This window comes from Ursus americanus, chromosome 11 (genome assembly GCF_024610735.1).
Source record: "Ursus americanus isolate L20-20 chromosome 11, mUrsAme1.1.p, whole genome shotgun sequence".
NCBI lineage: Eukaryota > Metazoa > Chordata > Mammalia > Carnivora > Ursidae > Ursus > Ursus americanus.
In genome coordinates, this window is record NC_142137.1 from 66,884,573 (window position 1) to 67,008,948 (window position 124,376).

The 124,376-nt window shown below is 49.9% G+C and overlaps 1 protein-coding gene across 2 annotated transcripts; it reads left to right on the forward strand.

Moving 5' to 3' along the window:
- The first annotated feature begins 8,138 nt into the window (after positions 1-8,138).
- On the forward strand, positions 8,139-106,269 carry SYNJ2 (synaptojanin 2). 2 transcript variants are annotated; one of them, XM_045805416.2, is made up of 27 exons: positions 8,139-8,376; positions 34,484-34,570; positions 43,871-44,141; positions 48,174-48,399; positions 55,493-55,576; positions 62,806-62,867; positions 67,125-67,221; positions 69,692-69,864; positions 71,339-71,420; positions 72,176-72,325; positions 72,401-72,566; positions 79,321-79,512; positions 81,380-81,461; positions 82,219-82,359; positions 83,952-84,144; positions 86,537-86,695; positions 88,215-88,371; positions 89,302-89,419; positions 92,849-93,067; positions 93,186-93,264; positions 93,805-93,973; positions 94,399-94,572; positions 96,280-96,414; positions 98,043-98,155; positions 99,227-99,335; positions 101,137-101,288; positions 102,729-106,269. In XM_045805416.2, the coding sequence occupies exons 1-27, from the start codon at positions 8,250-8,252 to the stop codon at positions 103,434-103,436; spliced, it is 4,425 nt and encodes a 1,474-aa protein (XP_045661372.2). In that variant the 5' UTR covers positions 8,139-8,249; the 3' UTR covers positions 103,437-106,269. The 2 variants fall into 2 exon arrangements, with proteins under 2 accessions (XP_045661372.2, XP_045661373.2); XM_045805417.2 differs by having other exon boundaries at positions 72,449-72,566.
- The last annotated feature ends 18,107 nt before the right edge of the window (positions 106,270-124,376 follow it).

Genomic DNA, 124,376 nt, shown 5'->3' on the forward strand with positions numbered 1-124,376 from the left:
TGTCTCTGTTTCAACCCATCTAAGCAGCAGGTGTTGTTGACCTTCAGCAGGAGATGGGGAGGGAAGGAAGACGCCCAGGACCTGGGGGCAGAGAGGGCCGGCGTCGCACAGACACGTGGGGGAGCGTCTGAATCACAGGGGCATCTGGGTTTGCTGAGCTCACCGCCGGCTGCCGGGCACACTCTGCTGGGGGCGGGTGAACTGTGTCCGGGCCGGCTCTGGGGCAGTCCTGTGGGAGGCCGGTCTGCTTGAGGGGCCCTGTGAGAAAAAGCAAAGCAAGCCTGTACCCAGGTCCCCTGACCTCAGGTCATAGGTGCCGCCCCGTGCGGGCAGGTGTGTGTAGATAGATAGATCCAGTGGCGTATATTCCTCTCTCTCAAAAATAATAATGAACCTCCAACCACCCTCCTGTGACGTCTGCCTGACACCCAACCCCCCCGTAAAGGCCAGCGGGGCCAGGCCAGCTCTCCCAGGGACTTGAGATCCCGGCGGGCCAGGGGTGGGGGTGGCAGCCAGAACGCACAGTGGTTTCTGCCCCGAGTGACTGCAGACAGCTAGACAGGATCCCACTTGATTCCCTCGCAGCTGGTGAACGTCAGCTCAGTCTGCTGGGCTGCCCAGGCCGTGGGCTGCCTGCGACAGTCAGTACAGAGCCCCCCTCCTGCTGCTCCGATCAGCGCGACCCCTCAGTATTTCCCACGTTATCAGGACCCTGTGCATCAGTATTTCGATTCTGGAGTCTGGGAATGAAAGACAAGGCACGTACCCTCTGAGCTGCCAGCTGCCCCGTGTCTGCTTCAGAGGCTTGATTTCCCAGCCAGCTCCAAGCAGGTGTTCCTACGTCCTTCGTTTCTTCACTCAACAAGGACTCCTTGAACTCCAGGCGCCGGGGGTCCGATACTAACCATACAGATGCAGCCCTAGCTTTGCGGACCAGCGGGATGGGGGGACACACGGAGTGATGGCTAGCACATCCCTAGTGCCCACTGCGGCCCCGCACCGTCCCATACCCCTTCCCTGCATATTCCTTCTCATGAATCCATACAAAAGATGAGGCATCTGAGGCACCAGGAAGGTAAGTAAATTGCTCAAGGTTGCCCAGTGCGGAAAGGGTAGATCTAGGCTTCAGACCCAGGCCATCGGGCTGCATCGTTCCTGCCTTGGACTCCCACGTGATTTTGTCTGTGAAGGCAAGCCAGTGAAGCCCAGTGCATGAAGCATTCAGAGAGTGAACTGCCAGCAAGGGAAAGGGCAGGGAGATGTGGCAGGGAAATCGTGGGGTCAGAGTGCTCTGAAGGGTTGCGCGCGTGTAGGCTGAAGAAAGCAAGCTGGCCAAGGAGAGAACTTTCTGAGCATCACTAAAGACAAAACCGCAGTGGGCGGGAACGATGAAAGTGGAAAGACAAACTAATTGGTCACCATTGCAGGATGTGAATGGACCAGTTCGCAGTCATTATTTGAATGCTAGTAAATAGAGGAAAAGAATCCTATTCTGCCTGTTTTGTTTGTATGCCCATTTGGGTAACTTAGAGTCGATGGGAATTTTCCGTGTCTAGAATTTCGGCTACCAGTGAAGAAGGAATGAGAGAGTAGGACATAACTGTTGGCAAGGATTACAGCGTGGAGGGTAGGGGTCGTTATGGCACATGGAGGAGCAGCGGGACGTATGCTTCCTGATGGGAAGCACACACCACACCACGGGTCACAATGTGCTCGAGCTTCTATATCGTCCACGCCCCCCTCCCGCCCCCCCCCCCCCCGCTATGGGCAAAGCAGCCAGAGGATGGCGCCACAGGGACCACGCTCAGCAGAGTCCCGTCATCCCCTTGATTACGCTCCCCGCAAGTCAGAGCGTCGCCAGAGGAGTGTGTCCGGCGTGCTCAGCAGGCTTTCGGAAGTGGAGAAACTGGAAGTCAGCCCAGGAAAGCCATGAGTGTGATGAGCGTGATGGAGACCAGGAGACACGAGGAGCGGTCCAGGAGCCTGGAGTGTTCCATCGGGGAAGCTAAGGGGGTTCAGAGTCACTGCCCCCAAGGCTCCTGTGTGCTTTTAATCCTCTAAGTCAACAACGAGATCTTCGGGCATACAGAGGGTGAAGCAAGAAGAAACGGGATGTAGAGAAGAACTGCTGTATCCCCAGCCGGCTTCTGCAGCTGTGCCGTCGGGGCTGGACCCGCGGCAGGCTTTGCCATCTGCTCCTTGAGACGCGTCCTTCCCTTGGACTCCAGGACGCTGTCACTGCCGGGTGCCCTCCCACCTCACGGGCGTCCCCCCACTCGGCGCCACAGGCCAGCCCCCAGCGCCTGGCGAACTCATCCAGGCCCCAGCCTGTAATGCCATCAGGATGTCCATGGCCTCGTGTTTACATCTCCGCGCAGCCTCGCCTGTGGACTACAGGCTTGCGTGACCAACTGCCCCCGCGCCACCTCATATATGGGATGTCACAGGCATCCCAAACTCACGTGACCAGCCATCGGCTCCTCCATCTGCTGTCTCCACCTGACGGCAGTGCCAGCCTTCCTGTTGCTCTGGCCAAAGCGTGGGGGTGTCCAAACTCCTGTCTTTTCCCCCGATTATTATCTGCTCTAACACCAAAACCAATGGCTCACCCTTCCAAGGCCTACACAGAATAGGACCATTTCTCTCCACCCCCCTCCCATTCTCTCTGTGGCACCCCCAGCAATGGCCTCCCTCTCTGCTCTCTGCTCTCCCTCCCTCTGCCCTGCACTCGGGTTTCAACTCAGCAGTTGGGATGGTCTGATGAAAACAGCGTCTGAGCATGTCACTGCTGTGCTCCCGTCTCTCAGAGCAAAAGTCCATGTCACCGTGGCCCACGTCCCCTCCACCTCCCCCTGTCCAGGCACTCCCTCCCCAGGGATTTGCACTGACTGTTCCTGGCACCAGAAATGCCCTTTCCTGAGATACCCTTGGGCTCATTCCCTCGATTACTTCAGTTCCTAACTCTGACAACACTTCTCAACAAGACCCCCCGTGACCCCCGTTTAAAATTGTCTCCCCCCCCCAGCAGTCTCCTGTCCTCCACAGCACTTTGTCACCTAGGATGTTATGCATTTTGTGTGTTTGATGTCCCCTCTGTCTGTGACAGGGACTTTTCTCTGTTTTGTGTGCTGCTATTTCTCCAGCGTCCAGAACAATCCTTGGCACACAGTAGGTGCTCAGAAAATATTTGTTCACTAAATTCATCAACCAGGGTAAGAATCACTGCAATGGACGACCGCAGAAGCTGAATTCTCCGCCCTCGCAGATCGAGGTGGTTCTAAGCAGATTCATTTATTCACTGGCCTGGCTCCTTGGCTCCCACTAGGAATCAGGTACCGTTCTTGGACCGGGGAGATGCCAGGCACACATCAGACAAAACAAAACATCGCTGCTCAGCGAGCTTGTAACGGTGGGAGGAGGGTGACAGACAGGATAAGTAAGTAAATAAGCGATTTCTTATGTTAGCGAGGGATGCGTGCTAAGGAGGAAATTTGAGCTGGGAAGGAGATATGAGATAGTGTATTCGTCTGTTTGGCCACCCGAACAAAGTTCCACAGACGGCGGGCTTAAACAACAGAAGTTTATTTCTCACAGTTCCTGAGGCTGGAGGTCAGAGGTCACAGTGTTGGCGAGCCCAGGTCCCGAAGCCCTCTTTCCCTGGGTCTGTAGACGGCCATCTTCCCCTGTGGCTTCACACGGTCTTCCCTCTGTGCAGGCCTGTGTCCTGACCCCCTCTTCTTACAGGCACACAGTCAGGTTGGATTAGGGCCCACCCACGTGGCTTCACTGTAGCTGAATCACCACGTGGTTTCATTTTAGCTGTCTCCAAACACAGTCACATGCTGACTGTGAGTTTGCAGTGATACAGCTCAGCCCATAACAGGGGGTTGGGTGGGTGGAGGAAATTTAGGTGGAGATGCTCAGAGGTAGGTTATGTGTGTTGGCTGAACAGAACAGAAGCTGATGGCCCGGGAGGGCAGGGTCCTGCATCACAGTGGACGTGGGCTTCTGGGAGTGTGGGTGTTCATGGGGAGCAGAGGGGAGGGTGACTAGTTCCAGGCTCACAGTCTTGGGCAAGGAGGGGCAGGGGTGAGGTGGTAGAAGGAGGCAGTCACTCTCTCAGCGCTAGAACGCTGTTCCTGGCCGAAGGGAGCCACCTGGCCCAAGGCTGTAGCCACCTTGGAAGCAGAGACGGGTCGATGCATTCAGGACACTCCAGGGGCCACACCACTCTCGTCAGTGAGGCCTGCACGGCAGCTCAACTTCATTCTCCCTTCCCTTGGCGTGGGGCCTGAGAACCCTCCCCAGTATGCCTCTGCTGGCGAATTCCCCAGCTCAGAGTCTGTGTCACAGAGAACCAAACCCGAGTTGACGGGGAGGCTAACAGTGGTCAGACCCTGGGTATATTTTTAAGGCATTGCTGACAGGATTGAGACATTGTCCTCCTTTGGCAAAGAACCCTTGAGAGGATCAGCTGAGGTTGTCCCTAGCTTTAGGATCCCATTATCTCCTCAAGCCCAGGGGACTTGGAGCTCGCCTTCTAGAGACAACTATGGCACAGCAAATGTTCTGGGCCTTTCCGGCTTTCCTCAGTTCCCATTCCCACCCCCTTTTTTGCTTATTGGGGGTTCAGCCGGAGCCAGGCCTTTGGAAGGATGATGCCTCTTATCCTCCTTCTCGACCCTGCCCTCCCACCGTCCTATCTCTCCGTCCGAAGAGCCCATCCTTCCACCCACGCTGGGGGCCTGGCCTTCCTCATCTCCAGAGGGGATGCACCCTTTCCACACAGGGTCTAACTCCCCCCTCCTGTCTTTGCTGCCCACCCTCCAACATGTGCAGGCCCGGCCCATCTTAGAAAGCCTCTGCGGTCCTCGCTGGCTGCATCAGATCTGTGTTTCTTGCAGACAGGCTCCTGGAGCAAGCCCACTATCCTTACTGCCTGCGTTTCCTCCTTAATTCTTTGCAAGCTGACTTTTTGCCCAACCCTCTAATAAAACTAACCACTCAAAGGTCACCAAACCAAGGTTTCTTCAGAGTCCTCATTCTTGAATTTTTTTTTAAATTTTTTAAGTAGGTTCCATACCCAGCAGGCTTGAACAAAGGACTCTGAGATCAAAAGTGGGATACTCAACCGAATAAGCCACCCAGGCACCCCTGAATTCCTATTCATACAGACCCTTCTGAGGTTTACAACCACTGGCCACTCCCTGCTTCCCTGGGCTTCTCTAATCTCTCAGGCTGCTGCTTTCGGGTCTTTTGCCCCTGCCCCTCCCAGGCTCAGATGCCTGTCTCCACGCCCCTGCGGAGACAGGCCCCTCACCACCTCCGCTGTTCCTGTCCGGTCTTTTCTACTGGGTGACCCGCTCATCTAAAGCTCAGCTCAACCCCAGCCACACCCACCAGCCCGCTCCCTAGTTCGCCTGTCTCTGTCGATGGTGCCCCTCTGCCCCATTATCTAAACACGGGGCTCCCTTCTGACTCCTCGCTGTCCTTTTTGCCTCTCATGCAATCAGGCACCAGACACAGCTGTTCATTTCTTTCAAAGTTCTCCCCTCTTTCTCACTCTGCTTTGAGGGCTTGCTGGCCTCCAGACTCCCCCAGGTCCTGCCTCCCCCAGCACAGCCAGCGTGAATTTCCGGCGAGGGAGGGGTTCTCCACTCAGCGGGATGAAGGAGGTGGCTTTTCACTCCTTCCTCACTTCCTCCCCTTCCAATCACGGGCCCTCCAGGAGGACCCCATCTCAGGAGCAGAATATGCCCAGACTCTCCCCCTCAGATGGGTCCCCTTGCCTCCCCAGGTTCCACTCGCTGGTTAGGTATCAGAGCTGAGCTTTTTCCTGAATGTCTCAAGCTCTGCTACTTTCTCCATCTGCTAACTGTGCCAGCGCCCAGGGGGACCCTTGGCCCATCAAGGCAGTGTGCACGTACAGCCGGTGCTCCGTCCGCCACCCACGTTGACGGTCCATTCCAAACCAGAGGGCAGCCCCCTGAAAACCCAGCAGGCTCCTGGCTCGTTCAGCCACTTGTCAGAGGTAAGGGGACAGCCTCTACAGTTCACCGAGTCTGAGATGCACACCATACCATTGCCGAAATCTGGGCATAGCCAACAATTTAGTTACGTAGGTGAGCAGGCACCATCGTTTCTCAGTAGTACCTAAAATCGTGGTTCGTCTTCCAGTTGATTGTCTTAGATTCTATAAACTGTAAAGCTCCAGTGCTGGTCTTCACCGTAGGAAAATTCCTACAATATGTACAGCATGTCACTGTGCATAATTTGTCCCTTCAAATTATGTGATGCTAGAGAAAGCACAAAAGAGGGGGAGAGTTAAAATTTACAAAGACTAGTGAGATCTTATCTCTAATTTGTGAAACAGAGCTAAAAGAAATATAAAAACACGTCTCAAGCCACACATGAGCAAATGAGAGCTGAAATGTACATCTGTGAATCTGAGTACGTATAAATGCTATTTCCTGGGACCTCATCATTCCAGGAGGGCTTCCTGGAAGAAGTGAGCTTCAAGTTTAAAAGGAATGGAAAAGTGGGCCAGAGGCTACTTTGTATCCTTTCATGGGTACACTGTTCTCATGAGGGTAATATCTCCATTTCACAGAGGAAGAAAGTGTGTGGACAGCTTCTGAGCATCATACCTGGGATATCCACCACTTCAAAACTGAATTTGTGAGCAACAGGACAGGCTGAGGAATGATTTGAATCTCTGCCAGTGGTTTACATTTACTTTATTCCCCAATTCATCCCCTGGGAGGTTGTCCACGACCATTGAATATGGTCATTCCCAGTCGTTCCTGAATGTCTGCAAGGGCACCAGACTGTCCTGCTTGGCCCTCGGTGCTCTGCTCCTTCTGGAACATGCTCTGGAGACAAAGAGCTTGACCCACCGTCTTCTCAAGGTGAGCAGGTTGGGGTGAGAGGAGCCCAGTTGGTCTGGGAGCCTGATGGAGGTGTCTGGGACTGTCCATACACCCCATGACAGGAGAAGGAAACGAAACCTCCAAACCCACCCACGCAAGGAGCCCTTCAGGGTAAGCCCTCCCACTTCTCCCCTCCCCTGCAGATGACCAGTGCCAAGAGGGGCCCCGCCTCCCTTGACAGCTGCGAGGGCATCCGGGTAGGGGCCGCAGACTCCGGTGGATGATGCACGGGTTTGTGCTGAGGTCCTCGGGCCACAGGTACGAACTGGCTGATTGCTGTGTCTGCCCTGAAGTCACGGATTAGACCCAGAGCGGGAGGAGGGGCTGCAAGATGGAGGGGAGAAGGCAGCTGCAGGGAGAGAGGAGACCCCTCGCTCTGCCCCCACCAGCACCTCACAGCTGCCCCGCTTGTTACTTGCCGACCTTTCAGCCCTGACCTCTGACTCGGCCCCCATCCGGTGAGCCGGTGGGACAGGTACAGCCGCCATCTGACCGGGGAGGAAAGCTGGCTCAGAGAAGTCAAGGTCACAGAAGGGGCACGCCTAGAAGTCATGGTCTCCGTTTTCTCTGAGACAACACGCCTCTGATCCGCTCAAATTCTCCCTGGTGTGGATCACAATATCCTCACGTCTGGAAAGCTAGTAAAAGGCAACATTTCTTGAACACTTCCCACTCGCCGGGCACTCACCGAGCCCCCTCTGGGAGTTAACTGGCTCCTCAGCGCCACCTTAACCCCGCCTCTCCCGCAGGGCAACTGAGGCACAGAGCATTGAAGGGCCGGGCCCAGGGTCGTCACCGCCTGGGCCGGGACTGGGGAGCGCAGGCCGCCGACTCCCGCTTGGCCGCGGGCCGGGCCCGGGCTGCCCATATAAGGCCGCGGCGCCCTGCAGCGTTTCAGGCTCAACGGGGCACCCCGCGGCCGCGTCCTCCCGCGCGTCCAGGAATGTGTGGAATCTTCCTCCTGGCTGCCGCCCGCCGCAGGGAGGACTTCCCCTCCGGCCAGGGGCCCGGGATTAGCCCCCCTCCCCCAGCAAGGCCCCGGGGGCGCGGGGCGCCGACGCCAGGCCCGCCCGGCCGCCCGCAGCTGCCTGGCCGCTGGGGGGAGCGCGGCGCCTTCGCGAGCGGGACGCGGGAGGCGGGAGGCGGCCGTGCGCCCTCACCTGCCCGGGGCGGCGCGGCTCGGCGGGGGCGGGAGGGGAGGCCGGGGAGGAGCCTGCGCGGGGCCGGCAGCCGGGCCCAAAGTGAAACTCCTGGCGCTTGCGGGAGCGCGGGGAGCGGAGCCGGGCTGCGCGCCCTCGGGCCGGACGCGCCCCGGCGCCCATGGCGCTGAGCAAGGCGCTGCGGCTGCTCGGGCGGCTGGATGCCTCGGGGGAGTGGAGCGTCCTGCTGGAGGCGCGCGGCCGCGGGGACTGCCTGCTCTTCGAGGCCGGCACAGTGGCCACGCTCGGTGAGTGCGACCGCGCCGCGGACCCGGGGTTGGGGCCGCGCGCCCTTGGTCTGCCGTCCCGGGGAGCGGGCGCCCCAGACTTCGAGAAATGGGCACCTCCCTTCCCCGAGGTGACCAGCCCCGGGCGGCGCCGAGAAAGCCGGGGCGTCGGGGTCGCGCGCGGGGTGCGGGCCGCCCGTTTGAATGATGTGACCCCGGGGACGCCGGAGTGCCCCTCAGGCTGGGCCCAGGGCGTGGCGGCCCGCAGCACCTCCTGGGGAACTGCCGTCGCCGCGCCCGCCGGGTGTTGCGTTCTTGGAGAGCCGGTGTGGCCTTTTCTGCCCCGTGCTCCGCCGGGACGCCTTACAGAGTCACCACGATCCCAGGGGATGGATTTAGGCGCCGCCCGGACCCCGTGCCCGGCGCTCGTTTTCTTTTGCACCTGTTGATGAAACCAGTGATTGCCCGTTGGTTTGTGTTGGCTAGCTTCTGTTTCGGAGGGGATGGGGGACGCAAGCACGGGCACATAGACCCCGGAGAAACCTCTGATGGCAGCTTTATTTACCTCCCATAGATAGTTGGCCCAGAAGCATCGGTTATGCAAAGTGCAGGACTTGTAAGCAAATGTACTACCTGGTGACTGTACCTTTCTGCTGGATGTATTTGAAGTTAGATGCCAAGCCAGTGTATTTCACGTCTGTGCTTCAGGAAGTGTTGAGACTGGCCTTGTGCCAAGGACTTTAGCGATGATCTCATTTAACTTTCACAATTCCGCAAAAGAGCTCCTATTATTCCCATATTATAGATGAGTAAACTGGGGCCTGAAGAGGCTATGAAACTTGCTTGCCCCAAGGTGACACACCTCTACCTGAATCCTATGCCGTTGTTTTTAAAGATTTATTTGAGAGGGGGAGAAGGGCAGAGGGAGAGAGAGGGAATCTCAAGCTGACTCCCTGCTGAGGGTGAGCCCCAGGTGGGGCTCCATCTCACACCCTGAGATCATGACCTGAGCTGAAATCAAGAGCCAGGTGCTTCACCGAATGAGTATATGGCTGTTATTATAACGTCATATGATGCATGGCTTCCTGGTATCCCCAACCAACACCCTGCCCCTTGTTTTGTGGCTAACTACATGGGGAAGGCCAAAGTGAGCAAAATCAGGTAGGACTGTTAGAACTTTAAATTTGGACACTGGAGAGTCGGCTTCCAGCTGGTGTCCTGCTATACCCTCTTACCTTGCTCGTCCTAAACAAAGCACAGAGGAAGGTCGGTGTCTAGGTTCTGAATGACCAGTGCACTCACTCCCACAACACTTTATAAATGTCTCTAGTCTCTCCCCCACAACATTTGTATGCATGGATTCTTCAGTTAGGATATACCTCTTGGAAAAACTATCTCTCCTATTTCAGCTTCCCTCATCATTTCATTAGCATATAGTTACCGGACTTGTTTTTAGTGGCTTCGTTACCGAAGCAGTGTCTCCAGTATCGTCAGTACCATAGTGTGTGTCCAGTCTTGATTACATTATTATCGGATTATTCCAGTTTGTGCTCTGTCCCGAAAAATCCAAGTTTGGTCATTTGCTAAGGTCTTGAAAGAAAACCACAGAAATTTCCATTCCATTTTAGATGTCTACTTCATACCACATTTATCAGAGCCGAGAGATTCATTTCATGGTACAAAAATACTCCTTCATCAAAGAGATTAAAACATCTGTCACTTGGATGACGGCAAGGGTAAGCAAGGGCCATGCACACTGAAGAGTTCCTTTGAAGCCACTTGGAGAAAAAGACTTTATTTTTTCAGAAGTTAAGACTTTAAAATGATTAATGAGAAGAATATAATGCATATTTTCCATTTGGAAATTAAGTTTGGGCTGTGATGCATGTATATTACTTTGGTGATTACGGTGGGCTAGATTCTAGTACAGAGGGTGTAATGGGAGGAATTGGCTTGTCTTCAACTCATGTGCAGCCCACATTTGTCATTTCACCTAGCATTCATTTTTCAGTAGAACTTAGGCTGAATACTTAATTTTTAAAGTCTCTTTTTCTTAAGTGAAACTATTTTTAAAAAGCAGCTGTAGCGCTTGGTGGTATTGCTGGTCCCGCGGAGGATTATAAAAGCCTTCTGTTACTAGAAAGTTGTTGTTTCAGGCTTTTCAAGTATCCTAAACACGCCACCATTTGATAGAATGGTTCTGAATTTGAAATTCCCATCTGTGTTTCAAAGGGCTAGCGTCTTTGCTTTCCTTTCCTTGACAGGGACAAGCGTACTTTCGTTTTTTCCCCCGAGAAGGTTCCAATGCCTGCTTTTGCGTGGGACCGTGCGTCTGTGGAAGCCCGGTGGCTGGCGTTGGAATCCTGCCCTTGCACCCTTTCCATGAGGTTCAAGCTTGAGGGCAGCTTCCTCTCGCTTGAGCTGTGGTTTCCTGGGATGGGTCTCCCCGGGGAGGAACGAGAGGCCAGGGAGACTTAAGTGGACGGTTTATTACCGTGTGGGTGGCGGCTTCTCCCCAGCCCGCGAGTGTTCCTCCCAGTGAGTGTTCCTCCGCTCCCTCCCGCTCTGAAGTAGATGCATGCTGCTGCTTTCAGGGGGAGCAGCGGGAGAGCTGGTGCGCCCCCCAGCCGGCTGCGAGCGCAGCTCTTCAAGGCACACTTACCCCGTAAGGATCCACACTTGAAAAGGCCTCTCACCACCAGTAGGGGCTCAGCAATTGCTTCGCATTTGCAGGCAGTGCTCAGAGACAGTCAGGGGCTTGAGCTGGGCTGAGAGTTTAGGAAAAGCTGACGATCCCTTGTGGGTCTGTGGCTGGGCGCAGTCCTTCTGTTCCTTCTGCGGTGACTCTGGGGCCGGTCTCCACGCCCCGGGCCATCGAGCCTGCTAGCAGGAAGGCTGCTGAGGGAATACTTCTAAATTCCAGCGTCTGAAAGAATTAGGTTGAGAGTCTCTCTTCAGAGTGGATCAGTGGGAACAGGGATTCGGAAGCAGAAAAGCCAAACACGTTGGCACCAATTACAAAAGTTTTTATTACGTTTTCTTGGTGACCTGATTCAAAAGTAGGAGGCCTCTCAAGCACAGGTGGAAAGCCATAGCATGGAACAGTTCCCTATGGTCCGCACTCCAGAGTTAGCGTGCAGGTGTTCTCTTACTTGCACGTCTGGACGAAAAGTACGTGCTGTTTCCTTTTGTGTCTTTTAGACTTAGTGAGGACCAGGTGAAGGGAACTGTGCCTATTGTTCATGGACTGCATTTTCAGAACGAGCACGGATACTCCAAAGTTCAGCCTTCTCCAAACAGCCTCCAGGAGGGGTGGCCTGCGAGCGTCCGTGTGTTTGCACGGGTGTTTGTGAGCGAGTGCAACCCTGCCTCTTTCCCCCAAGTACGCTTGCTGCTGAACAGGGAGCCGGGGCCGTGGGGGTGGGAGGGAGGCCTGGGAGACTTAATTAACTTAATTAGTGAGTGTCCCTAAATTACGCTGAGCTTCTGGGGGAAAGTTTCTGGGTAAACTCCGGGCCTGGGTTTTCCCAGCTGCTGTGTTTATGTAGCGACCACAATATCCTGCTTTGTTTGAATTGCTGGAATGGTCAGGGAGCCAGGCGAGGCTTCTGCCGAACTCTTGCCTTGCTCACTTTCCCTGGCTTTGCGGCCCGGAATCAGTTGGTCAGTGCCTTGAAGTCTGACCTGCTGAAGGGCACTGAGAGAATCCGTGAGCGGCCAGGTTATCAGCTGTCCTGGGTGAAGACTGCAGGACACGTAGGGCCAGGTGTGGGCTCCGGGCCGCTGACTTGGGACACCTGGGCAGCCCCCACATGTTGGCCTCCACGGCACGTGGCGGGGTCCTTCTTCGTGCTTGTAGGTAGGCTCAGCATGATATTCACGAACATGCAAACTGGGTTAGTGTGTACTACCCGCTGTTTGCGTACCTCACCAGTAGGAATGTCATGTTATCTTGCCAGGCTCCTTTTTGGGGCCATGTGGCTCAGAAACCTTTCCTGTAACCTTTAAGTGTGAACATTTTCAAATGTACAAAAGTAGAAGGAAAAACAAATCCCCTGTTCCTGTCACTCAGCATTGATATCTGTCAATATATCTCAATTCTGTGTCACCTGTCCCTGTATTTTTTTTTAAAGATTTTTAAAATTTTATTTGAGAGAGCAAGTGAGAGAGAACGTGAGTGGAGGGGGAGGGGCAGAGGGAGTGGGAGAAGCAGGCTCCCCACTGAGCAGGGAACCCCATCGGTGCTTGATCCCAGGACTCTGGGATCATGATCAGAGCCAAAGGCAGATGCCTAACTGACTGAGCCACCCAGGCGCCCCCGTCCCTGTATTTTTTACCAGAAGTGAATCTCCTAAAATATAGTTGGTTCAATGCCAAGCAAGATGTTAATTTACTTGGCTTGGCTTTTTTTTTTCCTGATTTGCATTTGTGTCTATGTGTGTAAGTTTAAAGATTACTTGACGGGTTGAGATGTGACCAACAACAGAGATGGTAGTGTGAATTGATTCTGAGACTCTGGCCAAGATATCTATATCTATATCTATCTATATCTATATTTAAAGATCTATTTATTTATTTTTGAGAGGTGGGAGGAGGGGCAGAGGGAAAGAGGGAAAGAAGCAGACTCCCCGCAGAGCACGGAGCCTGATCCCACAGTCCTGAGGTCCTGAGATCATGACCTGAGCCAAACCAGGAATCTGCAGCTTAACCAACTGCACACGCAGGCGCCCCCTCTGGCCAAGATACATTTTTAAAAACAAAGTGACCTCATGGGAAGAGTAAACCTCTGGCTGGAAGAGCTGGATGTCCCCGCCTTGGGATGGCAGTGACGGGCTCACAAGGAGACAGTCTGAGACCTTTGGTGGCACTGCCCTAGACCATGGCGAGAGGGGGCCTTGCCTCGTGCCTCTTATTGTGCCTCTCTGGACCTCACTCCAGGTACACAGGACCCTGGAATCTTCTACCCAGGCGGTGCCCAGACTGCTGCTCTCCTGCTCATGTCTCTTCACAGGGTCTGTGACAGATGGCAGTGCACATGTCCCCTCCAGGCCCCGGGAAGGGGGTGTGGCAGGGCTGTGCAGTATGGGACTGAATGTAGGACACACTGGCTGGGGTGTCCTCAGGTGTGTGCATGAGGCCCCTGGCAGAGAGGTGTGAAGCCCAGAGGCTGGAGTAAGGAGGGGGTGGTGTCAGTGGAAAGAGAAGGGGCCCAGGCTAAGGGCAGTCACCCCCACTGGCCACATTTTGGACCTGATCTTCCAGTTAGCAACTGGGGTGAACTTCTCAAGCAAAGAGGGTAGAGCTTATTTGGTGGAACAGAACTCTGGCAAGTGTTCCGGGCACCCGTGTAAGTATGGGTGTCACCTCTGGGGTGTTCCTCGGGTACCCAGGTCCCCCTTTGTGATTTTGGGCGGCTCAGCATGTGTTGCTAGACTGGGTCGGCCTTCCCATCTGAGATGAGGAATATTTTCTGTTGTTGTTGGTTTTTTTCCCCCTCTTGAAGTGTCCTTAAAGCCCTGGGAAACTGCCCTGGACTCAAACTTGGGAATTAGATGGGGGTCCCTAAGCATTTCCGGGCAGGGCTGGTGGTGTGGTCACCAGCCACCTCCATCTGAAAATCGGATCCATTTTGTGGGGGTGTCTGCCCCTGACCAAGCTGAAGGCTTGAAGGCAAAGCCCCCAGAGCTGCACCAGCATCTCCAGGCCGCATCCGCAACAGACGTGCTTCTGACTAAACGAGATGGGCACGTTCAGGGCGGTGTGGCCGCCAGCAGGAAGGCGCTTCTGTTTTCCACACACTGCTGGACGTGGAGCAGACACTGGTAGACTCATCTGGGTGCTGGTAGGTGAGGGGCTGTCAGTGGGCAGGCCAGGGTCCACCTGCAAGGCCAGTGCAAAACAGCCCAGTTGTGGGCACTTTCTAATTGTGTTCAAGGAGGTTCTGGGTGCTGTTACGTACATGTAAGTCATTCTTGAGGACTTAATGAAAACCTTAAGAAATACACATGTCCTTGGGGCACCTGGGTGGCTCAGTCGGTGAAGTGTCAGAATCTTGGTTTCAGCTCAGGTCATGATCTCATGGGTCCTGAGATGGAGCCGTTTGGGGCTCTGTGCTCAGCAGGGAGTCTGCTTGAGATTCTCTCCCTCTGCCCTTCCCCCCATGCTCGCTCAGGTGCGTGCGCACGCACAGACACATGGCGCGAGCTCTCTCTCCCAAATAAATCTTAAAAAAGAAGAAATATGCATGTCCTTGATCCAATATTAAATGGATAGGAATTTATTTCAGGGTATATTCGTATATCATGAGCTCATTTTGCTTTAAAGATGTTCACTGCGAGCTGCTTTGAATTTTTAGCTGACTAAATAAACCTTGGTCCAACTTGATAATAATAGCTAACATTTATGGGGAAAAAATGGCTAACATTTATGGAGCACTTACCATGTGCCAGGTGCTGTTCTAAGTGGTTTATGTGTATTGATTTATTTAATGCTCACACCAAGGCAGGTATTAATTACGATTGCATTTTGCACTTGGAGAAAGCGAGGCACAGACGCGAGACTCTACCTCTAGGTAGCGGTGGGGTCATGACTTGAACAAGGCCCAAAGGCTCTAGAGAACAGTATGTTTAGTAAAATCTCATCTCTAGAAAAAAAGAAAGTTCAGGGGCGCCTGGGTGGCTCAGTTGGTTAAGTGTTTGCCTTCAGCTCAGGTCATGATCTCGGGGGCCCTGGGATCGAATCCTGTGTCAGGCTCCCTGCTCAGTGGACAGTCTGCTTCTCCTTCTCCCTTTGCCGCTCCCCGCTGCTCATGCTTGTGCTCTCTCTCTCTCTCTCTCTCTCACTCAAATAAATAAATAAATAAATAAAATCTTAAAAAAAAAGGAAAAGAAAGAAACAAAGTTCAATGTGTGTATGAAAAAGATTAGCTGTGTTGTCTCCATGCTTATTTTGGGTTTTAAAACACAAGCGTTGTCAGTGAAGATCAGGGATGCTGGTGAGTGTAAGTGTGTCGAACATCCCCATGGGGACTGGATTTTCATCCAATGCTTGTGTCAACAGGAGCGTTCAGGCTTGGGGAAGCCATTTGTCCATTTTCTGAGCAGTGTGTGATAGCACGAAGGGGACATCTTCAAGAGAAAGGTGTGGGCTTCGGTCCTGCATTCCATCAGAGCTGAGGCTTGTGCTGGGTGGTATCCGTCCAAGTGGATGTCCCCAGCACCTAGAACAGAGCCTGATTAGGAAGGACTCAAAGCTCTGAAGAAAGTGCTAAGTTTCTTAGCATAGAGGTAGCGTCAAGCCACCAGGCTCCCCAAGGACATGCTTCTGAACGGGAGGTGTGTCGAGCAGGTAACATGTTGGACTGGTGTCTTCCCAAAGACACCCTCCCAGTCATGAGTGGGGAGAGATGCCTGAGTGAGTGAATGCATCTTCCTGTCCTAAGTCTGCTCGTTCTAGAGGATTGGGGGTGGGGGTGGGGGCTCTGCCAGCTGGGTGGACAGAACTGTGTTTTGCACCCAAGGTGGGCACTAGGCATCTCTCATGGGCCTTGGTGCTTAGCAAAGGGACTGTCCAGGAAAGCTGGATGCCTCTGGCCAGGTCCTGGGGGAGTGGCAGTCCGCACTCTTGGCATATGAAGCTGGAGGGTTGCCATTTGCTTGTAAAGCTTCCTGGTGCAGAAAGTGACTCCAGGAGGAGGATTCACTTTGAGCATATTAGCTAAGGAGGGCAGGCAGGGCAGCTCCTTCTGGTGACCCAGTTCTTGGCAGCAGTTCCAAAGTACGAATATGAAAGTCTGAACTTAATTTTGTGGCAGTTTTTTGAGGATCAGGGACTCTCCCGGAGAGCCTTCTGTACTATCACGGGAGCTAGTACTTTAATTCTGTTGCTGCTTCCTGTCCCACCTCCTCCCTTCTCTGAGACCAGGCCTGATGGAGCCCACCCTCCCTGACTTCCTGGAGCCCCTGTCCAGCCTGACCACAGGCTGCCATGCTGTATGCACCCACTACCAGAGAACAGGCCTCATCTTCTGCCACTTCTGCTCCTTGACAAGGTCTGCGGCGGTGCTCATGGCAAAGCAGGTGATAAGAAATGAAGAGGGACCTTCCTTTGTCCTTTAGAGCAGTGTGAGGTCTCACAAAGCGGAACTTGGGCCAGCAGGGCACTCCTAGTTTTGGAATTAATGTGGGATTTGGGGGGTGGGGTGGGGAGAGGGCAGGGTGGTCACGGTGATGCCCAGACCCAGCATAGAACTGGAATGGTCTGGACACCCATCAAGATCTAGGAAAATGGCCAGATGTAAGCAGGGCATGACGTTCAGGTTATCTCTGCTGGCCAGCCGCCTTTTTGTATTCAGCTTGTATTGATTCTGTTACGGATTGATGGTGGTAATCTCTACTCAGAAAAAGCAAATTACTTCCCTTTCCCTCAGGTCTCACCCTAGAATGTTCCAGTGAGTCCTCCACTAAACCCTTCACCTGTTTCCTCTGCAGCCTAGTGGTGGGAGAGAGAAGAGGTGAATTCTAGCCTTGGCTCCTTATGCTGGTCCTTCTCTGAGCGAATTAACACCTCCGGCCTCAGAGTCCGCATCTGAAAACCAACCAATGACAAGCTACATTGCCTTCCCTTCTCTGGAATTCCATGTGTCTTTAAAAAACAAAACAAAACAAAACAACTAAACACTAAGCATAAGCAAATAAGCAGCTCCCTTACTTTACACACCTAGTTAAAATAATAAACTATCCAGAAATTTGAATCTTAGGAGAAGTGATCTGGAAGGTAAAATCTAAGATGGTTCAGAGTAAGTGTGAGGTAAGAATCTCATGTTATACATTTTTTTTATTAGAGACTTATGAATTAATTAAAAAGCATGAGATTATCTCTCCTTGGTTCTGCCCCTTTCCTGTAACTGGCAGAGAAAATTTTAAAAAGGCAATAGCAATTTAGCTTTAATTAGGGACACAAATTAAGGTATTTAAATATCATAAAATGTGCTAGAGTAGTAGCTCCTTTAGTTGGTTCTTTTTAGCATCCGTTAACATTCTGAAAATCCTTCCTTTCGTCATAAACATTACTTTTTAACAGTCTGCTCTGGAGGGGGGAGTTTGTGTGTCTGGGAATGTGCGGTCTTGTTTCAGCTGCGTTAGTGGCTCTGTTGTGTGAACTTAGCTTCACCTCACACCTTATCCATGGCTGATAATCCAGTTTGTTGGAAAAAAACTCTTCAGAGGAGACAGTTTTCTGCAGCTCCCGCTTCCCGATTAAGCAAAACTGAGGTCAGGGGGAGCCACGCTGGATCCTGCGGGCAGGAGGGATAGAACGCGGTCGGATGTGGCAGTCCACGTGCTCTGGCCCCGCGGAACTGTGACACTCGGGTCTGGGCCTGCTCCAATAATGGGCGTGTTTTTATGTAAATGGTGTAGATAAAGAAAGGGATATTGGAAACCCTGGGCTAGAAATAACTTGTCACCGGCAGGCCTGAGCCAAGCCCTTGTGATACGGTCCATCATGGTAGTATCTGCTTCTCTTACGCAGACCACCAGTAGCGGTGAGGGGAGGGGCCCTGGACCACAGGGGCGGGGCCTGTGGCTCCGGAGGGGTGGGGCCTGTGGTTCAGGAGGGGAGGGGCCGCGGACCAGCGGGAAAGAGAGGGTGGTTACTGCGAGCTCCGTTTCCTCCAGGACCTCTCCTGCTTTCCAAGCGGGTCTGTCTAGAGGGGACACTTTTTTCTAATTCACAGAAAGGCACCCTGTGGGCTCTAGGCTGCCTTGGAGAAAACAGACTGGTAAAGGCCTTTTTCTAACTTGTATGGCAGTGATAAAATTTTAACACAACTCTGGCCCTGGTATTTGCAGCTTACCCTTGCAACATAGGGGCACATTACATAAGAGCACATACATGAAGGGAAGAATTGTAATGAAATGCCATTGCTTGCGGCCGAATGGCTCCAGACCTAGGGGTTTCGGGTGTGTGTCTGACTTCAGCACGCTCTGCCTTAGGTTTCTGGTTCAGTTTTGCTGTTAGGAAATCTAGGTTGCTGAGAGCTTATTAGAATCTTGTCTTAAACGAGAAAATAGACCCAGATCCTGTAAGAAAAGTTGTGAGCTTTAGAGGCCAAACTTTGTGACTTTAGTTTGCTCACCAGCTTTCTCCTGGGCCTTGTAGGAGGGGCCTCAGTTTTGTGGCTTCTGTGTGTCCCCCTCCTCCACATCTGCAAGTCTTTTGGGTGCAGAGGATAAGCTTGTGCACTTAGAAGCTTCAGGAGATAGATCCTGAAGTATCTGTCAGTGAAATGATGGCGTATCTGGGATTTGTTTGGCAATATTGCGGGAGGCAGATGGATGGGCACGTATGCGCGTGCGCGCGCCCACACACGGCACGGGAGGGAACAGGTGAAACGAGACTGGGGAAATGTTGGTAACTGTTGGAGTTGGGTGGTAGGTATATGGGGGTTCGTGAGACTTAGTGAATTAATTAGCTGGCTGCTTTTCAAGCTCAGCAGATAAAAATTGATGGCTTTCCAATACCCTATCATGAGTCAATTAGAAATTAGAGTATCACATAGGAAAACAAAGATTCCACTCCCAGTGACAACAGTTTCCGAAAATACACATAAAAAAATATGTAAGGCCTAAAAGAAGAAAGCTATAAAACTTTACTAAAGCACCAACTAATTGGAAAGGTATCCTGTATTCTTTGATAGGAACATCGACATTGTAAAGATGTTCTTCTCCAAGTAATCTATAAATCCAAGTATCTTATGAGTAAAATCCAATTAAATTCCAATAGGAGTTTGATATAAAACATAATGGGCTGATTAAAGGGTATCTGGGACTCCCCCCCCCCCCTTAAATGACAGCCCCATGTGGGTGGGGCAGAGGCTCAGGACAAAAACGCCTGAGTCATCCTGGACCCACTGTTTTCCTCCACTCCACCCAATCCCCCAGCAAGTCCAGACCTCTCTACCTCCACAAGGCTCTGGATATCTGGAGGCCACCAGCTCTGCAGCCCCCCCCCCCCCATAAGTACAGTGCTCATCCAACCATGCCCTCCTTCACTTGGACTGACAGCCACCACCAAACTGGTGTCCCACTCCAGGGCTTTCCCCGCCCCCACACGGGGACCTGCTCGAGCCTGCACGGCCTATGGCCTCTGCCCTGGCTCTGGCCTCTCACTCTCTTCTCCTGAGCTCTGTCCATTTGAGCAGCCCTGACAGCTTTTGTACTTGCTGTACCTTCTGCCTGTAGTGTTCTTCCCCCAAGACCTCTGTCTGGTTGTGTCCTCCTCATTCGGGGCTATCTCGATGATTTTGGCGAGACTTTCCTGGCCACCCTCGCTGAACTGGCCCATGGCATCCACACTCGCTGCGCCCCCATCGTCTCCATTCCATTACCTGCTTTCTCGTCTTCATAGCGCTTATTACGAGAAGCACCTTTGTTGTTTGTGTGCCCGTGTGCTATGTAACCTCGTGCACCACCAGAGTGTGGGCTCTATGGGAGCAGGCTGTTACAGGTTGCCCCGTGTTCCCCAAGAGACCTGTCCAAGTCCTAACCCACGGTAGCAAGATAACTGAATGTGACCTTATATGGAAATCAGGTCTTTGTAGCCCTAATTAAGTTGTAAACTAAGGTGAAGTCATGTGGGGGTAGGGTGGGCCCTTAATCCGGTAGGACTTCGTGTCCTTATAAAAAGAGAAGACACAGAAACAGACACACACAGAGGGAAGATGGCCATGTGAAGACAGAGGCAGAGATCAGAGCGATGGCGCTGCCAGCCAAGGATCCCTGGGGACCCCAGAAGCTGGAAGAGCCAAGGAAGTTTCCTCCTCTAGAGCCTTCAGAGGGAGCACGGCCCTGCCAACACCTGAGTGTGGACTTCGGACCTCCAGAACCCTGCGAGCATAAATTGTGGTTATTTTAAGCGCCCCAGTTTGTGGTTCTTGGTTACGACAGCCCCAGGAAACTACGACAAGGGGCATTTTCTTTCTTGCTTAGTACTGTCTTCTCAGCCCCACCTAGTCTGAGGAGTAGCTCCAGAACACTGCGGAACGATGAAGGAATGGCAAAGTAGCCAGAAGATTTTGGAAAAGATCAGTGAGGATGCACTTGATCTACCAGATCGTAAAGCATACTGTGAAGCCATAAGAATGGTACAACAGCAGGGGGCCTGTGTGGCTCAGCTGGCTAAGCTCAGGTCATGATCTCAGGTCCTGGGATTGAGCCTCACATCTGACTCCCTGCTTAGCACTCTCTCCCTCTGCCTACTGCTCCCCTTACTTGTGCACTCTCGCTCGCTCTCTGCGTCAAATAAATAAATAAAATCTTAAAAAAAAAAAAAAAGAATGGTATAATGGACACAAATCAATAGATTAGAAGAGAGGGCTCAGAACAGACTGATGTAAATGGATTAATTTCGTTTATTGTAATGGTGACGATTTAATCAGCCAGGGAAAAGATGGATATTCAACAAACGGTGTTGGTAAAATTGACAATTCTGTGCCCGGTTGGGGCTCTTCCTTTACTCAGCCAGATATTCAGACTGGGTTCCCCTTGGATTGTCTGGTCTGAAAGGGAGAGGGCAGAAACCTCAGCTTGCCCACAGGACAGTGCTGGCTGTCCCTGCCCAGGAGACAGAGTGGTCTTTGCAGGAGTTCCTGCAGGTGACTGTTTGCACAGCCATCCATCTGCTGACCAGCTTCTCCCCTAGCTTAAAGCTTTGTGCCCTGTTGGAAACAGTATCTTTCTTTAAAAAAAAAAAAAATTTATTTGAGAGGGAGGGGGAAAGAGAGAGAAAGAGCAAGAGCACAAGACCAGGGGGAAGGAAAAGCAGACTCCCCGCTGAGCAGGGAGCCTGAGATCCCAGGACCCTGGGATCATGACCTGAGCCAAAGGCAGACGCTTAACCAAGTGAGCCACCCAGGCGCCCTGGAGCCAGTATCTCTTATCAAACCCCCAGAAGTATAGATTCCAGGCTTCACCCAAGCCTGGTGTCCTCATCAGCAGGTATAAATCATTTATGGCTCTTCTCTGTCCAGGAGCAACTGGCCAATTAAGGTCATTTTTACCACAAGCAATGTTATCTAGTAACATAGTTGATGGTTTACCTTTATGGGGTTCCTAGGTTTTGTTAAGCCCATGGAGATGCTAATTAAGTTAGAGCCCTACATTATATCATATGTTAAAGCAAATTACAGAGGCCTTTAAGGTTAACTATAAAGAGCCCCAACTTTTAAAGTATTAGAAGAACATATAGGAGAAACTTTCACAGTTTTATGGTGTGGAAAGCCTTTCTAAACAAAGCATAAAACTCGGAAGTCAAAAAGATAAAGAAACCTGACAGATGTAAGAAATATTTCTTTGTTGAAGTGTAACACATAGAGAACAATGATCAAATCCTAAATGTACAGCTCTGAGAGTTTTCACAAAGCGAACACACCCACATGCCTGTGCAGGATCTGGAAACAGAGCCTGGGTGGCACCATAGGACCTCTGCTCAGCCTCCGCCCTGTGTCAGAATGATAGATTGGACTACATAAATATGTAAAACTCCAGGATATCAAAAGACACCATAAAGGTAGTTTAAAAATGAGCAGGAGCCTGGAAAGAAATTGTGTATACCCGTCTGCAACATATAAAAGGGTCAAAGACTGACAATCATTGGCTATAAACAAGCGCCTACAAATCACAAAGAAGGACAAACAGTTCACCAGGAAAGATGGCAAAGGACATCTGAGTCATTCTCAAGAGGAAAACTACAAATCGCCCGAGCCACGGAGCCAGCACTGCCCACTCTGCTTTGGGCCATAAGCCGTGCTGGTTCTGTTCTCCATTTTTCTTGCCATCTCCCTCCTGTGACTCAGGCGTGGAGGTCCCAGGACAGACACTGCATTCCACCCAGTGTGACCCCTCCCTCCTGGCCCCCTCCCACCTGTCTCTCCCCTTAGGTATTGACCCGTTTCCCAGGAGACGTTTGGTTCTCTCATGCACTGGCTCCCAGGGCAGCGGCACAGGCCTCCAGATAAGCCCAAATTTGACTTGTCCTCTAGGGGACATACCTGTTCAGGTCCCAGCCAGGCTCAGTTCTGGGAATGTCAGGGTGGGGCTCAGGTGCTTGACACAGGAGCAATAGCTGTGGCTGGACCAGGAGTGGCAGAAAGTAGGAGGGGGCCGCCATTGCCAGAGGTTGGGGCAGGTGGCAGGTAAGGTATCCCATTCAAAAGGCCAGAGTTGGGGAAGACAAAATAGGCACCCAGAAAAGAGTGTGGGACTGGCATCAGAAGTAGTAAAGTGTTCATTCTGTAAAGGTGAACTTCCCAGAGAGAGGCTGCTGAAAAAAAGGATTTCACAGGTAAATGACTGGGAGAGTCTGTACCTGTGCCCCCCCCACCCCCACCCCGGCAGAGATGTGCAGCTCAGGCCATGTGGTAAATACACCTGGTCAACCAGCCCAGGGATCCCAAACAAAGTATGTTTGACCTTCTGTTCACAGAGCACACATCAACATCTTAGGGTATACCAGCGTCTCTTGGGGTGCATTTGAGGAATCGCTGCTGTGAAGTGATTAAGATTCTAAGGGCAGGTTCTGACCCAGCCACAGACTTTCCTGTTTGCAAGCCTGGAGCTAATTCCAGGTACAGAAAGACTTTGGCTGGTTGGTAAGTCAGAGAAGGCAGTTCCCAAATCAATGAAATGTGGTAGTAGGGCCCTTTGAGAAGGTTTCTTCTGCCCTTTTGTAAAAATGGTGTGAATATCTTCCCTTATGTTGTGTGGGGTCTCCGCGAGTAAGAAGCATGTTTAATTAATAGACACGTACAGAGGAAGAGGCCCAACTAATTACAAAAGATGCCCCCAAATATTACATGTGGGGATGCGAATAATAAGGCACAATTCATGTGTCTGCTCAGAGTTGAACTTCCTTCATCTTTCCTGGGCCTGTGTGCCCTGTGTTTGCCCGAGGTCAGATCCAGCCGGGCTGCAGCCCCGCGTCCTTGTGGCACATCTAACACAAGTGAACACACTGGCGTTCTAATCACATCTCAAATGCTAGTTTTCCCGCTAAACAGCAGAACAACAATTTTTAAAAAATCAAAGAAGCCAGAGGGATGAATTATAGTCTGTTTTCTGGGTTAAAATACAGAGTAGGAACTGGCTTTCTGTAAGGATGAAATCTTACCTCAGCTTCCTGGAGCTGTGTCCTGACCTCAACAAGTCCCTCACCCACCAGCCTCTCCGAACCCCGCCTTACTGCAGGGACTCCCCCCAACCTGAGCCTTGCTGGGGGTAGGGCAGGCATCCTGCTGCCCATGCCCCCCTCCGGGCCAGGGTTCCTCCCCAAGAAGGACCACTCCTAGTGGATACACACGCCTCCTTACTGCGACCTCCCTTCCTCCTGGCCATGCTCTCCATTCATGGAGGAGCTGGGCTCCGGGCTCCCTGGGTTCTTCCACCACAACTCCTGTCCCTATCGTAGGTGAGCTCCTGGCCATCAGCATGACCCATTTGCCCCGCTGGCCTCTCTCTGCCCTCACCGTCTCCCTGCCAAGCCCTGCCTTCCCCTCACTTCACCCCACTAGGCCTACTTGTTACCCCAGTTCTCACGCCATCCTGCAAGTACATCGGGCACCCTTTCCTACCTGCTCCCTCCCTCACACCCCACCCAGACAGCTCTGCAGCCACCAGGCCCTTAGCAGCGGGGCCCTGAAACCTCCCCGCCACCCCCACCGACACTGCCTGCACACCCCCTCCCCCGTACTTACAACTCGCGCCATGCAGTGACCACTCCCGCCGGCGCTCTCCCCCTGGTGCGCCCCAGGCAGCTCCCAGCCATGGGCGAGACCACCGCCCCGCTGCCCCACGCATGCGCCCGTGGTGCCTCGTGCGGCTGGAGGGAAACCCGCACCGCACGGACTTCTCGTTGCAACGCCACGAAGGGTTTTGGTGCTGGTCCTTAGTCTCCTGCGTTTTCCTATTCAGGTTGCTCTTCTGCTCTCCAGGATGGCTAACACCTTCTCAAGCCTTCAACACCTTGGCCCTCTCAGCTAATGTTTTGCTTCCTATTGCCCAGAGAAAATAAAAGGAATTAAAAGGAGAACTTTAAGGGGCCCCACTACCTGACCTGTTTGCCCCGTGCTGGCGCGCTCTCCACCTTCCTCTGTTACAGCGACAACCCCGTGCTCCTGTGTGTCCACCTTCCCGCCCCGTCCCTCTCACCCCCACTTTTGAAGACTGTGCTCCCACTCTTACCCCTTTCCTTCCAAGCTGGGTGATTCCCACCATTAAACCGACAGACAGTCGGATCTCATGTTAAGAAACGTCTCCCAGCCCCGCCCCTCACCTCCTTTCTCCATCCGCGCACATGACGGGGTCGTGCATACGTGCCGCCTCCGCTCTCGCTCCTCGCGTTCTCCTGGCACGCGGGACGTGCTTCGGCCAGGCTTTGGTACCTGCCACTCCTCCGAAGCCCTTCGTCAAGGTCTCCACGACTTCCACCTTGCTGGATCCCGCACAGGTCTGCCCTCCCTCCAGCAGCACCACCCAGGGATCGCACCTCCTTCCTGCAGCGAGGCTCCTTCCCCTGGCGGTGGTGTTCCTGCCTCGCTGCGGTTCTCCTGGCGGCTCAGACAACCCTGGCACAGAAATCCTTGGGAGGGATGGAGTTGACGCAGGCTCCCGCTGGGCAGCTCATGTAGCACGAGAAGATATGTGTGGATCACGCTACATGGCTTCCAAAGGGGTGTGTGTGTGTATGTGTGTGCACACACATATGAGTGCAAATAGGGCTTCTCTGCAAAGGAGGAGGCTCTGAGGAGGGGTTGTAGCAGGGCTGGGAGGGTCCGTTCAGCTGGATGGATGACTGAGGAAGGAAGGAGGCAGAGGGATGTCCTGAGGAGCTGGTTTGGCTGATCGGTTAGAGAGGCAACTGGGGAAGTAGCTATTAAGGAGAACCTCCAGCGCCAGGCCAGGCCCGTGGACCTAATTTGTTAGTCATAGGAAGCGAACCGAAGGGCTTGCTGTGTGAGGAAGTGACGCATCGGGACTCGCTCCAGGAGGAGAGCCTGGGGGCACGCGGGAGAGTCTGGAGGCCCAGGCATGAGATCTGCGGTCAGGGGGGAACGCTGCCCCCAGGGAGCTGGTCTGCAGGATCCGCCCCCACATGTACAGTGAACGCACACGTATTTGTAGAGAAACAGGTGTTGTTACGGTTCACTCTGGCTCCGCTCCCTGTGCTGCGCCCCGCTGCCCCTGTCCCCCGCTCTGTCAGAAGCGTGCTCAGCATGGGCAAAAGACTCCGATCGAAAGGCTCCGTGGCCAGCCCTGCACCCCAGCCCTCTTGTCGGAGGAGCCGGCCCCCTCCTCCTCCCGCCTGGTCACAGCCACAGCTGACCTTGGTGCAGGGAGGGACGTGGGGAGGGGCCCACCCGGGCCCCACAGATGTTTTTCCAGCTGTGGCTGCAGGAGATGATCCATTTCCCTTTTATTTTCTCTGCTCGGTTTGCACAGGCTAGCCCAGCCTTGGTGGGAGGCTGTGCATTTGCTTAGGTAATGTGTTTTTGAGGACCCACCCCCTCTCCCCTCCCCCCCGCTGGCTCTTCTGTGTGGCCTGGACTTTTTTGGTGAGAGGGAGAAGCAGGGGGGAGTACAGGAAAGTTTTTTCTTGGGGCTGACGTGCGTCTGCCCAGTTGGCTTTCATCGCGGCTCACAAGCTTCTGTTATAGACTGATGTTTTGATTTGCACTTTGCTTAGCAACCGTCCTGTGCCTCCATCAGCCCACCCCACCCCGAGAAAAACCATTGTCTTTCAGAAGAGCTGCTTTAGCTCTAAACTGATAACTCTGGAAGGAACAGCCCTAAGCCAGTCTGCACTGAGCTCCTGAAGGAGACACTGACCTTGATCTGGCTGATGCTGTCCTCTTGAGAGCCTGAAATACAAGACGATGGTTTAAAATCCTGCCCAAGAAGGCAGCCACAAATGGTACCTCAGTCTGGGGCTGTCTGCGTTGTTCAATTGACCTACTTATTTTTGTGACATGTGGGCTGGGCTTCGCTGGAATTTCCTTATGGTGTGTTATTGTGGAATATATTATGAAAGAAAGAAACATGTGTGGTTGGTTTGATTCTTGATCTGGACTGGCTGTGTGCAGACCAGGAACATGGCCTGCGTGGCCTGGGTTTTAGGAAGCAGAGCACGTTCTGGCTCTGTGGGTGACTCCTACTCTTGATGACACCAGCCCCAACTCGGGACATCAGGCCAAGTTTGCCCGGCTTTGGGGCAAGCCAGCCTCTCCCTGGTGGGCCTAAGTCCTGGCTGTTTCTCTTCCACTCCCATGGCCCACTGGCCCTGGGGGTGGGATGTGTGTCCCCAAGACCCCTCTTTGCCACCTCCGGACACTCCTTCCCTCCTCCATAAAAGCACTCAACTTTGAATCTCAATGTGCAGTGCCTAAGGGAGATCTTCCAAGGCTCATCCAAACTTCTAGACTGTGACGAGCCCACCGGGGAGCCACGGGTTGCTGGCAGAGCAGTGTGGGACGTTCTCCTGAACGTTTACCCAGCCATCAGGAGACCGCAGGCCCATTTCACTCACCTGGTGTGCATGCCAGGGCTGTTTGCAGACAGGGTTCACTCACAGGATCCAGTGTCCTGAGCTTCCAGGGTCCCCTCAAAAGACAGGCTTTTTCGTTCCCAGGGTGTCCACATGGCCCCGTCATAGTTATTATAGGTCACCTGTGGTTCCTCGCAACCCAGATGCCTTCTACCAGTCAGGACTATTTTTAATCATAAGCCATGCTGTCTAGTAACATAGATAACTTATATCAGGTTACCAGGGAAGCAGGACTGGAATGTTAACCTGAGGTCAGTTCCCTTGCAGGCTCTGTTAACCCTTTGCCCACGCACACCGGGGACCCCGTCACCATTGCCCTATGTTGGAATTACCTGGTGATTTTACCTTGTTTAATGCCAGTGTCGCCAATGCTGAGGCTTGCTCTCGTTCTTGGTTCCTTCAGTCACCATGGTGATCCTCCTGAAACTGTTGGCCTTGGGCTCCCTGATCTCCCCCCCACCAAGTGGGTCCTCTACCCTGGTTCGGCCACTCTTTCCTATGGCCATGCTCTGGTCCCCCCTCTATCCGTGTCAAACACCCACTCTGCACCTACTACCCCCACCTTTTCAGCTTACCCCTTGGTTCCCTGTTAGGTGATCTGTGACCCTGCTAGATGGTGGTCCCTGACCCTGCCACCCCCCACAGTTCCTTGCTGGCCCCCACGCCTCCCCTTCGGCGCCACAGGTCACAGCCACTAGCTCTGTCTTCGCCTCTCCCTGTGGGCCCTTGTCCCTCTCTTGCTTGTCCTGCTCGCTTGGTGATACTGCCAGTGAGATCCTCTCCTCCTCTGCATAGCTGGAAGTTTCCAGAGACCCACTACCATGCTGATAGTGTCGTTGCCACTTCATGATCCCTGAGTCCAGGTGGGACCTTCAGTGATTGTCCCAATGGGCTCTTCCCCGCCTCCCTCCTTCCAGCTCTGCCGCTCCTCCTCCACCTGCTCTTCTCCTCACTCTTAGCTGATGGACTTGCCTCTCGCTGCCCGGAAGCCCGTAGCGTTTGGGAGGAGACGTCCCCACCCCGCCTGCGCCCACATCCGGCCGCTGTCTGCTCCCTTGTCTCCTATTAACCACGGATGGACTGTTTTTGAGGGTGGCCCCCACTTAGACATTGGACTCCACCGACCTTCTCTGGGGCCTCGCTCCAGCAGCTCCCCCCGCTCCTACCACATCAGTTATTACTGTCCCAGAGCATTTCCACCAGCACGTGTGTGTGGGTGCACATGCACACACGTATACACACACATATATGCACACACATACACACAGACATATACACATGCATGTACACACAGATGTATACACTCGTCATGTACACACATAAACACACAAACATGTACAGACACACATGCATGTACACGCATAAATATATACGCACATACGTGCATATACACATGCACGTACACACAGATACACACACGCACACACATATCCCCACCCCCACGCACATGCATGCACACAGAGTTCCTCAAAGAATTGTCTGTACACACTGTCTCTGTTTCTCCCTCTCCATTCAGCTTCTTGCCCCTCAGCTCCACGGACACTGCTCCTTTCTGGCCACCAGCGCCTAACTGGAAGGACGGACATGTCCTCATGTTACGTACACAGAGCAGCATCTGAGCTTGCTCACCCCTCCTGCCTCCTTTAAGCACTTTCTTCTCCGACGTCCAGGACAACACGCATTTCTGGTTTTCCTTACATCTTTTTGGACATTTCTCTTCACTCTCCTTGATTTGAACCTGCTGTTTCCAACACTCACTTCCCAGGTGGTCCCCTCCAATCTCCAGAGTTTAAATACCTTCTGTTTGCCGGGACCCCATTTGTATCTCTGGCGGGACTTCTGTGCTGGACTCCAGGCTGGCACAGCTCTGCCCTCACGTCTGTGCTGAGGCACCTGTGGGCACCGCAGGCTCATCCGTCTGACCCGAGCCCCTGATGCCCCATCCAGGCCTGGCCCGTCAGTCTCTGTCACCCCAGTGACGGCTGCTCCAGCCTTCCCATTGTCCAGGAGGAAGACTCGGCATCATCCTTGGACCCTGTCTTTCTCTCATATCCCCCATCAAGTCTGTCCACAGATCCTTTGGGTTCAAACTATATACAGATAACTGGCGATATTAAGGAATTATGGGTTTTTTAGATGTGATAATGGTATTGTGGTTACATTTTTATTTTATTTTATTTTATTTTAAATATATTTTTAAAGATTTTTATTTATTTATTTGACAGAGAAATAGAGCACAAGCAGGGGTTAGCTGCAGGCAGAGGGAGAGGGAGAAGCAGGCTTCCTGCTCAGGGAGCCTGATGTGGGACTCGATCCCAGGACCCGGGGATAATGACCTGAGGTGAAGGCAGATGCTTAACCAACTGAGCCACCCAGGCGCCCTGTGGTTACATTTTTAAGGGGAGCCTTTATCTCTCAGAGATTCTTACTAAAGTATTTATAGATGAAATGCTAGGAAGGTTGGGATTTACTCACAATAATCTAGGGCAATGATTTTCACCAGGAGGACTCATTAAAGCAGATTTCTGTGTCTCAAGGCCAGAGTTTCTGACTTAGTAGGGTTGCAGTGGACCCGATCATTTGTATTTCTAATGCAGGTTGATGCCTATTGTCTGAGGCCCACGTTATGAGACCCACTGAGGGAAGGTAGAGGAGAGTGGTGGGGGTATGAGTGAAGAGGGTTGGGCAAGAGCTGATAGCAGGGGAGGCAGTAGGGACATGGTAGTGTGGGTCCATAGGCTTGTGCCAGTACTCTATTTTTCTTTGCAAGTGTCCATAGGAAAGTGTGTGTGTGTGTCCAGAATTTGACTATTTCTCAGTACCTCCACTGCTACCACCCTGGTCCAAGCTAGCGTCATCTCTTGCCTGGATCATTGTAGGGGTCGGTCTCTTTGCTTTTCCCCTTGCCTCTCTAGGATCTGTTCTCAACAGAGCAGCCAGAGCAATCCTAAACCCTGCAGTGGCTCCCTGTCGCTCAGAGTGAAACCCCAGGTCTTTCTGTGACCTGCAAAGCTCTCTGCAATGTGTCCTCCACTCTGTTTCCTCTGCCAGGCGTGGAGCTCCTCGTTGGTCCTTGGATATGTCAGGAATGCTTCTGCCTCAGGACCTTGATACATGATCTCCTGGGCCTATAGTGGCTCCCCCCACCATCACTCTGCCGTCCCTGTCATTTCCTTTAAGCCTGCGTTCAGAAGTCGCCCTTGCAGTGAGGTCTTCTTAGACTACAGTATGTAAAATCTCACACACACACACCCCGCACACTTTACAGCCCCTTTCCCTGCTCCCTTTTCTCCTTAGCTCCTATCTGTATCATGCTTATTGAGCTTGTCTGTCCCCCTTGGCAGGAAGCTTACAAGGTACTTGGCACCCAGTAGGCCCCACCGCTCTGCCTTTCTAGATGTGCCTTGCCCGTGCCACTGTTCCTGGCTCCCACCCCCTCGCGGGTTGGCCTCCACTGTCATCTCACATCCATTCATGACATATGTTCCTTCTTTGCCACTGCCAAAGGCCTGCCTTGGCCAGCTCTGCTGTAGATGGATTTTTGTCCATGGTTCGCTGCTGTAGTTGTGTCTAGGACAGTGCCAGCCACAGCAGGCTCTCAGCACACGTTCGCTGGGCGCGTGACTGCGTCCCGGGGGTGAGAGGTGCATGAGGAAGAGGGCGGGAGAGCAAATGAGGGGACTTTCCTTAAAGGCTGGAAATTTGTGGCCAATGGGAGGGGAAGCGAAGGCATTCTAACATGGAAAAACCTACAGGAAATGCAACAAAAGTGTGAAAGACAGGAATAGTCTATTTTCGAAACATGAAGTAAGGGAGGACAGGAGTTGCAAATGGGCAGGCCAAATGCAGTCTGCAGAGGTGTGCGTTCAGCCCACACGATGCTTAAAATAAATTTGGATTGGTTGCCAACACTGAAAAATCAGGAGTGTCCTATTTCTCTCAAAAAACTGGAGAGGACTTGCTGGCCCTGGACTGACATGGGACTGACCATCTACCCCCGTTAGACGGTGTATATGTCCTCTGATCACCTGTGGCCCCCTCCAGAAGCTTCAGTCATTCATCACCTGCCTAGTGCTTGGAGACATTCGATCTGTGAGCTCCCTTTTGAAGAGCAAAATGGATTTCTTCCTTCAAACCTAACTGAGGAAATACAGTTGTTTGGGGTGAGCAGGGGTGTTGGGTGGTTTGAGAACAGGCTACCTGAGAGGCCAGGCCTCTGGGAATGCCGGGTACGGGCGGCGGGGGCGGGGGGCGGGGAGCTGCATTATGGAACCAGAATGTCCCCTCTTATACAGTGAGGGTTAGAAGGAGCGTTGGAGAGGAAGACATTGAAAAGAGAAAACAAGCTTATAGAAGAGACAGCTTGCCAACAAGTCTGGGCTTTAAAAGGACTGGCTCAGCACATGAAAAAGTGACCAAGTGTTGTGGGTTCCCATGTGTCCCCAAGAAAAGATATGTTGAAGTCCTAATTCACAATACGGCAGAATTTGGAGCTGGGGTCGTTGCAGATGTCATTAGGTGAGACGAGATCGTGCTGGAGTCAGGTGGGCCCCAAATCCAATATGACCAGTGTCCTTTTAAGAAGGGACACATGGGGAAGACGGAGGCGGGGATGGGAGGGAGGTGGGGGGGTTGGGTGGGAACCGAGGACTGACAGCCCCCACCAGAAGCCAGTAGGAAGCAGGGAAGAAGCGTCCCCGGGAGGCTTCAGAAGGGGCCAGGCCCTGCCGACACCTGCTGCAAACTTCTGGCCTTTGGCCTTGTGACATGGACCGTGTTGTTGTTTGAGGCCAGTAAGGTAGCGACTTGCTGTGGGTTCCGATGTGTCCCGCAGAAAGGCGTTTCCGGTTGGGAGGCAGTAGCTTACAGGACTCCAGTGGGACCTGGTGGCCCTGGGGTTGTGCTTGTTTGTCTGCTAAATAAGGGGATGAAGAGCCTTTTGTTACTTGTACTGGCTTCATGTTCCTGGTGACGGGCTGTGATGCACGCACTTGTCACCTGTCACCTAGCAGAACAAGGGGCCAGCTGCGTTTCTAGAGCCCCATCTCGTGGGCACGTTCCCACCCCTGACGTGTGGATCTGACCACATCACTTCCGTGGGCAGTTTCCCTCTGTTTTGTTGTATCGGTCAGGATGATTTGCAGAGGTAAGGGAGTGCACAAAGCCTCCTTGTTGCTGGCTAACATGAGAACGGGGTGACGCTACGGCTTAGGGATTCTGTGTGAGGGCTTTCGTAAAGCTCCGAGGGTTGAAATATCTATATTTGTGTCAGATTTATTCTCGTGCTTTACCAACACGTGTCCCGAGAGGAGGGCCGGGATCCTGGTCCTGCCTGCAACACCTGCATGCGGGAGACCACAGGCTGACCGTGCCTGTGGCCTGCGGGGATAGGCTTTCATGGGGTTTACTTGTCCTGGATCTGCGTGCAGGCCCGTTTCCAGCAGGACTCTGTAGGCACAGGGCACAGGGCCCGGCCCTCAGCAGTGGGCTTGCCATCATCTCTGGGCAGGGGACATTGTTCATCTCAGCCAGGAGCAGATGCAGGGAATGCAGAGGCTACCTTGCGCCCCTCACCCATCATCGGTGTGGGAGCAGGAAGCCTGTGGCCTCCGAGAAATGGGTGATAGCCATCGGTGGGCCCCTAGGAGGTCAGCATCCTAAACCCTAGTCCCTGTGACTTTTACCTTGCGTGGCAAAACGGACTTTGCAGATGTGATTAAGTGAAGGGCCTTGAGATGGGGAGATGGTCCTGGGTTACCTGGGTGGGCCTGGTGTACTCACAAGGGCCCTTAAAAGAGGGAGGAGGGGGGCACCGGGGTGGCTCAGCTGGTGAAGTGTTTGCCTTCAGCTCAGGTCATGATCTTGGGGTCCTGGAATGGAACCCCGAGTCAGGCTCCCGGCTCAGCAGGGAGTCGGCTTCTCTCTCTCTCCTTCTGCCCCTCCCCTTGCTCATTCTCTCTCTCTCTCTCAAATAAATACATAAAATGAAAAAAAAAAGGGAGGAGGGAAGCAGGAGAGGGAGAGAGAAAGAGAAGTAAAGGTGGGAGCAGAGGCCAGAGTCAGGTTGCTGCTGGCTCTGAAGGGGGTGGGCATGGTCAGGAGCCCAGGAACGCAGCCGGCTGGAGATACTGGGAAATGCCAGGAAACACGTTCTTTCCTAGAGCTTCCAGAGGAGTGCGGTCCTGCGACATTGATGTTAACCCAGTAAAGCCCATTCCGGAGGCTTCCGACCTGCACGGTTGTCAGCTCAGGGAGGTGTGTGGTTTGGAGCCGGTGGGTCTGGTGTTTGTGACCACAGCAGTGGCAGCAAGACCAGGGAATGACGTGCCTCGCGGCTGCCCCTCTCTGCACCCAGCCAAGGGAGTAGGTGGGCCGGGCCCCCCAGTCCTTCTCATAGTTAGCTGTAGGTTACTATGCCCCTGTGCCTCCCCAAACCCCCTAATCAATCAGAATGATTCCTGAGTATTGGGGGAGATGTGACTTAGTGAGCTGGCTCTTAACTTCTTCAGGGTCACTAACTGCTTTGCCATTGTGACGGAAACTGGCTCTGGGCCCCAGAAATAAATACATCCCCAAATTTGCACAGAGTTATAGGGGTTCTACAGACCCCCTCCCCCCCCAGACGCTCTCCTGTGAAGCTGCAGTGTCCGCCGGACCTTCCTCTGTCACCGCACATTAAGAGCCCGTCTGTCACAGTGAATCAGAGGCAGAGTGACTGCTTTCCTGGTGAATGTCCCTAATGGTGTCTGCCAGGCCCTTATTTGAGGATTCATCCGGGTTCCTATTTCATTCTCTGCATATAGAGACGTTCTTCAGAGGAAAGGTCCAAGGACCTGTCGCCATCAATGCCAGATGGGTCTCTGGTGTCCTTGAAGGTCAAGGGCTCCCGGCTACAAAGGGTCCTTCCCTCTGTCAGGTCAGCTCTCTTCTTTTGCTTTCTCCCCAGGCTGTGTCTTGTCCTGGGCACTGGTGGTAACTGCTAAAGACCCCGGGGCTCTGCTCCTGCAGCTGCTGGGGGGGGGGGGGTGTGCCTCGGGCCCAGGCGCGGGGTCCCTGGGACACGTGGGCCTTCTGCGCAGTCTCCCCTGTCCGTTAGTTAGCAGGTCCCTGGGGGCAGGTGGGCACTCGCAGGACGAGCCTCCAGTTGGAAATATTTAGGAAAGGAGGTCCTCCCCATCGGGTAACGATGACTCACTCCTGTTTCTGAGCCTGCGGACTGGGCTGGGTCAGAGGCACCTGCTCCTGGCTTGAACCCCAGCACCTCCCGGCAGCCAGAGACGCTCCTCACCCTCCCCAGCCCCCCAGGGAGCTGTGGGAGCTTCCAGAGAGCAAGCTTTTTGTGGGAAGGTCCAAATCTCTGCAGCACGGTGATTCGCTAGTCAGAAAACCTCCACACACATTACTTGAGGCCGAGCTATTGTCTCTGCGTTTTCTTTTTCGAGTGGGTGGGGAGCCAGATTGGAAGGCTGCAGTGAATGAACTCCAACAGGAGACCCAGGCTGATGTTGTCTGTGATGTGTTTCTCTCCCAGCTCCGGAAGAGAAGGAGGTCATTAAAGGCCAGTATGGAAAACTCACGGATGCTTATGGCTGCTTGGGGGAGCTCAGGTTGAGGTCCGGTAAGTACCCGTCCAGACAGATCCGCAGCTGTCGGCACGTCTGAGGCTAGACTTCTAGGGCGCCGGGCAGACCTTCCCTTGCTTTCCGTTTGGAGAGACTGCCAGATTTAGGCATTTTATTTTAGCTGTTGTGATCTTTTAAAATGTTTCTTTATTTTGCTGGTCCTCCGTGCTGGGGAGGAGGTCAAGGTGAACGCAGCCTGATTCTCCCTGGTCTGTGCTGGGGAGGAGGAGAAAGTTGTGAGAAGGAAGCTCACCTGCATTGTCTGCCCTCCAGGACCTGAGTTTTTCCAAAGTCGGGTCTGGAGGACTGGGGGTGTCTGGGGGTGGGGGGGTCTGCCCAGGGGGCTGTTTGTCGTTTAAGAGGGATCTAAAAGGGGTGGACACGGGAAGTCAGAAGCCCCCGGGCTCACAGGGTGGCTTGGAGAAGAGCGGGACTGGGCATGTGGGCGAGGAGAGAAGAGCCCCCGTGCACCTGCCATGGGACCCTGGGGGTGGGGTGTGGGGGAGAGGAAAGGAAAGTGCATTTGAAAAACGGGCTGTGTAGTCTGACTTTGAAAAGGCTGAGAACTCACAGGAACAAGCAGGCATCCTTGCTTGTATGAGACCCTGGGGGCTGCACTGTCAGCTGGGCAGCCATTGGGGGTCACAGCCTTTCCGTGGGGCCCCCACGTTGTCACCTCTGTGCCCCTGGACCTCACTTCTGGGTCTGCAGCCACCATTTCCTTCCTCCTGTCTCAGCCACCTCATTTATGTTGGCCCCACCCGGTGTCTCCAGGGACGTTTGGGGCCCAGGCCAGAGCACAGGTGACATCCCTCATTCTCAGTCCTGCTCCCCTGCTTCCCGAGCCGAGCATGTTAGGGCTGCACGTGTCCCACAGCAGCTGTGCGCACAGACTGAGGATTTTTTAAGCCGACAGAATGGCACTGTTGTTTGTCATTACTTTTCTGGGTCTTTTCTTTCATGGGTGGGCTCTTCTGAACTCTGATGATACCACCGATCGTTTTCAAATAGTGTGTAGGAAAAGCACTCAGTATAAATGGCAACGTGCATGCATTCAATGTCTGTTTTGTGCCCGGGGCTAGGTATACGGTAACTTACTTAATCCTAAAAATAAGGCAATACCATATTGTGTCTTTTCCACTGTTCATAGTAATGGAAACAGGCTCAGAGGGTTCGAGTCATCGCCTCAGGTAAGAAGAGTAGCTAGGATTCAAGCCCAGACCAAGCTGCCTTCATACACTCGCTTTTTCCCTGAAAACGTGCTGCCTGCCTCGGGTCTTCTGTGGGGCTTTTCCCCACAGTGATTTTACTGAGGTTACCAAAAATCCTGATGGCCCTCCCCTCCGCGGTGATGATGTGAGGATGCCGGCTAACCGTCCATAGTGCCTACTCCATGCCAGGCGCTGTCTTAACGTAGTAACTCGGATCTCCCAGCGCGAGAGGTGGCAGCCTGTTACGCTCCTGCTTTACCCACACAGACAGGAGCTCAGAAAATTTAGGTGCTGTATTTTGTCTATTCTGTGATGTATAGCATCTTGGCTCTTAGGATGTTACCGTTGCTGACATCTTACAGTTATAACCGGCAGTGTTTTTCTGCTACATGAATCAACGGTCCATTTTGCATCTGACCCAGACCTGGATTTAGCGCAGGCCAAGGTCAGGCAGTTCTCAAGGGGTGACCTCGGTTTTAAATGCATGCCTTCTGGCATCTGGGGTTGTTGTCAACCACCGGCATGTTCTGTCTTGAAAGGGGGCAGAAGAGGTTGAGCTTCCAAGGACAGGAAGAGCAGTACCTTTCTGTCATCCCAGAGGAAAGCGTTTTTACTCTGGATGATGATTTGGGATCGGCTGCAGGGAGTTACTCTTAACAGGGAAGGGCAGCAGCCCCCTGGTTTGAATCCTAGCTGTACTTCTTACCCGAGGCGATGACTTTAACCTTGAGAAATATTGTCAGACTGGGTCAGGGCGTCTGTGGGGCAGCTGGCCCAGGGTCAGGGCATCTGTGGGGCGACTGGCCCAGGGTCAGGGCAGACTTCCATGGAATCACCCCAGGGCAGGACTTGGAGAGAGGTGACCACGTGCTGGGGAGCCCTGCCCACTTCCTGCAGCCTTTGCCACCACCCACCCGCCCCTCCCCCCAGGAGTGAGTGCGCACAGCCTTGGGGGGGGCCCTCTGGAGGGCTGTCAAGTCCCCAGCCCCCATTTCTCCTGTCCTCTGATTACCCCCAGCCCCTCCTGCCAGAGTCGACCTCTGGGGCCGGCTGCCAGAGCTCTCCGAGGGGGTGAGGGTGACTTCCCAGTGTTGGAATGTCAGGATTCTTTGGCCTGTTTTCAACACATTCCTGAAAGGGCCCTAGGGTTATCTGAAGGATAGATGGAAGGATTGGGCCTTAAATCCCCTTTGGTTACGTGAAGGAGTATGTAGCTTTAACTTGATTTTCTTTTCCTGCTGCAAGTCCCCAGCCCAGAGCTAGCGTATTTTCTCCTCACCTGTTGGCGGTGTTGGGCGGTGCAGAGTAAAATCCCGATTTGGGGCTGCCACCAGCACAACCAGCCTGAGTTGGGGATGGGCCTCCCTTTTTGACTTTTTTAGGTTGAGGGTCTCTGTACAAAGAAAGAGACTTCCCCTCAGGCTTGTGACGTGGGGCAAGTTGTTGAATTTCCATCTACCTAAGTGAAGATAGCTGTTTTATGTTAGAAATTAAGAAACGTGCATAAAAATTGCATAAAAGCTTTATTCCAGGTTCCTAGGTTTTCATGGAGTCTGTAAGTCCCTCCTTCCTCCAGAAATGCCAGCGGGAAGGAGGTGGAGCCCCCACAATTAGCCGGGGAGTCGAGCTTCCTGATGCATCCGTGATACAAAGCACAGAAAGTGAGAGTATAGCGGTGGAAAGAATTTATCCCAATGATTACAGGGATTTAACTCCCTTTTAACCTAATCTCTCACGGCTTCCCTGTTTCATAGCCTCAAGGGTTGAATACAGTGAGGTCTATAGTGAATCGTGTCTTCTGGAATTGTGTAGTGTGCAGCCTGTGAAGCTGTACAGGACAGCCCTCCTAGATTCTGGTCCAGCTCCACGACAGACTCACTTTTTGTATTTATTAATCTCTCTGTATTCCCACATGCAAAACCAGGAAAATTGCCTCATCTCTATATTAGATCATTCTTAACAGGTCTTTAGGGGAGAGTAAACCTGGTCTGAGCGTGGGTGCTGAGGGGGAGGGGCTGGCCTGCAGAGGGGTCCCTCTGGGAGAAGTAGGTGTGGGGTAGAGCTCAGGGCACCGAGTCCTGGTGGGTGCTTAATCTGCACAGGCTAGTGGAGGGCTCACTGCTGGGCAGTCACGACAAAATGAAATGTCTCTGGAGAGGGCAATGGGATCATCTTTAGTCTTGAGATTCGGGGTATGCCGTGTTCTCTAGAAAGTCTTGATATGGCCTTCATCAGTCTTAGGCAAATTTATGACCTGTATCCAGTGATGTGCTGGTAAATACTGGACATCCAGCTCTCTGGGGGCAAAAGCCCTGATAGGAAGCGTCTGCCAGTTTCCATGGTATAGCTAACCCACCCCTGGTGGATTTCAGGCTACCGTGCAGAGTTGGGGAAAGATGGGCACTGCTGGCTCCCATGAACCGGTGTAAGCTCCCAGCACACCCATGTCTGCACTACTTTCACGTTCTAGAAAGGGAAGGCGAAAGAGATCCTTGAAACTGTGCCATGTGGATGCAGGGTATTTAGGACTCTGAGCTGGTTGGTATAGGGTGGAGCCTTGGGGACCCACCCCTCCATGGGTGGGCAAGCCTAGAGCTCTGGAGTCCTCTGTCTACAGCTTTAGAGTATGAGATTGTCCTACACAAGCAGGATGGATAAGGTGGTCTGTAGGCACCCCAGGGTTGAGATTGGCACAAACCTTGCCAGGGAGTGAACTCCAAGGCTGAGCCAACAGAGAAATGCCAACGCAGGGGAAGCAGGAGGCCCAGCGGCCAGAACACACCCAGCATTGTCCCCACACAAACGGCATTGTGTCTGTGCATGACTCACCGTGCTTCCAGCGCCAGCTCTGCCCAGCCAGATGACCGTGGCCACAGCTAGAACAAGACACGGACCCCGTTCCTGCAGGGCTCAGGGGGCTGGGGGCAGCTGGGCCTTGGAGTTGGGTTTTGAAGGCAGCCCTCTCGAGGGAGAGAGTTTCTAAATCGACACTGAGGTCTCCGAGGTTGTTGTGTGTCCGGTAAAATACCCAGAAGGTAAAAATTTACCATTGTAACCAATTTAAAGTGGACAGTTTGGTGGCATTAAGGACATTTACGTTGTTGTACAACCATCACCGCCATCTGTCTCTAGAACTTCTTTCATCTTCCCGAACTTAAATCCTGTCCCCACTGAACAGTACATGTTGGGTGGCTGCCTCCCACTTCTCCACCCTGCTTGCTCAGGCTGCGGGACTTGTCTGGACCATGAGCCTCCTGCCCCCCGGAGGGGCGTCTGTGTCCTTGTGTGTGATCCCTTCCGACCCTGGCTTGTCTTCAGTCCTGTGACCTGTTGCTTGCCCTCCCTGTCACCTCCCCTGACTGTGGCCAGCGACCTCTGACCCAGGCGTGCTCTCGCTTCGGCCCTGGAACCAGAGTTCCTCCGAGCTGGATGGGACGCAGAGGCCATCTGGTGCCTCATTCTCTGAGGCCCAGAGAGGGGAGGAGACTGGACAGAGGCCCTGCAGGCCGGGGGAGGCGTGCACAGTCCAGAGCCTCACCTTCTGAGGCCAAAGCACGTTTGAGTTTTGTCTTTGCCTTGCTGTAGATCCTTACTGGTCTCAAGCCCCTGGCCTCAGCCTCGACTAATGAGTCCTGAGACCCGCCACCCCCCGGCCTTCTTGGCTCGGAGAAAACTGTTTTACTAAAAACAGTCTTGTGTGCAGTGTGAGCACTGGAGGGGACACCTCACACACCTGGGTCCCACCAGCCCCACTCTTATCCCCTAGAGACACCTTCTTTGCGGGGATCGCAGGCCAACGCCGCACGGACAGGTAGGCCAGGGGCAGTGACCCCTCCCCCAACGGTCTGGTGCTGGCCTTGAACCAGGACGCTTTCCTTAAAACGTGTAGTACGTGGAGCACATCCGAGGGCGCTAGACACAGTTGGGGAGGTGGAGTCATGCAGGGACTGGAGTGACAGGAAGCCATGGGCCAGGCTAAGGAGGGCCGGGTCCCCCTCCCAGAGAGCCCGTGGCTCGGCGCCGTTCCTCTGAGGTCACAGAGACTGTCCATGGCACACGGACTTGGTCAGTTCTGAGGAAAACAGTTCCTAGGTCCTCACCTCCTTGGTTTGCCTTGGAATGTCCCTGGGATGAGGGGCCTGTTTCTCATTCTCCTCTGTCCCTTCCACAGCCACCCACCTTCCATCTTACCTTTGTCTCCCTCCAGAATCGTGCCATGGCGTGTGGCTCTGGGAGGTAAATACCTACAGATGCCAAACAAAGGGCCGGTTCCCACTATTGTTGTCAGCACTGCTGAGGAAGCAAGTCCCCTCCGTGCCTGGTGACAGTCGGTGTACAAGTCAGGGCATAGCCAGCTGTTGGCTTCCTACAAAACTGGAGGAGACGTCAGTGGGCTATCAGCTGACAGCATTAATAGTAATTTGATGGACAGATTTTGTGATTTTTTTTTTTGGGCAGGTAACTCAGAAGGACGTGGAAGAGTGATTGGGCAACATGGCTATAGTGAAGCCCTTTCTGTTCCCATCAATGTCTGAATGTGAACGAGGTTTCTTAGTGTTCACGTCTATAAAAATGAAAAACAGAACTAGAATTGGTGCAGAATCTAGTTTTGTTCCATTAATAAGTAATACTTATCTGTGGATATATGAACCACAAGTCCCATCCACCTTCCAACAAATCTGTTTTTTTATGTTAAATCACTGTTTAGCAAAGCATTTTGTTTATATTGTTTGACCGATTTTGTACTAAAAATCATTGCAATGATAACTCAAGCCAAAGTCTTAAACACTTCAAGTGCTGGGACCAAACTGCTGCAGGGTATGATCGGGAGACACAGAAGCACAAAATATGTGTCATTAAGATGAAGTTCTGGGGGAACGTGAATTGGAAATATGAGGAAAATCCCATCTGTTGAACTTATTCATGCATTCCTTTATCAAACCAGAGTCTAGCTTCCACTGGTACTGGTAAAGAGGCCCACAACAGTTTTATTTTTACACGTCAATATTTAGCTTATGCTGGAAAATATATTATTCACAACCACTTAAACTAATGATGAAAACTTGTGGCGTCAAATGAGCACGCGGTGCATTAGTCAGCCACACCCCTAGTGAGACAGAAAGCCAGCGCCACTGGAGACCGCCAGACCTGGGGGCCCGAGGGAGCCGGAGAGGGGGGACCCATGTTTGCATTGTGGGTCCAACACAGACTGGCTGAGCACTTGGGCGGATGATTTGGCTCCCCCCTGGGGACAGTCCCTCACGTGTAGAATGGTGGCCTCATCAGGCACGTTGGCCACCCATCAGCAAGGACATAGGTGAGGAGCACGAGCTCTCGAAGCAGACTTGGTCTGAGTAACTTGCCCAGGCGGTAGAGCCCAACAGTGGATTCAAATCCCAGCTCCCCCACTATGTCACCTTGGGCAGGCTTCTTTTTTTTTTTTAAGATTTTTTTTTAAATTTATTTATTTGACAGAGACAGAGACAGCCAGCGAGAGAGGGAACACAAGCAGGGGGAGTGGGAGAGGAAGAAGCAGGCTCTCAGCGGAGGAGCCTGATGTGGGGCTCGATCCCAGAATGCTGGGATCACACCCTGAGCCGAAGGCAGACGCTTAACGACTGAGCCACCCAGGCGCCCCTTGGGCAGGCTTCTTAACCTCTCTGTGCCTCCATCTGCCTCTCTGTGAAATGGGGCCAGAAGTGGTACCTCCCCCATGGGCTTGTCGAGAGGAAGGTCACGGAACAGTGCCTGGTGCCCGGGAAGCACCGCCCTGAGAATCTGCTGTCATCAGATGCTTGGTTCCACTGCGCTCCTGTGGTGGCTTTTTTAAATTTACCTGTGCCCTCTCCCCACCCCTCATCCTGGGACCCAGGAGCTCCAGTTCTCATGGATTGTAAGAGCCGTTTTTTCATGCCTGCTGCAGCTGCCCCTCCCGAGCCTCCCCCGGGCCACTGCCCTGCGCAGGAAATGCCTACTGTCTTCGAAGCCACCGGGACTCTTGCCAGGGACTCGGTCCCCCCACGCAGAGGCTGATGAGGAAGTGCTGCTCGAAATCCACTCCACAACTTGGGTGGAGAGACGTAGTTTTCCATGCTTCTCCTTGACCCCACTCTCTACAGAATCTCCTCTGGGCTCGCAGCCTAGACCGCAGGGGCTGTCCCCTGGCCACGCCTCTGACTGTTCCCGAACTCTGCTTTCCCCACGCTGAGCACATCGAAAGAGGCAGATGGGATGCCTGGGCATTGGTTCTAGTACAGGCTACGGGAACATTTGTGTTTGGGAGGCTATAATTCGAGGACGTCAAGCCCACATAAACCCCACCTATCTTCCAGAAATGATACTTATTCTGCTTAAGAAACTCAGCCCCCTGACACCTATCACTGTCCACAGCATAACTGCTTTATTCTTATGTTGCTTAAAGCAGTTTCCTGACACTCTGTCTGGGGAGGTGGGATATGAGCCAATATGGTCACCCTGTTGGTCCCCTCAGCAGGCATGGTAGGAGTGGTGACCTAGTCATTGGATGAAGGCATCTTTAAAAAAACCCAGACGTGTCCTGGCTCCGAGCAGCACTCTTCTTCCTATCAAGTGTGAGGAGGGAGTGGGGGGGACACAATGAGCAGTGGGACTTAAGGGGCTTTTATCAGAGTATCTAAAATGTTGACCACCATGACTCCAGATAACGACCTCTGACCATCTGGAGTAGATCTTGCTGGGAGCAGATCCTTTAAACCTCAGCAGGGTGGGGAAACTATCCTCTGGACCAGAACCACACCAGCCCCTGAAGGCCAGTTGGTCATCCCACTCACTTCTCCTGAAACAGAGCAGGGGCACTGTCCCTGCTGTCCCCAGAGCAGAGCCTTGCGACACACCCCTGACTCCCACAGCATGGGCTTGTCAGCACCTGTGCAGTGGGGGGTGCGGAAGAGAAGGCAGCACAGACGGTTTGGTGGGGTCCCCGGAGAGGCTGCCTCGCTCTCCTGACAGCCAGGTGGGCGGTGGTATGGGTAATCATTTCACGGGGAACGGGGAGGCCTGAGCTGCCCTCTCACTGGCTTCGGTAGGAAGTAGTCATTAAACAGCTGCCATGTGCAGTGCTGGGATATAACAATGAAACAGATTCCTGCCCCTAAAAAACCCCCCATCTACTGGGGAACACAGATGGGAACGAGGTTGTTAGCTTTGCGTGTATGAGGGGCACATAGCAATGTCTTGGGAAAGCAGGGCAGGCTCCCCGAAGGGTCGAGAGGAGTTCTCCTGGAAAGGAGGGACTGAGCTAGGGTGGCCCTGATGAACACTGGGAAGGCTTGTGGCTCTTCTGCAGGGTGGAGGCAGTGGGGGCGAGTGGGGAAGGCCTTGATAGGCAGATGGTGGGGGGGGCATCCGGGACAGAGACAACATTTTGGGCAAAGGCCCAGGGGGTGAGGGCATATGGTATATTTCAGGAGCCACAAAGGACAGCCCGTGAGAGCTGCTGGACCATGGGTGTCCACAGGTGGGGAGGGATGGGGGTGGTCGGCCTGGGAGGAGTTCCCCTTTCAGTTCTGGGGGAAGTGGGAGCTGTGGAAGGATTTAAGCAGAGGGAGGTCTTCCATCAGGCAATTGTGAGAGGCTACTCCGGTGGCTGAGCTTGGAGTCCTGACCGCACGGTGGCGGGGGGGGGGGGGGGGCGGCGGAGCTGAGCCAGGTGGTGCTTGAGGATTCGTGGAGAGGGCAGATTTGCAAGGCTTTAGGTGGCAGATAGTGGGAGAGGCTGTGGGGCTGGAAAGGCTCCAGGCCAGTGACCCTCAGGCTGGTGGGCAGCAAAATGGCCTGGCTGCTTGTTAAAACACAGGTGGCTGGCCCCTGGCCCTGCGGTCGGGATGGGGCCAAAAATTCACATTTCTAGGAGGTTCACAAGTGGTGGCACTGCTGCTGCCCGTCAGTGGCCACCCTCCAAGAACCAGGCACTGGGCTTCAGGCTCAGGTGACAGAGTTTCCTGGGGCTGCGAGGGAGTGAACACAGCCACGTGGTTGCAGTGGAAGCGTGGGTGCTTGTCCTCCGCTCCGTGTGGCCCTGAGGCCCCTTGTCTGTTTCCCTTCCAGGTGGCGCTTCCCTGAGCTTCCTGGTCTTGGTGACAGGCTGCACATCAGTGGGCAGAATTCCAGAGGCTGAAATCTACAAGATCACTGCCACTGACTTTTACCCTCTGCAGGAGGAGGCCAAGGAGGAGGACCGCCTCACAGCCTTGAGAAAGATCCTCAACTCGGGGGTCTTCTACTTCTCGTGGCCCAACGATGGGTCCAGCTTCGACCTCACCGTACGGGTGCAGAAGCAGGGCCATGACAGCGATGAGTGGGGCAGCTCCTTCTTTTGGTGAGGGCCCTGGGTCATCTCTTACCACCCCGCCCCCCCACCCCCCTCCCCCTTGAGTCACATGGAGGACGGTCTCTGATCGGCACCTGCATCCTTGCTCTCCACTTTACATCATCCCCAGGATCCTGGGGTACTTCTTAGAGTCCAGTTGCTCTCAGCACAGTAGAAGGCTCACCCCCCCCATCCCCACCCCTGAGCTCAGGGAAGGTGTTCAAAGCAGTCTAATGTAGATTTAGAAAAGAAACTCTCCATAAGTAAGGAGCATAAGAGCCAACATCCACGTGGTACTTCCTCAGTGCCGGGCTGTGCTCAGTGTTCCTGTGGTTCTCTCAGCGATCCTGGTTCCCCTCTGGTGCACACACATTTACCACCGACGCTTATATACGGGGCTTATGTTCTAGTAAGTTCCCTGCTGGTACTAACTCAGAATCCTCATAGTCACCTATGAGGTAGGGGTCTGTTTGTTATGCCCATTTTATAGATAAGGAGACTGAGGCTTGAATAAGTGAGGGAATTCGAACCCAGGCATTCTGGCTCCAGATCCTGTACTGTTAATCACCAAGCCAAACCAGCTCCTCCAGCAATGGGGAAACTGAGTCAGCCTGCCAAGGTGTCATGCGGTCATGTGGTAAGACATATCCTGAAGCCCAGACCAAGGTGCCTGGATTTCTGTATGTTTCGGCTTATTCGGGTGCTCCTTCCTGAACACAGCTAGGTGTGGATGACCGTATAAATATGGAAATTATCTATTGCTCTTTCTGGGCCCTGGGGGTCATGACCCTGACAAGTCCTGGGGGGGAGGTATGGTGCAGTGATTTACATCGACTGGTGTCAGGCCTGGGTTGTCAACTGATGTACCCCTCAGATTTGCCAGAAGACGTGTGAGAAGTGAGTCAGAAGCCAACGTGATGAAAATCGTGCTGTAGAAATTGCTCCAATATGCCTTATATACCGAATGTTCTTAGAATTCCAGTGCTGGCCCTTTGGAGCCACCCTAGTTTTCCAGCCCTAGGACAGGGTGGGTGAGGCTTATTTATATCCTTTATTTATGCCTGCCTCCCTCCCTGTGCCCAAACCCAGAAAGTCGGAGTTCTCCTTCACTGCATAAATGTTTTTTTCCTTGGTGCTTCGGGCCCCCCACCCCTGCCCGATTTCTGTTTGGAGAAAGAGGCTTCACCATGTCCCGCCATGCACCTCGCATTCCCTACCCCCAGGCCCTCGTGGACCAGCTGGTTTTGTTGAGTTCTTGGGGCGGTAATGCACTCAAACTTGAAAACACCTGTGAGTCTCCTGCTGGTCTTGTTAAAATGTAGATTCTGATTCAGCAGGTCTGGGCTGGGGCCCCAGACTCAGTATTTCCAGCTGGGTAATGGTGGTGGCTCCTGTCCTGCTGGTTTGAGGACCCCTTTCTGAGAAGTAGGTCCGGGGGGTGGTGTTTCTGTGAAATCACTAAGTCCATTTTGCAGGGACCAGCAGGTGCTCCTGAAGTCAGCTGAAGTTAGGGATGCAGGGCTGGGGATTCTGAGGGGTGTCTGTGCTAAGGCCACGGAGCCACTTCCAACAGGGACTGCTGACATTCCTTGGCAACATCTCAGGACGGTAGGGGACACCTGGGGAACCAGGTGGCCCCGGCACCTTTGTGACCGCTCGTCAGGCCTCCTTCTGCCAGCTCTGGAGCTGGAGACTCAGGGTCCACAGAGAGCAGCAGGACGGGTGTGGACTCACGAGGGGGAGGCTGAGGAGGGCTGGGGAAGGGGCAAGCCCCAAGTGGACAGCAGACTATATCTGGAGCTGAGAGGAAGTGGCAGTCTGGAGGGTGCCAGGCCGCTGGGCTACACCACACGTCAGGGTGTGTGGTGTTTGGGCGGCACCCACGGAACTGACCACAACTGAGTCAGCCCCGACTGAGTGGTCATGGGCTTGATTGCCTCAAGCCGCCATTCGGGGTGCCGTGTTCCAGATCTGGACCCACATCTGGAGTCAGATGGGGTCAACACGGAACGTGGCTGGTGAATGAGAGAGTGTAGGGCGGTGTGAAGTTGTTTTTCCGGGCCGGTGATGGACCCCAGGGATAATTGCTTCCCAGTGGAATGCAAGCCCAGGAGGAAACTCACAGTGGTTTTCCTTTATAGATCTGGGTCTCTTCCTCCGAGGAGAAGAGCTGTCCTCCTACAGCTGCCAGGCCAGTGTGGCTACAAACGGGGATTCAGAGTTGACAGTTTGGCCAAAGGCTCCTTTGCCTGACCCCTGGTGACTGATGGCAGCCATAGCTGTGTAGCTAGAAGACTGGAATATTCTGGAGGCTTTGCCTTGATACCATGTGCAGATTTGTTACTAAAGCTGGTTCATCGTCTGAATTTTAGAGAGTGATTCAGAAGACGAAAGTGCGTTTTTGTAAAGGAGTGCTCCGTAACCACATTGTTTAGGTAGACAAGCACAGTGGCTAGCAGAGCTCAGAAGGGGGTCCCATAGGCCGCTCCCTGAGGGGTGGGGTTTCTCAGCATCACGCTCAGGGTGGCGGAGGCTGGCCTGAGACCTTGGGAGCCTTGCTGCTTGGAGAAGCCACCCGAGACATCAGGGCTCACAGGGCACTTCTGAAGAAATGAGAGAAGGCTGCAATCCCTAAGGAAGGGTCTAGGGCAGCAACAGTGCTGCCTTTTTTAAGCAAATAGGGCATTGTGGTCTAGATTTGCTTAATACCCTGTGGGAGAGAGCCTTCTGGGAAGGTTCCTGCCTCACCAGGCGTGTCTGAGAGGCCTCGGAAGGTGCAAGGTGCTCCTCGGGTCCCCTGAGCGCCCCGAATAGAGCTCGGCCTGCAGTGTCGGGGGTCCTGGCACCCCTCCAAGGCCGCCCTTCTCAGAGTGGCCGCTGGGGCTGAGTAAGGTTGAGTGGGTGTTGGGGAAGCTGAGAGAGAGCAAGAGAAGCCAGTGGCCAGCACGGGTGAGGCTGGGCCTTGTGGGGCCTTCAGTGAGAGAGGACACAGACCTGGCGCTGGCAGTGCCCGAGAAGAGGGCAGGCTCCCAGCTCCTCGCTGCTGCTTACTGGCTCCCAGACCTTGGGCAAGTCCTTCACTTCTCTGTGCCTCAGTTTCTTTGTCTGTAGGATGGGCTGAATGATAATACCTTTCACATGGGGCCTTTGGAGGATGAAGTGAGTTAATCCATCCCAAAGCACTTAAAATGGTACTCGGTGCGCTTGATAAATGTTGGCTTTTATCCCTATCCTTATCATGGACACCAGGGGTCTGTCCCCAGAGCCCCAGAACAATCCACCGGATATGGGGATGAAATACTGGAACTTTTGTTGCTCTTATTTTCGTCTCATCCTTTTTATTTATTTTTAAAGATTTTATTTATTTGAGAGAGCAAGGTGGGGGAGGGAGAGAAGCAGACTCCCCACTGAGCAGGGAGCCCAAGGCCGGCTCCATCCCAGGACCCCGGGATCACAAGTTGAGCCGAAGGCAGACGCTTAGCCCACCGAGCCACCCAGGTGCCCCTTGTCTCATGCGTTTTACTTATTTTGGACTGCTTCCTACTGCTCTCATTGAGATACGCTACACCTCATGGGCTATGTATGTCATTTAAATAAGCTTGCATGTACTTACTTAATGATTATTTATCATTATTTAATTACAAAACCTATGATTAAATTTTTTACTGATGGGATTTCTTTTTGAGCCATGTGGAGGCCAGGGATCCAAAGGAAGGCTCCTCCCACGATCCCCGGAAGGTGGTGGTTGGCTCTCCCTCCCCGCCCGGCTTTCCATTCGCTGACACTGCCGCCCGCAGTGGTTTTGGGAAGGACTTCCGTGTCGACGCTGCGCGGCCTCGGCTGCCCTGCTGTTTGGGGGTCACAGAAGCGCGTGAACCTTCTGGCCCCGCTTCCCGAGCACCCGAGTCCTCTGGGGGCGCTTCCCCCCACCCCATCCCCCGCGTGAGTGCCAGCCCTGCGCCTGCCCTCCGCACTCGCTTCGGCGCAGTGTTGCGGGAGGATGCGCTGCGACCCTGGTCACTGTGGGGCTCCGTTTTGCAGGAACCAGCTGCTGCACGTGCCGCTGAGACAGCACCAGGTGAGCTGCCGCGACTGGCTGCTGAAGGTCATCTGCGGCGTGGTGTCCGTCCGCACGGTGTACGCCTCGCACAAGCAGGCCAAAGCCTGCCTCATCTCCCGCATCAGCTGCGAGCGCGCCGGCGCTCGCTTCCACACCCGCGGCGTGAACGACGACGGCCACGTGTCCAACTTCGTGGAGACTGAGCAGGTCAGTGCCCGGGCCGCTCGGGGGCGCCTGGTGGTTCTTAGGGGACACAGCGGTGCTCGTGCATTTACGTTTGGGGCAGAAGGGGCTCAGGCATAGTGGAGGGCGTTTCTGGTGATCGTGGCTTCTTCCTCTGATTGGAGACCAGAGCGAGTCCTCGGGGCTCTGCCTGCCACTGTGGCCTCCAGTTCGCCTGGGCTTTCTTTCGTGATTCGCTTTTGCTGGGGTCATACTGCTTCCCCAAGGTACTTTCAGCTAAAGGGAAGCCGGAATTTTTTCCATGGTCATAAAGGGTGGCCCTCATGTCAGAGGGCAGGCGATGGATGAACCAGCAGGGTTGGAAGATCTTCTTAAGACAAAAAGTAGACCAATAAAACAAAGGTGAGAGGAGAAACCATTTTTCATTCTAAATCAGCCGGAGCATGTCTTAGCACCTGAGAGTTGCAAAATCTGCGTGTTCAGTGGCACTCGCTTTCAGCTTCCATGAATATAACCATCTGCTTCATCTCTCATTGATATTTTTCCCCCTAAATTCTGTTCTCATTCCCAGAGATGCTGTCTTACATTGGTTTTTTCTTTCAAGGTTGCAAATCTGTAGAATAAGGCCCCCTTGTAGACAGGTGGAGTAAATTCTGAGACAGGCGAGCCCCAGGACAGGCACAGGTGCCGCGTGGCTGTGGGTGTCCCGCTGCAAACAGCCTGTGTTTATTTAGCCATGATGTGGCTTTGCAGCCCCTCCTTCCTGCAGCTGTGAGAGGTGTTTTGTACCAGGACTTGAGCCTGTTTAATTCAGCACAGAACTGAACACCTGCTTTCTGGGTGTGAGCTGCGCCTGCTTGGGCTTAAGGTGAGGTGGTTCTCTTGGAGTCAGAGGCTGACTAGGAGAGCTTGGGAACGGGAGCTTTCAGAGGAGTGGCAGGGCCACTTGCTTGCCTATGAATTCTGTTCATTCTGTCTGCTCTCCTGGATATAAATAATATCTGGTTTAAAATGTCAGAGAAATTGTGGCCCCGAGATGGAGGATATTTTTTTTCTTGCTCGTGTCCACGCGACGAAAAGTACTTCCTTTTGTTTGCATGGCCCCACCCGCATCACCACGTCCCATCCCTGTGCTTACCCTTGTGCGGTGAGCCTTTGAATCCGCACGTTCAACAGATCTTTATTGTTTCTCACCCGCCAGGGGCTGAGCGCTGTGCCAGGAACTGGGGGCCAGAGGTGCAAAGCATATTTGTACAAATCAAAAGGCCTGGGCCCCTGAACCTGGTGACCGGGTGGAAGAGGTTTTCATCAGCAGCGCTGGAGCTTGGCCCCTGCCTTGCTCTCCATCGGCCTTTGGGTACACAGTCCCTTATTTGCTCTTCTTGTTTGGTGCTCCCCAGAGTTGTGAGTTTCAACCATATTTTTTAAAAACTGGGGTCTCATCTATTGTATCTTACCAAGGAAATTGTTGGAAAAGCACCTGCCCTCCCTATCACTGGCGTTCCTGAGATTGGGCATTTGAACACTGTGGATGTAAGCTGCTGTAACAAAGTGCCACAGACAGGGCTTAAAAGAACTAGTATTTATTGTCTTACAGTTCTGGAGGCCAAAGGTCCGAAATCTGGGTGTTGGCAGGACCATGCTCCCTCTGAAGCCCCTAGAGGAAGATCCTTCCTGCCTCTTCCAGCTCTGGGGGCCCCCTTTGTGCAGCCCTCCCGTCTCTGCCTCACCTCCATGTGGTGGCCCTCTCCCAGGGCGTCTGTCTCCCCTTTCACGAGGAGACCCACCCTGTCCAATATGTCCCATCTTAACTGCATCTGCAGTGGCCGTCTCCAAATAAGGTCACGTTCCGCGGTGGTAGGAATTAGGACTTAAACATGTCTTCTGGGGGGACACCACTGAACCAATAAGACATAATTCGGTGTTAAGGGACAGTGCTTTAAATGCAGTACATTTAGCTTTATGGAAAATCTCGACGCTGTGCTTGCTTTTCTCATTTTTCTACAGACTGGGTCTGGGGACTTTGCTCTGGTTATTTCATCTATGTGTGTCTTGGTGACTGGCATTGTTCCACGTGCCCAATTGCTCGGACTCAAGAGACAGGGCCCTTGTTTTCTCGTGGCCGGCCCACCAAGGCCTTAGAGACACCACCGGCCTGCCCTCTGGCTCCGGGAGCCTGCAGCCTCGTGCTATTTAAATGGCCTCCACCTGCCTCCCTTCTCAGGACTGGGGAAGGATTTCCTTGTTCACACAACCTTTGCGGTCTTCCTAGTTCCTGTTTTCTCTCCCTTTTTCTCCTCTGGACCCAGAGTTGCTTTTTTTTTTGGATTAAACCCTCAGCCCAGCCTTCCCAGCCTTGCTCTAGAAGCAGCGGGCAAGCTGACAGGCAGCCGGACACCCCGAGGATGGGCGGTGAATGTGGACCTCATCTGAGACCAACATGGCTCCTTGGGCCCATGGTGATTTTGCTTTTACCAGACGTGTATCGGGGCAGGGGGCCCATGGTCACCTTGCACCCAGAGAAGTTCTTTGTGGGGCTACTCCCAGCAGACCCAGTGCTCTCCCAGGATGATTCGTGTGTGCAGAGAGCCCTCAGACAGTGTGACCACCATGGTGGGCGGGTGGGTGGGTGGCGAAGAAGGCCACCCCAGGGGCGGGGAGGGGTCAGTGCCCAGAGCCGACTCCAGGTGTTTCCTCGAGGGCAACAGGGGAGCAAAATGAGCCCCTGAATGTGGTTGTGAGCCCGCCCAGGCAGGGAAGCAGCAGGAACGGGACAGGCACCTTCGCTGTCCTGGGCGTGTCCCCCACGGTCGGTGCTCAGCGGCAGGGGTCTTGCCTGCAGGGACGGGAAAGCCAACAGAGCAAGGGAGGGCAGGGCGACAGACGACACAGGGCCAGGTGGGGCAGCCGAGGAGGGGCAGGAAGGCGTAGAGGAGATTGAGGGCAGAAGTGAAGGCGTGCGCTTCCCGAGGAAAGCACCGGCCGAGAGACACCCTGACCATACCCTGGGGAGCCAGCACAGCCCAGGGGGGGTCCGCCCCTTCCCGAAGCCAGGTAGTGTCGGCCATAGCTGCGTCGTCCCTTTTCCTGAAATGCTTTCGGAGGCGGGATGAGCAGCCGTGGCTGAAGGAAAGCAGGGGCTCCCCGAGACACAAGAATCTCGTGTGCCCCCCGCCCCTGTACAGGACAGTCGTTTTCTCTGGCTCTGCAATCGTGGCGTGGTTTTTGTTTACATCACTTTGTACCAGTAGAAGTGCTCAGGTTGATCTAAGTTGTTTGTTTTTAATGCAAAAATCTTTTCCAAAGTGGAGCATATCTGTAACTAATGTTCCTGCCAAGCACAGCTCTGCCTTCCCCCCCTGCACCTGCTGGTGAAGGGGCTTCTGGGTATCGGCACCCGAGGGCGACGTGCGGCCTGTGGGCGTCTGCCACGCTCAGGGGCAGCTTGGGAGGGGGAGCTGCACAGAAACCACCCGGAAAACCTGCTGTGACCCTGTTGAGGTTGGCCTATCGGGGGCTGTGGCGATGGGAGGGGGGCATGGAGAAGTCGCTGCCAGCAGCCCCCCCTGGCCTGCTCCCTGGCATTTGTGGAACCGAGACTGTCCGGCCTGGGAAAGGGTGGTGCCATGGGGTAGCGTGAACCTCCCTGCCGTCGTGGTGGCTTGGCTCTGGGTGACAGCACGTGTGCATTGCTCCCCGAGGCCTTCAAATCAAAGCAATGCCAGTGATGCACTAGGCGGTGGGGTTGATTCGTCCCGGTGGCGTGGCGTTGCCGGCTTTGTGACCTGATGTTGGGAGAAGGGCCGGCTTTGGAACATGGGCCCCTCACCAGAGATCGGCAGGCAGGCTCTTGGAGGAAACCGGGGCTGAGCCGCAGCGGGAAAGGGTCTCCACTGGGTCTGCTTGGTGGCTCTCGGGGTTGCCCATAGATCCCAGGCCCCTGTACGGAAGTGAGGCTCTTCAGACCCCAGCCTGTGGCCACTTGGAAGTGGGGGTCCTTCCCTGAGTGTGTGAAGGTGCTGACGGAGGGCTGCGCTGTGCTCCTTTGAAAATGGTGGGACTAGGCAGAGAGCAGGCGGGTCCCCTGAGGCGGGGTCTCTCCTAAATTAAATGCTCAGGGAGCCAGAAGGGGGAGATGCTTTCAGCACTACCCACTCTGCCTTGCTTTAGTGTTTTTCCTAAGAGGGATGAACAAGCTTTCTCCTCCAAGGCAGGCCGCGTGTGTGTGCACGTGCATGTGGGGGGGGAGGGGAGGAGGTCATGTGTGCACGCACAGGTGTGTGCATTGGTGTGTGGTATGTGAGTGCATGTTTGTGCAGGGGTGTTTCGCAGGGGTGTTTGTGTGCATTGGTGTGTATGGCGTGTGTGTGCAGGTGTGGACCTTGTCTCAGTCTTCCTGGGAAGAAGCCTTTTGGCTCCACTGTGAGTCATACCTGGTAGGATTGCTCTGCAGCTGTGACTCACCATGCAGAAAAACAAACCCCAAAAAGTCCCTTTGGTCTACCAAAAGAAAAAAAAGAGGAAAAATATTTGGCTATTGAAAATAAGGCCACTGATTAATCCGGAAGGGTAAGGACGGCTGCGTGTCCTCCCAGGAATGCAACAGACTTGGAAAGCACTGGTTTGCAGACACCTCACCTGGAAATGGGAGTTGGGCAGAAGCCTTCCAGATAAAAGAGTATCTGCTGGGCCGCAAGTCTCCCTGCATCTTATCCCTTTCTTCTCAGGGTCCTTGGGTTTCTGCTCCCACCACTCCGTGAAAGGGGCCACTCCGAGTTGCCAAGGCCAGGGTGTCCCAGGCCCGGCTTGGGCTCGCCACGGCTCAGCCATGACAGACTCCCTCCCACCCCTTGTGTGTCCCTACAGTACTGCTCCCCACAGCCTAAGCCCTGCTCCCCCAGTGCTCTGACCCCCACCCTGTCTGTCAGGCCTCTTCAGGGGCCTCATCCACATGCCTGGGCAGTGCTCCCTGCCCTCAAGAGCAAGGAGCCGCCGTCCTGCACTGGGATCACCTTCCCTCATTACTCATTTACTCCTCCCTACGACTAGGTGACAGTAACTCCACTGAGAGAAGGAAACTGAGGCCCAAAGGTTAAAGAACACGCCCAGGGTCACCCTGCAGGGCACAGGGGAGCTGGCAGGTGGAATGGAAGGTGCTGTCCCAGAGCCCGTGTACTGACCCGCTTTCTGGCTCTACCCTCCTCTCTCCTGCCCCGAGATCCCAATGCCCTCTGTGAAAACCCTTCTGGGAGGTGAGGCATCGAGTCTGTCAGGAGTATTAAAACCTGTGTTCCTTAGCTCAGGAAGGAAAGCACCCCGGATCCACTGCCTGTTTTGTCTTATCACCTTGACAACAAAGAAGGTGGTCCCGATGATGAATGGGGTGCAAAGCTTTAGCATCTTCATGTGGGAGGGAGGAGTGGAGAAATTCAGAGGCATCTTTTCTTCCTGTCCCAGGGGTGGGGTCTGGAGAGTGGGGCCTCCTGGTGGGTGTTTTCTGAAGCACGTTCTGCCTGTGCAAGTTCCAGCTCAAGAGGGGTGTGGTCTGATGCTAGAGGTAGCTTGTTGAGCATGTCTTAAAGGGAAGGGTAATAGTCCCATAGCTTAAGTCAGGTCCTGGCACTGTTAAGGACTATCCTTATAGAGAACTGTTGGCTAAATTGGTTTCCTTCTCAGTCATCTGGACCTGTATGCTCTTCATCTCACAGTAGTCCATGATGCCTGCATCGGTTTAAGCAATCTGCTGCTTTCTTCTGTTTTTGTTTTAAGATTTTTTAATTTGAGAGAGAAAGAGGGAGAGAGAGCGAGCCTGAGCAGGGGGGGGCGGGGGGCAGAGAGAGAGGAATAAGCAGACTCCCGCTGAGCAGGGAACCCAATACGGCTCGATCCCAGGACCCAGGGATCATGACCTGAGCTGAAGGCAGATGCTGAACTGACTGAGCCACCCAGGCGCCCCTGTTTTTGGTTTTTGTTTTTGTTTTGAGCTGGATAATAGGGGGGAGCAAATTTGCTGGTAGTCCATATCTGGAAACAGACAAGTTCTTCACCCAGTGCTTTTCCATTTGGAAAAAGAGAGGAGTTCAGCTCCCGTCTCCTTTGGTCCCAGGGAGCTGCAGGTCTGATGCTCAGGTCCTCCACCGCAGAATTACTAATGCGTGTGTGATCTGAGCGTGATCTAGCCGCACGGAAAGCTACCATGTAAGGGAGCAGGCTGGTAAGAAATGGAAAGGATCGGCAGCATTGCCCAGGCCGGCCCTGCCAGCCAAGGGTAGAATTACTCAGATAAAGGGCAGCACATCTGATAGTCGCCATAGCCTCCCTTCGTGCTGCTCAGGACTGCGCTTCTTGTCCCTGTAACACTCCCCTGCAATGTCGGGGGCGCCTGCAGGCCGATTAGCTGGCACACCCCGAAGTAACGGTGGGTGGGGTGGGGGAGGAGATCTGTGCTTTAGCGGGTGAGTATCCCGTGCGTCCAGGCAGGCGCTCCCCACCGCCCGAAGCGTGTGAAGGCTGTGCCGTGTATGTTGACTTAGCGGTGGGCTTAAGAACACAGTGGCCCAGGGCCAGGAGCAACTACAAGTTCATGTCAAGTCTTGGCCTGCGTGGTCAAGCGCAGTGTCAGTGACTCGTGTGGTCACCCAGGGCTTTTGGCTAAGCTCGTTCGTTTCATCCATCCCTTTCCAGTTGCTCTCTGCTACTTAGCTAGTTGACAAGGTGAAAATCGAGGGCTGGAAGGAAGGGCTTAGTTCGGTTCCAGAGCACATTTGCTTCTGTTCCTCCAGTGGGGAGCGGGGAGGCGCTGCTGGGCTTTCCAGGGAGCTGGGTGAGGCTGTGTTTAGTCCCGGTCAGCTGCGGCTCTCCCCGGGAGGCCCTGTGCCCGCTCCAGACTCCTGTGAGGCTGGTCAGCTGCCAGCATGCCCGTGAGCACACGGGGCCAGCCTGTGGGTCAGGGAGCGGCGAGGCCAGGCTGGCCAGGGGAACAGAGGGCGCAGAAGTCCGCTGTCTGCCCTTCATCCGGGCTGGTGTCGGGTCTCAGGCGGCCAGATCCCGTTACCCGGCCCCAGGACATTCAGTTTCATTGAGGAATACTTTCCCTTTATGTTTCCTTGTGGTGCAGACGATTTACATGGATGACGGAGTGTCGTCTTTTGTCCAGATCAGAGGCTCCGTTCCGCTGTTTTGGGAGCAGCCAGGGCTTCAGGTAGGTAATGAAAAAAGTAAGTCACCTGCCTCTCTCCTCTGGACAGCTGTGGTTTGTTTCTTTTAACCGTATTTCTGTCAGTTTCTAGGCTTGTTCCTCAGGCCCATTGGATTGAGCTGAGCTGCCAAAGTGTGCACACCTGTGTGTGTGTGTGTGTGTGTGTGTGTGCGCGCGTGCACGCTCGCGTGTGTATGTGTGTGTGCGTGGTGTTTATATACAGAAATGTACACACTGTGTGTAATTCTCTGACCCCAAGTTTGCTGTTGATGCGGCCCACGTGGGAAGGGAGGTCTTTGCTGATAAGAGAACCACATGATGTAATTGAGTAGAATTACTTTCTTAGCCGCCAAGGTCAATGTATTGAGAACACGGCCAAAGATGTTTTTTGAGAGCTGAGACCATCCTATGGGGCTCTGAAAGGTTTTCAGGCCCTGGCCATGCAGCAGGTCCAAGGGCCGGAGGTGCCTGCTGTGGGGCCACGTGAGAATGGCACAGAACTTTCCCGTGATTTCTAAAAATACACCTTGCAGTCTAAACCAGGGCTCTGGTCCGTGCCAGAGGTATTTGGCGTTCTGTCTCCTGGGAAGAGTTCAGGGCGTGATACCACGTTCCAAGGACATGTTTGCCCTCCGTGGAACTGTGCACTGCCTCGTTTGCAAGTTCCTTCCCTGGAGGGTCACGGGCCAAGTGGGTCTGAGGTTACTCAGCGTTGACCCCAGATCTTCCGCTCTGGTTGGAGCGATACTCTGGGTGCCCAGAAGACCTCTCTGCCAGGCCTCTGTGGCTCCCGTTCCTCTTACCGAGGACTCTGTGTGATGGTGGTTGGGTCGTCAGCGGTGGCTCAGGGCCGTCTGCCACGTTCTTGGGGGGTGTTTGACAGCACTGGGTCTTTCCCCGGCCTTTGACTTGACCCCGTGGCAGCAGAAGGCACTTTGTCCATGTGGCTGTCATCATGCAGTGGACAGCCTTGATAAGGAACCACGGTCAGTTGTTGGAGTGAGGTGGAGGCATGAGGGTCTCCTGAGGGTCTGACTTCTGGTGGAGGGGGAAGCTTTTTTAGCCTTCAGTCTTCCCATCAGAAAGGAACAACTAAGATGTGCGAGGATGGCTGGTGGCATTACGTGGCAGCATGGAGAGACACTCCTGAGGATGATTAGGACAGGCAAGATGATGCTGGAGCTCATCCCAAAACAGTTTTTTTTAAATGGCTGTATTGTGATAGAATTTACATACCATAAACTACACCCATTTAAAGCATACAATTCAGTGGTTTTTAGTGCATTTACAGAGTCACATAGCCATCACCGTGGTCTAATTTTAGAGGACTCATCGCCCCTAAGAACCCTGTCCCCGCGGGCCATCACCCCTCCCCGTGCCCCCCTCCCAGCTCTCCCCAAGGCCGAAGCAACTGTCAGTCTGCTTTCTATCTCTATAGATTTGCCCATTCGGGACATTCCAAAAAGGGTTTTTGAAACTTGATTTTTTTTTTTTAAGATTTGGAGTTTACCCTCCTGAAACTTCTGGAGCTCTGTATTTAGAAGAATAAAAAGCAAGTGAGTAGCGGATAAAAAAGGAAGCAGGAGACAATGTTACGTTTCACGTGAAGATTTTAAGAAATCCAGAAATTGGGGGTGGTCGTGATAGTCTTGGAATTTGGGAAGGAGCCTTTGAAGTGTATCCCCTTCGCCCCTGCGTCCAGTTCTGGGTCCTTCTGACCTCGGACACTGACCCTGAGACCGGGATTTGGGATGGCCGCGATTGCCAACGGGCTCCTTCTTGCCTTACAGGCTGGCTGTCTGCAGGGGGATACATGAGAGTGAGTCTGATTGCCCAGACCTTTGAGAAGGTTCCCCCTCTCTCCATCGTGTCTTGTCTGGGGCTCTCCAGCTCTTTGTGTCTTCCATCCCATTTCTAGGACTCTCCATGTTCCAGTCTCCGTCTTCTCAAAATAGCAAAATTGGTCTGTCATTCCTGTCTTTAATTTTGGTCCCCAGCTTGACCCACTTGATGCAGCCTGACCCTGCCATGGAACAGCTGTCCTCAATCTGACATGAGCATTCTCGGTGGGGTTCCGGGGGCTCGCTTTTTGGCAGCCATGGGGCCTTTTAGATTCATAACACTTGTGCTTCTCCAGAGCTTCTGTGGTTTTTTTCAAAATAAGCTTCAAAAGGCTTTAGTGTTCATTAATCTTATGAAGGATTTGCTAACCTTTGGGTCTGATACCCATGTTTATCTTCTAAAACCTTCCACCATCAGAGAGATTAGGTCATCTTCGCAGGGTGACCAGGTTCACTCATGGTCTGCATTCACCCTCCTCCCTGAACTATCAACGGCAAGCCTGAGGGTTGATTCTGGTTGTTTTTCTCCCCTCCTTCTTCACTTAGGTTAGATGAAAAATGCAAAGATTTTTGGGCAGATAGCTTGCATCTTAAGTTGCAGTGTTGCAACCTCTGGGGGCTCTCCCTGGGAACCGACGCGCCCCGCCAGGGATGGGGCGTAGGTGTGGGGACGGGCAGAGAGGACTTGGGACGATGATTTGTCTGCACGTTTGCACAGCAGTGGTGCCTTCCTTACAAACTCCTGGATCCTGACGCCATTTCTAGCCACGTGTACCTTACACAGTTTCGTCTTTACCATGTAAACAGCTTTGCGGTTTATAAATAGCCACACTGAAATTTTACACTTAAAGCTAATTGCTCCCCTGGTATGATTAGTGAGAGAGTATATTTGTTCTATACTCTTAGTCCGTTGAAGATTTTGCTCCCCTGTCGCTTTATAGTCTTCCTCCCTGTAACGTGCGTGTACAGACGGTCTTGCCAAGGTGAGTTAGGTCTCTGTTTTGAAGCTTCATACGACGTCAGCAGCTGGAGGAGGATGCAAAGTAGATTAGTCCCCTCTGCTGTTCCCACCTTGCCTGCACTCGCCCCCTCCCCGTCACACCCTGTTTACTAGGCCCTCGGGTTCACGGCACTGTATGTGCTCATTTGTGTGGCTGTACTTTTTTTGGTCCCTAAAAGGGTGTGAGATGGCTTGTAGCACAACAGTTTCAGAAGAGGTTGGGGTGAGGGAAAGATCCTTCTAATGCGAACGAATATAATCCGGGACAGAGTCGCGAGCGCATTGCGGACCCCGGGTCCTGCGTGTTTGCACGAGCCCCTGTGTCCGGGACAGAGTCGCGCATGCACTGTGGGACCCAGGTCCTGCGTGTTTGCACGAGCCCCTGTGTCCGGGACAGAGTCGCGCATGCACTGTGGGACCCGGGTCCTGCGTGTTTGCACGAGCCCCTGTGCGGGACAGAGTCGCGCATGCACTGTGGGACCCGGGTCCTGCGTGTTTGCACGAGCCCCTGTGTCCGGGACAGAGTCGCGCATGCACTGTGGGACCCGGGTCCTGCGTGTTTGCACGAGCCCCTGTGTCCGGGACAGAGTCGCGCATGCACTGTGGGACCCGGGTCCTGCGTGTTTGCACGAGCCCCTGTGTCCGGGACAGAGTCGCGCATGCACTGTGGGACCCGGGTCCTGCGTGTTTGCACGAGCCCCTGTGTCCGGGACAGAGTCGCGCATGCACTGTGGGACCCGGGTCCTGCGTGTTTGCACGAGCCCGTGTCCGGGACAGAGTCGCGCATGCACTGTGGGACCCGGGTCCTGCGTGTTTGCACGAGCCCCTGTGTCCGGGACAGAGTCGCGCATGCACTGTGGGACCCGGGTCCTGCGTGTTTGCACGAGCCCCTGTCTCCGGGACAGAGTCGTGCATGCACTGTGGGACCCGGGTCCTGCGTGTTTGCACGAGCCCCTGTCTCCAGGACAGAGTCGCGCATGCACTGTGGGACCTGGGTCCTGCGTGTTTGCACGAGCTCCTGTGTTTCACCAGCAGCCATCACTAAAAGAACCAAGATTGCGAGGTAGCTTCTCCTGTGATTCAGAGCATAAGCTTTGCAGTGGCAGGACCTGGTTCCAGTTCAAGTTCTGGCTCCCCTACTTAGGGACCATATTCTTTTGACAAGTTTTTATCTCAGAAAAAGGTTCTTATCAACAAAAAACAAAAAACCTGAGAAGTTCCTGTCTTTGCTAAGCCTTGGTTTTCTCCTCTGTACGTGGGGTTAACAACCGACCTCACGGGCTGTGGGGAGGGTTAGCTGCCACAGCGCGTAGTAGAATTCAGCGCAGTTTCCAGAACCCAGAGGACACACAAGTGTCAGCTGTCAGTATTTGTAACGTACATCACACCATCCAGGAGACAGGAACACAGGTTGCATTGGGAGAGCGTGGCACTTTGCACCCAGAGAGCGGAGTCAGAGCTTCACCCGTCTCCACGAGGCCTGTGAGGTGGGGACAGTGTCCACGTATCTCTCTGTCAAGACGAGGCACGAGGATGAGGCTCCCAGGTGTCCCATCACCCCGCCCTCAGAGAAGCCATGTGTTCATCCCACAGCCGCTCACTGACATCTGTGGGTACGTGGGGGCACTTTAGGTCACAGCCCCCGCCTTCAGGAGAAGGGGACAGGTCATGATGGTGTGGCGTGCGTAGCGCCCATGGGAGAGGAGGCCACCATGCCTGGGGCAGCTGTGGGGAGGGCCAGCTTGCCCGGAGGAGGGGGTGGGCATCTGAACCGACTCGGGGGGACAGGGCCACGTCGGCCAGCCTGCGGTGGGGACTGCACGTGCCGGGGTGGCGGCCCCAGTGGTCACACGTGTCCCGGGAGTGGGAAGGTTTGCTGCTCGCAGCCCGAGCATGGGGGCCATGGCCAGATGTCAGACCAGAGAGGCAGGCAAGGGCCAGACGGAGACGGGCTTTCTGTGGTAGGCTGCGGAGTTTACGTTTTACTCCAGGAGCTGCTAAAGGGGGGGGGGGGCGCTCCAACTTGGCTGCACTGGTGCCCACACTGCGTGCTGTCCCAGTTCAGTCCCAGCGTCCAGTCGTCTGTGACTGGAATTTCTAACTGCTCATAGAAGAAACTTTGAGTTATGATTCGGGGAGAGGCAGCCATGGCCAGTAACAGAACTTGTCACGACTAAACACCGGGCTTCTGAGCCCTGAACCATTGTTTTCCTGCTTTCCCCTTACTGCCTTCCCCTGGGAAGGATTCTGGAAACAGCCGCAGCTTAGGGCAGATTTCTAGCGCTGACGGACAGGCTGACCGCGCAGCAAGCAGCCCCTTCTCTTGGGCTTCAGCCCCTGGGGATCTTGCGCACGGTGGCTCAGAGGAACGTGGGCCTGCTTTCCGCCCACACCTGCCTCGTGAGTTCAGAAGACAGGCGCTGACTGGCCTCGGAGGGCAGGAGAGAGCAGTTTTCTCACAACTTGGCTGTGCAGGTTGTGGGAATTAAGTCTCGCATGTCCTCAGCTGGGGCCTTTGGGAAAAGGAGCCCAGAACACACACAGCAGCAAAGTGAAAGCGATCGGTGGAGCCTCTCCTAAGGACTCCCAAGGTTTCTTAGGACCAAAAGGGACTCGGGACTTTATTTGTAGAAGTCATTTAGACGGATATGCCTAATCCCAGTGATTTCTAAATCTGTTGCTGAGAAGCCAGTCATCTAGAATGGCTCTTTCCTAGGGTATGAAGAGGGGCAGATGTATGACTTGTGGCGGGAAGACTTGTAAATAACCCTCGGTCCACACTCCACAGTGACCCTCGGTGGTGCAGACAGACGAGCCTAACGACACCGCGTTTATAATGCCCCACAACCAGCAAAGCCGAGCAATACACTTCCAGAAACGTTTTATCTTAGATAATTCCAGACCTGCAGAAAAGTTGTAGGAACAGCAGAGAGCACTCCCATGCTACCTGTCCCCAGATTCACTCGGTGTGCGCCTCTTGCTGTCCACACGTGACCCGTTATTTCCGGAATCCCTGGAGAGCGGGTCGCATACATCAGATCTCCTTAATACGTCAGGACGTTTTTCCTGAAAGCAAGTATGTTCTCTTGCATCAGCACAGGATGGGTACATGGTCAGCTGGTGTGACACGGTGCTCTAAACCGACCTGCGGTCTGCATTCCAGATTTATCAGTCGTGGCACTTTTCCCCCTTTGGTTGGGGATCCAGGCCAGGACCCTGCCCTGAATGTCATTGTCACATCTCCAGTCTCCTTTAATCTCTGGATCAGTTCCTCTGCCTTCTGTCTCTTGGACATTGATGTTTTTGGAGAATGCAGATCTTTTTCTTTAAATTGGAGGTGCCTCATATGGGGGTTTCTGGGGGTTTCATTATGATTGGGTTCATGGTGTGGATCTCTGACAGCACCACATCCTTGTCCGAGTGTCCCATCTGCGTCCACGTGCCCCCTCATTAGTGATGTTAGTTTCTCACTCAGGCATGGTGCTACTCAGTTTCTTTCCTTATAGTTAATATGTCCTCCTTTTCAACTAGTAAACATCCGCGAGACTCAGACCGTGTTAGTATCGTATTCCTCATCAAACTCTCCCTTAACGTTTATGACCAGCAGCTGATTTTTGCTGAACCGTTCTTTACTATGATGGTTATAAAATGGTGATTTTTCCAGCACTGTCTCCATACTTATCGACTGGTGTTCTACTCTAAGGAAGAGCCCCCCTTCTCCCTATCCACCTGCCCACCTCTCTGTCCATTCATCTGTCCACTCGTCCAGCCAGTTCTGATCTATAGAGACTTATGAATTCTTATTGCAGTCATCAGATTATAATCCATTACTGTCCTTTATAGTTCAGTGCGCACACTGTCCCACATTTGTCCGGAGAGAGCCTTTTCAAACTGGCTCCAATAACAATACGTAGTTTTAAGTTTGTTTTTTGAACTTTCAATATGAAATAGGTAATTCTAAATCATAAGGCAAATTAGTTTGCAGGTAGCTATAACTCAGATTTTAGGGGTGGTCGAGGTCCCCAGCCTTGCTGAGGAGGCCGAGAAGTGGTTTCTCTCTCCCTGCTTGGCTTACGTTCACCTCTGCACTGTGGAAGGCTTTGCAGATCTGACGTGGGCCTCATGGGCTGACTCTGAAGTTTCTCTTCTGCCTTTGGAAGAATTCCAGCCAGCACGGGGCCCATGCAGCAGTGGGGACAGGCTGCAGCAGAGCCAGACTCGGGCTTTGGGATCTGAGTTCAAAGCCAACCTTCCAGGTCTGTGCATGGGCCACAGAAGGGGCGAGAGACGGCCACGTGCAGCCTGGCTGGCAGCGAGGGGGATGGGGAAGACCATCACTTCCTGGGTTCACGGAGCAGGAGGAGTCACTAGTGTTATTTCTCTTGCTCTAGGTTGGCTCTCATCATCTGAGACTCAACAGAGGCCTAGAAGCCAACGCCCCTGCTTTCGACAGGTAGGGTTGTCTGGCACCATCCTAAGCCTGCCATCCTTTCGGGAGTCTTCCCCCCACCAGACAGCAGCACAGGGGACAGCGGGAGGGGGAGGGTCCCCAATCCTGGACCTTATCTGCCTTTTACTTTGGTTCTTTGGGCAAGAGGGGAGTTTATAAAATGGGATTTTTAGTGGCTCTCAGGTTTTCCTGAAAGTTCATTAATACTGAGGTAACTCTTGGCAGTTATGTTATCAGATCCTTCTTTAACGAAGCTTTATCCCTTTGTCCTAGTTAACAAGGGATAACCTAAATTATAGGATATTTGTGGCTGCGTGTTTTTCTTTTAAAAGCGATATATTCCCAGACTTAAAAAGTCACAGTATAGAAAGGTGTAAAGTGAGAAACGAAAGGACTGTTGACTTCCAGCTCCTACTAAAGATTTCACTATTAGGTTTTTACGTATCGTTCTAGAAAACCATTTGGCAGATATACAGTTCATTTTCTGCACCACAAACTAGACCATTACACATTCCTTGTTATGGAACTTTCTTAAGCCATCTGTCAACTAAACAGTAACTTGTATTGGGCATAGTTCATCGCTTCTTTAAAATATTTGCGTTTTTAATCTAAATACTAATTTTAAAAATTAGCAAATGTCATAAAGATCCCAAGAGTGATTTCTTTAAGGGTATCACTCATTCTACCTGAAGCTCAGTTTGGACGTGAAGTCTGCGTGCTGCGTCCTTCCTATTACCGCAGACTGGCAACAGCAGCCCGTGACCGTGAGTTAGCACGTTAGGACTAGTGGGCCGTCACTGTAGAGCGGGCTGTATGTGCACCTGAAAATGCTCTTGCCTGTTTCCAGAACGCCGCTAACGTGTTCTGCGCATTGTATAGATGGAGTTGTTGTGGGAGACACTGATCTGCCTGAAATGTCCTTAGGAAATTGAGCACAGGATTCCTCCCCAGCCGACCACAGTAGAAGGGAAGGGGCATGCACGCTGGGCTTGTTTCAAAAGCCTTGTGTTGGTGAGCTTTCAAAAAATATATTTTAAGAATGTTTACTTGGACTTAAATTTTTTTTTTTTTAAGATTTTATTTATTTGACAGAGCTAGAGACAGCCAGCGAGAGAGGGAACACAAGCAGGGGGAGTGGGAGAGGAAGAAGCGGGCTCACAGTGGAGGAGCCTGATGTGGGGCTCGATCCCATAACGCCGGGATCACGCCCTGAGCCGAAGGCAGACGCTCAACCGCTGTGCCACCCAGGCGCCCCAGGACTTAAATATTTTTAAATCCTGTTAGTGTGTGGTGTGTGCACCCGAAAGGATAAGCCCTCTCTTCTCACAGGAGCCCATTCAAGACCGTAAGCCCTTTGACGGGTAGTGGCCACTGGAAATGTGGCTCACGGCTCGCTCCCTTCCTGAGGCAGTCTAGCTGGACGTAGCCGAGCTCCACGTGCCCTCACGGCCCAGGGCCGGAGCTGCCTGGCCTCACGCTGGGTGCTGCCCCCATGCGCTCATTTCAGTGCCGCGTAGGAGCTCGGGCACGTGATTCTCCAGCGGACCCACCGCAGGGGGTGTCCTACATCTGTGGCACATCGGGCGCTCTCAGGAGTTTCTCCGTTCTTTGATGTGCTTGGTCCAAAATAAATCCCTTACCCCCCCAACCTGCCCCCACAAAACCCCTTTCCCTGGTAGTCTGGGTATGCACGGAGTACCTGTGGCCAATGCTATCCTGTTCCCTGGGTTGTTCACTGTTACCTCTTGTCCACCTGCTGTCCGGGGGAGGGAAGGGGGTGCACTGAGCCGGCCTTGGCTGTGCTGGCCTGAGGAGGATCTTGTCTCACTGGTAGAGTTTGGATGGAAGTATTAACCTTCCATGGGGGGGCGGCGCCTGGGTCTCACCCGTGTGGGATGCTGGCTCCCAGCTCCTTCCTCCCTCTCTTTGCGCAGAGCTGTTTGCATCTGCAGCCCCGGGGTGGACACTAGGGTGTGTTTCCTTGCTGGCCGCTCAGTTATGCCCTGACTACCCCACTTCTAATGCCTCGAAAAGCCCCCCAGTTCTCCAAGGAGCTCTGCACAACAGTAACAGATGGGCAGGCGGGGGAAGGACCCCGGGTGCCCAGAGCAGGGAGGCCAGGCTGGAGTCTCACTGGCCTTGGGGTGGGCCCCAGCACTTCCTCTGGGAGCGCTGAGGTCAGTTTTAGTGTGTCACTAATAAGTGTATCATCTTATTTTAAAAGTAAAAAGAAGAGAAGGGGGGGCACCTGGGTGGCTTAATCGGTTAAGCATCTGCCTTCAGCTCAGGTCATGATCTCAGGGTCTTGGGATCGAGTCCCGAATTGGGCTCCTTGCTCAGCGGGGAGTCTGCTTCTCCCTCTCCCTCTGTGTGCTTGCTCGCTGTCCCTCTCAAATAAATAAATAAAAAATTTTTTTAAATTTTTAAAAAGGAAGGAAAGGAAAACCAGCTCCCATGTGCCAAGCACTGACTTGTCACTTTTGTCTTCTTAGTCCTCAAAACCATCTTTTACAGGAGGACGATTAGCTTTAAGGTACAAAGGAAGAGCTCAGAAGGGATGAGTAATTTGATCAAGGGTGCTTGGGGCTGGTGTGATGAGCGATACTGTTTCTCTTCCAACTCTCGGTTTCTAACCAGTTGAGACATCAGCCTTATTTCTGATAAGCTGCATTGTGGGTGGTGGCCTGCATGTGTGGCCACAGTGGGCTTCCTCGCGTTTCACCCCCAAATCAGGGCTTGCGCAGCAACTGACAGAGCCGGGCAGCTGAGACTTGCCCCCAGAGCAGAGCCTACCCTTTGGCGCCATGTGTCTATCCTCTGGCCAGGACACACCTTCCCTGGGCAGGCCGACCCAGAAGAGCCCAGAGGGGCTGAGCCATGTGCCCTCCGTTTCTTCCCATACCCTCACCCAGAGCACAGGCTTTGCAGAAGCCCGGATTGCACCAATCTAATTGAGCCCTACCTCTTCCCGGGGCGGGGACACGCAGGGGTCCGGGGGGGGGGGTACACCGCAGGGAGCGCGGGGCTGCCAGGAGCATCTTGAGAATTATGCCACGTAGAGATAGGAGCTCACCCTTAACAAGTCAGCAGAGGACCTAAATTCAAACTACCCCCTTCAGGATCCGTATTCTACTGTACCGTGCTACCCCTCGAAGTTGGTAAGAGAGTGTCCTTTCCTTTATTGGGCTAAAATTGGTTCCTTTGTGCTAATTAACTTAAGAACATGTCATCCTAGAAATTTGGAAAATACAAATATGTATAAAGAAGAAAAAGATTTCAAGTCACATAAAATTCCACCACTTTTAATATCGTGGCATGCTATCTTCTAGTCTTTTTTCTATCTTTACGTGTGAAGATTGCATGATGAAAATATGGTTTACATCTGCTTTTTGTATGGTCTTTTCCCTGTATTTTTTTAAGTTACATTTAAGCATTCCTACCATTATTAAGATTGTAAAGTTAACTTTTCAAAAGCTAGAGATAAAGGATAAATATTAGTCTTTCCCTAATATTTCAACATATGTATTTTTTTTTTTAAAGATTTTGTATATTTTTTTGAGAGAAAGAGAGCGTAGGCAGGGGGAGGCACAGAAGCAGAGGGAGAGGGAGGGGGAAAGGATCTCAAGCAGACTCCACACTGAGCATGGAGCCAGACTCGGGGCTTGATCTTATGACCCTGAGATCATGACCTGAGCCAAGACCAAGAGTCAGATGCTTAAACAACTGAGCCACCCAGGCGCCCCACAACATACGTATTTTTAAAATTCTCTAAAGCCTGAAATTTTACACATAATTACACATAATGAAATATGGCACTTAGATAACAGACACTGAAGTTAACCCTTCTACCAGCTTTTCTAGTTTAGAGAAGGAAGTGAAATTAGAGATTAATTTCAGAAATGTGCTTCTTGGACTCTGTTAATAAAAGGCTGAGTTAACTGTTCTAGATTTAATAGTGGTACTTTACAGAAAGTCCAGCATATCCTTCGTCTGATGTTACGCTTAGTCTGATAGGCTGTGAATTATTCTTGGCCTGAGCCTTGCATGCAAACAGTTAACATGCTTGTCCCTGACCGTGGGGTGGGTGGCTTGGGAGAGTCTGGTTTTCTCTCCCCCGCCCCCCAACCAATATTGCGTCCTGGGGAACAGCTCCTCCCGGACCTCTGGTGCCAAGCAGGTCCCTCCTGCACCCCGTGCCCTCGAGGGTAGGGCCAGCAGTCTGTGTGCTGACAACACCGGTCACGTCCTGTTCCATTGCAGGCATATGGTGCTTCTGAAGGAGCAGTATGGGAAGCAGGTGGTCGTAAACCTGCTGGGGAGCAGAGGCGGAGAGGAGGTGCTCAACAGAGCCTTCAAGGTAAATGCTGTGCTACTTACTGTTCGGGGAGGGGGGCGCGGTGGGTGAGGGTGATGAGGACCCCCTCGGAGGCACGCTTCTGTGCAGGACTGGGACTAACACTGCTCTCACCATGTTTGGGGAGTTCTTTCCCACCAGCTCTGTCGCATTCGGTGATTGGGCTCCTGATGTATGAAATTTAATTTTTATGAACTGATGGTTAGAGAATTTGCTCAAAGTCAAACAAAGCATCTGCCACCTCCAGCTGCATTTCCCCCGGGGCCCCCCTGGGGCTTGCGGAGCTCGGGACAGCCAGGCCCCTCTCCTTGGTTCTCTTGGACACACACGCGGCCCCGCACACATGTGGGCTCAGGGAGCCTGAGCTCCCCTTCCTTCCTTGGTCTGGCTGTGCTGCTGGCCAGAGCCTCCTGGCACACTCAGCCAGAAACCTGCCGGGCCCTTGGCCTAGAGCAGTCCTTCAGAGCTCCTGCTCGGTTTAAAGCAAGGAATCTCAGCGTGATTTCCTCCCGCTGACTTCAGTCTTCAAATCTTCATCCCTGTCAGGGCTCTCCCTGAAAACAGCTTCCTTTGCCCGGCTCCCCACGGGCTCCCTGAGGCTCCTCTGGGCACTTTCAGGGGTGGGGATGGGGTGCAGGGGAGCAGGGGGGTGGTGCAGGGGGGAGGCCTGAGCAGGGAAGGAACCTTTGAAGGAAGAGCTCCACCCACCTCACCCAGGCCTCTCCCTGTTCCCAGAGCGCCTAAGTGTATTCAGTCTGCTAGGTGAACAGCTCCAGAGTGAGCTGTGGGCGATGTCCACTTTCCTTTCCCAGTGGCCCGTGACCCCCACTTAACAGAGAAAAGCCCTCTGGCTGTTCCAAGGTCCAGGAAGCCCCTTGTAGGGAGAGTGAAATCGGACCTCACCTCATGGGAAGCAGCGTTTGCTGCCTCCCTGACTCCTGACCTCTGGCCAGTAGGAGCTGAGCCCCGTGGGTGCTCCTTCCACTCCGCTCAGAAAGGCCATGTGCTCAGAGCAGACTCTCTGGTGACCAATTTCGTTTGGCCAGACCTGCTTTTCCTGTTCGGTTTGTTGCTATTGGCAATAAGCCTGCTGAGTATCTCCCCTCCCAGCCATCTTGGCAGAAACGTCGACAGCTTATTTTAAGGAAAAAGAAGGAAAGAACAGTATCTCTTTTCCCTTTATGTCTTGGGTTATGGAGAGGGGATGTCCTCAGCACCCCATCCGCCAGCGGAAGTGCCCCCTGCTGACGGGCTCTTTGTCAAGAGTGGGCCAGGAGGCAGCAGTGGTCCTGTGGCCCAGGTGGAGGAGGGCAGGCTGCTGGGCAGGGTGGAGGGAGGAGGGGGATGCCGCTTGGAGGAGACCCGCTGGTGTCACACCCTCAGCCCTGAGGTCTGAGCACCAGCAGCCCACCCGCGGTCCTCAGGCCACAACCCGACAAGGTGCTCACTCCAAAGTGTGATGTCGCAAAGGAGTACGCTACTCAGCCCAGCGGGCTGCTTTTCCCAGCAAGACTCTGGCTGGTCCCAGCCATGCGCTGACTGACGTTCTGGCTCACGGCGGATGGGCACTTCGAGTTGCAGGGACCAGAAGGCCCGAAGCCCTTCTAGTCTTTCAAGGTCATTAGACTCTCTGGACAAATCTAACCCAAACTACGCAGGAGGGTCCAGGGTGTGACGGGCCTGAGGCCGGGTGCCCTGGGGAGGCCGCCATTTCATCTTCTACCACAGGGCTCCTGAGAGAGCTCTGGAGTTGCCTGGGAGGTTCCTTGTGTGGGAGGGAGGCCTCTGTCAGGAGGAGCACCATGCTGCCTGGAGCCCACCTGCTATGCATCCCCATCTCTGGCCTCGCCTCCCCCCCAGCTCCTGCGCGGGCCTGGGCCCACTGGCCCTGACCACTGGTCACCCCCATCCTGCAGCCTCACTGGGCCGTGCCTCTGGCACCTCCCCTCACGGGGACCCAGAGGACTTTGATGGGAGAATTGGGCACCAATGAGCACACCCCCCTAGGCTTACGCTTGTCAGGATGGGACTGGTTACCAGGGCAACAGGGAGCTGGATTATGAGCTCCCCAGACTGCTGGGCTGCCCTGTCCCTGATGGGCCCGTGCACTTGGGGGCCTGCAGGACGGAGTGGTCCTTCCCTCCTCGGCACCCTCCCAAGGGCCCTGTGGGAGGGTGATGTCGGTTCAGGGCTGGGAGCCAGGGAGCCAGAGCATCTCCAGCTGTCTTCTGCCTGGGGTGGGCCTTTGCCCCGCTGCAGGCAAGGTGCCCTTCGCAGGATTGCCCTCCGAGTCTTTGTTCTTCCGCTTCTGGGTCAGGACTGATAAACAGCTCGGTCCCCCATAGGCCTTAAAGCTAAAGCCTGTGCCCTGGCCGGTGCCTTGGTTAGCGTCCCCGCCTCCAGCCAGGAGAGGTTCGCAGTCCCCGTGTTCCTTCCCTCGCTCCCCTGCCACCCTCTCCCTTTCCACTTTCAGAAGTTGCTCTGGGCTTCTTGCCACGCCGGCGACACGCCTATGATCAACTTTGACTTCCATCAGTTGGCCAAAGGCGGGAAACTAGAGAAGTTGGAGAACTTGCTGAGGCCCCAGCTGAAGCTTCACTGGGATGACTTTGACGTGTTTGCCAAGGGCGAGAATGTAAGTCCACGGTGAGTCTCCGCCTGCGTCCTCATCCTCCTGCCGGGTGACTGGCAGAGCGGCCGGGGGTCCTCCTGGGCTGGGCGCCTCCCCTGCTGCTCAGCTCCGCTTGCAGGCTCCGGGACCACAGGCTCAGGGATGTGGGGGATCCTGGGCTCCGGGCGCCTTCTTCCCCTTCCCAGCTTAGAACATGCTTCTGAATTTTGTGAATAGATGGCAAAGCATGGTTTTCTGGCAAAATAAATTATAAATAAAGGGACTAGGTTAAAATGTGGAGCTGTGGTGACCATAGAACTTACTGTCCGAACTGAAGAAAGCCCATGAGAGTGAAGAGGGACAGCTGGCATCAGCCCCATTGCCCACGGAGCCCGGGGCCTGGGTTTTCCTGCTCAGAGCTGAGCAGAAATAGCAAGCCCACTTTCTGCAAATCACAATGCAGTCAGTCCTCGTTCTCCACAGATTCTATATTTGCAAATTTGTCCATTGCTAACATTTATTTGTAACCCCAAATTCAATACTTATGGTCCTTTTCAGGGCCATTGACAGACATGCTCAGAACTGTGAAAAATTTGAGTCACCGAGTACGTCATGTCCCCAGCCGAGGGGGGGACAAGGCAACACTCTGCCGTTTGGTTTCAGCTCTCCTACGATAAAGTGTCCTTTTTGTGGTCTGTGTGGTGCCACGTGGTCACACTTTTGTGCATTTTATTGGTGATTTCACTGTTTAAAATGGCCCCCAAACGCAGTGCCAAGCGCTGGCAGGCGTTCGCAAGCACAAGGTGGCTGTGATGGGGAAAGTACAGCTATGTTAGAGTGCGGTTGGCTGGGAGTGCAGGGTTAACGAATCAGCAATCCGTGTGAAAGTGCCTGTAAACAGAAACACACATAAAACAAGTTTACGTTGAGTAGTTGGTGAAAATGTGGGAGAGCAGAGGCTTGCAGGAACCTAACCCTAGATTTCCCCTGGGAGCAGTAGTTCAGCATTTGCTAATCTGCTAATGGGTCAGTTCACTAGTTGTTTTTTTTTTTCTTTTTAAGATTTTTCTATTTATTTGAGAGAGAGAGATCGGGGTGAGGGGCAGAGGGAGAGGATCTCATGGAGAATCCCTGCTGAGCAGGGAGCCAACGCGGGGCTCAGTCCCATGACCCCGAGATCCTGACATCATGACCTTAGCCAAAACCAAGACTTAACCAACTGAGCTACCCAGGCACCCCCTCAATTCACTAATTGTTCATGGCAACTTTCTAGAATGTAACTATGGCAAACAATGAAAATTGGCATATCTTATAACGACCCAGGTGTGCATGCCGCTCCAGCAGTGCTGGGGCCCCTCCTGGTGCATGCTGGGGATTGTGGTGGGCGACTAGAGTAGGTGAGGGTCGGCACCAGTGTTCTCAGAGGCCTGCAGTCAAACATAGGCCATTGTGCTGTGGCCATTGCTCCTTCAACAACTTGTAACCATTTGTGCTTCTTGTTTTCCTAAGTTTTCAGAAAGGCACTTTGCGGATGAACTGTCTTGATTGCCTGGACCGAACCAACACAGTGCAGAGCTTCGTAGCCCTCGAGGTCTGTCCCTGCTGTGCGAGGCCCCTTGGGCCACCTGGGTCATGTCCCATGCCTCCCTAGGCAAGATGAGGGGGACATCACTGGGCTAACTTTCTAACAGTGGGAACGTGGGGCAGAGATGTCCCAGGCATCAAACAGCGAGGTTTGCCTGGGTGGCTGGCTTGCCCCCATACCACTATATGCCTTTGCCCCATTCGTAGGCGCACTTTGTGGAATGCATCCCAGACATGGGCACCCAAAGGAGCCAGGTGCCACCTTGAGAAGCAGTGGTTGTATGTAATGATTACTGTGAATATCCAGTTGGGCAAGGGTAGTGTGAGGCTGGCTGAGATGAGGCTGGATTTGGAGTGTGGGAGGGAGACCCAAGTCTGTCTAGTGACCCACTGGCCCAGGGCCTGGTTGACCACTCCTACTCACTGATGGGGGGAGGGGTGGAGTCACTGCTGCCTGCCGGGCTCTCCATCCCCGTGGTGGTCAGGGCTGTGGCCTGGGGGAGGAGGTCAGGAGTAAGGGGCCCAGAGGAGGGCTGGCGGCGTGATAAAGACAAGGTTGGATAGAGTTGGGTGAGCTGTGGTTGGAAGCCCCGTTCTTTGCTGCAAGGTTCCCTGCTCTCTGGACGGGCACAGAGTGACCCACAATCTGCCATAAAGGAACTCACTGGGATGATGCCTGGTGACATTCAGCCGAAGCAGCTGTGGGTAGTGGGAGCTTCCAGGTGAGAAGAGAGTGACATCTGTCCCTTACTTCCCATCCAGGTCCTTCATCTGCAGCTCGAGAGCCTAGGGCTGAATTCAAAGCCCATCGCTGACCGCTTTGTGGAGTCCTTCAAAGCCATGTGGTCTCTGAACGGGCACAACCTGAGCAAGATGTTCACGGGCAGCCGGGCCCTGGAAGGGAAGGCCAAGGTAGGGGCAGGCCACAAGGAGAGAGGGAGGGCCTGCGTGGATCCCTCTCATGGCCTCTGGTCTGGCTCATGGCAGGTGGGTAAGCTGAAGGACGGGGCCCGGTCTGTGTCTCGCACTATCCAGTCCAACTTCTTCGATGGGGTGAAGCAGGAGGCCATCAAGCTGCTGCTAGTTGGGGATGTCTACACCGAGGAGTCTGCAGACAAAGGAAGGATGCTCCTGGACAACACGGCCCTGCTGGGTAAGGGGGCTCCCACTCCACTTACATGGGGGTGTCCAGCTGCCCTGCCCCCGGAGGGAGTGCATGTGGGGGGTTGCTAGCCAGCCCTTCCCACTCCTCCTCATGTAATCCCAAAAGGCAGGTAGCAGACGCTACCCTGAGCTGAGCTTCCGTGCTCTGCCCTTCTAGTCTATGACTTCAGCTTGACCACTTGACCTAAGCAGCCTACAGCTGTGTTTTGTATTCTTTTATGAGATGGTCAGTCATGTGTAGCCACAAGAGGAGGCTTAGGAAAAAACAAAGTTTATTCTTCAGATGTAAGGACATACAGGGGCGCCTGCGTGACTCAGTCAGTTAAGTGTCTTTTGGCTTTGGCTCAGGTCGTGATCTCAGGGTCATGAGATCGAGTCCTGTATTGGGCATCAGGCTTCATGCTCAGCATGGAGCCTGCGTAAGATTCTCTCCCTCTCCCTCTGTCCCTCCCACCCCACTCATACACCTGCACTCCTCTCTTCTCTCTCTCAAAACAAACAAACAAACATACAGACCAAAAGTGAAAGGATGGAAAAAGATGTTTTATGCAAATGGAAAAAAAAAAAAAAAGCTGGCATAGCTATACTCTAAGCAGACAAAAAGAGACTTTAAAACAAAGACTAAAAATAGATGAAGGGCATTATGTAATGATAAAGGGGTCCATTAAACAAGACGACATAACATGTATAAATATATATGCACCCAACGTATGAGTACTAAGATTTTTAAATATTAACAGGCCTAAAGGGAGAAATTTACAGCAATACAACAATAGTCAGGGATTTTAATATCCCACTTACATCCGTGGATAAATCATCCAGACAGAAAATGAATAAGGAGACATTGGCCTTAAACAACACATTAGACCAGATGGACTTAACAGACAAGCAGAACATTCCACCCAAAAGCCAACAGAATACACATTCTTCCTAAGTACACAGGGAACATTCTTTGGGCTGGGTCATATGTTAGGCCACAGAACAAGTCTTAATAAATTCAAGAAGAGTGAGCTCATATGCAGCATCTTCTCTGACCACAATGGTATGAAACTAGAAATCAATTATAAGAAAGCTGGAAAAAACACAAAAATGTAGACTTAGACAATGTGCTACTGAACAAAGACTGATGGGTCATCAAAGAAGCAAGGAAGAAATCGAAAAATACCTAGAGACAAACAAGAACAGAAATAAAACACACCACAATCTTTGGGACGCAGCCAGAGCACTTCTAGGAGGAAAGAGCGTATCTAGGCCTACCTCAAGAAACGAGAGAAATCTCAAACAGTCTTAACTTTACAACTAGAGGAACTGGAAAAAGAAGAACAAATGAAGGCCAGAGTCAGTAGAAGGAAGGAAGTAATAAAGATCAGAGTGGAAAATAAATGAAATAAAGATTTAAAAGCAGCAGAAAAGACCTATGAGTTGGTTCTTTGGAAAAGATGAAACTAGGTTGATAAAACTGTAGCTAGACTAACCAAGAAAAAGAAGAGGTCGCTGATCAGAAGTGAAAGAGGAGAAATCACAGCTGAGCCCACAGAAGTACAAAGGATCATAGGAGACTCTTACACATAATTCTATACCAACAAATCAGACAGCCCAGAAGAGATGGGTACATACCATTCTTCCAAGACCGGGTCATGAAGAAATATGAAATTTGCATAGACTGATTATCCATAAGAAGATTGAATCCAAAATCAAAACCCTCCTGACCGGGGCACCTGGCTGTTTCAGTTGGTAGAACTCGCAACTCTTGATCTTGGGGTTGTGAGTTTGAGCCCCCTGTTGAGAAGAGAGATTTTAAAAAATAAAATAGAGTGGCTGAAAATTAAAACCAACCCCCCCCCAAAAAAAAACACCCCTCCCAATACACATAAGTCCCATGACCGAAAAGCTTCACTGGTGAATTCTACCAAACATTCAAAGATTAGATACCTGTTCTTCTGAACTCTTCCAAAAAACTGAAAAGGAGGAAATATCTTTCCATTTATTTGCCTCTTTTTCAGTTTTGTTCATCAGTGTCCTCTAATTCTAAAATTCATTTTATCAAAACCAGACAAGGATGTCACGTACCCACACACAAAACTGTAGGCCAGTGTCACTGATGAGCACTGACTCATAAAGCTACGATAAAGATTTATGTAGCAAACCGAATTCACCAATTATCAGGAGGGATTTATTCCAGTGATGCAAGGTTCAACATCCATAACTCAGTCAGCTGATCTACCACGTTAACAAAATGAAGGGCAAAAATCCTGTTGACCAGGGCACCTGGGTGGCTCAGTCAGTTAAATGTCTGCCTTTGACTCAGGTCATGATCTCAGGGTCCTGGGATTGAGCTCCGCATCAGGCTCCCTGCTCAGTGGGGTGTCTGCTTCTCCCTCTCACTCTGCCTCCCCCCCACCCCGTTCATGCTGTCTTACGCATGCTCTCTCTCTCAAATCTTTAAAAAAAAAATCCTGTTGATCATCTCAATAGATACAGAAAAAGCATTTGACAAAATTCAACATCCATTCCTGATAAAAACTCTCAACAAAGTTTGTAGAGGGAATTTACCTAAACATAATGAAGGTTATGTATGACCAGCCCACAGCTAACATTGCACTCAGTGGTGAAAAGCTGAAAGCTTTTCATCTGAGATCAGGAACAAGACAAGGATGCCTAGTCTTGCCACTCTCTTCAACATATATTAGAAGTCCAGCCCACAGCAATTAGGCAAGAAAAAGAAAAGGCACCCAAATTAGACACTATTGCAATGACACACTATATACTATTTGCAAATGACACACTATATACAGAAAACCCAGAAGACCACAGAACTGTTAGAATAAATGAATTTAGTGAGGTAGCAGGACACAGAGTCAACACAGAAATCTGTGGTGTTTCTATACATTAATAACATTATCAGACTGAAAAATTAAGAAAACCACTCTACTTAAAATTGCATCAAAAAGAATAACATACCTAGGAATAAATTTAACCAAGGAGGTGGAAGATCTGTACTCTGAAAATTATAAGACACTGATGAACAAGACTGAAAAAGAGGCAAATAAATGGAAAGATATTCTATGTTAGTGGACTGGAAGAATTAATATTGTTAAAACGTGCATACTGCCCAGAATAACGTGCAGATTCAGTGTAATCCCCATCAAAATTCCAGTGGCATTTTTCACAGAACTAGAACAATACTGTTAAAATTTGTATGGCATCACAAAAGACCCTGAATAACCAAGGCAATCTTGAGAAAAAAGAACAAAGCTGGAGGTATCCAGCTCCCTGATTGCAAACTAAACTATAAACTTAGAGTAAAACAGTATAGTATTGCTGTAAAAACACACAGAACAATGGAACAAAATTGAGAGCCCAGATTTAAACCGATGCATATATGGACAGGAAATTTATGACAAAGGAGCCAAGAACATACAAAAAACAGTCCCTTCAATAAATGGTGTTGGGAAAACTGTCTTACACAAACGTCAACTCAAAATGGATTAAAGACTTGAATGTAAGACCTGAAACCATAAAATTTCTAGAAGGAAACACAGGTAGTAAGGTCGCCAGCATTGCTCTAAGCAGTGTTTTTTTTTTTGGATCTGACTCCAAAGGCAAGGGAAACAAAAGCACGCATAAACAGAGGGGGTTATATCAAACAGAAAGGCGTCTGCAAAGCAAAAGAAATCACCAGAACAAAAAGGCCAGGGTTAAGCATTTGAGTCTTGGTTTCAGCCCAGGTCAAGATCTCAGGGTTGTGAGATGAAGCCCCACGTTGGGCTCCATGCTGGGCGCGGAGCCTTCTTAAGATTCTCTCTCTCCCTCTCCCTCTTCACCCTCTCAAAAAAAAAAAAAAAAAAAAAGGCAGCCTACTGAATGGGAGATTTTTGCAAATCCTAATTGGTTAAGGTGTTAGTATCCAAAATATGTAAAGAACTCCTACAACTCACTAGCAGCAATAAAAAGTCAAGCAATTGGATTTAAAAAATTGGGCAGGGGATCTGAACAGACCTATTTACAAAGAAGACTTCCATGTGGTCACCTGGACATGAGAAGATGTCCAACATCATTAATTACTAGGGAATGCAAATCGAAATGTAATCAAGATCTAACCTCACACCGGTCAGAAAGACAACAAGCACTGGAGAGGGTTGTGACGATAAGGGAGTCTTTGTGCACTGTTTCTGGGGGTGTAAATTGGCACAGTCATCCTGGAAAGCAGTATGAGATCCTTCAGAAAATGCAGAACATGACCCAGCTCCCCACTTCTGGGGATTTATCTGAAGAATGTAAAAACGCTGATTCAAAAAGGTACACATACCCTTATGTCACACGTGCACACGCGTGTACACACTGGAATACTACTCAGCCACGAAAAGGAATGAAACCTGCCGTTTGCAACAGCCTGGACGGACTTGAAGGTATTATGCTAAGTGAGGTAAGTCAGGTGGGGAAAGACAGATGCCATGTGATTTCACTCGTGTGGGATCTAAAAACGGAAGCAAACTTACACATACAAACAGATCGGTGGTTACCAGAGAGGGGGGAGGTGGGCAGATGGGTGGAGGGGGTCAAATGTATGGTGATAGCCCGTAACTAGACTTTTGGTGGCGATCCTTTTGTAGTGCAGACAGATGGAGAGTTGTAACGTCTCACACCTGAGACTTACATAATGTTATCTACCGATTTTACCTCAGTTTTAAAAATGTATTATCCTTGCGGGTCCTAGACATGGAAGGCATGCCACACAGGGATATATTGGGGTTTCTTTACTGGGGTTTCCGCAGGAAAGGCAGGGCAGGGTAAACAGCTTAGGAATGGTCGGTTTGAATAACTCTGGTAGCCTTTGGGCAGTAGGCGTGGACTCTAGTTGAATGGTACCTGGTCCTGCATGATTGAGGCAGAGGAAGATACAAAATATGTATACAGTAGCAGCTATCAGTGTATTTCCTGGGGGCCCGGGCTTTCTGGCCTTGAGTGCAAGCCCGCTCTTGTACTTTCTTGTGTATTTCCAAGCCAAGAGGAGGGGGAGAGTCAGAAGATGCTGCCGGAGTCCCTGTACTATGCTACGTGTCAGCTTCTTGGAGTGCTAACTCCTGCCAGAAACCCTTTCTCAGCCCCAGTGGGTTCTTGGTCCCATCCCCCAATATCATTCATCCCAGGGAGTCTCCCGTGACAGTGGCCTCCTTTTGTTAGGGTCTCAGGACCCCGTAGAACCGGAGGAGGGAGAAGGAGGGGTTGTCTCCGGGCATCAGGACACCTTCTGCTCTCAGGGGGCAAGACTGTCATGCTTCTGTCAATAGCTACAGGGTTCTTCCTGTTAGTCGAGCTATAGTGGACATACGAGATTATGTTACTTTCGTGTGCACAACGTAATGATTCGATGTTTGTGTACATTGTGAAATGATCACAGTAAGTCTAGTTAATATCCATCACCACACGTAGTTCCAGAAAAGTTTTTATGATGAGACCCTTTAAGATCTATTCTCTTAGCAACTTTGAAATATACAACCCAGTATTATAAACTCTGGTGGCCCCGCTGTTCCTTACACCTCCAGGACTTACTGATTTTATAACTGTGCCTTTGACTCCCTTCACTTTTCCCTCCCCCAGCCCCCCCAGCCCCCATTCTGTTCTCTATGAGTTCATGAGTTTTAGGGGGTTTTGGTTTTTAGCTTCCACCTCTGAATGAACTCGAGGTTTCTTTGAGGGAATTTTAATGGCATCTTATCCCCTAGACCCTGGAAATGCTATAGAGCTCTCAGTGGACAAGAAGGGGAGAACCCAACATTTGTCCTTATAAGAATGTGTAGGCTTTAAGAAATTTTTGAAAAATTAATTTGCCCGTGCTTAACATGGTTTTGCAGCCCCTTTGCTGCTTTCATTCTTCCCTGGGGGACTCTCACTTGGCTTCCGGTGGCCACGGTGATTATTTGTGTCGACCTGGAAATAAGGCCAGCTCGGTCACAGCTGCAAGAGGGTCTGCGCAGCACGGCGTCTTGTTAAGTAGATATGTAGGCGTGACTTTGAGGTGAGGTGAGTCACTATTCCAAAAAATGGAATATCTTTTGGATATCCAGAGGATGGAGCTGGTTCAGAGTAATGCTTTTTTAAAGGCTTGAGTCCAACATAAAGCAAACGAAACATCTCCTGAGGGATGGAGGGTGAAAAAAGGCAGAGAAGGGGTAAGACATTTCAAGTGTTAGATACAGGTGTTGAAAGGGTGTAGGTTGCCGTGTCCCCTTGCTTATGTCCCCACTGGATCGTGGAGGAAATGCCGAGGCGGACACTCCCTGTGCAGTCTGGTCGGGTAAAGCGTATGAAGGAGGAACGTCTGGTCCTGCGTTTTCAAGATTTTGTGGCAAAAATGCCCCAGGGGAAGTGTACTGGTTATGGTGGCTTTTAGCCTCTCTTTTTTTTTTTTTTTTTCAAGATTTTATTCATTTGAGAGAGACAGAGCACAAGCAGGGGCAGAGGCAGAGGGAGAAGCAGGCTCCCCACTGAGCAGGGAGCCTGACGCGGGATTCGATCCCAGGACCCTGGGATCATGGCCTGAGCCAAAGGCAGGCGCTTCACCTACTGAGCCCCCCAGGCGCCCCTGGCTTTAGCCTCTTACCTCCTTCTCAAGGAGCACACCTGGCCCCAGCCTGTGGGATCTGCGGCCCTGTCTCCGATAGGGAGCCCCCTCCATGTTTTTGGAGGGTGCGGGTGGCTGTGCGATGCGGACACACCTGCCCTCTCCTGCCTGCTCACAGTGACTCCCAGGATCCTGAGAGCCATGGCCGAGCGCCAGTCGGAGTTCACGAATTTCAAGCGGATCCGGATCGCCGCGGGGACCTGGAACGTGAACGGAGGCAAGCAGTTCAGGAGCAAGCTCCTGGGCACGGCCGAGCTGGCCGACTGGCTGCTCGACTCCCCCAAGCTCGCCGGCCTCGCGGGATCCCCGGGTGAGTGCAGCGGCTTTGACCGCCAAGTGCAGGTTCCGGGGAGCCCTGGGTTTGACCTTTCCCCGCAGCCAGGGACTCCTGAGATCTGGTATTTGGTGTTATCCCTCCTCAGGACATTTCGAAAGGGCTGTGGTCCCAGTTTCCAGAACACGTCTGGAAAATTATTGGATGCCTTCTCTTTTCCAAACGTGTGGAAGGGTTGTCGGAGTGGGGGTCTCTCTTTTCATGGACAGAGGTTTCACAGTGTGAGGTTTTGCTCAGTAGCACCGCGTTTGTCATGAGGAGGAGGATGGGGCCCCTAGAGCCCCGGCCCCCTCCCCACACGCCTCCGGCTGCCCACCTGCGGTAAGTCGTCACCGAAGGACTTGTGTGCCCTTTAAGAACAAAGTAGTTCCAAATTCGGCACTTCACCTTTTGTCTTGTACCATGCAAGGGAAGGCGGAATGGCCTCAGAATGCAGGATTTGAAGCATAAGTGGTTTTCTGCAGTCAGCGTTTCTGTGGGGCCGGCCTTCTCCAGCTCCCATGGATTGTGCGAGAGAGCGGCCAGCAGGTCTCTGCCTGTGGACGTGCAGGAACCGCGCGATCTCAGCAGCTGCCCTGAGCAGTGCCTGGAGCCCGTCCCTCGCTGTCATGGGCCGTCTGCACGCGTGCACGCGCACACACACACAGCCCTGTACTGAGGCGCAGGGTGGCTTGAGTCCACAGTCCAGTGTTCCTGGGATTCCTGTGCGGTGGTGACCATCCACAGTGCCCCCGGGGCAGGCCCTGTACGTGCTGAGAACAGAGAACAACCCCAGCTGAGGGAGCTTCCCTCCCCATTTTCGGAAAAATGGCTCTGCGTCTGCCTGCAGGGATGGGGGGTGGTGACAGCAAGCTGGCAGTTACTTTGCAGGGGATTTTATTGGGATGGCGGGCTCAGCAGCCCCACTAGCAACTCATAGGGTCCAGGAGGAAGGAGGGGTTGTGGGGACTCTTGCCAGCAGAGCAGATGAATGGGTATTTTTTTCTTTAAACAAAGAAGAGACACTCAAAGCCAGTTAAGCTTGCACTTCCAGGTTGCCCTGTGAGGCCAACAGGAAAGGAAGTGGATGGCCTGGCCTTTCCTGGTGGAGTCAGGGAGGGTGGGGTCTCTCTTGTTCTGCAGCGCTGGGAACCACGGCCTGGCTTGAGGGCTCAGGGACTGAGTGGCGGTGGGGAGGGGAGCACGGGAGAGATGCGGCCAGTGGCATCCCTGTTAAAGGGACACGGAAAGAGTAGATGAGCAACACCTCGGCTTGCAGTGCTCCCCGTTAAACACATTCCTGTAGCAGACCTCAGCGGTCCCTGAGCTGGGCAGGGTCTTCCTCCTCCAGCCGCCAGGATGGCAGTGCCCTGGGACAGGACCACATCAGTCAGTCATTAACCGGGCAGGTCTGGGCCCAGCACTGTGCAAAGTACAGAGGGACACAGGCAAGCGTGAGACTTGCCTTTGGGTCTGATGCGTACATCAGTGACCAGGAAGGAAGAGGGACCCACAGGGCAGTGCCCTTACTACCTGCTGGGTGGGGCAGGTATGTCACATACGTCCTCTGATGGATGCTTCACAACGTCCTTGTGAGATGGTGGTTACCATCCCTTCTGCGGACAGAGGAACAGGTTTGGAGAGGTCACTAGTGTGCCCCAGGATGGAGACCGGGAAAGGCCATGGGCACCGGGGAAGGTGACGGAAGGTGGGGATCAACATGGAGCTTCACTGAGTCATCTGGACGAGTGCACCTGGGCAGCAGCACACCTGGGCTCGAATGTGGCACATGTGGCACCCCACGTGTCCACGAATGCAGGCCTTGTGCTGTCTGATTTCCTCTAACTCCCGCCTTTCCCCCTAGATGAGGACAGCCCAGCTGACATATTTGCCGTGGGGTTTGAAGAGATGGTGGAACTGAGCGCAGGGAATATCGTCAATGCCAGGTGAGGGTCTGGGCACGAGGGCTGCAGGATCGCACCCTGAAACTCACCTGAGGTTTTCCTGAGCCAGATGCCTGGCTAGGAGCAGGACACTGGGGCCGTCCTGCTTCTACATCCACTGCCCTGTGACCCTCGGGGTGTAGGTACTCCTGATGGCACTCCTGCCCCCCCAACACACAGATGTGCACCTCCGGTTCCTCTTTCTTTGCAAATTAAGGAAATCGAAGGAAGGGTGGGTTACTACTCTATATTCTGAGTCATGCTTTGAGCTGGCGACTGCACACCTGGAGGGCGTGGGCTGAGGGCCGGGCTGGAAGGTGCTGATTCACCTTTCCTGGGGAAGGTGAGAAGCATAAGTGTGGGGAGAAGGTGCTTCTCTCTCTCCGCCAGATACAAAGGAAAGAAAACCACTGCATTAATATTTTGTATAGGGTCAACTGGACTTTTTCTTTCCTAGTTTAATTTCAGAGAACTTTCTGAACAAATAATAAATGATCTCACCAGCTCTTAATGAGCAAGATGCTGTGTCGGGTTTTAGGTGGTGGGGGTGAGGTGAGGTATGTGCGATGATGTGTATGACACAACCAGAAATACTCGGATAGTGCGCTGCGGGAATGAAGGCATGGCACTAACATGGGAGTGGGGACAGCGTGGCACCTCTTTTTATTCTATAAAAAGAATAAGGGCTGAAAGAATTTGTCAGTGGGAGAGCCCATTTCCAGCAGTCTGTAAAGCATCATTTCTTTCTCGTCTTTTCCAGTACCACCAACAGGAAGATGTGGGGTGAGCAGCTCCAGAAAGCCATCTCACGCTCTCATAGGTACATTCTCTTGACTTCGGCACAGCTGGTGGGCGTCTGTCTGTATATCTTTGTACGTCCATACCATGTCCCGTTCATCAGGTAAGAACATTTAGTTTATGAACATCTGGGGGGACGCGGGGTTGTTCGTCTTGGTGTTTTGTTCAGACTTCCTCTTCCTCCTCCCCTCCTGCAACAGGAATCAGGACTTGCCATTATTCTAGATAAATGTAGTAACCCCCCGAGGAAAAAGCAGGCTGAATAGAATATTGTCTGGTGACTAAAAAGCCACAGTGGGAACCTCGTGGGCCAGGAAGCTGGACTCTTTCAGAAGGGGTGATTGTTGTCTTCCCAAGCTCAATTCTGTGCAAGGAAAGGGATTCCTTGATGAAGCGTTAGACAGGAAACCTCTGACCAAGAGCTGAGTAACTCATCGGGAAATGCCAATTCTTTTGTCTCTTTTGAAAAGAGTTCTAAATAAGATGTGTGGGCAGAAAGCTTCTATCACTGTCACCCCGTTGTAATGCCCCTAAAGTGACCACTTGGTATATGTCAGAAAAGGAACACTCAGCAAATGAGTGTCCTCTTAGGAAAGTGTGTGTGTGCACGTGTGTGTGTGTGTGTGTGTGTGTGTGCGTGTGCATACATGTGTCTGCATGCATGTGTGTTTTAAGGTTTGGGAAGAACTCACCTTTTCCCTCGATGACTCATAACCTCCCACTGCTACCTGGTCTCACTCATGTCCGTAGAATTTCCTCCCATGCCAGGCTGAACTCACTGTCCATGCCAGGCTAGACCTTTCCCCCTTCCTGGTTGAAGACCTGTGAATATTTAGAGGACCAGAGGCATGCCGGGGGCAGTGCTGGGAGAGCACGACTGTGCTCCGCACTCATCATCCTCTCCTATGACTTTGGAAAAATCTTTAAGCTCGTGTCCCCCCGAGTGTTTGTTTTGGCAGCTGGGCGGTGTCCGAAGTGAGTGGGTGAAAGTCAGGAAAGGTAAGGTCAGGGTAAAGGTTAGAGATGACCCACGAGAGAGGGAGCGATGCTGGGGAGCTCCCGATTGCCCAGAGGCCGCCCAGGGTCCCCGGCCTCTCCTCCAGCCTTAGCTGGCTTAGCTCGGATGCCTTGGCCGGTTATCCCCTCACCTTGTCTGCCTGCTGGTAGTCCCAGGGAGCAGGTGTTGGCCTCTGAGTGCCTCAGGCTCGGGTCAAGCTGGCATTCTCCTGTGAGCAGGTGTCTACGCAGAAACCGGCTATGCAGCCCAGCCCAAATAACTAGATGTTTCCTGTTTCTTAACACGTGTTTGACCTGGTGGCACCTCCCGCGGTTTGCAGGAGATCCATGAGGGGTGGGGCAGGGCACGGTGAAGTCTGAGCTGCGGCAGGGGCCCCAGGATGAGGACTTGGGAGCGGAAAGCAGGGATGGAGGTGGGAGCTTCCCGGGTGTTTTGTGAGCGCAGGGCACTTGAGAGTTGAGGCAGTGGAGCCGGTCCTCCAGACCCGCCACAGGGAGAGGAGAGAGGTCAGGGGTGACGGCCACGCAGTCACGGGGTGGCCTGGCTGCCCGAAAGGTAATTTAAACAGATTCCCAGCCACAAGCCTCGCTCGCGTGTGGCCCAGCTCTTCGCTGCTGCAAAGCTGGCTCTCGCTTTTCCTTCTGAGCCGCTAAGGAGCCACGCCTTCTGTGTTGCAGGGACGTGGCCATTGACACGGTGAAGACAGGCATGGGAGGAAAGGCGGGGAACAAAGGGGCCGTGGGCATCCGCTTCCAGTTCCACAGCACCAGCTTCTGCTTCGTGTGCAGTCACCTGACAGCCGGGCAGTCCCAGGTGAAGGAGAGGAACGAAGACTACAGGGAGATCACCCAGAAGCTGAGTTTCCCGATGGTGAGAGCACCGTGGCGGGGCTGGGCGGGGGCCTGGGATGGGACCGGCACAGGAGTGCTAGCGCCCTGCTCAGTGCAGCCCCACCCCTGGTGTTCTGAGCTGCTGATAGAGGCCAGGCATAGGGGTTGGGGGGTGGTGCGACTACGGGAGGGTCCCTGCCCTTGGGTCTCGGCTCTGGGGGAGGGGAAGTGACCTGGGCTGGGACAGTAGAGCGAAGGCCAGGGGACGTCCCTGACGTGTTCTGTGCCCCATCTCTATTATACATTTCCCGAATGTCCATATACACCCTACATTTTCTTTGCATTTTTGTGCGTTTTCTGATTTTCTCATTCACTGTCTGTGCTTTGTCCAAGTTGGTGAAGAACATCTGAATCCAAACAGTACCAGATTTGGTTTTCTTAAGACTCATGGTCTTCAGACGTACATTCCCTTGCAGCTCAGATAAGAACACCCGTTTTTTGAAACTGGTGTATTCATAACCTAAGAGCCCTGGATCCTCCCACCTGGTCTCCAGGTTGCGGATAGCGTGCGCCATACTGCCCTCTAGTGGTGTCAGGGGTTTCCATCCCAAAGCCAGCGGATCTCCTTTCCAGACTCAGAGTCAGATTTCTCCTTCTCATGTAGAGATGATTGCATGCACCGCTTCAGCCTGGTGCAAGCCCCCTGTCTCCCTGCAGTGAGGGGAGGCCCGCTTTTTCCGCCAGATGTTCTGCCCATGTCTGTAACACAGCTGGCTGGGTCATGGAGCTCCTCCGTGTGAGCCCAGATAGATCCCGTGAACCTGACATCCTGTTTACTGGGCTGCACAAGTACTCAAGGCAAAAACTCTTTCATTTTCACTAATAAGTGAAACTCTGCTCTAGTTTTTATTTCTTGGATTAAAGAAGAAATACATAGAGCTGGGAAATTTACAATGTGAAGTCTTCTAGACTATAGATGACATGCACGTTTCTTTGTGTGTCCATTTAGTTAAAAAAAAAAAAGTCCAGCCCCTCTCACTTAAAGTGCTATTTTGAAATAATAAACTTCGGACACATTCAAAATATTCAAAGGGCTTAAATAGAGCTTTTTTTTTTTTCAATAACAGAATGTGTATAAGTTAACACTCTACACCTATGTTGCCTGGTAGACTAGCCACTAGCCACAGGCAGGTATTTAAATCTAAATTAATTAAAATTAAATAAAACAAAAAGTTCCTTGGTTACACTGGCCACGTTTCTTGATGGCCACTCCGTGGCTGCTTGTGGCTGGTGGCTCCTGTTTGGACAGCAGGGATGGAAAACATTTCCATCACTGCAGCAAGTTCTGAGCTGCAGTGTTCTACACACGCATTGATTTGGTTGTGATCATGTTAATCTTCTGTCCACATTACTGTCGTGGGCTGCAGGGAGTGGAAATGCCGCATGAGGAGAGTAGAAGCAGATTTTGGCGTTAGGCAGATCTGAGTTCAGATGTCGCCTTTGTGATGCATCAGTGGTGTAACTTTAGCAAGTTCTTTTTTTTTTTTTTTTAAGATTTTATTTATTTATTTGACAGAGATAGCCAGCGAGAGAGGGAACACAAGCAGGGGGAGTGGGAGAGGAAGAAACAGGCTCATAGCGGAGCCTGATGTGGGGCTCGATCCCATAACGCCGGGATCATGCCCTGAGCCAAAGGCAGACGCTTAACCGCTGTGCCACCCACGCGCCCCTAGCAAGTTCTTTTGAACTTTTTATTTTTATCTAAAAGAGAGCCAATAGTGCGTGCTTCACAGGATTGCTGTCTGGGCAGTGCGCCCCCAGAATGGAGCCCAGCACAGGTAGACAGGTATTAGGGGTGATGTGTTGTGGCTGCTGTCGTTGGCCCTATGATTCATGGCAGGGAAGGAAGGGCAAGGATCCCGCGCTCTCCGGGGCTGCGCTGGGGGACCACGGGCTCAGGCTGGGCTAGACAGGGCGGGGGAGGGAAGAATGGGACAGAGGGTCACAGAATGAAAATGGATAAAATCCATGACATTTTACAAAGTTGCATGTTATGAGCATTTTTATGTGCTTAAGCCTGATCCTCATAACACTGAGTGTTTGGGCAACTCGTCTTTGCATGTAGACGTAATGAAAGCAGGAGCACAGCCCGATCTCAGAGCCGGGGCGGGCGCAGTGAAGATGGACAGTTGTGCTTCCCAGTTAGACATGAGCTTTCCAAACCACTCAAAAACACTGTCATTTAAAATGAGGGAACCCACGTAAAAGCTCCCCAGTAGGTGTACGGGATTAAGGAAAGAGTAAGGAAGGAAGTCTTCTGTTACGTAACATTTTAAGAAAAAACACGTCCGTATCGTCTGTGTCGTGAGTTTCCCTCCCCCTCCCCCACCTCCTTTGCAAGATGGGCCGAAATGACTGATTTTCTTGAACAGGGAAGAAACATTTTTTCTCACGATTACGTGTTTTGGTGTGGCGATTTCAACTACCGCATTGATCTCACTTATGAGGAAGTCTTCTATTTTGTGAAACGCCAAGACTGGAAGAAACTTCTGGAATTTGATCAGCTGCAGCTACAGAAATCAAGTGGGAAAGTAAGTCAGGTTCTTGAGTCAGTAGGTGTGCTCCCCTGGAGTCAGAGCTGCTTGGAAGGGCCGCGCGTCTGCATGGCCAGCCTTGTAGGGCCTGCCGTACTTACATACGCTCAAGCACCGACTCACACTCCACCGAGTACTGTTTTGGTGAGATCTCTGTTTCTCATTGGTGAGCACACTCACACATTCTAACAATATTTAATATACTTTATAAACCAATCGATGTGGATAATCCTCCAGACCATCCTACAAATTAGGTATTATACCCATTTTATAGGTAAGAAAACTGAGGCCCCAGGTCACATGAGTCCAAGGTCACACAGTCAGTACACAGCCATGATGCAGTCTGTGTCTATCAAGCTACGGAGCTCATGTTTTATCGCCTATAGGCCCATGTGCAGTTTTTTTAAGATTTATTTGTTCATTTTAGGCACAGCACGAGTGGGGGGGGCAGAGGGAGAGGGAGAAAATCTCAAGCAGACTTCCCACTGAGCATGGAGCCTGACACGGGACTTGATCTCATGACCCGAGCGGCAACCGAGAGTCAGATGCGGAACCAACTGAGCCACCAAGGGGTCCCCCATGTGCAGTTTTTTAGCGACTCCTTAGGCCATGACGTGATAGGAAAGATTTAAATATGGGATCTGTCCTCAGTTTTTCAAGGTCACCCTGGCCAGCTTCCGGATGACCCAAAGGTTATCTTTTCCAGCTACTACGTCTGCTCGTTTTAGTGCCTGTTAGCTTTGTAGGGGGGCTTATACGGCAGAAGCACAACCACACTCCATTTACCTTTTTAAAAATGCGGCTGGTCCCGTGTGCAGAGCTGGGGGAGCTAAGGTCTGTCCTACAGCGAGATTCAGGCATTCTTCGCGGTTTTCTCTTCACTCCCCGCTCAGCCCTGCCACGGACGTGGATTGCCGAGGGGTGGCCAGATGGGAAAGTAACCACACCACACCTCTCTAGAACAGGTTTTTCTTTCTTCCTCCTACCAGTGTTGTCCACACCCTTCCACGGATGCATGGAGAGCAGTAGTGAGGTCTGTTCCAGGGTCTTCTCACGGCACTGGGGCTGGATCCAGAGCCAAACAGAAACAGAGTTCAGTTTCAGTTCTGTGCTTCTATTTACCCAACTCATTTAGTGAGCAAATATGAACGGAGGCCTTGTCGGGCCTGGCCGGGTGTTGCACTAGGTCTGGCGCTGAGCGGATGGGCACCTGGAGTCCTCGCCTCGTGCCTTCCACTGTGTCCCGGGCACTGACCAGCGGACAGTGGTGCATTGGGTACCCGAGGTGGGTGGGAGAGCCCGGCGTGGTGTGTGAGTCAGTGGAATGAATAATCAGCACTCTTTTGCTAATGAAATAGCACACACGTGTTCAGTTTTAAACGTATTTGCAACTGTAATGTTGCGTCTGTATCTTTTTAGGACTGGAGCACTCCGGAATGTGCTTTTTTGTTTTTTGTTTTTGCATCCGATGTACAGAATCTAGGACTAAGGTTGTCTTGGTCTTTTCTCCCAATAGATTTTTAAAGACTTTCACGAAGGCGCCATTAATTTTGGACCTACCTACAAGTATGACGTTGGCTCAGCTGCGTATGACACGAGTGACAAATGCCGCACCCCTGCCTGGACAGACAGGGTCCTGTGGTGGAGGAAGAGGCACTCTTTTGACAGGACAGGTGCGTGAGACGTGTGCGCATTCAGAGCTGGTGGAGGGTGAACGATCGGTAGCATAGTGGAGACATCAGTCACTTTTATTCGACACAGCGTCGTTTGTGTAAATAACAACTTTCTTGATAACGCGAAACTACAGGAAGGTCATTCCGGTTGGTAGCCCCTAAACTTTGGAAGTTGTGCTTTGGGGAGCGCCCCCCCGGCTCTCCTCGTCCCTGGCTCACGGCTGTCCCCCCAACCCCACGCCGTCTGCCTTCTGCTCTGGGTGGACAGCAAGGAGACAAGCCTCGGCTCTTCCTCTCCAGTGACTCCCTCTCCCTCTCACACGGATGCACTGTGTCCCGCGCGTTTCGTTCAACGGACCTCTTACCTGCTGAAAGCTCCGACTCCATATCGACCATGAGCCAGACGCAGGAAAGAAGAGTTTTTTTCTCAATTAGTTGTCGAGTACGTTTTGCATCGTTAGTGATGGCTAACTAGGAAGGGCGGTTGATTTAGAACACCTGGAGGTAAAACAGCTCCTCTTTCCTGGCAAGACGGTTGCAGAGATTTCAAAGCCAGGGAATCACGTGATTCAGATCCGTCTTTGGACATCTGTGGACATCTCCGGGGCACCGTGAGACAGGATGCTGTGATGTCCTTAGCCTCGGCTTTGCCTACATAAAGGGCTGCAGACTTCCTGTGTTCCTGTGGCCCCCCAGCCACGTCTGCATTCCCGCTCAGGTTGTCCATGGGGGAGGAAGTGGGCAGCCATAGATTACATAGATTAGCTACCCCAGACCCCCAAGCCAGCTCGGCATGGCTTCCGGCCTGGCAGGTTAGAGCAAGTGAGTCCGAGACAGGTGTCTGTGCCGCAGGTCCCCGTCGTAAGATTCCTCAGTCGGCGTTCCCATATGTTGATACCGTTTTGTGTTGTGTGTGGATCTCTTGAGTAGCTGGAGAACTCAACCTTCTTGACAACGACGTAGAAGCCGACAGCACCGTCAGACATTCCTGGTCTCCTGGTGCCCTCAAATATTATGGCCGAGCAGAACTACAAGCGTCTGATCACAGGTATGGCCCTCGCTGCCGCAGGCACATTCTCCTGGGCTGGGGAAAGCGGCGTCTGCTGCTCCCTGCAGAGAACGGACGTGCGGTCCCCCTCGGAGTGCGTGCGTGCACGCGTGTGAGATAGAGGAAAGAAGGAAGAACAGTGTGACCAGTAGCTGTGTCCCCACCCCCAAGGACGAGTCCATGTTAGTACTGTAATTGCTCATATCATGAACGACCTCATCGATGAAAATGGCAAAGAGGCAGCCTTAGTATTTTGTCATCTAAATCCCCGTAAACAATGCCATCCTGCAACTTGCTTTTTTGTCACTTAATGTCTTTGAGATACGATCATGTCAGTGTTACAGACCTGGCTCATTCCCTTGTAATTGCTGTCCAGTATTCCACTAAATATATCCATGGAATTTACCCATTCACCTACTGGTGACATTTTTTTCTAGTATTTTATCATTACAAACGCCAAAGGGTTTTTAAGTGTTGGATTCCGAGTTCTTAAATGCTCTGAGCTGTTGGTTTGGCCTGGCGTGTCTTGCATTACGGATGGAACACAGCAGCAGGGCCGGTCAGCTCCATGTGCGCTGGGACCAGCCACAGGGGGAATATCTTTAAAGAGACAGAGGATGGCACCTGAGGGTGTGAATAGGAAGGGTTTGATCTTCCCATGGCTGCCCCAAAACTAGCCTATCAGTTTCAGCTTCTACAAGGAAAGAAATTAGGAGAGAGCATTGGTGGTGAACAGCTGGTCAACCAGTAGGTCTAAATCTTTAGATATTCTAAATTCTTAAGAAACCTGTTGTTACAAATACACACCTAGACAAGAACCTTGGGAAATCTCCAGTTATAGGACTTTCTATAGCAAACTATAGGTTTTCTAGTTCCGTGAGTGTCTTTAGAAGCAATTCATTTAACCATCATTCCCTGAAGAGCCTTGTATATGAGGCCCTGTTCCTGGCACTGAGGATTAACAGTGAACAAAACAGACAAGACCACGTTCTCATGGAATCGTCTAGTGAGGACAGACAGACAGTAAACAGATGTGAAAGGAGAAACAGTAATGACAAGACTCAAAGGGTTGGTGCTCTTTTATACCCAGTGTTCAAGGAAGGCCTTTCAGATATGATAACCGTGGAGCCCAGACCTGAAAGAAGTGAGAGTGTGAGCCATAGGGGTGTCAGGGGAAGAGCATTCCAGGGTGAGGAGGCAGGCAGTGAACCTTCAGGGATCCAGAGAATCAAGGTGGAATAGAAAGAGTAGAGGAAGTCATAGGAGCTGGACAAGCAGCACAGGCCATGTGGAACCCTGTGGGCCACAAGAACGTTGGGTTGTACTCAGGCTAAGGAGTGGCGTTATCTGACGAGGTGTTGACAGAATCAGCCAAAGAGAGTCCAGGGGCCTGGGAAGAAGCTAGTGCAGTAAGCAAGAGTAGCGCCAACCCTGGACCAGGTGGTCATGGGTCCCCATGGAAAGTGGTTGGGTTCTGGATAGATTTTGAAAGTGGGGCCCACAGAATTGCCTGAGGGATTAGATGGCGTGAGTGTGTGTGTGGGGGGGGGGGGGGGAGAGAGAGGGAGCGAGAGAGAGAGAGGATTTGAGGAGCACCCCAGAGTTTGTCCTGAGCAGCTGGAAGGATGGAGTAGCTTTCGCTCAGCTGGGATGCTGGGAGCTGCAGATCGGTCATACTGGTTTGAGGTGCACCTTAGACATTTATGGATCTTTCCGATTACAGAAGCAAAGCCCCTCCATCATGGACATTTAGGGGAAACATACGTCCACAAACAAACCCTCCGTGGTTCCGCCCTCTGAGACCAAGTGTGCAGCGGTCTGCTATGTTTATTCTGCATTTTCCAAGCACGTGAGAAGATCTTACACCAACATGTGAACCTGTGTGGGTGTGTGCTTGCGTGCAGACACCGTTTTACGTATATATATGTGTATAAGAACGTTAGGATTATATTTTGCAGACTTATCATTTTGCCTTACTACCTTCATATTTTTAAATTAAACTTTTTATGTTGAGGTAATTCTAGATTGATATGCAATTTTAAGGAATAATACAGACAGCGCGGGTCCGCTTTTTCCAGGCCCCACAGTGAGGGGATCCTGTCACTCTGTAGCATGGTGTCACCACCGGGATAGCAACAGTGTCACTGTCAAGATACGGAACATCTTCACCACAGCCCTCCCTGCCCCCTGACCCGTCTGCCGCTGCTCTTTTTCTCCCTTTCCATAATTCCGTTATTCCAAGCATGTTACATAGATGGAATCAGAATGGGGAGGACTGGCTTCTTCCCGCCAGCCTCAGCGTCTGCAGGTTTGTGCGGTTGCCGCACATGTCAGTAGCCGGCTCGCATTCCTGCTGGGGGCGCTGCCCGTGCGCACTTGCACCTGCCTTCCTCAGCCACGACGTCACTTCAGGTGTCCTGCCACTCAGTGCCACTCAGTGCATATCCCTGTATCAGATTGTTCTCCATCTTCTTTTTTCTTCTAGATGAAAAAGAAAGCGAAGGAAGGAAGGAAGGAAGGAAGGAAGGAAGGAAGGAAGGAAGGAAGGAAGGAAGGAAGGAAAGAAATCTAACAATGGTGACATAAATTAGTGGGAGGTCACACTGATTATCACTCATATCTCTTCGATTTCACAGTGATCCCTGGTCTTAAATGTCATCACCACATGATCTGTATTGTCTTCTATTTTGTTGCCACTTAATGCTGTATTGTAAATGCCTTCAATAAGATTACATAATCTTCATAATAGAGAATTTCCTAAATGTTTGTAAAGAGAGTAAACCCATCCCTATATCACAATGGCAATAACGATTACATTATTTCCTGCTGATCTGTTTTCCTGCGTATGTCAACTTCTCTGACATTATTCTTATTAACTGTATAAAATATTATCATATGGTTGCACCATAACCTGTTTGCCTGTTATGGGACAGTTAGACTGTCTCCCCTTCCCCTTCCATCAACAGTGCTGTAATAATCATCCTTGTGTACAAATCTGTGTGTGAACCTCTGATCATTTTCTCAGAACAAAGGCCTAGTATTAAAATTAGTAGGTTAAAAGAGATGACCATTTTTGAGATTCTTAACACCAATTGCCAAGTAGCCCTCCAAAACCTCAAACCCCCCAGCGAAAGGGGAATTCCCACTTCTCTCTATCCTCGGCATCTACTGGCAAGTACCATGGAGAAAAATCTCCTAACGGCTGGCACTGTTTTCTCTAAATCATCCTTAGGTAAGAATGCCAAGACAATGCTAAGTTTGGCCATAGATAGAGTCTGAAAGCCTAGGACAGGGCAGCCAGGCCACCAGCGCTGGGCTGGGGCCGCACCCGTGGGTCGTTGATGTTCACTCTTGACAGCGGAGTGCTGGGGGTTGGGACCTGCTGGGCCCCATTACCCATCACCTGTCTTCCCTCCGCGTCTACCGCAGACCCGTGCTGGCGATCGTGGAGGTCGAAGTACAAGAAGTTGATGTGAGTGCTCGGGAGACAGTGTTCCGGGAAGTGTCCTCTTTCCAGGGCCCCCTGGATGCTACCGTCGTAGTCAACCTTCAGTCACCAACCTTAGAAGAGAAAAACGAGTTTCCTGAAGATGTGCGCGCAGAACTCATGCAGACCCTGGGCAATTATGGGACCATCGTTCTTGTCAGGTAACTAGCGCCCCAGCAGGCGCGTGTCCCATGTGCGTGTCATGTCCATGGCTGGCCGGAACCCACGAGAGCTGCCGATCGTTCTTGGCATTGACTCGGCACATCTCATTTATTCCAGGATCAACCAAGGGCAGATGCTGGTGACTTTTGCAGACAGTCACTCGGCTCTCAGCGTCCTGGATGTGGATGGTATGAAGGTGAGTTCTGCTCGGTCACCCGTGGAGTGGGGGCGGTTTACTCCCCAGTTTTCTTGGGTACCACATGAGGCAGGAGCTAGCGCCCTTCCTTCTGGTGTCTGTTTCTGGTATCCTCATTGAGGTCTCTAATGTCCAGCCCTGGCCACTTGGAGAATTTGGAAGGAAGAGCAAGTTTTAGAGGGTAGACCCCACCTGAGTCACTGGGTCTGTCTTGGCTCACACCTGCACGGGGGAGAACATTTGTGGTCCTTCTTTTAGAAAATGTAGTTAGGAATATCAGTGTACAGGCAGTTTCCATTTTGATGAATCCTGGTTTTATGTTCACATGGGATGAAAAGCTGGAGATGCTAATTCAACTTTTATTTGAACCAAATGTGAGCTCTGCTGATCTTGCCTGAGGTCTAGACCCTCAACTTTTCTTGGCAAAACATGAAGATTGGCCTGCTGCTAATGCAGGAGTTTGATCCGGATGCCCTTTGGAAGCAAAAGGGGTGGTTCTGAGGTCTGTACTCCCTTCTCATGGCCACTCTGTCCTCACAGGTGAAAGGCAGAGCCGTGAAGATCAGACCAAAGACCAAGGACTGGCTGAAAGGTTTGCAGGAGGAGATCATCCGAAAGCGGGATAGCATGGCCTCCATGTCTCCCACTGCCAATTCCTGTTTGCTGGAGGAAAACTTTGACTTCACAACTCTGGACTACGAGTCAGAGGGTGAGTAGCTCTGTAAGGACCTCCTGGTCATTGTGGCGAGGCCAACAGGCAAGACGTTCCAGCAATCAGCATGAGATTTGCAAGACCCCTTCTCACACCTAAAGGTGACAGAGGGTCCTTGGAGCACAAGCACTATATTCCATGTACTAAGTTGGGCACTGTGCACGTTTAGGGGTGATGCGTGAAGTGGTAAATAAGACCTGGAGCCATCTGAAATGACAGTGAGAACAGTGGTTTTGAGGCTGTCTGGGCTGTGGGCTCAGGCCCGGGTCTCAGGCCTGAATGGAATTGGGGTTCTATACCTGTTGACATGTGGGTGCCCCGGGCTGCCGGAGGCTGGGCCGCAGGCATCCTGACGCCGAGCAGCAAGCCGGGATGGTGAAACAGACCCACTGATGAAAGGCTGTGCCGTTTCCTTCCCCAAGGGGATATTCTCGAAGATGACGAAGACTATTTGGTGGATGAGCTAAGTCAGCCTGTGGTCTCAGACGGCGAGATGGGCGGGGACAGCCTCTCCGAAGCCCCCAGTTCCACAGCGGCGGGGCCTGCCAGCAAGTCACCTGCGCTCACTAAAAAGAAGCAGCACCCGACCTACAAAGGTAGTTTGGCCCTTGCTTTTCTAAAGAGCCTCTGGCATCGAATCCGCCCGCTCTCTCAGCACCAGGGCATTGCTTGAGGCCACCAGTTAAGTGCTCACAGCCCGCGCTGGGCTAAAACAACAAGTCCTAGCAAGTGGGCGCAAACCGGGCTCTGGGCCCGTATCCACCACACTGATTTCCTCTAGTGCTTTTTATTTATTTATTTATTTTTCACCACGGGTCCCGCTATAGCATGCCAGATCCGTGGTAATTCCTGTTTCCTCTGGAAACAGTCCTGAACTGGCGTTACGTTTGTAATTCTGTTCTCCGTCTCCACAGTGTCTGTTTCAATCCCCTAAGAGACGTAATTATTTTTTTATTAAAATATAATCGATGTGCGACGTTATATTGATTTCAGGTGTACAACTTAGTGAACCAGTAATTCTGTACGTTACCCGGTGTGTGGTTACCATCTGTCACCATGTAATGTTGGAAAGCAGTAGTTTTGACTGTATTCCCTACGCTATACTTTTCATCCCTGTGACTGACTGATTCTATAGCTGGAAGTTGGTATCTCTTAATCCCCTTCACCTATTCCCCCCTCACCTACCCTCCAGTGACCAGGTCCACCAGGTCTCTGTATGAGTCTGTTTCTGGGTTTGGGGGTTTTTTGGCTGTTGTTTGTTTTGCTTTTTAGATTCCACGTGTAAGTGAAATCATACTTGTCTTTCTGTGTCTGATGTTTTTCATTTAGCACACCTCTGGGTCCATCCAGTATCTATGTCCTGAGCGCTGGTGTCTGGTTACATTCCTAGAACATGTTATTACACAGTAATATGATCCATTAGCATCATCCTGTCGTTTGAGACTTAAACAAAGAGGGACTGAAAGGCCTGCAGATTAAACTGCAAAGCCCTAGGTTACAGGGCGTAGTGGCCTTTTTGAATAAGTTTTAAAACCTGCTGGCCTTTCATGGGCTGGAAAGTAGGGTCGTTTGTGCCCCAGGCTCAGACTGCTACAGCCACAAGCGGCTTCCAGCTGCTGCTCGCGATGCCTCCCCAGTTGGAGGAAAGCTCTGTCCCGTGCGTTCGGGAGCTTACCGTGAGCTGCGGCTGAGAATACAGAACAGCTGAAAGCAAATTGAGATGCTTCCCAGGGAAGATAATTTGCTGGGAGAGGTGCAGACACCCCCAAGCCCCTTTGTGCCACGGTCCCAAGGGTGGTTGTAGCCTGGCTGCGTTGAGCCATCCGGAGCTCTTAAACGTATAGTTGCTGAGCCCCGTCCTGGAGATGTGGGTTTGGCAGGGGTGGGCTGGGACCTTGGAAATCTGGTCTTCCATGGAGCTCCCCAGATGCCTGAGGTGCATGGCTGGGTTTGGCAGGCAGAGAATAGTCTCAGCTTCCGAAACAGCCATCCTGTGTTAGAGTGAGGGATTCAGACTGAGGGGCTCCAGTCTTCACCTGTCTCCTCTACTCTGTGTGAGTCTCCTTCATTATTTCAGGACGAGACACCCCTACACTTGGAAAACTTTCCATGTCTCTCATGTCCGGACAAGAAGCCTTGTCCACAGTTCATCTCCTGTTCCAAGCAGGCATTGGGTGCCCCCCCCGCCCTCCCATGCCAGCAGAGAGGGGGACCCTGTGCTGCGGGGGGCCCTCCTGCACAGTCAGTTCGGTGCAGAGCTGAGTCTGAGCCCCCCCTCACGCGCGTCCTGCCGTGTCCTCCAGATGATGCTGGGCTGGCGGCGCTCACGCAGGAGCTGGAAGCAGTTGGAGATTTCCGGCGCCGCTCTCCAAGCCGGTCTCTGTCGGTGCCCACTAGGCCTCGGCCGCCTCACCCACCGCAGAGACCCCCCCCTCCAAGTAAGACTTCCTTGCTTTCGGCTTGCCACCGTGCCTGCTGGGAATAACCACCTATTTCCTGCTACTTAACACCGGCCTCTGAGTCGCTGCAGCCTCGCCCGGGGCCCGGCGCCTTGCCCTCCTCACGCTCCTTTTTGTGTTGATCCCAGAAATCGTTGTGTTTCTCACACCAACTACGTGATGCTTTTACACAACTGTTGGCCTTCCCGTAGCTGTGGTTTGCCTTAAGGGGCTTCCTGTGGGAGACAGTAGAGAATGGAAAATTGAGGGGGCCTCCAAGCAAAGACCTTCTAGCACCTTCCTCCCCAGCCCCGCAGAAGTGGCCTTCTGTCCGTGTCTGCTGCCCCCCTGCCTGTTTCCCAGGGCTCCAGTAAGCCCCGATACCCAACACTCCAGGCATCCTGGCTTCTGCGGGCCCGTGCCTGCTGCCCCTGGTGTCGGCCGCCTGAGGATGGGCCCTTCCCGGCTCGGCTCCGAGGACAGTGTTCCTCTTCCTGTCTCCTCCAGAGCAGTCCTTGCGCCCTCAAGCTTCCCTTAACGACCTGAAAAGACATTTGTGATGTGCTTTTGAGCACTTTCTGTTTTAGCTCTACTGTTTATTTCTCCCCCCGCCCCCCAACCTCAAAAGAGTGACAGTCGGACAGAGATTCTCCCGCAGGCTTTACTTTCCCATTGGGTTCATCTTGGCTTGCATCACAATAGTAATCGATGGCGAGCTGGGAGCACTTTTTAAGCATATTCTTTCCTTTTCTGAGTTAACACTCAGAGAATAAAATAAAAAGTAAAATTTATATCGTACTGTGGAAATTTACAAAAATAGATAAATATAAAAAATAAAATTTTAAAATACACTTGATTGTCTACAAGTAACAATTGTTAACCACAAGATTTCTAGCCTTTTTCTAGTTATATGCATCTGTATCTACACATGGTTTTTTATTTTTTATAAAACTGGTATCCGTTCTGTTTGGTCATTTGTCTTTCATCTTATGTCTGTGTCTTCAAATTTTTTTTTTTTAAGATTTATTTATTTTTACAGAGAGAGCAAGCGCTTGCCAGTGTGGGGGGAGGGGCAGAGGGAGACAGAGAGAGGGTCCCAGGCAGACTCCGTACTGAGCGCAGAGCCCAACGTGGGGCTCGATCTCACAACCCTGAGATCACAGCCTGAGCTGAAACCAGGAGTCGAGCACTCACCCAACTGGGCCACCTAGACACAGTTCTAAATATGATTTCTTAATGACTGTAAGTGTAACTTAATATCATTTATTCCCTGCTTTGGGATTTTTTATATTTTGCCCACAAACCATTTTTAAAATGGGGTCCTAATAACAGTAGTGTATTTTAAGCCATTCAAAAATACAGGCTTTTATATCAGAGTTTTGAACCCCCCCCCCCCACCAGGATGTTAGAGTAAAATTTGCATTCAAATAATACTTCTCTAGAGAATAGGCACAAACTATCTGGGAATCAAAAGAGAAATTTAATATCGACCCTGTGGATGCCCACCTGCCCGCACGGGCTGAGACCCGAACTGCGTCTGGGGTTGGCCTGGCGCTCGGCTGGCTGGGAATTGGCCTCAAAGCAGCCGGTGACATCACTGAGACTGACTCTGCCCTTGGTTTCCACAGCGGGTTTAATGGTGAAAAAGTCGGCGTCGGACGTGTCCATCTCCTCTGGCACCCATGGACAGTACTCGATTCTGCAGACGGCGAGACTTCTGCCGGGAGCACCTCAGCAGGCAGTGAGTTCTGTGTTCGGCTCGAAGCAAAACGGGCCAGCATCCCAACCCAAGGGACTGCCCCGTGGTTCATCTTCAGCCCCCAAGCCCTTATGGGATTGCCTCTTCTCAGTGAACACGTAAACCTGCCAGCTCGTTCCTAAAGCCAGAGCTTAGGAGCAGGTCTGTTACAGGGTTTCTGTGTGGTTGTACAGAGGCTTAGAGAGAAAATCATATTGGATGGCAAATCTGCCGTGTCCCTGTGGGATGGAACTGTTAGCTTCCAGACTCCCCTGCTTCTCTGCTCTCCGAGGCTTCCCTTTGACCTTGGTGTGTAGAGCAGTGCTCGGTAGGAGGCAAAACAGGGAAAATTCCCATCAGTTGTCTTGAGAGAAGAGGCTCAGAAGAAGAGTAAGAGGGCCTAAATAGCACAGTAGGAGAACACTAGTAATAACCACAGTTGGGGAGGATTGTAGAGACGGAAAGTTCCGGAGGATGACAGTGAGCTGCTCAGGAAGACAGGAGGTGGCGGTCAGTGGAATGGAGGGGAGGGAGGTGAAGCCGGGGTGCTAGGTGGAGGCGAGCTGTCCTGGGAGGCTGGACCAGATGTCACGCGTGACAGCAGGAGGGAATGACTAGGTCTCAGTGGCTGACAGTAGTGAAGGCAGGTCATCAGTGGCAGCCCAGAGGTTTGGGTGAAGAGGGAGAAAAAGCACTTTCGAGAAAAGAGTGGAAGGTGTTTCAGTAACTCTGCTGAGCTGTGGGAAAAGTGGCTTCTGATGATGCTTTCTCGCTTTCAGCTGGTTAATGAAATAGATAGTGGTTTATCCACATTGCAAAGACCGGAAACCGCCCAGTTTAGGAGAGGAGGCTTGTCAGCTCTGAGTTATTGCATTCTTCTTCTTGGTATGACACTACTTCTGCGAGGAGGAGGCTTGAAGGATTTGGTCTCGACTGGAGTTTGTGTTTAACTCCGGTCTGATGGAGCCCCGTGCCCCTCACCCCTGCAAACTGATCAGTAGGCAGTGAGTGCACCAGGCGAGCCTGTTTACCTGCCTCTGTTAATATGCTTTTCTTCTTGTTTCTGTCCTGAAGCCCAAAGCCAGGACGGGGATAAGTAAACCCTACAATGTCAAGCAGATCAAAACTACCAACGCTCAGGAGGCAGAAGCAGCCATCCGGTGTCTCCTGGAAGCCAGCGGAGGTGAGTGTTCTGCTGGGGCTCTCCTTCTGGTCTTTTCTATGCATCTTCCTACTAAAAGGGGCCTAGAAGAGAAAGTAACTTTTTTTTTTTTTTTCTGGAGGCAGTAAGAAATTGAAAGCACCCTTTAGCGACATTTTATAAAATTCCACTACAAATAATTATTGTCCATTTAAAATTGTATATTTAAAATTCAGTAAGAATATAGAAGTAACCCCAGGATTATTAAGAAGCACTTTAAGGGAGAGACTGAAAGAAACAAAAATGAATTTTAGAAAAGGATAACATTCCAGGCACTAACATCTTCTGCCGGCTCCATAAAAAGAGAATTTGAGACCCATCCCTATTTCAGGCACAAAACCTTTTAAAGTCACCAGCAAGTATAGATTCTTTACTGTCAGGCAGGGACCTCTTCCCCGCTGTACTGCCTGTTAATTTTTTGGTGCTGTTATTTCATTCAACCCATGTTAATTGTATTAATCATACTCACATTCAAGATTGCTGGTACTAATATTTTTGAGGGTTTTGTTTTTTGGTTTTGCTTTTGTACAAATATCCCTTTTGGAGAGGAGAGATCCTGCCCTCTGAAGAGCCAGTCACAGCTGTCTATTTGCTTTTAGACAGGATGGGCAACTTATTTGGAATCCCAAGTAACACTGAAGGAGGGCATGAAGGAAGAGGTCAAGAAACACTGTTGTAGGATAACACTATCATGAGTGGTTTCTTTTTTTTTATTAAAAAATAATAACACAGTTGTATGGATGTAACCACCCACGTGACCACCAACTGATGAGTAGATACAATGTAGTGTAACCATATAGTGGAATATTATTCAGCCATAAAGAAGAATGTATTCATATATATGCTTTATCACGGGTGAATCTTGACCATATTATGCTGAGTAAAAGCAGCTAAATACAAAAGGTTATATATTGTATGATTCCATTATGTATGTATGTATGTATTATTTATTCGAGAGCGTCAGTGGGGTGGGGAGAGGGAGAGAGAGAATCTTAAGCAGGCTCCATGCCCAGTGAGGATGACGACTCAGGGCTTGATCTCGACCCTGAGATCATGACCTGAGCCAAAATCAAGAGTTGGATGCTTAACCGACTGAGCCACTCAGGCACCCCTGTATGATTCCATTTATACAAAGTGTCCAGAATTGGCAAATCTATACAGAGAGAAAGTGACTAGTAGTTTCCAGGGGTTGGGGGAGGAGGGAATGGAGGGGTGACTGCTAATGGGGACAGGGTTCCTTTTTGTGGTGATGAGGATATTCTGGAATCAGATAGTGGTGATGGTTTGTACAACTCAGGGAATATACTAAAAAACCCTGAATTGTATCCTTAAAAGGGTGAATTCACGGCATGTGAATTATATCTCAATAAAGCTACTTTTTAAAAATATTCAGTGAATGTAGAGGTTAGGAGAGGTTTGAGGTCTGAAATCTACCCAGGATCCCAGCCTTACATTTTCTTGGTCATGAGCCCTGCTGAGATTTCGAGACGGTTCAGATTACCTCCCCAGAGAAATGCACACAGACCTGAAACTTTGCACGTAATGTCTGGGCCTCACTGATCCCCCATGAAGACCATCCCTGTCGAGAAGGCGACCATGAGAAGCTGGGGGCTAAACCTAGCTGGTAGGTCCTGACAGCCCTTGAAGATCTTGTTTTTAGAAAAAATGAAATACTTTGCCTTAGCAAATTACTCTTAGGATTGCGGACTGCCTAAATATTAAATCATGCAGTGAACAGCCATGTCCTGTCCACTTCAGCTGTCCGTACCCCTGTGTGTTTCAGGCGCCCCAGGAGACGCCCTAAATGCCACAGCTCTGAGGGACCCAGGGCCTTCCAAACCAGAGCCCACAGCAGGGGTGGCCCCACTCCTGCCCCGGCGGCCTGCGCCCAGAGTCCCTGCCATCAAGAAGCCAGCCTTGCGGAGGACAGGAAAGGTAAGAAGCTCTCGCAAAGCCTCTTACTTCCGAGATGCTCCAGGGTCTGGGGAGAGGAGGCCTAGACATGGCCCCGTCCGTGAGGACACTGCTTGGCCTTTGCTTCCTCCTTCACATCCCTGCCGTGTCCTTGGCTCTTGCTGAGCAGAAAAACCAGGCGTCTCTCACAGCGATGGAACAGCTTGGAGGTGTCAGGCCTCCTCAATGTTCTATTGGAGCCCCCAAATGGAGCCACTGGGGGTGCTTTTTCCCCATTTGTATGTATCCGTGTCATGTGCATGTGGTTGCACGTGTATAGATTTTTACTCGCCGGTTGGTGGATTCGCAGTGTGGACGCGCTCTGCGCAGCCTCTGACACCGGGGCCCGGACACCTTCTCTTGCCACTTTTCTTGCAGATTGTGTTTTGCTCTCGCTCTCAAGCTTCTCAGCCTTGCTTGCTGCTTCAAAGACATGAGTTTGTCAGGACAGTGGCAGCCCAAAGACTGGCACCTCTAGAGACATCTGGATCTTCCGTTTGATCTCGGTGTTCTAGTAACAGGACCCTCGGTAATCGGCCGGCTGGCCTCTTCCGGAGTGACTGCTGCTTTTCTGTCTGTACGACGTGTGCGATGTGGCTTTGCCGCTTGCTCTGTGTTCTCGGCAGTGATCTGCCCCACGTTTGCACATCGCCCTGCCTCCTTACAAAGCAGACCTCTTTCCTCCTCCTTTTCCCTCTGTCTGCTCTGTCTTTTCTTTTCAAAGAAATGGGCAGAATGGGTCATTTTCCCGGGATCGCCGTGCAGGAGTCACGGTGAAAGGCTGGTGGAGAAGGATTGTTGCTGCGGTTTGTTTTCTAAAGAATCAGAGGAAATGCGGACATGCTGGTGCTTTACCATACGAACGGCTCCTTGGGTACAAAAGCTCCTTCTGCACCGCGCAGTTGTTCTGTGATAGCTTTGAGTCAGAAGCGAGGAAGCGACGTTCCTATGTGAAATTTGCCATCTACCGTATGTAATTATCAAAGACTGAAGGAGCAGGCCGATCCATTAGCCTTCAGTTTGCTCACGGCCCTCCCATAAGTTCCGTCCGCCTCGCGTGGTGCACGCAGAATTGTCAAAGCTGTGGCCTCAGAGAAGGTAGTTTCAGAGGTTCGCTTTTCATGAAGGAAAAGCATAACCCCATTTCCTAAGGTAACAAAGAATATTCACCGCGTGGCTCTGGTTTTCAACTTCCCACTCCTAAGGGGTCAGTCCTGCTGCTACTTGGTACATGTGTGTCCCTCCTGTGCTCTCTCATACCTGGTCACACGTCCCCATCCCAGGCATTCTCAAATCTCGAATTTGCTAGAATGTCCGCTTAGCGCCATCTCTGCTCCCCTGCTGAACCTGTCTGGGTGCTGACTCCGCGCCCCCAGGGCTGGCTTCTGACTGACTGACACTCTTTGTCCTGCCTTTCCTCAGCCGGAGTCACCGGAAGACCAGTTTGGGCAACAGACGGTCCATTTTACAATCGGGCCCCCAGAGACGAGCCTTGAAACCCCTCCTCTAGCCTCCGTCCCTCCTGTCCCCAAACCGAGGACGCTTCAGCCTGGGAAGGGCGCCGAGAGGAAGCCGAGCGGGGGGCAGCAGGCACCAGACGCCGCCCCTCCCGTGGCCGCCCCGCCGCCCCCGCTGGACGTCCCGCCTCCCGTGCCCCTGGCCCCCCCGCGGAGGAAGAAGTCGGCCCCCGCCGCCTTCCACCTGCAGCTGCTGCAGAGCCCCGACAGCCCGCTCCTCTGCGCCCTCACGTGCAGCGGCGACCGTCCCCCCGCACAGCCCCCCGACGGGGGCGCTCGCCTTCCGCAGCCCGCGAGCCCCGAACCCGATGGCCCCAAGGAGCCCAAGCCCGAGGCGGCCTCCCCTCTCGGTGATTCTCAGGATCCCTTCTGGAGCCTTCTCCACCACCCCAGCGTGCTGAAGAGTACATGGCTTTCCAAGAGCTCCGACCCGCTGGACTCGGGGACGAGGGGCCTGGAAAGAGCACACGCAGCCCCGCCGCCAGCCTCTGCCTCGGCTGCCCGGGAGCCGCTCCCGGAGCCCGGGCGGGAGGCCCTCGATCACTGGGTGACCGTCAGTGACAAGGACAAGAGGACGGTGCTGCAGGTGTTTGACCCGCTGGCGAAAACATGAGTGGGAAGCTTGGACAGCGGCTGTCCTGCAGAAAGGGTGCCTTCTTCCCGCACGTCTCTTCCCAGGAAAAGCCCCGAGCCTGGGCCTCAGCCCCCCAGTGCCCACCCCCCGCCCGCCTACTTTGACCCCCCACCCCCACAAAGAGACCTCTGTTTAAAGGCACACTGAAAAAACATTTGTACTTCTGTCACTCTTGGGTAGTTTCCAGAAATCGTGTCTCTTGTTCAATCAGATGGTTATTCAGCCACCAAGATGGGTTTTCGATCCGACTGGTGCATTTTCGTGTCCTCTCGGGTAGGAGAAAGCTCCGGTTGGATCTGATGTGTGGATTTGAGGAAAGGGAGTCTCACTGATAATGTCCAAGACGTTCTCTCTGGTTGGATTTTACGTGGTTTTTTGATTTTATGTGTCTGTGGTGTTTTGAAAATGTTGTTTGTATTTTACAGATTTGGGGTAACTTTCTGGTGATCCCCCTGAAGGTTGAGGTATCAACTGCAAGGTGGCTGGGACCATTAAGAGCTGTAGCTGGCCTGCTGACACTGGGTTAAAAAAAAATCAGAGTTGAAAGCGGCAAATAGATCAACCAAATGACTAGAGGACGCGTTCCCGTGAGCCCTTGTATTTAAGTACATGTATAGGAACCTTGATTATGTGGGGGACAGTGTCGACACTGTTGGGGTTCGGACTCCTACACTATTAGCTTAACCGGAGCTTAAGCTGGCTGAAGACTCCCGCCTAGACTGTGTCTTAGCCGCTATGTGCCCCGTAACACGCTGCAGCCTTGAGCCCTGGTGTGCCAGTTAAACCAGTTTATACACTGTTTTTTTTCCTATTAAAGGTTTTTTTCCTCTTAAAGGAAGCCTCATGGCTTCTTTCTCCCCTTACATTCCATACCGAGGAAAAGCACAAACCTTGCACACTCATGCTGGCATGTAACATTGGTCCCCTCAGTACGTTAGGAAGAATATTTCATTTCGCCTGGGCTGCCTGGCTGTGGCTTCAGGAAGGAAAGTACCACCTGTCCCTGTATATAAGAGACCTCAGGGCAGCATTTTTGGGTTTGCTTATTTATCTGTTTATTAGGTTTATTTTTTTTTTTGTCTATACATTTGCACCACCACTTCTTGCCTAGTTAGTCCTTTAGAAAGACATCCCCAGACTATTTTACATTTTAAGAATAGTGTTGTAAGGCCTAGAATCCTTTGGGAGCAGATGCCATATTTTTGCTAACAAGAAATTCACTAGTGAAATCTTAGTATACCACATACTGTATTTAGGAGTTTTTAATGTCCTAGAATCATACAGCAGTGGCTCGGTATTATTCCTGATGGGACCGGAGAGTTGGTTAGGATGGCACTAAATGCTAATGGTTAGGATGGCACTAATCATCCTGCTGGGGCGGCGGGGAGTGGGTACCACTCTTTTCGCGCCTCTGGGATTCCGAATAATTGCTCATTGCCACTATCAAGGTACCTGCAGATTATTAAAATCTGACACTCAGCACAAAAACAAAGCTGCAACCTTTATCACATTTCATTTGAAAACTGATAAAGGAAAAAGGTCTTAGTGACCCACAGGGATAAACAGATAATATATGTAGTCGACCAGTCTTAAAAAGAGGCAGTTTGTGGCCTTAGCTCATTAGGACACTTCCTGTAACGTGTAAGTACTTTATAGCCCGTTTACCACTCTGACAAACACGAGTAAACAACATAATTCTTGAAGAGTTAGGGGGAGGAAAACACAAGATGGGTAAATGGCTTGGAGAAGTTAAATAATTTGCCAGGATTCACATTGCTACTAAGAGTACAATTGGGAATGGAATCAAAGATTTCCTCATTTAAATGTTCTCTCCTCTGTCACCTCTTTTTCCCACCAAAAGGTGAATTCGAAAGCCGATAAATGCAACACAGCGGTTGCTTGCAAAGCTGGAAATAGGCCCAACTTTCAGGTTTCTTCTTTGTTCTAGATTTGAGTAGCCAATAAATGGGACAGAGAACAGAATTTTAATGAAGAAAGGTGCTCATCACACAAGTGGCTCTTAAGGATCTGACATTAAGTATTAACACAGAATTGCGTTGACCTCGGGAGACAGGTCACAAGAAAAATTCTAAAGTGGTTTAACATAAAGAATCGAGCAAATATTTGATCAGGGGTGTTCAAATTTCGTGAACAACATAGACTGGATTTTGAGGTGATCACATGTAAGGTTCACGCACCAACGTTCTCTTAAAAAAGAGTTGGAATTGCCTTAGTTTTTAGGTCAGTGCTTTAAGAGGTGGTGGGTTTCCTAGGTTAGCAGCAGAGTTGGCTAAATATTCTGGACAATGAGCCACCGCCAGCCTGGGGATTTCTTTGTGGGTTTTTCATTTTTGGTTTTTCTCTGCCCCCGCACAGGCCTTGCAGGGTCTTTCATTACCGCTCTGTAAGACAGAACAGTTCACCGCGGAGAATTTGAGGCATAGAACTTTACGATTCAACATTGTCTCTGTGACCCCAATTATATTCCCTTTTCCAACCTAATCTTCTCTGACTTCTTGCCTATTTTTAAAATACGTTCCAGTAAATGACTGAAATTAGGACATCTGCTCGAGCAATTCCTGTGAAAGTTATATAAGTTGTTGAATTTCAAGATAGAATTCTCGGGATATATGGAAGTACAAGCAAAGTAATGCATTAAAACGTTTGCTTTATAATAAAATAATTTTATCAGAAAGCTGCAAAAATTATTTATTGGGTGACTAGTAATTAAAACCCTGTAATGTTTATTTGAAGTGATAATTTGGACTGCAATTGTAAAAAATGCCTATTAAATATTTTGTCTTTTTTTTTTTTATTTGATTTGTTTCTTTTTGGATATGAAAGAATGTTGGGATATCTTCTTTGTCTTGCCTTCTATTCTGGACGAAATGTGATTACTAATTATTCCTCTGAATTTGGGTTTTGGTTCTTTTTTATAAATGGTGTGAGGTAGGGGGGCCAACATCATCTTGCCAAGGGATATAGTATCCCATTCATTAAATAACAAACGTTGCTCTTGCTTCGTTTAATTCGCTTTCTCGAGAGGTTGTTCAATTTTATTGGCACTTTCAAATAACATTGGGATTTATATAGCCTTTCTATTTTATTTTTTTCTGTTGATTTTTAAAACATTTTTCATTAACTTCAATTTACATCTTTTTTCTTTTTAATTTTGTTCTTAATTTCGTCTTAATTCCTTAATTAAATGTAGCAGTAGATTCCATTTAGACTTTCTCACTTAATAGTAAAGATATTTAAAGTTATATATTTCCCCCTGATTATAGCTTTAAGTGCACCCCACACATTTTGGCATGAGATATTCTCCTTTTCATTACTTTCTAAATTAATTTGCTTTTCTCTCTCATCCAAGGGAGCCTCATTTTCTAAGAGTTAAGGGTTTGACATTTAAAAATTGTATACCTCTAATTTTTTGGATTATGACCTGAGAATATGGCCTAGATAAACCTACTTTTTAAAATTCATTAAGGTTTGCCCTGTGGTCAAGAGCAGGATTCATTTTTGAAGTGGGTTCATCAATATAGAATAATTTTTTTTTTTTTAGTAAGATACAAAATTGTGTGTGTGTGAGAGAGAGAGAGTGAGCAAGAGAGAGATTTGATGTATCAACTCCTCTATACTCCAAATGGAACAGGTCTTTCTATAGGGCAGATGGGGGGGGGTACATAGTTCTCCAATGCATTGGCCTCCCACCTCCTCCCATTATTCTTACCGAGATTCCTTGGGTTTTATTGAATTAATGCTTCTCAGTTTAAGTCTTTGGTCAATCTCTAGACATGTTGAATGATTGCCTTTGCTAATTTCAACTAGTTTAGTAGATGCCTCTCTGAGGGAGACATTTCCCTGTGCTCCTCGTCCTGCCATTCCAGACCTTCTAACTCCCAGGCAGTCTGTTCAGTGCACTGGATTACTTGTCAGTCTCTGCCAATACTATATTGTCTTTTTTTTTTTAACTAATTTTTATTAAGTCTTAATTTTCTTTAACTTTGGTATCTGGTAAAACAAGCCCTCCTACCTCATTCTTTTTCTGAAGAGAATCTTGGCTATTGCTGACTCTTTGAAATTATAAATCAATTTTAGAAGCAATTCATCAATTCTATTAAAAAAATAAAACCTATTGGAATTGTTTACTGGGTATGCATGGAATAGAATAGACAACTTTACAAGATTGACTCTTCAATCTAAGACCATAATATGTTCATTTCTCAAAGTTTTAAACATTATTTCTAAATATATATAAAATCATAGGGAATAGTTTGAACCCTCATATGTCCATCACCAAGATTTAATAGTAATTAACATTTTGGTGTATTTGCTTTATATTTTTCCTTTAAAGTATTTTAAAGGAAGGAATTCTATTACAATACTTGACTTCTATACTAAATACTTTTTTTTTCTTAAGATTTTATTTATTTATTTGACAGAGACAGCAAGAGAGGGAACACAGGGGAAGTGGGAGAGGGAGAAGCAGACTTCCCGCTGAGCAGGGAGCCTGATGCGGGGCTCAATCCCAGGATCCTGAGCTGAAGGCAGACGCTTAACAACTGAGCCACCCAGGTGCCCCAATTACTAAATACTTCTAATATATACCTCTAAAGAACATTTTTGTAGCCTTAATACCGTAACTATAACAATTCTTACTTTAAAATTCATTTGCTATATTTTGCTGGTACTTAAATATGAGTTTTTTGTGTATGGACTGCCTCAGTCTTGTTAAACTCATAAAACTAACAATTTACTGTATTTCAGTATACCTAATATACCATCCATATTCCATATTATACCATACCATTATAAGATATGCCATATATATACTATAATTCTTAAGAAGGTGCTACGGCGGGATGCCTGGGTGGCTCCGTCAGTTAAGCATCTGCCTTTGGCTCAGGTCATGATCTCAGGGTCCTGGGATCGAGTCCCACATCGGGCTCCTTGCTCAGCAGGAGTCTCCTTCTCCCTCTGCCTACCACTCCCCCTGCTTGTGCTCTCTCTCTCTCTCTGTCAACTGACAAATAAATAATATCTTTAAAAAAAAAAAAGTGCTATGGCCTGAATGTTTGTGTGTCCCCCCAATTCATATGTTGAAGTCTTAAGCCCCTGAGATGATGGTATTAGGAAGTGAGCCCTTCAGGAGGTGCTTAGGTCATGAGGGAGGGGCCTTCACGAATGTGATTAGAGTTCTTATAAAAGAGACCTCTCCGAGACCTCACGCCCTCTCCACGTGTGAGGACACAGAAAGAAGGTGCCAGTTACAAGCTAGGAAAAGGGCTTTCACCAGAACATGCCCCCGTGGGTGCCATGATCGTGGACATCCAGCCTCCAGACGGTGTAGTTCGTAAACCACGGTCTGCGGTGTTTGGTACGGCAGCCCAAACAGACGAAGGACTCTTCATCTGTTGTGAGGTGCAGCCCAATTACAGAGATGTTAAAATAAATTTTAATGTGTCTTAAAATTGATAAAATACGGTCTCTGTAGAGTCTTGGATTTTCTATGTAGATAAGCATATCCTCTGCAAACAGGTTTTGTTTCTTGCTTTCCCATCCCTGTACCTTTGTTATACCTTTTTCTTGCTGTATAGAGCTGGCTAGGACATTTAGTACAATGTGAAATACAAGTGTTGGTAACAGACATGCTCCTCAAATGGAAAGTGTTCATATTTTTGCCATTAAGTATGATGTCTGTTGTTTTTTGTTCTCTAGACACCCTCTTAATTAGGCTAAGGAAATTCTTTTCATGGATTGCTGAATTTATCTTTTTCATGAATAGTTGAATTTTATCAGACATTTTTTACATGTATTGAAATGATTATGACTTTTCCCTTTTTTTTTTTCTTTAATAGGGTGAATGACGATCAATTTTCCAATGCTAAACAACCTTGCATTCTTGGTATAAATCCAACTTGGATGGATCATATTGTCTTTTTTTTTTTTTAAGATTTTATTTATTTTAGTGGGAGAGACAGAGATAGCAACAGAGATAGAGCACAGGTGGAGAGGAGAGGGAGAAAAGCAAGCTCCCCACTGAGCAGGGAGCCCAAAAGGGGCTCGATACCAGGACCCTGGTGGGATCATGGCCTGAGCCGAAGTCAGACACTTAACTGAGCCACCCAGGCACCCCCAGATCATATTTTCTTTTAAACTATTACTGGATTTAGATTGTCAGTATTTTTGCTCAGGATTTTTTCAACTCTGTTCATAATTGAGATTCTCTTTTTTGTACTGTCCTTGGTATCAAAGTTAAACTAACCTCATAAGTTGGGGAGTATGCTCTTTCCTACTAACTGGAAGAATTCAATATTGAAATTACTTTCTCCTTAAACTTTTGGCAGAGTTCACCAGAAAAGTCAACTGGGTCTATAGTTTCTTCATAAGAAGATTTTTTTTTTAATCACTGATTCTGTATCTGTAATAGTCACAGGACTAGTTTCTACTTCGCAGACAAGTTCTCTAAGTCACGGACCAGTTGGGTAAGTTATATTTTTCTTGGAATTTTTTATTTCATCTAAAATTTAATAATATTGACCTTAAAGTATTTGTAATATCCTTTTAATGTTTACATTATAGCGATAACTCCTTTTCATTCTAATATTGGTAAATTGTGCCCTTTTTTCTTAACTGGTCTCACTAGAGGTTTGTCAATTTTATTAGACTTTCCAAAGAATCAGGTTTTTTTGAGACTCCGTTTTCTATTTAACTAATCTGTGCTCCTTTTAAATTGTTTTTTTATTTTACTCATTTTTCTAATTTCTTGAGATCAGTGCTTAGTTCATTCAACCATTTGGTCAAATTTGAAAAGAATGCATATTCCGCATCCCTTAGACACAGTTCTCTAAATATTTCAGTGGGTCAAGTCTGGAAAGCACGTAGTTCAAATCTTGTATTCTCCCCCTCGGTTTTTGGTCTGTTTGTTCTGTCAGGCATATGTTAAAATCTCCCATGGTGTCTATTCTTATAGTTCTCTCCATTTTTGCATTATATAATTTTAGGTTATATACTCACGTTATATACAGTTAAAATTTATTATTTTCCTTGTGAATTTCATCTTTTGTAACTATGAAATGAAATGACTCTCTTTTTCTCTAATAATTCTTGTCCTAAAGTATGTTTTATATGATATAGCTACATCATCTTGCTTTTGGTATTTGCATGACATGTCTTTTTCCATCTTTTAAATTTTGAACCTCTCTGTGTGTCATGCTTCAGATGGGTCTATTATAAATGGCATAGAATTGAATGTTGTTTTCTTATCTAGCCTGACACATTTATCTTTTAACTGGGATATTTAGTCCATTTACATTTGATGTAAGAATTGCTATATTTGGGTTTAAATTTTACTCTGTTGTCTGTACTGTCTCTCTGTACTATCTATTCTTTGTTTCTTTTCCCCTGCCGCCTTTTGGATTTTTATCATGCCTCTTTTTCTTCTAATTTGTCCTTGTGTCCTATTTTTGTTGATTACATTTTTATTGGTTATCTTAGAACTTACAACGTGTGCCATTAAATTCTCCAAGTCTAATGTTAACCATTACTTCACCTTCCTCTTGAATAAGGCAGTGACCCTGGAATACTTTAACTCTGTATACACCATCACAAATATAGTTGCTGTGTATTTTAATTTTATATATTTTAACACTCAAGTCATTATTGTTACGTACAATCAATTTTCATTCGGTTTATCCATATAGTTGCCTCTCTCTTTGTTCTGCATTTCTTCTTGAATCTCAGCACCTCTGGCTGATCATTTATGTATCTTCTATCTGAAGTACATCCCTTAATATTTCCATTACTGAAAGTCAGCTGGTGGTAAATTCTTAATTTATATAAAATGTCCATTTCATCTTAATATTTTAAATGTCATCGTTTTTACTGAATGTATAATTCAAGGGTGGGAGTGGTGTTCTTTCAGCGCACTGACAATACCATCGCAATGTCTTCAGGCTTCCATTGGCTGATGACTTAACAGCAGTCTTCAGTGTTGTTCCCTTAAACTTTTGTCCTCTTGGCTTGGCTTTTCTGCAGTTTCACTGTACGGTGTATAGATGTGGATTTATTTTTATTCGCTCTACTTTGGAATTGTTGAACTTCTAGAATCTGTGCGTGAGTTGGTGTCTTTCATTAGTTCTGGGAACTTTTCAACCATTGTCTCTTCAAATACTGCCTCTGGGACATTCTTTTTCTCCCTTCTTTCTGGGACGCTCATGAAACATATGATGGAACTTGTTATCTTTTTATTTGCTTGTATCCTTAGCCTCTCTTCTGTATTTTCCACCTTCTTGTCTCTGCTGAATTCTGAATAATTTTTCTGACCTCTCTTCCAGTTCACAAATTTTCTTTGGTTGTATCTAATGTAATTTCAGCTTTCTTTTTTAGAAGCTGCTTTTGGTACTTTCTAAAATCTAAGTCACTATATAGTTTCCTGTTTCTAGAAAACTTTCAACCTTGTATTCTTTAAATAGTAAGCATAGTTATTTTAGCATCTATCTCTGATAGTTCCAATATCTCAAAACTTTTTGGAGGAGGGGATCTTTCTATTTGTTCCCATTGGTGGTATCTTATTTCCTTGTATGCCAGTTATCTTTGTTTAGTGATTATGCCATTTGGAAAAGTATTTGTAGGAATAATTTAAGGGCTGGTATGAATGTGTCTTCCTCCTTTCTCGGATGTCTGGGGACACTACCAGTATGGGATCCTTTGATTCAAATTGTCAGCTTGCAAATCCCTGGACCACTCAAGAGTCACAAACACAGGATGTTTACTTCCAGGTCACCCTTATTTCATATATATAGCCCTTTGCAGTCCCAGCTTAATGAATGTGTTGGGTTATCAGATTCCCTAGTCTTTTTTTTTTTAAAGATTTTTTTTATTTATTTATTTGACAGAGACAGAGACATCCAGCGAGAGAGGGAACACAAGCAGGGGGAGTGGGAGAGGAAGAAGCAGGCTCATAGCGGAGGAGCCTGATGTGGGGCTCGATCCCACAACTCCGGGATCACGCCCTGAGCCGAAGGCAGACGCTTAACTGCTGTACCACCCAGGCGCCCCCAGATTCCCTAGTCTTTGACTTCTGTCCCCTTCACCTTGCAAATTTGCCAAAACCACAACTCAGTCTCTCAGTGGTTTGTTTTGGCTCTAGAAATGACCACAGAGTGGGGCCTTGCACAAAGATGCCCAGCTAAGGTGGGTAAGTGGGATCAGAAATATAACCCCGCCCTATGTCACAAGACATGTACTGGAGGAAGAAGGGCCTTTTAAAAATTATCTGGCCGTAGGGAACATTTTTTGTAACTATCTGGGCAGAGGGGCTGCCAGATATGCCAGTGGCATCCTTGCCTCAAGCAAAAGTAGTTTCAACTGCTGGTTTCCTCTCTGGTTTCTTGCCTTTTCCTACATTTTTGCCAATAGTTTTTTTGCTAGCACTTTGATAAGTTAAAAACATTTCATCCAGATTTGTTGGTTCTCCTCAATGGAAGGTGGTTCCAGATCATCTAGCCTGCTATTACTGAAGCAGAAGTTATAGTTAATTTTTTTTTAACTTTGTAAATGGTTCTATTTGGGGTAATCTCATTTACAGAGCAAAAGTCTGTAAGAACAGAATCACTATTCAAGAGTCATTTTTTAAACTTAGTTTCAGAGGTGGAATTTAGTGATCCAGCAGTTGTGTATAAACCCAGTGCTTATCACATCAAGTGCCCTCCTTAATGCCCATCACCCAGTTATCCCTTCCCCCCACCCACCTCCCCTCCAGCAACCCTCAGTTTGCTTCCTAGAGTTCAGTGTCTCTTATGATTGGCCTCCCTCTCAATTTTCATCTTAATTTATTTTTCCTTCCCTTCCCCGATGTTCATCTGTTTGTTTCTTATTTCCACATGAGTGAAATCATATAGTATTTGTCTTTCTCTGACTTATTTTGCTTAGCATAATACCCTGTAGTTGCATCCACATCATTGCAAATGGCAAGATTTCATTCTTTTTGCTGGCTGAGTAATATTCCATTGTGTATAAATACCACATCTTCTTTATCCAGTCATCTGTCAATGGACATCTGGGCCCTTTCCATACTTTGACTACTTTGGACACTGCTGCTATAAACATTGGGGTGCATGTGCCCCTTTAAATCACTATGTTTGTATCCTTTGGATAAATACCCAGGAGTGCAATTGCTGGGTTATAGGGTAGCTCTATTTTCAACTTCTTGAGGAAACTCCATACTGTTTTTCAAAGTGGCTGTACCAGTTTGCATTCCCACCAACAGTGCAAGAGGATTCCCCTTTCTCTGCATCCTTGCCAACACCTGTTGTTTCCTGAGTTGTTCATTTTAGCCATTCTGACTGGTGTGAGGTGGTATGTCCTTGTGGTTTTGATTTGTATTTCCCTGATGCTGAGTGATATCAACCATCTTTTCATGTGTCTGTTGGCCGTTTGTATGTTTTCTTTGGAGAAATATTTGTTCATGTCTTCTGCCCATTTCTTGACTGGATTTTTTGACTTTGGGGTGTTGAGTTTGGTAAGTTCTTTACAAATTTTGGATACTAGGCCTTTATCTGATAAGACATTTGCAAATATCTTCTCCCATTCCATAGGTTGCCTTTTAGTTTTGTTGACTGTTTCCTTTTCTGTGCAAAACCTTTTTATCTTGATGAAGTCCCAGTATTCAAAATTCCCCTTTTCATTGATATTTTAAGTTATCTTTGTTCTTCTAAGATTTACTCTAGCTTATGTACATTGCAATAACTTGACTAGTAATGGCTATGATTTGAATTTTGACTTCTGTAAAGCCTCATTTTTAGAATAGTGTATCAACATATCATGCTCATAAAAATTCAGCATTATAGAAAAAGTATGAAAAGCTAAAAATTCACCCAAAATCTACCCAGAAATAATGATCATTAACATTGTCATGCTAGAAATTTTTCTCTGTAATGTACAGTAACATATCAGATGATTAATATTTTAACATCACACTCTATGTCATTGTGTAATAGTAATAAACTTAATTTATCTGAAATTAACCTAAGAGGATCAAACTGTAAGAACTGACTAACAATGTTCCCTGAGTTCCTCAGGCTTCCTCATGTTGATCCGTTACCTCTGTAGCTGGTCAGGCACGATTTGGCGGAGTACAGAATTCTTTCTGGCCGACCTTACTGTTTTGTAACTCAGGAGGCTTTGTTTTTAGGGTATTTGTTTGCATTTTAAAGTATGCTATTTTCATCCTTTTTTTTTTCTTTGTAAGCCTGGATTTAACCAGTAAGCAAATTTGTCAGAAGGGGCACATGGGTCCCTATTGCCTGAGTTTATATCGGCAATGTAAGTCTTTAGCCTTTATAGTTGAATGATGACTTTTTATCTATTCTAATTATTTTCCTTCTGTATCTGTTGTGGTTCTGCGTCCATTAGCCATTACTCTGTTGAGAGGATTTTCATCCATGTCTTTTATTCTTTTACATGGTACCATGGTCTCTGCTTTATTCTATAATCGTACTGATTTGGTTTTCATTTTGCTTCCATATCTCCACCTTTTTCCCTGTGTGTCACGTTTCACTGTTGGTGTTCAGGGATTATGTTTCCTTTTAGAATCGAACCTTCAGCCGTCTTTATATACTTGTTTTGCTTTGCTTCATTATGTTGTTTAAGTGTCATGTAATTTCTTTTCATCTTCCTTGTGCATAATAAATGTCATCTGGACCCATTTGACCTAATAAGTGGAGGGTGAACTCTTCTGACAAACCCTCCCTCTTTATCTGGGGCTGCTTTTGGCCGTCTGTGTTTCACATTACCACTCATTCTCTCTTCCTTTATCTGAAGGTGGGAGGGGGCAAGAGTTGCCCCAACAGCACAGCTGGGCTGAGTCCTGTACTGTCTTTGTTAGGAGATGGGGCCACTTGGCCCTCGTTTGAGGGTTTTACTAGACTAGAGTCCACTTCACTTAGAGTGATTGTATCTTATTCCCATGAGGGCTTCAGAAAACAAGACTTATTATATTGGTTTTTGAGTGTTTTAACATTTTCAATGACAGATGAGGTCTCCAACCTCAAGGCTTTTTCTTTAACTTTGCTCAGCACCTTGTTCCTCCTCCATTTCCACAAAATACAGACCTATCATCAAAATTCTCAAGATTATATTGATTAACCTTCTTTCCGAATATCACTTATTTTTCTTAACCACTGCTTTTCAAAGTTAATGGCATGAGCTTTTAGTTCTTTCGTTTTTTTGTTTGCTGCTGAATAATTTTTTCCGATTTTTCCTTTTTTTTTTTTTCCTATTTTTTTTCTCCCTTTAGTTAGGTACTGGGGGAGAGAAATATGCTGTTGTGACTTTGTCACTTTTTAAAGTTAATGATGTGTGAAAAGTTTTATGAAGATATTGCAACAAACACGCATAGATTTTAAAATCAAAACTGGGTTTAACCTTTGCTCTCGATAGTTTTGAGACTTTGTACCAGTTTTATAATTTTTTTTTAATGCTTAGTTTTCCTATCTCTAAAATATGGCTAATGAAGCTATTGTGTGTGTGTGTGTGTGTGTGTGTGTATGTATAAAATACACCCAAAAGTGATACACCCAAAAGTCTAGTTACCATTCATCATCCTACAATTTACCCCTTTCATCCACCCACCCCTTAACACACTTCCCCTTTGGAAACTACCAAGTGTTCTCTGTATCTGAGTTTGTTTTCAGTTTCTTTTTTTTAGATTTCACATATGAGTGAAATCATAAGGTATTTGTCTTTCTTCTTCTAATTTCATTTAGTATAATACCCACTAGGTCCAACCATGCTGTTGCAGATGGCAAGGTTTCATTCTTTTTTATGGCTGAGTAGTAATCCAGTGTGTGTGTGTGTGTGTGTGTGTGTGTGTGTGTGCACGCGCACATCTGCTTTATCCATTCTTCTGTCACTGGACACTGGTTGCTTCCACACGTTGCCTATTGTAAATAATGCTGCAAGGAACAAAGAGGTACATATATCGTTCTGAATTAGTGTTATCTCCTTCTTCAGATAAGTACCCAGGAGTGGATGAGCTATATGTTAGTTCAATTCTTCATTTTTTGAGGAATCTCCATACTGTTTTCCATAGTGGTTGCACCAATTTCAATCCTGCCAACAGTGTCCCTTTTCTTCCACATCCTCTCCAACACCTGTTATATCTTTTTTTTTTTAAGTTTATTTAAGTAATCTCTACACCCAACATGGGGCTTGAACTCACAACCCTAAGGTCAAGAGATGCATACTCTTCTGACTGAGCCAGCCAGGCGTCCCATCTTTTTGATATTAGCCATTCCTGCAGGTATGAGGTGAAAGTCTCATTGTGATTTTGATTTGCATTTCCCTAATAATTAATTATGTCAAACATTTTTTCATATGCCTGTGTCCATCTATATGTCTTCTTTGGAAAAATGTCTATTCAGATCCTCTGCCCATTTTTTAATTGGTTTTGTTGTTGAGTTGTATTAGTTCTTTGTTTTGAATATTAACCCCTGCCAGGTGTACGGCTGCAGTTACTATCTCCCACTCAGTAGGTTGCCTGTTCGTTTTGATGCTGATTTCCTTCACTGTGCAGAAGCTTCTTAGATTGATGTGGTCCCATTTGTTTATTTTTGCTTCTGTTTCCTTTGATTTTGGTGTCTGACCCACAAAAGGACTGTTAAGACCAATGGCAAGGAGGTTACCACCTATGCTTTCTTGTAGGAAGTCTATGCTTTCAGGTCTTATATTCAAGTATTTAATCCATTTTAGTTGATTTTTGTGCATGGTCTAAGATAGTAGCCAAGTTTCGTTCTTTTGTGTGCAGCTGATCAGTTTTCCAAAACTCATTTAGTGAAGAGACCGTCCTTTCTCCATTGTATATACTTGGCTCCATTGTTGTAAATTAACTGTCCGTATATGTGGGGGTCTGTTTCTGGGCTCTCAGTTCTGTTCCGTTGGTCTGTGTGTGTGTTTTCGTGCCTGCACCATACTGTTTTGAATACTATACCTTTGTAATACAGTTTGAAAACAGGGAGTGTAATAACTCCAGCTTTGTTCTTTCTCAGGATTGCTCAGTTCCATCCATGTTGTCAAAAATGGCAGGATTTCCTCTTTTCTCATACCATATCATTTACTTTCTCATGGCTGAATAATATTCCATTGTAGTACATATCAAATCTTCTCTATCCATTCATCTACTAATAGACACTTAGGTTGTCTCCTTATCTTGGCTATTGTGAGTAATGCTGTAATGGACATGGGAGTGCAGATATCTCTTCGATATCCTGTTTTCATTTCCTTTGGGTATTTACACAGAAATGAGATTGCTGCATCATATGGTAATTTTAGATTTTTTTTTTTTAGGAATCTCCATACTGTCTTATGTAGTGGCCACACCAATTTACATTCCCACCAACAGTGCACAAGTGTTCCCTTCCCTCCACGTGCTTGCCAGCACTTGTTATCACTCATCTCTTGATGATAACCATTCTAGTAGACATGAAAGGATATCTTACTGTGGTTTTGATTTGAATTTGATTTGAACTGATGATTAGTGATATTGAGCACCTTTTCATGTACCTGTTAGCCATTCGTATGTCTTCCTTGGAAAAACACCCATTTTAAAATCAAATCTTTGATACTTACTATTAAGTTGTATGTATTCTTTATATATTTTGGGTATTAATCCCACATCAAATAGATGATTGGCAGATATTTCCTCCCATTCAGTGGGCTGCCTTTTTAGTCAGTGGCTCCTTTGCTGTGCAGAAGCTTTTTAGTTTAATAATGTTCCAATTTTTATTTTATTTTTTTTTGCCTCTGTTGCCTTTGTTTTTGGTGTCACATCCAAAAAATCATTGCCAAGACCAATGTCAAGATGCTTATCAGCTATGTTTCCTTCTAGGAGTTTTATGGTTTAAGGTCTTACATTCAAGTCTTTATTTTGACTTGATTTTTCTGTATAGTACAGATAGTAGGTCATTTCCATTCTTTTGCATGGGGCTGTCCAGTTTTCCCAAACACCATTCATTGACAAGACTATCCTTTCCCAACAATATATTCTTTTCCATAAACTGACCATATATGTACTGGTTTATTTCTGGGCTCTCTATTCTGTTCCATTGATTTATTGTCTTTTTATGCCAATATCATACTATTTTGGTTACTGTAGCTTTGTAATATAGTCTGAAATCAGGAAGTGTGCTGCCTTGTTTTTCTTTCTCCAAAATCACTTTGGCTCTTTGGGGTCTTTTCTGGTTCCACAAGAATTTTAGGATTGTTTCTTCTATTTCTGACAATAAATGCCATTTGAGTTTTGATAGGAACTGCATTGAATCTATAGATGGCTTTGGGTAATATGGACATTTTAGCAATATTAAGTCTTCCAGCCCATAAGCGTGGAATATCTTTCCATTTATTTGTATCTATTTCTTTCATCAATGTCTTATAGTTTTAGTGTACAGATCCTTCACCTCGTTTAAATTTAGTCCTAGATATTTTTTGATGCAATTGTAAATGGGATTGTTTTCTTATTTCTAATAGTTTGTTATTAGTGTATAGAAACCTAATTGATTTTTGTATATTGATTTTGTATCCTGCAACTTTACTGAATTCATTTATTCTAAAAGTTTTTTTGGTGGCGTCCTTAGTTTTCTAAATAAAATGTAGTCTGCCAATAGAAACAGTTTTACTTCCTTTACAATTTGGATGACTGTTCTTTTTCTTGCTTAATTGCTCTTGTTAGGCTGTCCAGTACTATGCTTAATAAAAAGTGGCAAAAAAAAGGTGGGGGGGGAGCGAGAGTGTGGGTACTCTTGTTCCTGATCTTAGAGGAAATGCTTTTAGTTTTTCATCTCTTCATGTTGTTAGCTATGGGCTTGTCATATTAAGTTGCGGTACATTCCCTCTATATCCACTTTGTTGAGTTTTTATCATGAATTAATGTTGAATTTTGTCAAATGCTTTTTCTTCCTTCTGTTAATGTGGTGTATCACATTGATTGATTTGCGGATGTTGAACCATCCTGAATCCCTAGAATAAATCCCACTTGATCATGGTGTATGATCTTTCTAATGTGCTGTTGAATTCAGTTGGCTGTTATTTTGCTGAGCATGTTTACATCTGTTTCATCAGGGATGTTGTGTCCTTTTCAGGTTTTATTTCAGGGTAATGCTGGCCTCATAAAATGAGTTTTGAAGTATTCCCTCCTCTTCTACTTTTTGGAAGAGTTTGAGAAGGATTAGTATTCTTCTTTAAATATTTGGTAGAATTCACCAGTGAAATGATGTACTCGGAGACTTTGTTGGATTTTTTTGACTATTGATTCACTCTCCTTACTAATAATTGGACTGTGTAGATTTTCTGTTTCTTCACAATTCAGTTTTGGTAGATTGTATGTCTAGGATTTTCTCCATTTCTTCTGAGTTGCCCATTTTATTGGCAAATAATTGTTCCTGTTAGTCTCTTACAATTCTCAGTATGTGTAAGTTGTAAGTCTCTTCTTCTTTTTTAAGTTCCAAAAAGGCTTTATTACTTAGAGGGGAGGGGTTCAGTCCTTCTTGGCTGCCACTTTTCTCATAGCTGCCAGGACGTTGCTCAGCTCCTCTCTCTTCCTCCTGGCATGGATGTGTGTTCCCACCCCGTCCTTGATGAACTTGAGGGTGCACTTATCCTTGGAGACCTTGAGCAGCTCCATAGGATGCCGCTCATGTGGTGACCCCACATACCTCTCGGATTATGGTCCACACGAACTCGATGTGCTTGGTGAGGCACCTACAGCAGCAGCTGTGCCTCTGCTTGCTCACGTTCACTTTGTGGACCTTGTTGAGGCCTGTGGCCGTAAGGTAGCAGTGGAGCCATGGCTGCTGCTCTTCAATAGCTCCCTTGGAGGAAGGGCCTCCTCTTTCATTTCTAATTTTACTTGTCCTCTTTTTTCTTGGCATGAGTAGCTAAAGTTTTGTCTATTTTGCTTATCTTTTCAAAAGCCAGCTCTTAGTGTCATTGATCTTTTCTATTGTGGTGTTGTTGTTGAAGTAGGCTCCACGGCTATCATGGACCCCAGTGTGGGGCTTGAACTCATGACCCTGAGATCAAGACCCAAGCTGATATCAAGAGTCAGACCCTTAAACAACTGAGCCACCCAGGAACCCCTCTATTATCTTTTAACAATCTATTTATTTCCATGCTGATCTTTCTTTCCTTCTACTAACTTTGGGTATAGTTTGTTTTTCCTAGTTCCTTAAGATATAAAGTCAGGTTGTTTGAAAATTTTTCTTAATGTAGGCATTTACTGCTATAAACTTCCCTCTTAGAACTGCTTTTGCTACATCCCTTAAGTTTTGGTATGTTGTATTTCCATTTTGATTGGTCTCAAGGTACTTTTTATTTCTTTTGATTTCTTCTTTGACCCATTACTTATTCAGTTGCATGTTTAATCTCCACATATTTGTGAATTTTCTAGTTTTCTTTTCATTGACTTCTAGTTTCACACCATTGTGGTCAGTAAAGATGCTTGATAGGTTTCAGTCTTCTTAAATTTGACTTGTGGCCTAATGTAGGACTTATCCTGGAGAATGTTCAGTGTGCACTTGAGAACAATGTGTATTCTGCTACTGTTGGATGGAAGGTTCTGTAGTTCTCTATTAAGTCTATCGGGTCTAATATGTCATTTAAGTCCAATGTTTACTGAGTTCTGTCTGGATGATATATACATTGTTGAAAAGTGGGGGACTGCAATCCCTGCTAGTATATCGCTGTTATTTTACTTTTCAGGTGTGTTAATATTTGTTTCATATATTTAAGTGCTATGGTGGGTGTGTAAAGGTTTATAAATGTTCTATTCTCTTGATATATTAACCCTTTTATCATCATACAATAACCTTCTTGGTCCCTTATTACAGCCTTTGGCTTTACGTCTATTTTGTCTGATATAAATACAGCTACCCCAGCTTTCTGTTTCCATTTGCATGGAATATCTCTTCCATCTCTTCACTTGCAGTCTCTGTGTGTCCTTAAAGCTGAAGTGAGTGTCTTATAGGCGGCATATTGTTTGGTTTTTTAAATCCACTCAGTGACTCTGTTTCTGAATTAGAGAATTCAGTCCACTTACAGCAATGGTTAATAAAATGGCAATAGTAAGGCCATGTCTAATTGTTTTCCTTTCTCTTTCTCTTTTGTGTATTTGCTGTAAGTTTTTGCATCGAGGTTACCATGGAGCTTACATACAACATATTTATAAATCCTTTTAAAACTAACAATTTAAGTTCAAATGCCTACTAAAGCTGTTTTTACCCCTCCCATTTGTTTTTGATGTCACAAATTACATATTTTTACATTGTATATCCATTAACAAATTGTAGTTATAGTTGTTTTTAGTACTTTTAACCCTCATACTAGATTTATAAGTGACTTACCCACCATTACATTAGCATGTTCTGAATTTAATTATATATTTACCCTTACCTGTGAGACTTATATTTTCATATGTTTTCCTGTTATTAATTAGCATCATTTCATTTCAGCTTGAAGGATTGCCCCAAACATTTCGTGTAAGGCTGGTCTAGTGGGGATGAACTCCTTCAGCTTTTACCTGTCTGGAAAACTCTTTATCTCTTCTTCAATTCTGAAGAACTTTGCCAGGTAGATTATTCTTGCCAATTTTTTTCTTTCAGCACTTTGACTGTATTAGCACATTTTCTGGCCTACAGTTTCTGCTGAAAAATCTGCCGATAGCATTATGGGGTTCTCTCGTACATAACCATTTGTTTTTCTCTTGCTACTCTTCAGATTCTCTGATCTTTAACTTTTGGCAATTTAACTGTAATGTGTCTTGGTGTGGATATGTTTGGATTCATTTTACTTGGTATTCTCTGGACTTCTGTTTGGGGAAGAATTCAGCCATTATTTCTTTGACAAAGCTTTCTGCCCCTTGCTCTTTTCCTTCTGTGAGTCCTATAATGCAAATATTGATTGGCTTGATGGTATCCCATAAGTCCCTTTAGCTATCTTCACTCTTTTTCATTCTTTTTTCTTTTTGGTCCTGATTGGATAAATTCCACTGCCATCTTTGAATCTGCTGATCCTTTCTTCCACACAATCTAGTCTGTCACTGAAACACTCTATTGGATTTTTCAGTTTATTTTCCAGCTTTATAATTTGTTTGGTATTTGCTTATATTTTATAGGTCTTTGTTGAAATTCTCACTTTGCTCAATGATTATTCTTCTGACTTTGGTGAAAAACTTTATTATTCTGAACTCTCTATCAGGTCACTTATCTCCCTATCATTAAGGTCTATTTCTCAAGTTTATCTTCTGTATTCCTGTTTAATCATTTTCCTCAACACTTTCTGTTGATTTCTGTGCATTATGTAAAACAGCCTCTTCTCCCAATCTTGACAGAGTGGGCTTATTTAGGCGATGAAACTTGTCATTCAAGTTTCTCAACTCCTGCTGAGCTCTGGGTTCAAGTTTCTCCATCTCCTGCTGAGCTCTGGGTTCTCTCTCAAACCTTTGTGACTATCCAGAGCCACCGCCTTTGTTCTTAGGGTCTGCCACCAGTTGATGGTCGGCCAGTCTGCCAAAAACCTGTCAGAGTTCCAAAGGGGAGGAGGATCTGTCAGTACCTAGAAGCAGGCTGATTGGAAGCTGTTCTTTTAAAGTATGTAAATAGACTTCTTTCAGGGAAAGACTGGGAGATGGGTGTTTCTGCCTGCTATCTCTGTGCTGAGCCCTGAATGGTTTGTTTGCTACAGTCCTGAGGGACCTGCAAACACAAGTTCTGCTGGCCACCAGAGCCAGGCGATCAAGGGGTGCATTCCCTGGGAGCAGCCACAAAAGCCAGGGCACCAGACATGCACAAAGTTCTTCCAGGAGACACCCGTGACCTGAAATGGGCCAGGAGGAGAACGCAGATATGGCTCCCTTCCACCTCTCCAGTCTCCATGGAGTATCACAATCAGTCTCTACACGTGTGCTAAATTAGAAACCTGAGCCTTAGGCTGCAGCTTTTAAGATATGCAAGTAGGCATCCATTAGCTAGTACTTATTGTTAGCTAACTTACTATTGTTAGCTAATGGTTACATTCACTGTATCTACATAATAAAACAAGTGGTTAAGTCACTTTATAGGTTGGTGCATAATTAATGTTGATGACCTCAGTTTACCTTCAGATGCTGTAGTCCAGTTTTAGCTTTGACTATCCCAATCTACAAATGTCTACCATCTTCAAAATGCTAAAGACAGGACCCAGCCATTCCATTCTTAGTATATATCCAAAAGAATGGAAAACATATGTGCACATAAAAACTTGTACATAAACGTTTCAGCTGTGTTCATAACAGCCAAAAACAGCACCCAAATATCCATCAGCCGAAGAACACATTAACAAATGTGGTATATCCGCACAACCGACTATTCAACCATAAAAAGGAATAAAGTACCGATACATGCTACATCATAAATGAACCCTGAAAACAGGTTAAGAAGCCAGACACAAAAGGCCACACATTGTATGATTCCATTATATGAAATGTCCATAATAGGACAGACCCATAGAGAGGAAGTAGATTAGTGTTTGCCAGGAGCTGAGGGGAAAAGAGGTGAGGAATGATTGCTAATGTGTATAGAGTTAATTTTGGGGATGATGAAATACTCTGAAATTAGTGGGGAGGGTTGTACAACACTGTATATTTAAAAGGGTGAATTTTAGAGTATGTGATTTCTATCTTAATAATGCTGTTATTTTAAAATAAAAAGTCAACATGATTTCCTATTTATTTTCTTTTTTACAGATTTTATTTTTAAGCAATCTCTACACCCAACGTGGGGCTAGAACTCACGACCTCAAGAGTCACATGCTCTACGGACTGAGCCAGGCACTCCATGATTTCCTATTTCTCACATGCTCAAGGTCAACTGATGCAACTTTCGAATGAGC

Excerpts from the sequence above, each read along its gene's own strand:
- SYNJ2 (XM_045805416.2), top strand. The coding sequence starts at position 8,250 with ATGGCGCTGAGCAAGGCGCTGCGGCTGCTCGGGCGGCTGGATGCCTCG. Across the intron at positions 44,142-48,173 it reads TGGGGCAGCTCCTTCTTTTG|GAACCAGCTGCTGCACGTGC; the intron begins GTGAGGGCCCTG and ends TCCGTTTTGCAG. Across the intron at positions 71,421-72,175 it reads AGAGCTTCGTAGCCCTCGAG|GTCCTTCATCTGCAGCTCGA; the intron begins GTCTGTCCCTGC and ends CTTCCCATCCAG.